The sequence below is a fragment of the Setaria italica genome, chromosome III (assembly GCF_000263155.2).
Source record: "Setaria italica strain Yugu1 chromosome III, Setaria_italica_v2.0, whole genome shotgun sequence".
NCBI lineage: Eukaryota > Viridiplantae > Streptophyta > Magnoliopsida > Poales > Poaceae > Setaria > Setaria italica.
In genome coordinates this window covers 1-112,405 of record NC_028452.1, presented here as the reverse complement: position 1 = coordinate 112,405, position 112,405 = coordinate 1, and the positions used below count along the sequence as shown (strand labels likewise).

At 47.6% G+C, this 112,405-nt stretch overlaps 24 protein-coding genes across 35 annotated transcripts; 14 read left to right on the top strand and 10 right to left on the bottom strand.

Moving 5' to 3' along the window:
• The first annotated feature begins 1,423 nt into the window (after window positions 1-1,423).
• On the top strand, window positions 1,424-2,015 carry LOC101753615 (30S ribosomal protein S17, chloroplastic). Its single transcript, XM_012844780.3, has one exon. The coding sequence runs from the start codon at window positions 1,444-1,446 to the stop codon at window positions 1,867-1,869; it is 426 nt and encodes a 141-aa protein (XP_012700234.1). The 5' UTR covers window positions 1,424-1,443; the 3' UTR covers window positions 1,870-2,015.
• Window positions 2,016-2,167: 152 nt separating this feature from the next.
• LOC101786810 (increased DNA methylation 1) lies at window positions 2,168-11,294 on the bottom strand. 3 transcript variants are annotated; one of them, XM_004959884.3, is made up of 12 exons: window positions 10,899-11,294; window positions 7,958-10,822; window positions 7,648-7,771; window positions 7,053-7,138; window positions 6,371-6,612; window positions 5,885-5,971; window positions 5,358-5,457; window positions 4,864-5,062; window positions 4,559-4,737; window positions 4,114-4,257; window positions 3,027-3,462; window positions 2,168-2,757 (listed from the first exon to the last, which is right to left on the bottom strand). In XM_004959884.3, the coding sequence occupies exons 2-10, from the start codon at window positions 10,793-10,795 to the stop codon at window positions 4,237-4,239; spliced, it is 3,876 nt and encodes a 1,291-aa protein (XP_004959941.1). In that variant the 5' UTR covers window positions 10,796-10,822; window positions 10,899-11,294; the 3' UTR covers window positions 2,168-2,757; window positions 3,027-3,462; window positions 4,114-4,236. The 3 variants fall into 3 exon arrangements, with proteins under 3 accessions (XP_004959941.1, XP_004959942.1, XP_004959940.1); XM_004959885.3 differs by having other exon boundaries at window positions 2,985-3,452; XM_004959883.3 differs by having other exon boundaries at window positions 3,027-3,452.
• A 2,485-nt stretch (window positions 11,295-13,779) lies between these two features.
• On the top strand, window positions 13,780-14,644 carry LOC101753207 (30S ribosomal protein S17, chloroplastic). Its single transcript, XM_004959886.4, has one exon. It carries the CDS (start codon window positions 13,888-13,890, stop codon window positions 14,308-14,310), a length of 423 nt encoding a protein of 140 aa, XP_004959943.1. The 5' UTR covers window positions 13,780-13,887; the 3' UTR covers window positions 14,311-14,644.
• A 4,056-nt stretch (window positions 14,645-18,700) lies between these two features.
• Window positions 18,701-22,591, top strand: LOC101786416 (FT-interacting protein 1). The gene has a single exon (XM_004959882.4). It carries the CDS (start codon window positions 19,298-19,300, stop codon window positions 22,367-22,369), a length of 3,072 nt encoding a protein of 1,023 aa, XP_004959939.1. The 5' UTR covers window positions 18,701-19,297; the 3' UTR covers window positions 22,370-22,591.
• Window positions 22,592-27,424: 4,833 nt separating this feature from the next.
• LOC101785334 (1-phosphatidylinositol-3-phosphate 5-kinase FAB1A) lies at window positions 27,425-33,272 on the top strand. Of its 2 annotated transcripts, none has more exons than XM_004959880.3 (10): window positions 27,425-27,717; window positions 27,805-28,263; window positions 28,376-28,886; window positions 28,978-29,763; window positions 29,972-30,303; window positions 30,417-30,534; window positions 30,635-30,796; window positions 30,941-32,260; window positions 32,367-32,627; window positions 32,730-33,272. In XM_004959880.3, exons 1-10 carry the CDS (start codon window positions 27,698-27,700, stop codon window positions 33,078-33,080), a joined length of 4,320 nt encoding a protein of 1,439 aa, XP_004959937.1. In that variant the 5' UTR covers window positions 27,425-27,697; the 3' UTR covers window positions 33,081-33,272. The 2 variants fall into 2 exon arrangements, with proteins under 2 accessions (XP_004959937.1, XP_004959936.1); XM_004959879.3 differs by having other exon boundaries at window positions 30,417-30,543.
• Window positions 33,273-33,377: 105 nt separating this feature from the next.
• Window positions 33,378-35,573, bottom strand: LOC101786016 (UDP-galactose transporter 1). The gene is made up of 5 exons (XM_004959881.3): window positions 35,179-35,573; window positions 34,737-34,986; window positions 34,417-34,624; window positions 34,011-34,242; window positions 33,378-33,935 (listed from the first exon to the last, which is right to left on the bottom strand). The coding sequence occupies exons 1-5, from the start codon at window positions 35,293-35,295 to the stop codon at window positions 33,723-33,725; spliced, it is 1,020 nt and encodes a 339-aa protein (XP_004959938.1). The 5' UTR covers window positions 35,296-35,573; the 3' UTR covers window positions 33,378-33,722.
• Window positions 35,574-36,605: 1,032 nt separating this feature from the next.
• Window positions 36,606-38,911, bottom strand: LOC101784940 (tubulin-folding cofactor B). The gene is made up of 7 exons (XM_004959878.4): window positions 38,712-38,911; window positions 38,367-38,637; window positions 38,229-38,290; window positions 38,076-38,117; window positions 37,487-37,620; window positions 37,258-37,327; window positions 36,606-36,912 (listed from the first exon to the last, which is right to left on the bottom strand). Exons 1-7 carry the CDS (start codon window positions 38,814-38,816, stop codon window positions 36,865-36,867), a joined length of 732 nt encoding a protein of 243 aa, XP_004959935.1. The 5' UTR covers window positions 38,817-38,911; the 3' UTR covers window positions 36,606-36,864.
• A 171-nt stretch (window positions 38,912-39,082) lies between these two features.
• Window positions 39,083-41,586, top strand: LOC101783462. 2 transcript variants are annotated; one of them, XM_004959876.4, is made up of 10 exons: window positions 39,083-39,503; window positions 39,615-39,712; window positions 39,775-39,820; window positions 39,895-39,977; window positions 40,060-40,121; window positions 40,376-40,437; window positions 40,672-40,731; window positions 40,816-40,848; window positions 40,939-41,004; window positions 41,109-41,586. In XM_004959876.4, the coding sequence occupies exons 1-10, from the start codon at window positions 39,138-39,140 to the stop codon at window positions 41,151-41,153; spliced, it is 921 nt and encodes a 306-aa protein (XP_004959933.1). In that variant the 5' UTR covers window positions 39,083-39,137; the 3' UTR covers window positions 41,154-41,586. The 2 variants fall into 2 exon arrangements, with proteins under 2 accessions (XP_004959933.1, XP_012700414.1); XM_012844960.2 differs by having other exon boundaries at window positions 39,085-39,503; window positions 39,599-39,712.
• A 445-nt stretch (window positions 41,587-42,031) lies between these two features.
• Window positions 42,032-45,306, bottom strand: LOC101782375. 2 transcript variants are annotated; one of them, XM_004959870.4, is made up of 5 exons: window positions 45,153-45,306; window positions 45,002-45,078; window positions 43,902-44,844; window positions 42,510-42,584; window positions 42,032-42,372 (listed from the first exon to the last, which is right to left on the bottom strand). In XM_004959870.4, the coding sequence occupies exons 3-5, from the start codon at window positions 44,811-44,813 to the stop codon at window positions 42,259-42,261; spliced, it is 1,101 nt and encodes a 366-aa protein (XP_004959927.1). In that variant the 5' UTR covers window positions 44,814-44,844; window positions 45,002-45,078; window positions 45,153-45,306; the 3' UTR covers window positions 42,032-42,258. The 2 variants fall into 2 exon arrangements, with proteins under 2 accessions (XP_004959927.1, XP_022680893.1); XM_022825158.1 differs by having other exon boundaries at window positions 45,157-45,282.
• A 188-nt stretch (window positions 45,307-45,494) lies between these two features.
• LOC101783064 (probable methyltransferase PMT26) lies at window positions 45,495-49,891 on the top strand. The gene is made up of 9 exons (XM_004959872.4): window positions 45,495-45,709; window positions 45,983-46,851; window positions 46,946-47,095; window positions 47,508-47,778; window positions 47,866-47,976; window positions 48,074-48,248; window positions 48,329-48,601; window positions 48,807-49,001; window positions 49,143-49,891. Exons 2-9 carry the CDS (start codon window positions 46,030-46,032, stop codon window positions 49,357-49,359), a joined length of 2,214 nt encoding a protein of 737 aa, XP_004959929.1. The 5' UTR covers window positions 45,495-45,709; window positions 45,983-46,029; the 3' UTR covers window positions 49,360-49,891.
• A 409-nt stretch (window positions 49,892-50,300) lies between these two features.
• Window positions 50,301-53,739, top strand: LOC101781689 (proteinaceous RNase P 1, chloroplastic/mitochondrial). Of its 2 annotated transcripts, none has more exons than XM_014804934.2 (6): window positions 50,301-51,473; window positions 51,586-51,675; window positions 51,794-51,975; window positions 52,193-52,313; window positions 53,269-53,332; window positions 53,444-53,739. In XM_014804934.2, exons 1-6 carry the CDS (start codon window positions 50,358-50,360, stop codon window positions 53,449-53,451), a joined length of 1,581 nt encoding a protein of 526 aa, XP_014660420.1. In that variant the 5' UTR covers window positions 50,301-50,357; the 3' UTR covers window positions 53,452-53,739. The 2 variants fall into 2 exon arrangements, with proteins under 2 accessions (XP_014660420.1, XP_014660419.1); XM_014804933.2 differs by having other exon boundaries at window positions 50,307-51,473; window positions 53,264-53,332.
• Window positions 53,740-58,146: 4,407 nt separating this feature from the next.
• On the top strand, window positions 58,147-59,492 carry LOC106804238 (protein STAY-GREEN LIKE, chloroplastic). The gene is made up of 3 exons (XM_014804935.2): window positions 58,147-58,483; window positions 58,552-58,917; window positions 58,992-59,492. The coding sequence occupies exons 1-3, from the start codon at window positions 58,322-58,324 to the stop codon at window positions 59,259-59,261; spliced, it is 798 nt and encodes a 265-aa protein (XP_014660421.1). The 5' UTR covers window positions 58,147-58,321; the 3' UTR covers window positions 59,262-59,492.
• Window positions 59,493-60,833: 1,341 nt separating this feature from the next.
• LOC101780890 (protein CHROMATIN REMODELING 24) lies at window positions 60,834-68,402 on the bottom strand. Of its 2 annotated transcripts, none has more exons than XM_022825159.1 (20): window positions 67,877-68,402; window positions 66,936-67,804; window positions 66,522-66,652; window positions 66,382-66,436; window positions 65,934-66,170; window positions 65,792-65,847; window positions 65,605-65,695; window positions 64,900-65,037; window positions 64,731-64,814; window positions 64,277-64,486; window positions 64,114-64,185; window positions 63,377-63,457; window positions 63,184-63,302; window positions 62,975-63,086; window positions 62,528-62,596; window positions 62,351-62,445; window positions 61,885-62,013; window positions 61,667-61,738; window positions 61,485-61,578; window positions 60,834-61,342 (listed from the first exon to the last, which is right to left on the bottom strand). In XM_022825159.1, the coding sequence occupies exons 1-20, from the start codon at window positions 68,067-68,069 to the stop codon at window positions 61,175-61,177; spliced, it is 3,075 nt and encodes a 1,024-aa protein (XP_022680894.1). In that variant the 5' UTR covers window positions 68,070-68,402; the 3' UTR covers window positions 60,834-61,174. The 2 variants fall into 2 exon arrangements, with proteins under 2 accessions (XP_022680894.1, XP_004959923.1); XM_004959866.3 differs by having other exon boundaries at window positions 61,446-61,578; window positions 67,877-68,384.
• A 467-nt stretch (window positions 68,403-68,869) lies between these two features.
• LOC101780490 (farnesylcysteine lyase) lies at window positions 68,870-71,255 on the top strand. The gene is made up of 5 exons (XM_004959865.4): window positions 68,870-69,411; window positions 69,485-69,658; window positions 70,012-70,371; window positions 70,481-70,656; window positions 70,756-71,255. Exons 1-5 carry the CDS (start codon window positions 68,929-68,931, stop codon window positions 71,045-71,047), a joined length of 1,485 nt encoding a protein of 494 aa, XP_004959922.2. The 5' UTR covers window positions 68,870-68,928; the 3' UTR covers window positions 71,048-71,255.
• On the top strand, window positions 71,256-73,792 carry LOC101779684. Of its 3 annotated transcripts, XR_002676946.1 has the most exons (7): window positions 71,256-71,857; window positions 72,157-72,225; window positions 72,310-72,378; window positions 72,478-72,564; window positions 72,634-72,784; window positions 72,864-72,931; window positions 73,312-73,792. XR_002676946.1 is itself a non-coding variant. In XM_004959864.3 (6 exons), exons 1-6 carry the CDS (start codon window positions 71,270-71,272, stop codon window positions 73,379-73,381), a joined length of 951 nt encoding a protein of 316 aa, XP_004959921.2. In that variant the 5' UTR covers window positions 71,256-71,269; the 3' UTR covers window positions 73,382-73,792. The 3 variants fall into 3 exon arrangements, 1 of the variants encoding a protein (XP_004959921.2); XR_002676947.1 differs by having other exon boundaries at window positions 72,640-72,931; window positions 73,312-73,393; XM_004959864.3 differs by lacking the exon at window positions 72,634-72,784.
• A 151-nt stretch (window positions 73,793-73,943) lies between these two features.
• Window positions 73,944-77,747, bottom strand: LOC101779292 (probable magnesium transporter NIPA4). The gene is made up of 9 exons (XM_004959863.4): window positions 77,350-77,747; window positions 76,707-76,763; window positions 76,528-76,618; window positions 76,276-76,436; window positions 76,043-76,170; window positions 75,825-75,962; window positions 74,745-74,837; window positions 74,450-74,558; window positions 73,944-74,367 (listed from the first exon to the last, which is right to left on the bottom strand). The coding sequence occupies exons 1-9, from the start codon at window positions 77,522-77,524 to the stop codon at window positions 74,246-74,248; spliced, it is 1,074 nt and encodes a 357-aa protein (XP_004959920.1). The 5' UTR covers window positions 77,525-77,747; the 3' UTR covers window positions 73,944-74,245.
• A 504-nt stretch (window positions 77,748-78,251) lies between these two features.
• LOC101776991 (acyl-coenzyme A thioesterase 13) lies at window positions 78,252-79,554 on the bottom strand. 2 transcript variants are annotated; one of them, XM_022825160.1, is made up of 4 exons: window positions 79,279-79,513; window positions 78,950-79,201; window positions 78,722-78,796; window positions 78,252-78,604 (listed from the first exon to the last, which is right to left on the bottom strand). In XM_022825160.1, the coding sequence occupies exons 1-4, from the start codon at window positions 79,474-79,476 to the stop codon at window positions 78,461-78,463; spliced, it is 669 nt and encodes a 222-aa protein (XP_022680895.1). In that variant the 5' UTR covers window positions 79,477-79,513; the 3' UTR covers window positions 78,252-78,460. The 2 variants fall into 2 exon arrangements, with proteins under 2 accessions (XP_022680895.1, XP_004959913.1); XM_004959856.3 differs by lacking the exon at window positions 78,722-78,796 and having other exon boundaries at window positions 79,058-79,201; window positions 79,279-79,554.
• A 61-nt stretch (window positions 79,555-79,615) lies between these two features.
• LOC101777400 lies at window positions 79,616-81,638 on the top strand. The gene is made up of 7 exons (XM_012844875.2): window positions 79,616-79,839; window positions 79,949-80,051; window positions 80,146-80,313; window positions 80,461-80,507; window positions 80,938-81,097; window positions 81,182-81,245; window positions 81,320-81,638. The coding sequence occupies exons 1-7, from the start codon at window positions 79,639-79,641 to the stop codon at window positions 81,378-81,380; spliced, it is 804 nt and encodes a 267-aa protein (XP_012700329.1). The 5' UTR covers window positions 79,616-79,638; the 3' UTR covers window positions 81,381-81,638.
• An 83-nt stretch (window positions 81,639-81,721) lies between these two features.
• Window positions 81,722-84,164, bottom strand: LOC101778883 (ABC transporter G family member 5). Its single transcript, XM_004959862.3, has one exon. It carries the CDS (start codon window positions 84,024-84,026, stop codon window positions 81,996-81,998), a length of 2,031 nt encoding a protein of 676 aa, XP_004959919.1. The 5' UTR covers window positions 84,027-84,164; the 3' UTR covers window positions 81,722-81,995.
• A 1,342-nt stretch (window positions 84,165-85,506) lies between these two features.
• LOC101776568 (ras-related protein RABC1) lies at window positions 85,507-88,231 on the bottom strand. Its single transcript, XM_004959855.2, has 6 exons — window positions 87,924-88,231; window positions 87,740-87,808; window positions 87,043-87,108; window positions 86,435-86,556; window positions 86,154-86,282; window positions 85,507-85,826 (listed from the first exon to the last, which is right to left on the bottom strand). The coding sequence occupies exons 1-6, from the start codon at window positions 88,078-88,080 to the stop codon at window positions 85,719-85,721; spliced, it is 651 nt and encodes a 216-aa protein (XP_004959912.1). The 5' UTR covers window positions 88,081-88,231; the 3' UTR covers window positions 85,507-85,718.
• Window positions 88,232-88,945: 714 nt separating this feature from the next.
• On the bottom strand, window positions 88,946-92,525 carry LOC101776162 (NAC domain-containing protein 82). Of its 2 annotated transcripts, none has more exons than XM_012844406.2 (6): window positions 92,269-92,525; window positions 91,365-91,766; window positions 90,909-91,186; window positions 90,035-90,421; window positions 89,514-89,937; window positions 88,946-89,427 (listed from the first exon to the last, which is right to left on the bottom strand). In XM_012844406.2, the coding sequence occupies exons 2-5, from the start codon at window positions 91,708-91,710 to the stop codon at window positions 89,545-89,547; spliced, it is 1,404 nt and encodes a 467-aa protein (XP_012699860.1). In that variant the 5' UTR covers window positions 91,711-91,766; window positions 92,269-92,525; the 3' UTR covers window positions 88,946-89,427; window positions 89,514-89,544. The 2 variants fall into 2 exon arrangements, with proteins under 2 accessions (XP_012699860.1, XP_004959911.1); XM_004959854.3 differs by having other exon boundaries at window positions 89,539-89,937; window positions 92,269-92,524.
• Window positions 92,526-93,632: 1,107 nt separating this feature from the next.
• Window positions 93,633-94,196, top strand: LOC101775763 (cytochrome c). Its single transcript, XM_004959853.2, has one exon. It carries the CDS (start codon window positions 93,633-93,635, stop codon window positions 93,969-93,971), a length of 339 nt encoding a protein of 112 aa, XP_004959910.1. The 3' UTR covers window positions 93,972-94,196.
• A 7,758-nt stretch (window positions 94,197-101,954) lies between these two features.
• LOC101775358 lies at window positions 101,955-103,328 on the top strand. Its single transcript, XM_004959852.2, has 3 exons — window positions 101,955-102,193; window positions 102,229-102,253; window positions 102,348-103,328. Exons 1-3 carry the CDS (start codon window positions 101,955-101,957, stop codon window positions 103,314-103,316), a joined length of 1,233 nt encoding a protein of 410 aa, XP_004959909.1. The 3' UTR covers window positions 103,317-103,328.
• Window positions 103,329-104,490: 1,162 nt separating this feature from the next.
• On the top strand, window positions 104,491-107,500 carry LOC101765935. The gene is made up of 2 exons (XM_004963301.2): window positions 104,491-105,783; window positions 105,896-107,500. The coding sequence occupies exons 1-2, from the start codon at window positions 104,491-104,493 to the stop codon at window positions 107,498-107,500; spliced, it is 2,898 nt and encodes a 965-aa protein (XP_004963358.1).
• The last annotated feature ends 4,905 nt before the right edge of the window (window positions 107,501-112,405 follow it).

The window sequence follows — 112,405 nt, the reverse complement described above, 5'->3', positions numbered from 1 at the left end:
TAACTTCGCTCATTCATTTCTTAGGAATTGTGTGGAGAGGTCATTTGGAGTTCTTAAGATGAAGTGGCGGATTTTATTGAAAGTGCCTAGTTATCCAATGCCAAAGCAAAGTCAGATAATTGTTGCATGTATGGCACTTCATAACTTTATTAGAGAGAGTCATATGGAGGATGAGGACTTTGATCGTTGTGACCGTGATGAGAACTATGTTCCTCATGAAGCATCAACCTCTCAACCCCCACAGCACAATACTCAATCAAGGGACGAAGATACAAATATGAATGCATTCCGTGATCAAATAGCCTCAAGTTTGTATAATAGATCGTAGAGTATTTTATTTCTTGTAGTTGATCGTAGAGTTTTTGAATTGTATGTTTGAACGATGATGTAATTGTACGAATAAAAACTATTCACTGTCCAGGAGGAACAGCAGCGTGTTCCTCCTGGCCGGCGCCTGTTCCTGGCCAGCGCCTGTGCATGGCCGGAGGAAGGGCCTGGGCGTGCATGTGCATGTGCCTGTGCATGGCCGGAGGAAGTGGAGTCCTCGGCGTGCATGTGCATGGCCAGATGAATTGGAGTTCTGAGCGTGCATGTGCATGTGCATGTGCGTGTGGATGGAGTCAATAAAAGTGAATTTGAGACATGCATGTTGTTTGACTCAATAAATGAGGGCAAATCAGTCATTAGCTCAAGGAAGACTACCTTTTAGCTCTTGCATCCAAATACCCCACAAGGACTAAATTTTAGGGGTTAAAAATTAGGGACTAAACTTTAGCCCATCAACTTTGGATCCAAATACCACCTTAATGGAAACTGGAGGTGGAGGACATGAAGCTGAGAAGCGAGTGCATAAGAACGAGGGAAGAAGCAAGCTATTGCTTCGCTAGAAGTAAAGGCAGCCTGCTGGCCAGAAGGGAAAAGGCGGCCTGCTGCAGCTGCGGGAGACAAGCGGGCCGGCAGGTTGGCTTTGGGCCGAAGGCGGCCTGGTAAGCGGGGCGCGGTAGCAGGCCTAGATGGCCGGGTGGGCCGGCCAGGGAAGGTAAGCTGGTTGGCCGGGAAAGCAAGGAGATAAAAGGAAGATGCAAAAAGGAAAAGTCGGCGTTTGGATGTTCAGTCCGAACTAAAATTCATATCACATCTGTCGCATTTAATATTTGAAGGCTAATTAGAAGAACTAATTACACAGATGAAGGCTAATTCCCGAGACGAATTTATTAAGTCTAATTAATCCATCATTAGCACATATTTACCATAGCACTATATTATCAAATCATGAACTAATTAGCTTAATAGATTCGTCTCCCAAATTAATCTCCATCTAACCAATTAATTTTGTAATTAGTCTATATCTAATACTATCAGAATATTCGATGTTCCAATTTTAGGAGCTCCTGGGGAAACAACAGGGGCTTCCGCTCCCGGTGATTGACAAGGAGAGAGAGAATGCTGCTGAGCTCCCCCTTCATCGTCTCCCCGCCGACGCTGCGGGTCTCGCCCTCCCCGCAGCAGGCGCAGGGGTGCCGGCCGGCGGGGCTCCTCCGGATCGAGGCGGCGAAGCAGCTGACGGGGCGGGTGGTGACGACCAAGGCGGACAAGACGGTGGGCGTGGAGGTGGTGCGCCTGGCGCCGCACCCCAAGTACAAGCGGCGGGAGCGCATCAAGAAGAAGTACCAGGCGCACGACCCGGAGAACCAGTTCAAGGTCGGCGACGTCGTGGAGCTCCGCAGCTCCCGCCCCATCTCCAAGACCAAGCACTTCGTCGCCATCCCGCTCCCACCCCGCGACACCCGCCGCAAGTCGCAGCTCCTCCCGCCGCTCCAGTCGCAGCAGGCCGACGGCGACCAGCCGCCGCCGTCCACGGCAGACTAATCAGAGTGACATCTCCTGCCTGGCTGCAGCATTCCTTCCCTGTTAGCAATGAACCACTCACTCTACTTGTTGTCCGATTAAGATTTCCCTGCAATTTGCCGGATACTAATGTCTCCCCGTTTCAATCTCAAAATCTCGTTATTATACATACTTGTGTAGTATGTGTTTTGAATCATTCATTGCTGCAGTATTTCCATTCCTTTCCTTTTTTTTACGGAAACCCTGTATGCTTTGCTGGCTTCATCGCCCCCCACGGCAGACTGAAACGGTCAACAGGAGATGGCAAATGCAAGAGAGATAAAATTGATGCATCTCAAATCTCGACCGCCAAATCACAACCACTAATTGATTATGGGTAAATCGGATACAGATTAGGGTACAAACTGAGGGGAATTGCCGAATTAGAGGCAGAGATCAAGGAATCAGAGATAAGAGGCAACAAGAGCAGCAGCAGGTACAGCGAGACAGAGACTTCCTAGGAGGAAGACAAGACCAGTTCTTGCTTCGAATATGTTCGATGCCTCTTCTCCTGGTGCTGCCGCCTTCTTGCTTGCGTGTCTTGTGGCCCAGCCCATACCGAGGTACATGACAGTTCCATTCCATGGTGCCGCCACCGCGCCAACAACAGGTCGATGACTGTGATTACAAAAGGCAAGCAATTTTCCGACCAAAGACTGCATTCGCAATATCCGGATTCAGTCTCTCTTGCAGAGTTGCACCAGCTGCCTGCAAATCCTGAGGAGTCCTGCTGCCGCTGCTCTCCAAGGCTTTGCCCAGCTTGTGTTAGTGTTAGCAGCAATGCTGCTCTCGCGGCAGCATTGTGTACGCATGTCATGAATTAGAGTCTGATCACCAGCTATGCCACCTGAAGCACCATCGCTCCTGGTCCTGGTAGAGTGTAGAGAGATACGTCAATTCTCTTATTATGGAATATAAATAGATAATTAAAAGATAAACAAGGTAATGTACAGATACTCCTATTTAAGCACGCAATCCAAACAGCCAGGGATTGCAGCAGCAACTTTTGACCTTAACACTAACTAAATATCAAACAGCACTGCACATGGCAAAATAAACTCCCAACTCATACGAAAAGGCAGGGAAAGAGGGGATACCATAAAGCCTTGAGCAAAATATGTAGTGGTGAAGGGGCTTACTTTATACGATCCATCAGTGCCTGGATTGTCACAGAATGGCATCAGCTTTTTTTCTGCAGTTAACCCATAATTACCATGAAAAGAATCCAATCTGACAATTTGGCCCATGTTGTACTCTCTTTCCGATGCCTCCAACAGCTTGGATAGCTTGCTGCATGCTATTATCAATATCTCTGATCTACCATGTTCCGGCAGTATCCTTTTGAGTTTTGACATTTACCATGTTTCAGAATCAGAATGACCACATGTACAACACTTCACGGGAGGAGACAAATTTTAGCATGACATCCATAACTTTCGATTTCTTGATGTACAATAGACTAGACCATTCTGTGGTTTCTTGGACTTCAGCTTTATCGTCTTCTATGCAATTCAACCAAAATTCTTGTATGTGTGTGTGGCTCATCTGATCCATTTCCCAACAGTCTGATGATAACTTATTGAGAAAGGAGACATAGTTATCTTACATTATACTATAAAAATGCTGCTGTCTAGGCCAAAGTAAGAATGCTTGGGAAAAATAAAGTTGAGAACACCATATATATAAAACCTCTATAAATTAGAGCTCGCGAGTTTCTAATATCATGCTGTCAATCTGACCATCTGACAGGCTGGTGAGTCAATTGGTTTGAGCTTCATCACTTTGAACTTTGAAACAATTATATGTTACCTTAGGTGGCACATATACCATTTCAAATTATGTTTGACTTGTTCCGTGGTTAATGAGTGGCCGTTGATAACCTCCAGGAGACATTGAATTACTTTATTTTTTTATGAAAGAATCATATGACTTTATTATTAGGTACGAAAAAGGAAAAGGAAAAGCGAACAGCCTGACTATGGTGACATTGTTGAATCATATTTTGATGTGATCCAACAGCCATTATGACTCAAGTCCAAACTAAATTCGTGCTTAAAAGTTAAACCCAATGAAATAAGTAACAAGGAAAAAGAGATCGATTGCAATCAACACATAGCGCTAAAACTTCAAAGAAACAAAAACAGACAAGACAAACTCCTACCGTCCTACAGATACCAAAAGTGGAAAATCTGTCGTAACAGAATATTGTCAACGATTTGCAAATACCTTGAAAGAGATGCGGGCATACACCATCAAGCTGAGCTGTGATCTGGAAAGATAAAATTGGCCAACACAAAGGGACCAGTATCGATGGAGAGCATGGGCCCAGATATTTAGTGCGTAAGAATGTCACACTTCCCCAACAGCTAACTGCAGAACATGATACAGGAATAAATTATCCTTGCAGTGTACAAATCTTTAGCCAAACTTGAAATGAACAACATGCTTCCAGCTGAAGTAGTAAGATTTGACCCATAGCTAAAACTATATACGGACTTCATGCGTGTGCAAACCTCACAGACATTCCCAGTAAATCAGTACAAATGAAAGTTCAAAGCTCACAAATGTATACAGGTAAATCGGACCACAATATTTGATAGGAAATATTGACCTTTTCGTTTAAGTGATATAAAAGAAAAGCTTAAAGTCTCAAAGAGTTCATGGATCAAACCTTAGTGGACTGAAACCATGCTGCTGAACCCCATTCATGTTTCAGTGTTCTGAATGGACCACTCACTGAAACCTCAGCTTTAAACTCTTTCCCGGATAAGTCAAGGTCATGGAGTTCAAAATGCTCCCTTGATTTCCCATTAGGCAATCCATAAATTTCCTGTAAATCTTTTTTGTCGCCTGCGCAGTTTAAAATTTTTTTAGTACTATAGGCACAAACAAATGGAGGGAGTACATGATACAAGATTGCCCAAATTCATAAACTAAAAGGGACAAATGTGGCCAGAAAGCAAGCAGACAATCAACCTGGTTTTGTAGCCATACTAAATCCATCCAATCGCTTTGTTAGCAAGGACGTTCCAGGAAACAACATTAAGTTTACATTATGGAGTTGTTTCCTTTCAGCATCTTCAATAGGTTTGAAGCCAAATCCTGACACCCATGTGCTAACCAACTCTGGGATGGCAGAAAGGACCAACATCTTAACATTAAATGATATCAGCATCTGCATTAGACGAAGGGGGGTGGGGGTCAAAAATCACATGGTGATATGTAAATAAAAGTAATAACCAATAACATAAAAAAGATATTGACTCAGCAAGAAACATTTCGATTTTACTATAATGCATATCAGCAAAGAATGGACCCGGTAAGTATTTACATGGAGGAAAATCATATCTTAACATCAATACACAGCTGAATTCCTATTTGAAAAAGCTATCATAGTACATGATCATGAAAAGCCATATCTTGTATCATTATGGCTGTACAACTTTGTCTGTTTTCCTATTCCAGTGTACCTTTTCAATGATGTTCATTAGTATACGGCACATCCCTTGGCGTCGATGGTCTACCGAAGTAGCAATAAAAGGCAGCTCAGCGGCTTTAGTTCCATGTACTCTGCATGAAAATAAACAAAGATTTCTTTAGTATATTCTCAACAAAAATGGAAGAAACAAACTGACATTCTTTATTATTACTGTTTACGGTTATTTCCCATCATATTTCATCTATGTGAAAATTTTCCAATAGCTAACATTTCATAAGCTGAGAATAAGCAATTTGTAAGTTGTAAAAGACTATCAAACTGATAAAGCCCCAAAAGCAGTTAATGACAAGCAAGTGGGTAGAGATAACAAGCATAAATCCAGTAAAAGAATACTTCAGACACAAAAGTTTGTGCAATGTCTAACAAGGACCTGATTAAGAACAGATGAAAAAAGGACCTTAGTTATGTTTGTGTGCTTGGCGCCACGCATGTATTTGAAACAGTCTAATTATCTGCATATTCGAGAAAAAAAAGAGACCTGATTAACAAAAAAATTACCTGATAGAAGCCGCACATAAAATTTCATCTCCTTTCTCCAGGATTACAGTATAGAATCCCTGATAATCCACACGAGCAAAGTTTGATCTGATAAGAAGTGTTCTTCAGTGTGAGTAAACTTCGAAATTGTTCAGTAAAATAATCCATACAGTATTCAGATCCAAATTTTCTCTTTAATATCGAAAATCAACCCTATATCAATTGATGTACAATTGAGAAGAACATTTCTATTGATTAGCTATGCATTCAGCTGATTAATTGAACATCCCAGAGAAGCAGAGACTATCTTCTGTACTTTAGCATGCCAGCAATTTTGTCAGTTCAATGTTCCACTAAAACATGAAGAGATCAATCCCCCTCACTCAGGCTCACACACACGTCGTTATAGCCTCATATTTCTCCACATTGCGCAAAAAAATCTATATCTATACTCTGGAAAAGAAAATGTAATGTGTGAAATAAAATTATAAGTATAAGGAAACTTACCCCTTGCTGTACAAGACATGAGGTATCATGTCCACACCAGTTCTAGGATCCACCATACGAATGAAACATTCCTCCAATAGAGTAAGAGCCACTGCTAATTTCGTATTACATTCTGCAAAATAGGCAATCTTCTGAACAGAATGTAGCTTCTGCCCATCACCATTGCATCTCAATATGGACCATGAGAGCTCATTGTCAAGAATATTATCTGTTCCGACATGACTACGTAGTCCTATGAAAATCTGTTAACAGCAAGGGCAAAAAAAAAGCATTAATAGGAAAGATAATGTAGGGTATGAAAGAAAAATATTCTGGAACCAGGACTCAGAGTACGTTATGCGCACAAAGAATGGTGGTAAATAATATGAATGTCTAGTGTTCCATGGGGTGCTGATTACTTCTATCTAGATGGCCATAAAAAATTGATATCCAACTTTGAGGATTAGGTAGGTTTGATCCTTGTGACGTAGACAACAAACATGCACGAGTGTCAGACAGTCCTTGGTGCTAATACACCATCCTAAGCATTCAAACATATGAATCCATTATGTCCATGACAAAAAATGAGGGTCACAGAAATAACAATTCCAGCAGGTATGATGAATTACAAGTGGATTATATTTGACTAATCATCTCACAAATCTCAACATCATCTTGAAAAAGAAAGTTAAAGAAACATTACCTCTTTACAATATTTCCCACAAAACCATGTGTCAGATATTTGACCCTCAGAAGGTAGCTTCTCTTGCTCAATGCAAGTGTCATGGTCTGCCAACGAAAACAAAAGTATGTCAAATTAAGTTACCAATAAGATCACTGGAAGAATTTATCTGCAATGCACAATGAAGAGCTGAAGATTGACTAAGTAAATTAAATATGGTATCAAATCACTCGATGGCTTTTCTTCTTGGGCCTTGCAAGGGGTTTCTGCATCAGTTACAATTCGATAGAGCACAATAGAGGCTCTTTTATTTGAAGCATAAGCTCTTTTATACTGAGAAATTGGAGCCTCTCTGAAGCAGCCTCTGTGAGAGCTGAAAATCAACTTCTGGAAGGAGCTATGCTTTACCAAATGGGGCCTTATTTAGATCAACACAGGCTAATGAAAATTGTTTCATCAACAAAATAATGATTACTGATGTGAGGCAGCAAATTTAACATAAAAATTATCCAACCAACCCTTAGCTACTGCACCATTAAGCACTCTATAAGACAATAGCACTGTAAAGGAAATGATGCAAATGACAAGACAGAAGTGAGGGGTGGTAAAGTTTTACATGAATCTCCACATTGTAAACATTTGAAAATAGCCGAGAATGTCGAAACCTCCTTTTCACTAACTGGCCTCCCACAAATCTGACAGGTGCAATTATGGCAGTACCAACTACCTTCTGGAAGCTCCTGAATTTGTAAAGGAAGAAGCAAAAATAAGGAATCATCACACATAGATTAAGTATTACTCGATTGAATTTGATATAGATACAAATTTTCTGGAACAAAACATTGCAACATTAAGGGGAAGCAACCTCTAAATGAAACATATCGTTAACCATTGTACACATAATGGCACAATGGGAAACTAAATACCTTAGCAGACAAGCAAGTTTGATGATATGTTGATGGGCAATTGTCACAGCAAAGTAATTCACCACCATCTCCACAGAAGCCACAGGTGTCATCATTTTCATCTACTGCCTCAACTTTTCTACCACATGCATTGCTTCTCCTGCTCATAAATTCAGCAGACCAAGCCTCAACCTGGCACAAAGTGTATGACTTACCAGACTCTAGAAAGAGTCCCAGCGAGGACTTTGGGTTGCTACAACCAGCATGAGCCATGAAGTCCGATACAGATAAGGTTTTTTGGCAACAATTGCAAACAATGCCTTCCCAGGTAACCAGACCATCCTTTACAACTTTATTGCTCTTAGGATCCCGGTATTGTATCACGTCTTTTACAGTCAGAAACCCAGTGGCAATCAACCAGCAGATGACAGTTTTCCGGGCCAAGCATACTCTCTTCCCACCCAATAGGTTTGTGCCAGCTTTTCCGGTTTTAGAAAGTAGTTTGTTACATTTCTTGTGGTTCTTAAGCTTCTTGAACTTCTTTGCACCTGGAAAGCCTGCTGCAAATTTATGGCAGGAGACAAGATCCTTGTTTTTCACTATAGCTGTGATCAAAAGGTCCTCATCACTGATCCGCAATTCACGAGGCCTTTTCTTCATGTACTTCTCCCAACCTTTAGGTTTCATTTTAGTAGTGGCTGTCTTGCAGGCTTTTAAGTCACGAGTTGGATCAGTACACAGAACAGTAGCAGTGCATTCATGGGATAATTTTGCAGGAACAGGACTTCCCGTTGGACCATTTTGTGAATCCTCTGAAAATTGTCCATGGGATGGGAGCATCTTTTCCTGGACCTTGTCATCAGGGCAGGACGCTGTGGCATCTGACTGTGACTCCCTTGCAATACAGTGGGTTTCTGAGAATGTAATGCAATCCCTAAGTTCTTCAGTCCTCACACTCTGCAACATGTTCAGGTGCTTGCTCTCTGAAGACAGGAACATCTCGCGCTTATTGCTTTGGTCATCTTCATCTAGCTTTTCTGATTTCAATTCGGCTTTCATATGATTTTTCAGTGTGCCAACACGTGAACACATACCATGTTCCTCAGAGGCATTGATGATTCCTGTGTCAGACATGAACATGGTTGCTACATCGGTCCCATGGCCAAACACATTTTCCGTAGTAGATTGCATTACACTTAGAGAAAACAACCCATCCAGTCCAGTTGCGTCAATATCAAACATCCTTTTAGATTTCTTCTTTGACTTTTTTACAGAGCTATTAACAGCCTTTGCTTGAGCATAGGTCTGCCTTCCATCATCACCTGTGTGAATGTGATGTTCTGTTTGGCCACTTGCATCGTAATTCAGACTCTCGTTGCAGCAAAGCTTCGGATTCATATCCCTATTGTTGCTGTCTTCCACATCATGACAGCTCTGTAAATACTGGTGCCCATTGTAGCTCTCAGTTGCAAGCGTGCTGCAATCAGAGTCTGTGATTAGTGGAGTGGGCTGAATCATTCGGTTTGCCAACAAATCACCGGCTTTGTGCATGGTCTTACTTTCTGATGACATATCTGTGCTGCCATCAAGAACAAAGGTTGAACTGTTGACAGCTCTAAGAGTTTTATGTTGCTGCAGGGCAGTGATTTTCCTACTGATGAAGACAACAGCTACAAAAGGGTCCAAAATCTGCCAGCGCTGAAGAAGTGTGAGTGCATTGTGCTGGTTTGCAAGCATTCTATCAACATAGGCCATTGTATCCGTGAGGTCCTTCCAAAATGCGTCAACATCAGACCACTCCTTTGGATACCTTCCCCTTTCTGAATCTGCGGAAGCTTCATATAACTTGTTACCACAAAACTTCCAAGCCTGAGTTAGCGAGGTATGAACCGCTTCCCTGTTTGGGGCAGTGAAGTAAGATGCCATCTTAGCCCTGTCATTCCTTTTGCGGGGCTTAATGGTCCATCCAGCATCCTTGAAAAGGCGATGGGTGTGTGCTTCCAGCTGGTCAGGAATATCCCTGCCGAAAGCCTTCTTGGAAACAGCTGCTGCAGAGGCAGAGTGCACGCTGCCGCTGCATCCACGAGCATCGGTCTCATCGAGGGAACTAATATTTGCATCGGGCGTGCCGTTCTGGCAAACGGCCTCAAGAGCAGGGCTGAACCAAAACTGGGACTGCTGAGGAGGTTGTTGGCTATAAAATGGATGCTGTTCTACTCCCCCTGTATGAGATATGTCTTTTATAGTTGTACATAGGGGATAGGTAGTGTCATCGACCTGCCCCTGATCGTAGGTGAAGCACAGGTTGGTAGGGTACTGGTGGTGATCCTGGAGCCAGTGATGCAAAAAGGGATCGGGAAGAAGAGTGGCGGCACTTTGGAATTCAGAGATCTCGGCTAGTGCCTCCATGTAGGAAGGCATGGGGTCCTCAACAGCGCTAGTGCTGCTGCTGCCAGCCAAGGCGGCTGCATTGCATGTCCCAGGCCCGGCATCTTGAGGTGTCCCTTGCGCGTGCACATCCAGAATGTCGGTGGCAGCAGCGTGCGCAGTGAAGAAATCCCCATCCAGGTGGGTCGCGCAGTTAGCCCCGGGCTGCCACTGCATTACGGCGGCAGCATCCAGCAGGTCGGGCTGCTGTGGATGGGCGGCAGGGTGGTCGCCTCCCGTGATGTCCGTCTCGGGGGTCAGGTTTGTGGTGGTGGTGGTGGCGGCCCCGCCTCCGCAGAAGACCTCCTTGAAGACGTGAAGCTCCATGAGCGATCTGTCGAAGGCGGCGGGGTCGTCGACTCCCATGATGTCCTCGCCGAAGATGAAGCGCATGGCGTCGTCCTCCTTGAAGCCGAGCATGTCGTGGGCCATATATATGCTGCTAATCAATCTGGTATGCTGCAAGATGAGATGCGTCAGAATAGGAATGTGACCGAGATCCATTCCAGAGGCAGGCATGTGGTAGTGGTAGTACCTGAGAAGATGAGATGCGCGGGATAATCGGGGTGAAATCCGGGTGGATTCGGAGCGGGATCGAGAGGAAATGGGGGCGGAGCGGAGCGAATCGAGATCCGACGGCGGAGTGCGAGGTCTCTAGCAGTGTATGTAGCTAGGGTTGGGGTGGCCGCCCCGGCGAAGAGATGGGATGGGATGCGCTGGGTGGCGAGGTCTCTACTACTACTAGGCAGCAGCAGCTGAGGGCGAGAGCGGCGGCGGAGGTGGAGCAACGGCGGCGGAAGTGGAGTGGCCTGCCGACCACCTCCTCTCCCTCAAAAGTCTCGCTCGGCGGGGACAAGGCCGGGGAGGACGAATGGAGGAATTGCTTTGCTCCCGTGACGCTCCGCTCCCCTCCGGTTTCCTTTTCGGACAGCACAGCACAGACAGGAGTGAGCCATCAGGATCTGCATCTGGGCCCTTCTGTTTGAACTTGATGGCTCCAAAACGAAACCACTCCCCTGTCCGAATTTTGAATTTTTTTTGCTTGCGCGAGTTCCGACGCTTTGTTTGACTTTTTGGTTCCGCTGCACCGGCACCGCTTCGGCCGTTACCCCAAATTCCCAACTTTAGCACTATGCAAAAAGAAGATTCTCCATCATATCAAACTTGCGGTACATGCATGGAGTACTAAATGTAGACGAAATCAAAAACTAATTGCACAGTTCTGTTGTACTTTGCGAGACGAATCTTTTGAGTCTAATTAGTCAATGTTTGGACAATAATTCACAAATACAAACGAAATGCTACAGTTGCGCATTTATGGCAAAATCCCAACTTTGGCACTCCCAAATTGGGAACTAAACAAGGCCTTCTTTTTCTTTCTTTCTATAAAAAAAAGGGAAAAGAAAACGAGTCCAGGAGATAAGAGGCTACTGATATAGCAACCGTAATGTTTAAGGTCAAAATATTTGGGCTCAAAGTTGGGAGGAATTTATTATAGATAGAAATATAAAACATCAGCTCTTGATCTGCTGTTGATGTTGTTGTTGGGATGAACTCAGCCCATTCCCCGAACTGGATGAAGGTTTAGTCTTGTTGCCATTGTTGAAAAGGAAGCAAAGATTTGGGCCTCAATGCCTCCAAGCCTAGTGAGTTTATCAGTCCATTATTACTGCTGCGGCCGGCAGTCAGGCAGGATTTCAGTTGGGCCGGCACTATAACGAAGAAGATATACGTACACGGTCCTCCCCTCCGGGACGGACTTGGGCTGTTTTCGGCAAAGAAAATGGAATTTTTTATTTTTATAATTTTTAACAATTTTGCAGAAATAAATAGTCGAATCAAAAATTTGTAAAAATAGACTTATGCCGCCGCACCAAACGGCGGTAAGGTCCTTTTCGTCGTATGAAACGGCGGTAGGGTGCCGGCCGTCACGTGCGGGCACGCCTCGCCGGTTGAAACGGTGGAACGGCGCTTACCGCCATAGTCTTCCGCCGTTTCAGCCGGCGGTAAGCCCCCCCCCCTCCCCTGCCTATGTGACTGATTTTTGTTTCCAGGTTAGCAAGGAAATTGAACCTGTGGTGATCACTGCTGTTTCTTGTCTAGTTCCCATTCTAAAATCCCCAGAGGTGTTCCAGCTGCCCCCGCACGTCGACGGCGTCAAGTTCTCCATCGACGAGCTCTTGAGCTCATCACGGTGGGAACGACGGGAGGGGCGGTGCACGCTGCTGCAGCTGTTCGTCCAACATGACACCAAGCAGAAGCAGGTGGCGGGCGCCCCTCCAGGCTGCACCCCTGCGGCGGCGGCGATAGGCCCTCCAGGCGCATCCTGACGCCACCCCCGACCGCTCGGACCAGCGCATCCTGACGCCACCCCCGACCGCTCCGCCCCGATCGGCAGCCCCCGACCACTCCGACTAGAACGGCGCCGTCCCCGACCGCTCCGACCGGCGCATCCAGCCACCCCGACCGCTCCCGACCGCCCCGGCGGTGGCGAGCGCCCCTCCAGGCGCAACCTGGCGCCTCCCCCGGCCGGCACCTCCGACCGGCGCGCTGATTCAGAAACCTGGAGTGTCATATGGCATGGACTGGCACGCTGATCATTCTTTCAAATCATGATTCTTGATTGTTCTTTTCTACTTCAGTCATTTGATCGAGCCAAGTGGCATTGCTTTATAAATCATAATATTTTTTAGCAACTGAGTGTGATGATCCTTAGTTTGTCTTTTGGGATTATAGTTGTATACTGCTTGTGTTTGCAATTCTTACGTAGGTGATACTACTCTTGCCTTCATTACTAAGCGTGGGTTATTTTTACTTATATAATTGGCACCTATCCCTGTTCAATCACATGGTTTGTGAATCTGTCTAAATGGCAATGTTGCTGACTTGCTGTCACCTTTACTTTGCGCATAACTAAATAAGTTGCAGGTCCTCAAAATTCCATTCCAATTGTATTTTCTCCTTTTCCCCTTGTTATTAGCAGTACTCTTCTTCTATGAAGAACCACCAGTTTTATTACAATCCTTCAAGATCTGGTGCAAATCCCCTATTTCTAGTGCTTTAGCCTTGTTTAGTTCCTCCATTTTTTCCAACTTTGGCACTATGCAAAAAGAAGATTCCCCATCACATCAAACTTGCGGTACATGCATGAAGTACTAAATGTAGATGAAATCAAAAACTAATTGCACAGTTTTGTTGTACTTTACCAGACGAATCTTTTGAGCCTAATTAGTCAATGTTTGGACAATAATTCACAAATACAAACGAAATGCTACAGTTGCGCATTTATGGTAAAATGTAAATTTTGCCACTTCCAATTTGGGAAGTGGAACAAGGCCCTAATATTTTGAATATGATGAATTTATATTTCGATAGCATTTTCTCTCGTGCTTCCGGACACATTGGTTGGGGTTGTCAGCACCCAGCGGGCAGCCGCAGAGGATAAGAAGATGCAAGAAGGAAAAAGCCTTATCCTCCATCCATCTCCCCTCTCCGCTTCCCGGTGATTGACAAGGAGAGAGAGAATGCTGCTGAGCTCCCCCTTCGTCGTCTCCCCGCCGCCGCTGCGGGTCTCGCCCTCACCGCAGCAGCCGCAGGGGTGCCGGCCGGTGGGGCTCCTCCGGATCGAGGCGGCGAAGCAGCTGACGGGGCGGGTGGTGACGACCAAGGCGGACAAGACGGTGGGCGTGGAGGTGGTGCGCCTGGCGCCGCACCCCAAGTACAAGCGGCGGGAGCGCATCAAGAAGAAGTACCAGGCGCACGACCCGGAGAACCAGTTCAAGGTCGGCGACGTCGTGGAGCTCCGCAGCTCCCGCCCCATCTCCAAGACCAAGCACTTCGTCGCCATCCCGCTCCCACCCCGCGACACCCGCCGCAAGTCGCAGCTCCTCCCGCCGCTCCAGTCGCAGGCCGACGGCGACCAGCCACCGCCCTCCACGGCAGACTAATCAGAGTGACATCTCCTCCTGCCTGGCGGCAGCATTCCTTCCCTGTTAGCAATGAACCACTCACTCTACTTGTTGTCCGATTAAGATTCCCCTGCAATTTGCCGGATACTATGCATAGCATGGACATGTTTGGATAAGCTTTTCCCAGCCACGCTTAGATTATAATCTAAGTGAAGATTTTTTCGCTTCTCGCAGTTCAAACTTCTGAAACAGCTTACCACGTAAGCGAAAATAAGCAAAATGTTTGACGGATTCTAGCTTATTTTCTTATTTCCACCGATAAGTCGTTTACAGGAAACGAACGGGGCCGTGTCTCCCCGTTTCAATCTCAAAATCTCGTTATCATACATACTTGTGTAGTATGTGTTTTGAATCATTCATTGCTGCAGTATTTCCATTCCTTTCCTTTTTTACGGAAACCCTGTATGCTTTGCTTGCTTCATCGCCCTCCACGGCAGACTCAGAGAGAGAGAGATGTGATACATTGTACCCGGCCGGGAGCATTGACGTCAACAAGAGTGATGTCCCAGTCTCACATCATTTTTAGAGAGATGGCAAATGCAAGAGAGATAAAATTGATGCATCTCAAATCTCGACCGCCAAATCACATCCACTAATTGATTATGGGTAAATCGGATACAGATTAGGGTACAAACTGAGGGGAATTGCCGAATTAGAGGCAGAGATCAAGGAATCAGAGATAAAAGGCAACAAGAGCAGCAGCAGGTACAGCGAGACAGAGACTTCCTAGGAGGAAGACAAGACCAGTTCTTGCTTCGAATATGTTCAATGCCTCTTCTCCTGGTGCTGCCGCCTTCTTGCTTGCGTGTCTTGTGGCCCGGCCCATACCGAGGTACATGACAATTCCAGCTTCGCCGAGGAGAATCCAGCTTCGCCGCAGAGGACTGCTCCTCCTCCTCAGAAGAAGAAGAAGAAGTGAGGCCCGACAGCTACATCGACCGCCAGACCAGGGATGCATGGAACGCGCTATATGCCCGCTACTTCGGTCACCTCCAAGACACAAGTGAGTTATTTACTCTCCGGTCCGATCCCTGTCTTTGATTTGGTACCTTGTTGATCTATGTAGGAATCCTGGCACTGTTTCTGCTCGCTAGATCCTGGTTACGTCGTCTCAACTGAGGACTGATGTTTAATTTAGATCCATCGCCCAGCAAGCTTAGCAACAAAAATATGGATGTTCTCCCCTTTGAATTTGGCATTGAATTTGGCACATGATCGGTGGAATAATCCTCGAAACACGCATATGTGTACGGTGAGTAAATATATTTTGCTGTAAGATTCTTTGTGATGATAAGATAAATCCCATTAACAAGAGATAACTTTGAAGTAAAAACTCATGTGATTAGGATGCAGTTGAACTTCTTCATATGTCTTTTTCGCACGAAGCGAATGTCTGAAGAACAAGCCTTCCTGACATAATAAAACATTATCTTAGGCGCATCACATTCCATATTTGTACTCGTTTTTACATGATTATTGTCCTGTTGAATCTAATGTATATTGTAATATAAATGTTTTGTTGACCATAAATCCTATTATAGATAGAAAAATAAAACACCACCAGCTCAAAGTTGATGTTGTTGTTGGGATCAACTCAGTCGGAAGGAAAGATTTGGGCCTCAATGCCTCGAAGCCCAGTGAGTTTATCGGTCCATTGTTGCTGCTGCGGCCGGCAGTCGGGCGGGATTTCAGTTGGGCCGGCACTGTAACGAAGAAGATATACGTACACGGTCCTCCGGGACGGACTTGGGCTGTTTTCGGCAAAGAAAATGGATAGAGTGAGTTATTTATTCTCTCTGTTAAGTATTAACCCCGTAGTCTAGCTAAGCTCGTATTTATTTAAATTTATTCTAGAATTTAACCGGCGCTATTTTTTTAGCGGTATAGTTGACGTGCTCGTCAACAGCGAGACGTCAGTGATAATTTCGTCAATTTCGAGGATTTGCCGGCTCAATCTTTCGAAAGTGATCATAGGGGTAGGGTTGCATGTGTGTTCGTAGAAGCGAGTGTGCGTGTGTGTACGTGAGTGTATGCATTTGTACTATATGATTCGAAAAAAAACATTAACCCCTATAAGGAAATAAAAAATTTAGGGAGAGAAGGGGGAAAAGGAGCATCAAGTGCTACTAGTGATTCTTCTTTCTCTTAAATAATATATGTATAATAAATGTTAGTAGGATGTTGCAGGTAAACGCACCCGTCATAATTAATTAAACCGCAGGAGCATGGTGCTGGTGGTGGTGGTACCAGTAGGCAGACAAGACATGCGAATAGTCTCTCTGGTATGGTATTGGTATTGGTACGGTACCACAAACTCTACGAAGGCAAGGTACAACTACTACTACTCCAATATTATACAGTACATGCCATACCCCATCGGCCCATCATACTGGACTGGACTGGACTGGACCGGAGTGGTGGTGGGTGGTCCAATCAATCAATCAATCATCCAAACAACAGCAGGACCAGGGCAGGCCCACTGGCTGGCCCAGCAACAGCAAAGCTACTCTTCTAGTACTCCTACTGGTTATCGATCGATTGACTGTAAATCCATCCCTTTTTATTGGTACCTGCATCTGCATTATTGGTATTAGTATATAAAAGTATATTTCTGATATCAACCAGGGCATTCATTCGTTCGTTCAAGTAATTAAGAGCCGGGCTAAAGCCCCGTTACATAATTAGAAGTATTAAATATAGATTAATTACAAAATTAATTGTACATACGGAGGTTAATTCATGAGATGAATCTATTAAGCCTAATTAATCCATGATTTGACAATGTGGTGCTACAGTAACCATTTGTTAATGATGGTTTAATTAGACTTAATAGATTCATCTCGTGAATTAGCTTATGGCTTCTGCAATTAGTTTATAATTAACTTATGTTCAGCTCTCCTAATTAGTATCCGAATATTCAATGTGACAAGTGTTAAATTTTAGCCCAAGGATCCAAATACGCCCTAAGTGGTGGTTCGTTCTAGTAATTATTATAAATAGAAATACTAATGATTGCATTTGGATTGAGTTGGATGAGGTTTCAGCTTTCAACAGAAAGGCACTCAACGTCCCTTTTCTCTTCCTCCTCTTCTTCTTTTTTCTTGTATGGAAAATAATGCTGGACTGGCAAGATCAGGAAGGGCAGCGACTGATGCGCCGGTGAAGTACAGGCACTTGGATGTGCGTCCGTTTTGTTCTTATACTGAATCACCGTACCTAGAGTAAACTATTGCTGCCGCTGTCTTGTAAAATAGTTTAATAAAATAGTAATGTATCCAGAATTCCAACAAGCATTTCAGCTGACTGGAGTGTTTTAAATCTGGAGGCAGGTAGTACATCTGCTTCAGAGCTTCAGCAATGTCTTTTTTACACTTGGAATTTGCAAAAGACGATGCTAGACAGAATATTGTGGCACCATTTCAACGCAGAATCAGATTGCCACAAACCTGACCTGACCTAACCTACAAGTTGGAGACTGATATGCTGTATAAAGTTACCAAACACACCACCACCAGTCCACAACAAGCCTCCATGGAGTCCAAAACAGAGTGCCAACCAAAATGGTATTATCCTCTTGTTTACCCATGGTTAGGGCTCTCAGCTGTAGGTTCACCAATTGCATCAGGCTGCTGCTGATTGAGTGTCCCTGGGCCTGGGGTGCTCACCTCTTCAGCTAAGAAATCATTGGGGTCTAACATGTTAAGATTAATACTTCAACTCAGGAACTCCAAGCACTTCTAAAGTTTTAGCAGATGATATATAAACAAGACCTCACGAATACACCACATATCAGTAATGCTAACATCATCATCTGTAAGCAGCCAGTACTCTGCAAAAAATGTAGTAGGATTGTGAGTCTTCCATGTGCTTTGGCAGAGAAGAAACAACATGTAGAGGCACACTAAATGTATTTTTCACAAGTAAAAAATAATGCGAAATGCAGGGACAAAAAAGAAATTAAGATGCAATTCAATAGTATGCATCTAAAGTTTGAACTGGAGTCCAGAACTGTGTACTCTTGTTTTTAAAGTCTTGAGGTTAAAAATTTTGGTTTCAACTTACATCAACAACTGAAAGGATTAATCTTCCTCAACGCTCCTTGAGAAGGACACGGAGCATTCCGATCAGGAGTTCTAAGGATCTGCTGAGCATTAAGCACCGCCTCCTTTCTACTCCTTTGAGCTCTTTTTGTTCTGGGGCCTTTCGCGGAGAGCTCTTCTACGGTACACGCAAAACACAAGGACCTCTATCTGTTTTTCATCTTCAGTTAACGTCTCTAGCTTCTTTCGCATTTCACTGCAAAAGGAGAATTAACTTTTTAAAGGTATCAATGTTCTCATTTGAACTAGCAGCACAGAAAACTGATTCCAACCTTACGTGTTCATCTAATGCTTGCTAAGCTCCCGGAGATTAAGATTTTCAACTTCCAACAAGCTAAGGTTGGCGCCGACGGAGCAGCTGCAGGCAGCTGAAGGAGGTTGTTGGCTTCATCAGGCTTGTGGCCTTGTGGTGGCCACCGACTACCCCTCTCAACAGCAACAAGCCAGCAAGGATAGGAGGAGCAAGCGGCCGTGCCGACCGGGCCGACGACGTCCGCGTTCCCTTCCTCGTCTCACCGGTCTGTGTTCCTTCCATTTATTTTATTTCCATCCGCCGCCGAAACCAACCAGACGCCTCCTCCTCCTCGCTGCTGCTTTCCCTTCTTATATTTCGCTTCGCTTCCGTCCCGGGCAAGGAATTGGCCTTCCCTTCCACCACTTCATTCACTCACCTGGCCATGGAATGGAATCCTCCACCGCCACCACCACCACCACGGCGATCATCATCATGATCAGCCTGCTCCTCCTCCTCCAACTCTAACCTTCATTCCTTCTCGAGTGATCGATTTCCCCTCCCACCAACTGCCAATTCCAGCACCACCCACCCACCCACTGCAGACCGATCGATCGATCGAATCCGAGAAGATATGAAGCTCGCCGTCGAGATCTCCGACGCCTCCGACCTCGCCCCCAAGGACGGCGCCGCCTCCTGCAACCCCTACGTCGAGGTCGACTTCGACGACCAGCGCCAGCGAACCGCCACCAAGCCCGCCGACCGCAACCCCTACTGGAACCAGACCCTCGTCTTCGACGTCCGCGACCCCGCCAGGTTCCCCTCCCTCCCCATCGACGTCTCCGTCCTCCACGACCGACGACTCCAGGACCACAACGCACTCCGCCCCCACACCTTCCTCGGCCGCGTCCGCATCAACGCCGCCGCCTCCGTCGCGCGATCCCCCGAGGAGGCAGTCCTCCAGAGGTACCCGCTCGAGAAGCGGGGGCTCTTCTCACGCGTCTCCGGCGACATCGCGCTAAGGATCTACCTCCTTCAGCAGCAGAATGATGACGCTTTTGCTGCCACCAACCAGCAGCAGCAGGACTCCGTCGCGGCAGCCGCGGCCAGCGGAGACCCCGAGAGGATGGTCCGCTCCGCCTTCGCACCACAAGATGATCAGCCGGCAGCAGCAGCATCGCAAGCCCAGCACAAGCCCAACGGAGATCACCACCACCAAGAGCCGCGACCTCCTCGCATCTTCCGCTCCGTGCCTACAGCAGCACAAGAGCAGCAGCAGCAGCGCCGCACGCTCCACGCCGTCGCCGCACCTCCCCCGCCTCCAGGCCAGATGGTCGCCATGCCGCGCCCCGCCGGCCCACCCGCCGCCGCCCCGCCCGGCTCCGGCTACAGCCTCGTGGAGACCAAGCCGCCGCTGCCGGCCAAGATGGGCCCGCGCGCCGCCGCCGCCGCCGCCGCCAAGATCGCCTCCACCTACGACATGGTGGAGCCCATGAGCTACCTGTACGTGACGGTGGTCAAGGCGCGAGACCTGCCGACCATGGACGTCACCGGCGCGCTCGACCCGTTCGTGGAGGTGAAGCTGGGCAACTTCAAGGGCGTGACCAAGCACCTGGAGAAGAACCCCAACCCCGTGTGGCGCCAGACCTTCGCCTTCTCCAGCGAGCACCTGCAGTCCAACCAGGTGGAGGTGGTGGTCAAGGACAAGGACATGATCAAGGACGACTTCGTCGGCCGCGTCCTCTTCGACATGACCGACATCCCCGCGCGCGTGCCCCCCGACAGCCCGCTGGCGCCGCAGTGGTACCGCCTCGCCGACCGCTCCGGCGAGAAGCTGCGGCACGGCGAGATCATGCTGGCGCTGTGGAAGGGGACGCAGGCGGACGAGGCGTTCCCGGAGGCGTGGCACTCGGACGCGCACTCGCTGCCCCCGGAGGGCCTCGCCAACACGCGCTCCAATGTGTACTACTCGCCCAAGCTCGCTTACCTCAAGGTGGTGGTCATCGCGGCGCAGGACTTGGTGCCCGCGGAGAAGGGCCGGGCGCTTGCTCCCACCATCGCCAAGATCCAGCTGGGCGGGCAGATCCGGCGGACGCGGCCGCAGGGGTCGCCCAACCCGGTGTGGAACGAGGAGTTCATGTTCGTGGCCGGGGAGCCGTTCGACGAGCCGCTGGTGGTGACGGTGGAGGAGAAGGTGGCGGCGGGGCGGGACGAGCCGGTGGGCCGGGTGGTGATCCCCGTGGCGGCGCCGTACGTCTACCGCAACGACCTGGCCAAGGCGGTGGACTCCAAGTGGCTCCCCCTGTCGCGGGCGCTGTCGGCGGACGAGGCGGCGGCGGGCAACCCGCACAACAAGGAGCGTCAGTTCTCGAGCAAGATCCACCTGCGGCTGAGCCTGGAGACGGCGTACCACGTGCTGGACGAGTCGACGCACTACGCCAGCGACCTGCAGCCGTCGGCGAAGAAGCTCCGGAAGGGGTCCATCGGCATCCTGGAGCTGGGCATCCTGAGCGCGCGCAACCTGGCGGGGCCCACCAAGCACCCCTACTGCGTGGCCAAGTACGGCGCTAAGTGGGTGCGCACGCGGACGGCGCTCAACACGCTGTCGCCGCAGTGGAACGAGCAGTACACCTGGGAGGTGTTCGACCCCTGCACCGTGCTGACGGTGGCGGCCTTCGACAACGCCTTCGTGCACGGCGCCGGCGACGGCAGCAAGAAGGACCAGCGGATCGGCAAGGTGCGCGTGCGGCTGTCGACGCTGGAGATCGACCGCGTGTACACCCACTACTACCCGCTGATGGCGCTGGCGCCGTCGGGGCTGAAGAAGACCGGGGAGCTCCACCTGGCGGTGCGCTTCACCTGCACGGCCTGGGCCAACATGCTGGGCATGTACGGGCGGCCGCTGCTGCCCAAGATGCACTACACCCACCCCATCTCCGTGCTGCAGCTGGACTACCTGCGGTTCCAGGCGATGCAGCAGGTGGCGGCGCGGCTGGGGAGGGCGGAGCCCCCGCTGCGGCGCGAGGTGGTGGAGTACATGCTGGACGTGGACTCGCACATGTTCAGCCTGCGGCGGAGCAAGGCCAACTTCTACCGCATCACGTCGCTCTTCTCCGGCGCGGTGGCGGTGGGCAAGTGGATGGACGGCATCTGCAAGTGGAAGAACCCGCTGACGACGGTGCTGGTGCACGTGCTGTTCCTCATCCTGGTGTGCTACCCGGAGCTGATCCTCCCGACGGTGTTCCTGTACCTGTTCATGATCGGCGTGTGGAACTACCGGCGGCGGCCGCGCAAGCCGCCGCACATGGACACGGTGCTGTCGCACGCGGAGCCCGGGCTGGTGCACCCCGACGAGCTGGACGAGGAGTTCGACACCTTCCCCACGAGCAAGCCGGGGGACGTGGTGCGGATGCGCTACGACCGCCTGCGCAGCGTCGCCGGCCGCGTCCAGACGGTGGTCGGCGACCTGGCCACGCAGGGGGAGCGCGCGCAGTCGCTGCTGAGCTGGCGCGACCCGAGGGCGACGGCCATCTTCCTCATCCTGTCGCTGGTGGTGGCGGTGGTGCTGTACGTGACGCCCTTCCAGGTGGTGGCCGTGGTGGTGGGGCTCTACCTGCTGCGCCACCCGCGCTTCCGGAGCAAGCAGCCGTCCGTGCCCTTCAACTTCTACAAGAGGCTGCCCGCCAAGACAGACATGCTGCTCTGAGAATAATTATTTGTTATTAATAAATAATTAACTACTTTTTGTCCTGTATTTGCATTAATGAAATGAAAAACTACCAGTGCAGTGGTGTGGTGGGTGCTACCAACGGCCGGTAGGCAGTTCTTTTCAACCCCTCCCTTTGCTACGAGATGTATGGTATGATGACATGATGCATCATATCAATGGAATAAAGCTGTGCAAGATGCACTTGCATATTCTTTCTTATCTTTGGCCTACGTATGCATGCGTGTATGTGCGATGTGTGCATGCAACTGAAACTAAAAGCTAGCTCCTTTCTTTGTTGCTATATAATAATAGAATGGTGTGTGCACATTCCTCTTCCTTTATGGATCGGACCGGAGCATATCGGGATTGGGATGCTGTCTTTTCTGTTCTATTCTTTTTTTCTTTTCATGCTGGATGCGATTCTAGTACGTGTGTAGTGGCAAATAGCAAGCACGCGGAGGAAAGACCATCAGATCAGGGAATAAAAATGAATGAAAGCTCCAGGACCAGGATAGGCTCTGGGCCCGGCAGAAGCTGCTCCATCACCATCCATCCTTTTCCAATAAAAATTATATATAATTGCTCACTACTCCGATCCATTGCCCTTGCACGCATGGTACAATTACAACAACAACAAAAAAAGAGAGAGCATGCAATTATGTGGTGTGGTGTTAATAATTAATTCCTTGACCAATGCAAATTAATTAATTATCAAATGGACACGGACTGCATTCCATGCTACCAGTAGCCGTCGCAGCCTGGATTTGATTGGGAAAAAATGATAGGCCAACCAACGACTCGTCTCCTTTCGTTCCAAATCAGATGCATAATAGTATGTTCATATCTAGAATGAAAAGTTAGAACACCTGTAATTTAGAACGGAGGGAGCAGTAAGGTTGGGGGACCAGGCAGGGCACACATTCACTGAAGCCATGCCGTGTGCATCATGCATGGACACACTAGGCCCTCCCCTCTTTGGTCGGGCTCCCACTGCCGTGTGCTGTGGCTGTGCGTATGATATGGATCCATCGGTGCCGCAGTGCAAATGCCGTCTACCGTGATTGGCTCCCTCCACAGACAGACAGAGAGATGGAGACGTGACAACAAACTATAGAGTAAGAGGCCTGTCGGTGGGTGGCTGCGGGCCTATTATGTACAGTATGATGGATGATGATGACCACCAGGCCAATTCGCATTCAGCCATCAAATAAAATCAGCCCACTCCGGCCCACTGCCGGTTGCATGCTGGGACTGGACTTGGAATTCTCCCACTGGACGGAGGTGACACAGCCCACCCTCGCTTCAAGGGCCTGTTCTCGTTTTTTATTCCATCGGCCATGTCGTGTGGCCCCTCCGCCGCCTCCTGCTAGAGCGCGCCCGCACGCCTCCCCCTCCTCCGCCGGCCTACTGCCTCCCCCACGTGCATGCAATGCAAGCCTCCACGTGCCACCCGGCGTGCACTGCCGTCTGCCGGTGCCCCTACCAGGCTGGAGAAGACAATTTTTTTTTTCTTAATGTTGAATTTTGTTTTGAAAAATGTTGAGTAAACTTTATCAAGATGTCGACTATGGAAAATGTTGAATGTAGTATTTTTTTTCCATCAAATATTTTTAGATGTTAATGTGATTTTTAGAAAATGTGGAATTATTATGTTCCAATGTTGATATAAACTCCCCATTTTGATCAAGCACTTTAAACCCACCGCATGTTCCACTCTACTCCCTCCGTCCCGCAAAGAGTATCTTTTTAGTTTTGACTAAGTCAAATCATTCTATGTTTGACCAAATTTATATAAAAATATAACAACACTTTTGATATTTAACAAGTTTCATTAGATTCGTTATGAAATATATTTTCATAGCATATCTATTTAATAGTATATCTATTTAGTGTTATAAATATCGATACTTTTCATTGTAAATTTAATCAAAATTTTAAAAAAATTTAAAATATACTTTTTTTTTTTGCAGGACGGAGGGAGTAGATCCATTTCGAGTTCTAGATAATTAAAGTCCCTGAAAGGCGATCGCAAAGATGGCAAGCCGTGGCAGGGAAAGATGTGGTCGGTATCCCTATACGTCGACGCGACCGGGTTGTGTAGGGAGTGGGCGTTGACTAGGGAGTTGCACTGTGGCAGTGGTATCGAGAACACGTGTGACGCGTTGGCCAAAGATAGTCGCACATGTGTCAGTAACATTGTGTGTTGGCCTGTTGTACGTGGCGACGGCTATGATGGCTAGCCTTGCATGGCAACTATGGCGTGTCAGATTGTGAGCCGTGGTGCATTTGAGTGGTGTTGCGACAGCCTTTGTGGTGTGGAGTGTCAATTGTTGTTGTTTTTCGTTATTGATGGTCGTTGAGAGTGGTTGCTACTCCCTTCCTCCTCACGTATTATAGCCCCTCAAAGCTCTCTCTCTTACGTACATACATCAATAGAAGATGACAGGATCGGTTCTAAGATTTAGAGACCCGAGACGAAAGGAAAATTTGGGAGCTTTTAATATAAATTCGGGGATGTTAATATGCTTCGAATAAACTAACCGTTTTCTATTATGTACCTCTCTATTGTTTAATTTTCTAGAATAATGAGCATATGAAAAATGTTCGTCGAAGCACCGGTATTACTCTCATAGCTCTGATTACTCTTGCAAAATTTATCCATAGCTCCTCTATGTGATTCTATCAACTCATCCACACGTCCTTTTCTTTTCCTTTTCTCGTTACCCGATTTATATTTTCTAGACGACATGATATCCCACGGTGCTAAAATTATTATAAATACACAATAGTTATAAATCACTTGAGATTAAATAGCTTTTGATAGTGAATTAATAATTAATAGTACGGAGAATTGGGGAATTGGCAATCGAATCATAGAAGCGAATTGACGATCTTCTATCTGATGTTCGCCTGTCCGCCATTCTGTGTGACCGCGTCATTCATACCTAGGAGCTGTTTGCCACGAGAGGAGAGTTCAGAGTTCCTGCTGAGTAGTGAGTACTACTTACACAAGCGCCAACCGCAAGCAACAAGCCGAGAACCGGTGTCCGCGGTGGCCCTAGCCCCTATGCCGCGGTCGAGTATGGAGTACCAGGCTCGAGCGAAAGAAAGGATCAAAGGAATTGAATCTAATCGCGATTAGACGAATCGGCACTCGATCGGTCGCCTGGATTGCGTCGTCTACTTATCTGTCGGGCCTTGGACCATGCTGCATGCGACCTGCGCAGCAGGGCAATAACCACACCTAGGGTGGTGCCCTGGGGTTTGGGGGCTCAGGGCGGCCACACACCCTCCCCGCTCCATTAGGGCCAGCCCTGGAAGACGACACTGTCCGGCGTTTGTTGCTTAAAAGAATATGCATGCGCTCCCGGGTTTAGTATGTATTTCATCATAGACCCTAGCTAACTGCACGAATTTTGCTAGAATTGAGATTATATTAATGGCCAATTAATTAGATTATGTCTCTTTGCAAGTAAACACCTCTAAGTTGATAGTCACGACGTTCCACGAAAGGGTCCGAACCTTTCGTGGGCCCTTTAGGCGTATCCTTCACCATATAAAGATATAACTACACTGTTCATTTAATCATAAAGCTGTTCATCTACATAATTGCTTGTGTTGAGCTAGAGCGTGTAACTGTGTGCATGCATATTGTTGGTTAATGTGTTGGTCTAGACGTCTAGTAGTAGCGGACTAGTTGGAAGGCCACGTCAACATATACATACACTGCATGTTGTTATTTTTGTGCACGGAAAACACTCAATAATGGATCGTCGCATGGACGATGGATGGAGATAAAAAAATGAATGATTGATTGGTCGCTTTCTGGGTTTTCAGCCGTACGTGTGAGTTTACAGGCCTGCCTGGCTGCCTCTCCATCGATCCAATGGCATCACTACAGATTATAAAATCGATCGAGTGCGTATACATGGTGCAAGCGTGCACACACCTCTCTCCCTCCTTCCATAGAGATGATATGATATGATTCTCCGTGGATCATCCATGCATATATGTGTGATAACATAGAGGCTATCATATCTTCCTAATGATTGCACTACCTGATTGTTCCAGATCATCGATATATGATGCTCACGTGACTTAATCCTCGTAGCTCTAGCTGCTCCTAATAAGAGCATCTCATCCCCAGCAGGTAAACCGTCATTGGCATACAAATTTAACTTCAAAAAACTTGTGTTGTCATATATATTTATAGTGAATGATATGATGGATCCATCACCCTCTCATCTCTCAAACCAGGCGCCTTGTGTATAAATAAAAAAAAAATTAAATGATGATTGATGTGTTGGACTGCAACTAATTGATGGTATTATCTGGCCATTATTTGGTTTAATGTGAGTACGCATGCCCATGATTGTTGTTGTTCCAGCCTTCCAGGTGGCGCGTGGAAAAACTATAAACTCCAGCTGGAAGATCGAGTATATATATGTAATAACGATGGATGAAATAGACTCATCCATTCGTTGCATCCATCAGCTAGCTTATGGACGCCTTCAGTTCACCCTTCTGCTGGGTAGCAATGACGTAGCAATCTGGTGTAAGTGACCATTGCGGTGTTGACACCTCAGCAAATGAAGGCAATAATGATTCGTTCCATTGAGCCGCCGAGTTTGATCCCTTTGAGCTCCGCTAGCTATTCCTCCCGTCCCAAATTACTATTCGTTTTTATTTATCTAAATACATATATTTTACTTAACATTAATATATATCTAAGTGCATATATCTAGAAAATCCAAAATCCAAAATGAACAGTAGCTCTGAATTAATTAATAATTCTGATTGAATTTAGGAGAACAATTCAGGAGGGCCTCTTGGAAAGAAATTAAAGAGAGAAAAACCATATCATGTACAGTACAGACACACGCGGCCTTTTGCTTTTGGATCGCTCTGATGACTGATCGAGGGATTAGTATGCATGTACGTGTCACCATGCATGCATGTCCACCTGTCCAACGAGCTAGGGATAATATATATATATATATATTCTCTGTGCTGCATGCTGATCTAGTATTAGCTAGTGGAATGAGCGGTCATTATTACTGTATTAATCATCAATGTGCATGGTGATAAGAGTCCAAGCAAAGACTGCAGCTAGCATCCAGAACCAGGAGGCCAGCTCTACCCAGCGGGCTCCACTGCACCGTACCTTCGTTTGCCTGCTTGTCCTTGCTGACTTGCATCCTTCTCCTCCGATCCTCTCTATTCCGGCCAATTTCCCCTTGTTCAGGTTCATCGTATACGTATCGTCACAACTAATTCGTTAGTTTGACTTGATTCAATTCTGCCAAGTTAATCTGAAGCACCGCCATGATCCTGCTGCACACAAGGTATAGTATGTACCTCTTCAATTCTATTCTGTCTGCTCCTCCAATCCATCATACAGATACAGTAGTTCCTAACCCATGCATCCACAGGGACGAGGTTCCAAACCATCTGCTGCATTCTCACCCATCATCATCATCATCATCTCGGGACGATACCACCGAATTATCGGATGATGATGCCATCTGGATACCGCCCGAGGCAGCCGACGACATGGAAGATGCCATCCTGCTTACTACAGATGACGAGGAGGAGTCTGATGAGGACTCCGATGACGATGATGGTGCCAGCAGCAGCTTCTGCAGGTACAGGCCGGAGGAGGTGCGCCAGAAAGCCATGCTCAGAGCCATGAACGGCCAGCTCAAGATGCTCGCCGCCCGCTTCCTGGAGTCGGCCGGCATCCCTGCCGACAGCTGCTGGCTTGATGTCGTCACCTCCCTGTCCTGGGAAGCCGCCCTTCTCATCAGGCCTGACGCCACTGCAGGCAACGAAATGGACCCTTCCTCTTACGTCAAGGTGAAGTGCCTAGCATCCGGAACGCGGCGCCAATGGTAAACATCCATTTCATATATGCAGCTAATTGCTACACCTAGCTACAAGAATTTTTTTTTTGAAACAAAAAGCTACAAGAATTGAAGCGTTGGTTAACCTGCATGCATGCAGTGAGGTCATCAGGGGCTTAGTCTTCAAGAAGAACGCCGCCCACAAGCACATGCCCACCAGGTGTCACAATCCCAGGCTGCTGCTTCTTAGAGGAGCCCTCGGTGATTCCCATACTGCTCTCTCATCATTCAGTTCCATAGAGCAGGAAAAGAAGCATCTGCAGGAGTCCGTCCGCAGGATGGTGGAGGTTTGCAGGCCGGATGTCATCATGGTCGAGAAAACAGTTTCACGCGACGTACAGGAGCTTCTTCTCGAGGAAGGTGTCACCCTGGTGCTCGACATGAAGCTCAACCGCCTGCAAAGGATCGCTCGCTGTTCTGCATCTCCCATACTCGACTTTCCCGAGGTTCTATCGTTGTTGAAGTTGAAGCCAAAGTTGAAGCACTGTGACTACTTCCACATCGAAAAACTTACGGAGGAGCACAACAACCATACCGTTGCTGAAGTTGGGAAGAGGCAATCTAAAACATTAATGTTCCTCGAAGGCTTTCACAAGCCATTGGGATGCACGGTAATAAGCTAGTCTTAATTACATAGGAGTACACTTCATTTTCATTGGCTGGCTCCCCAGACATCATCAAATTCAAATTCATCATCTGCAGATATTGCTACGGGGAGCAAATACTGAAGAATTGAAGAAAGTCAAGCAAGTCATGCTCTACACAGTGTTTGCAGCATACCACCTTGTTCTTGAGACATCCTTCTTCGAAGATCAGAGAGTAATATTGAATAATAGAAATGCTTCCAAAGAAGAAAGTTGTGTCCACAGTAAGACGGTATCATCGGTTATGATCCCAGAGGGTCCAGTCACCTGTTATAATGAGATCCCAGAGGGTCCAATCACCTATTATGATTCTAACCAAGCACTTCCTTCTGAAAGACTAGTCTCATCAGTCCAAAGATCACCAAGAAGATCCATCGATATATTCCGTTATTATCAGAATATTTATTTACCAGTCACTTCTTCTCAAGAGGCTACTGATCATCAGAAAGAAGACATGCTTCAATACAATATTCAAGACATACACACACAATTTGGTTCTGGTGAGAATGTGGATCACTTAAGCGATCCCCAGAATCAAGCATCCACGGAAGGCGATCAACATATAACATCGGATGATCCTTGGGTTAGTGGAAAACATGAACATCCATCAACCCCATTGGAAAATGGGGAACAACAAAGCACCAGCTACATTAGCGGAGACAATACCTCAGATGTAGATGAGGTGGATGATGTCTTGGAGTCTCAGAGCATACTTATTCTCTTGTCCAGCCAATGCATCACGAAGCAGGTTATCTGCGAGCAGAGCCACCTATCCCGTATAAAGTACTATGGAAATTCTGATGTCTCTCTGGGACGATATTTGCAAGATATTTTACAGAATCAGGTAACGCCATTATCATTCTAAGTTATGTTTACTGGTCTACTTCAGGCAGCTGCATAGATTCGATACCTACAGGGCACAGGCAAAAAACTTCTTTCTTCCACTCTTTTACTTATATATCCTTTTATTATGGTCATATAAAAACTTGTCCAACTCGAGTTGGAGAATATGCGCATGATTCATGACTTTTTTTTAAAAAAAATTTTAGCAGAATCTCAGCTGTTCATCATGTGGAGAACCTCCAGAGGCTCACATGTACTCTTACACTCACCGCAACGGGAATCTGACTGTTCTTGTGAAGCATCTGCCAAAATACCATTTGCCTGGTGAATCAGAAGGAAAAATTTGGATGTGGACTAGATGTCTAAGATGTGAGCATGAAAGTGGGATCTCCAGATCATCACGAAGGGTGCTAATGTCAACTGAAGCACACTATCTTTCGTTTGGGAAGTTCCTTGAACTCAGTTTTTCAAGCCATTCCACTGCTAGAAGGCTATCAATATGTGGGCATTCGCTGAATAAGGATTGTCTGCGCTTTTTTGGGTAAGCCCAAGAACTTTGTAACATCAATTGCAGATGATTTTGAAGCTATTCTTTCTTCCGTCGTATTTGTACTGAGTTCTTTCCCCCTTTTGTTTGGGATCTCTCAACTTCAGGTTGGGCTCCAAAGTTGCAATGTTCCAGTATTCATCAGTGGAAATTTACACTGCCTGCAAACCGCAGCCTACTCTTGAGTTCCACAACCCCAATGCTCACGAGTGGTACGGGCAAGAGGTAAGAAATGTATGTATCATTCTCAATTGTTTGTTTTGTCCAATGCTTATTAAGTGATCAGTTATGAGTGGAGCCTGATGCCTCTGTTGTATTCTTTAAGGTACTTGCTAGAGGAGTCATGCTTTTCTCTGAAGTCACAGGGTTACTACAGGACCTGAAGGATCAGTTTTCTGAGGTGGCAATCTATTGTGGCACCTTCCTTCCTATTAAAGAGTTCTGCCAACTTGAAGATATGTTGATTAAAGAAAAGTCCGAGTTCATGGTAAACCTTCCTATCTCCCCCCCGCTCCCCCCCCCCCCCCCCCCCTCCTCTTTTTCTGGTAGCCCTTACATCTGTTACTTTCTGATTAGTTTACTCTGGGTTTCTGGTAATTAGCATCTCACATTTACCTTTATCATCTTGCAGTGTGCTCTAGCACAGGCTGTTGATCGAAGTGGGACACCAAGCTCTGTGCACGAGATCCTTAATGTAAATTGGCTCTACCAGGATCTTCTGCTTGAACTATATGTGTGGGATCGCAGGCTGCATCAACTTCTAGATTGCATATCTGCTGAAAGAGAAAGAATGGGAATTGGCATCAAGGGAACTTATGAATTTACAGATGACCAGACTGATGTAGTTGCTGAAGCAGATGGTATTGCTGAGTGCACGAACAGCAATGCGTCCTTTGAGGATGGATGCATCGAGCCAGAGAAGTTCAGTCAACAAGGGATTGACACAACCTTGCTTGATGAAAATGCATGGGGCAAGCATTACGAAGAGCAACATAGCACGAAAGTGCCTTGTTCTGGAATCTCAAATTGCTTGGACATGCAGAGCAATGAGCTCGTTGCACGTTCAGTGTCTCCAAAGCAAGAGCCGTTTAGTATTTCGCAGCAGTTCAGACTTTCCCAATGGGATGACAGGGAAAAATGGGTTTGGAACCCATTGCACGAGTCCAGATTGGCTTACAGGCAGGAACTTGAGGTTGGATGTCTGGAAAGGTTCGAACTCGTTAACCACTATTGTCCATCCCATCTATCCCCCTTGGATAGACACAAACAAGCTGATGACGAGGTGGGGTCTCCACAGTTCACAGTAGGTCCTGGTGGCAATGTCTTGTGTGTATCAGAGGATGAGATATCCAGCATAATATCCCGTGCTCTTGCTATATCTGAGGAGCGTCGTCACTTACTGGATGCCATCACTGAGAGTGAACCAGCAGACAGCAGGGGTGGAGAGCGTACCAAAACAATGGAGAAGTCTTACAGCTCGGTATCTGAAAGTTCCTCTGCTTCTTCGTCCTGGTCGTCTGCATGGTCTTCTTCCGGATCTTCAGATTCTGAGGCAAGCACTTCATCTGATGACCTCTCCAGCTATGATAGCTCGCTTCTATCATCCTCTCTCCACCCGGAAATATCTGTCAACGGGAGAGTAGCTCTCAAAGGGAAATATTCAGTAACCTGTGTACACTCTAATCAGTTCTACAATCTTCGAAAGAAATGCTGTCCATCGGAGCTTGCATATATCACTTCCTTGAGCCGTTGCAAGAAGTGGGATGCTCAAGGCGGAAAAAGCAAGGCTTTCTTCGCAAAAACAGTAGATGACAGGTTCGTCATAAAGCAAATAAAGAAGACAGAGTTTGAGTCCTTCATAAAATTTGCACCTGATTATTTCAAGCATGTTTACCATTCTCTGGACACCGGGAGCCAAACTTGCCTTGCCAAAATCCTAGGAATCTATCAGGTAGGCACATGGTTATTTCAGAGTTTCCTCTTCTTTTTTCCGTACCTCTCTGCTGTCTTGCTATGTATTTTTATTAAACAGTGATGAGTATCCTGTTTTGTTTCAGGTCAAGCAAATAAGACATGGCAAGGAGATTAAGATGGACCTGATGGTGATGGAAAATATTCTGTTTGGGCACAATGTGTCCCGGACATATGATCTGAAAGGCGCCGTCTTTTCACGACATGTCTCTGACTCAAACGACCATGACACCGTCTACTTGGATCAAAATTTTGTGGATGACATGCGTGTCTCTCCAATCTATATTGGTGGAAGAACAAAGCATCTCTTACAGCGGGCAATCTGGAATGATACGGCTTTTCTCACTGTATGTGTATGGCTTTGATTTTATTTGAGCCACCCAATCAACCACTATGTTTGCTTTATAGGTCAGTATAAACATGAGCTAACAAAAGAGTTGTGGTTGCAGTCAATCAATGTTATGGACTACTCTCTTCTGGTGGGAGTGGACAAGCAGAAGCATGAGCTCGTGTTTGGCATCATCGACTACCTGAGGCAGTACACATGGGACAAGCAGCTGGAGACTTGGGTGAAGACGTCTCTGGTGGTGCCCAAGAACGAATCGCCAACGGTGATCTCCCCCAGGGAGTACAAGAAGAGGTTCAGGAAATTCATGAGCAAGTATTTCCTGACAGTTCCGGATGACTGGAGTACGGAGAATAGCCCGGCGTCCTATAAATCTTCTTGTGCTCACGCCGACAGCACCAAGTTGCAGGCTCCTCAGCATCCAAATCCAAATCCAATCGTGGCGTGTGCCTAGTCCCAGGGTTTTCATGATGAGAAACCTCTCTCTTCTTCTGAATCATTGTTGTACTTGTACATACAGTAGAAGGGGTGCCCCAAGCTGTCCAAAGTATGCAGCTTTATTTTAGGCAAATTGTTGGAGCCACAACCACATCGCATGTAATTTTCCACTTAATAGTGAAATTACATACATGATTGTTTAATCCCACCTGACTGACCTCACAATGCATGTCTGTCTGAAAGCCATGCTAACAACGCTACCAGACCCAGCAATGGGCAATGGCATTGAAATCGAGCAGCTTTGGAAATGCTATTGAGAATAGAATACAAATCGATCGAGCAGAGCATCGAGTCGATGAGCAGGCTGCAGCTTCAATACATATCACAGCAAAACAACCTTCCTAATAACAAATCCAAGTTCTGATGCTGGAGGCTAATATACCACAGCAAATGAGACGATGAAATGATTCTATAAGAAGTGCCCAATTACACGCCCCAAGCATGCATGAGTACATATATATTCTGTCTCCAAGAAACTACTGTAAGTCCTGCCTTGTGCAGCCTTGAGCCCAGCAACCTTCCTATCACCACTGCCAGTCTTCTCTGGGTATACCATCTGCCTGTATTGTACCTCTTCCACTTCAGAAACGCCAACTTGCTAGACCTTTTCTTGCTTGTCGTCCACAAGGGGAAGCATCTCCATCTGATTTCTTGGCAAGTTCCCAGGGGCCACAGCCTGCCGTTGAGAGATCAGATGCCTCACATAGCCATAGAAAGTGCAGCCAACCAGAGTGATTCCACATCCAATTGCATTCATTCCAGAGATTGGGTTCCGGAAGATCAACCACGACACTAGTACTGCCACCGCAACCTACAAAAGCATGTTGATTCAGCGAGCGGAGGGAGCAGGGAGAGAACAACAGCCCAGAATATAGTCGTGTCTTACTTTAAGGTTGCCAGCAACATTGAAAGTCACTGCTGTAGTTGAATGGATCACATAGAAGATGGAGAAGTTAAGGCAAAACGCAAGCACCCCTGAACCTAGGATGATGATCAGCGCAGGAACAATTGAATCGTGTGTGTAGAACCAGTTGATGACGCCACCTCCTTCAAGCAACATTGCTGGTAGAGCCAGTATCATGGTGGCAAAGGGTGCCATATAGTACACCGTGTTAATGCTGCAGAAAACATAACAAACCATCCTACTAATTAGCACTTCTAATTTCCATTCATTCAGTAGAAGAAAATGATGCCCTTGAGAAATCAACAAAGAAGATAAGACACTATGCTAGGCATAAACACCAATTGCTAAATAAGCACCAGCCATCAATCGCCGTTAGACAAGTGTCTACCTGTCAAATTTGTATCCATGGAGTAGGGACTCTGCCAAGATGGTTTTTGTGGATGTAGCCAGGCAGCCAACCATGGCCGCGCAGAAACCAAAAATGTTGAAGCTAAGCTCTGTTACCGAAGTTAGGAGTATTCCCCCAACTATAGGGACCAGTGAAGCCCATATGCGCCATTCAAAATGCTTACTCCAGACTAGCCACTGCAGAATAACTGCAAGACATGACAACAGCCTTTTATCTCAGAAGATGATAGCACAGCACAATAGCAAGAGGAAGATTGAATGAAGAATGAGGGCAGAAAACAGCACATATAACGAAGGTACCTGTGGTTGCAGGAGTGAAAGATTTGATGGTCTGCATGAATGAGACTGGAATGTAGCGCAGGCTCACATTTCCCAGCACAATGTTAATGCAGAAGACAAATGACATTGGGAATATCCTTCTCCATCGGTCCTCCGGTTCAACTTCAATCAATGGTTTGGCCTTAAGCACATGGATTGCAACATATGCGCCAATTGAAGAGCAGATGAAGTGGACGCAGGACACGGTGAGAGGAAACTTGAAATCCAGTTTCTGCAGAGAAGAGCATCTTGTGTTACTACCAACGACGCAGATTTTCACTAGAATAAGCCCCAGCTCCATTTGGAAGGCATGGCCTCCCGCCCATTCAAATCTAGAATGCGAGAGTACTTTCCTTTGGGTTGGGGGCATTTGGCATCCAGATCCGAGGCAGAGAATGGATGGATGGATGGAGGAGAATGAGACCTGGAAGATCCACTTGTTCATGATGATGACGGTGACGTTGAAGCCCCACCACTGGAGGATGGCGAGCACCGCGCGCAGGGTGCCCAGGCCGGCCGCCGCGTTGCCGCCGTCCTCCATCTCCTCCTCCTTCCCCTGTTCCGGATGAGAAGAAAGACGAGAGGGTGGAGATGGGTGGAAGCAGGCTCGTCGTCGGCGTCGGCGTCGGTGTGGATCCCGGTCACCTCACCTCATCGTCGTGGAGGGGAGGGGCGGTAGGAGCTTCTAGATGCGGGGGGAGGTGGAATGGAAGACCGCAGCCTCAATGGAATGGCTACTGCTAGCTGGGGAGAGCAAGAGAAAGAGAGACGGCAAGTTGGACCGGTCAACGGAAAGAATTTATTTGTTTTGGATTTTTCAGATTTTTTGGGCCTCTACACCCATACACGAGTGTATGTAGCCAAACAATACTGACCAATTAGACTATTAGACACCTCGTAAAGGAAATAATTTCAGATTAGGTAGCAAACATGGAGTGAAAACTAAGCTTCAATCATGTTCCTAAACTTCCAACCAAAATTGTTGGAGCTAACCAAAATTGTTGAAGAGCTACGAGATGGTAGACTCCTACTTCCTACATCCCATCTTTAGATTATCTATCTCTTCCTCTTAAACAGCAATGATCAACCTCTGATCAGTAAGTTCCTTAAAAATAACATGCATGAAAAAGTTAGAAGAGGATCTATGGAAAACCATATCATTTCTACTCAACCAAATAGCCCAACATAGAGCAGTCGCACCCACTAAAATTTGACGTCTAAGCTTAGAAGAGAGACCTTTGAGTCAAGAACCAAACATATTGGATACACTAGAAGGTGACTAAAATATTAAACGCAATGTATATGGTATTCCAAATAAACCTAGCCATATGGCAATAAAAAACAAGTGCTGTATAGATTCATTACATGCCAATACTTTTTTGCCAAATTATCTTGAGTGAGGATCACACCTTTCTTCAAATACCAAAGGAAAATTTTGACCATAAGAGGAAACCTTAGGATTACAGAAAAGTTTTGGGTTTTTCAGATGACTGAGATCCAGAGACTGCAGTTTGCGTAACTTTTTTTCTCGACTCTTGTGCAGCTGTTGGTTAGTTTTGGCAAACTTTCTTCGGATTCAGGGCTAAAAAATTTCAAATTTCTTTAGCTAAACCTTCTTACACCTTAGCTTATTCTTTAGCTAAATCTTGTCACAAATTGCTAGCCATACCTCAGCCAAAATACCATAGCTAAGCAAATACTAGGTGGTGCATCGTCACAGAGAGCGGATGATTTTTTATTGAAAAAAAAAAACTCGATTGGTTGGAGAAAAACCGTCCTCACAGCTTTGCACTGATCCGTGGTTTGCAAAGCACAGCTGACCGGATGCTCAGCTGAAGGCAACCATGGTGATTTCATGTACAACTCGAAACAGCCGACTAGCCCCGTTTAATTCACTTATAATTCTACAGCGAGTTGAACTCGGGAACTGAAAGCATTTGCAACGGCAGGGCAAGCGCATACGGACTTCAACGACCAACTTATACTACAACAATAACAGTAACCGAGTCTGACTGACCAACAAGATAGTAACAGCACACCCAAACCCCCCAAATCAATCGGCTTTCACACGCGTTTCAATTACACAACAAATGCACCACACCTCGCTTGCCTATATCTCCTCTTCTTCGAACGGGTCTCTCTCTGGGTAGTCGCCGACCTGGTAAAATAGAATTAAAAGGAGAAAAAAACTGTTAGGGGACATTTTAACTTCTGTGACCAAAATTTCCCATGCCAGTTAATTTTATCACCCTTATTAATAAGAAATAAGTACTTTTTTTTTCCTGAAAAACTAAGAAATAGGTACTTGAAATATCCGACGTCGCAAAGAAAGAAGCATGCATACGATTAAAAGAAAAATTCTCAAGACCTTAAAGCACAACACACACCCTCATGTGATCATGTCCCATGATCCACTACTGCAAACAGCCTGCATTACTCTAGTTCCATAAGCTTATTTCAACTAAATTTCAGTAACCAGTTAGGCATCTAGCAAGCAAAATACCTTTACTTTCTCTGGCCTCACAATTGCCCCATGACCTTGGGGGCACTCGAAGAAGCGAATGCCTTTCACCCTGTCCAGCAACCAACAAGAAAAGGAAAACATTATAAAGAGCTATATATTGACATGTCATGCGGCAAAAATTGCAATTGGCATCACAAATAATAACGAGTAATCACACAATCAACTTAAAGTTTTTAAAATTATTTTAATGATTTAGCAATGAACATACATGCCATCGTGCTTTCCCAGTGGCTCATCATATTGCACTCCAACCCAGAATCCACGCCCAAGAGCTTCAGCTCTGCCGACAAATTTTACTGTGCCCCTCTTGGCACCTGGCTCCACTTCACATCTATCTCCCACCTGTGACATACTTGTTAGATCACTTGCTGCAGTTGGCAATCATGAAGACTGCAAGTTTGAAATCCATCCTAAGGTCTAAGGATGTTACAAATATAATCCTCGGGGAAAAGGGTGCACCGGAAGAGGAACATGACATATCCAGACAATGAAAGGGGTTAACGTGCTGATTTATTAGCTCAAAAATTAGGTTATTAATAACTATTGTATCAAGGATGGTATTTGGTATATAGATAGCACGTCCAGCTAGGATAGTGGCAGCCATTACATATGGAAACTAAAGGTGGTGCTGGAAGGGTGTCTTTTGGGTGCTAAATCATCAGCATTTTTTTTTGAAAGACAAATCATCAGCATTTCCGAAGAAGAAGAAAAAAAATCCGACGCTGAGATTGGAGCGTTTGAGAGTCTAGTTAGTGCAACCAGATGGAATGCACATGGGTAGAAGCAAATTAACTGACCTTGATTTTGGAGCACAATTCCTCCATGTGCTTTTCTGATTGCTGAAGAGATAAGAGTAAGGGAAGTGAGGTGAAAGATGGGTTTCTGATTAATTGTCCGTAAAAAAAAAGAAGATGGAAGAGAAGAGTCGAAATTAACAGGAGCTAACTTACTTGTTTATCCTCTGATGTAGAGGTTTTCGGGGCCATCTTTTCTTTGAATTTTCGAAAGTTAGCTGGCACCAAAATTACAAGACATGAGGAGTGGGATTGGGTAAGGCGTAGGAATATTGGTGTTGTTTAAACACTTACTGTGGAGCTTGTCGTATGCCTCATCGGACATTTTGTACTTGTCAACAAGGGAAGTGTCTTCCAACCAGCCCCCAGAGGTGATCGAGGAGGGATCGAGATCGAGGACATGGATCCGGTAGCCGTTGTAGGGGCCGTAGGCTGCGAGTGGGGCGTCGTCGTCGTCGAGGTCGGCGACCTTGGCGCCGGTGTCGTCGCGGAGCTGGAGGCGCATGGAGGCGACGGCGGTGCCGGTCTTGCGCCAGAGCTTGTCCTTGAGCGCCTCGACGGTGGTCTGCGATCGGAGGCACTTCCCTTTAGGAGATGAGATGGGGGGGGAATGGATCCAATCGAATCCAACGCGCGTACCTGTTGCGAGACGCGGATGTCTGCGGCGAAGGTGGAGAGATTGGAGTGGGTGACGAGCAGGAGGACACTGTCGTCCGCCGGAAGCTGCAGCTTGGACGACGCCATGACCGGAGGGGATCGGGCGCTGCCGCTGTCGCCGGGCACGGGCTCTGTGTGTGTGAGACAGGCAAGGCAGCAAGCAGCCAGCGGCGGCGGCGGCGTGCTTGCCGGCGAGGATTTGGGGCCATGGGCTGCCTCCTGCCTCTGTCAGTTTTGGGCTGGGCCCTGATCCGGCGGCCAGCCCACCTGAGGGGTCGCCGCAAGCTGGGCTCTTTTCAAAGCCAGCCCACGAGGGGAGAGCTAGAGAGAGTGGCGAGGGAGGAGAGCTATCTATCCATCCAGTCCTCCTCTGATCTTCTCTTCCGCTTCCTCTAGCGGCAGAGCGAAATGGCGGCTGCCACTCTCGTGCCCCCGGTGGTCTTCCTGTGCAAGCAGGGGACCAAGCCTCCCCTGCCCCATGTCGCGCGCCGCGCCGTCTCCGTCCGCGCCGCGCCGCCCCGCCAGCAACAGCAACACCGCGCCCGCCCGCGCCCCCCTCCCAGGAACAACAAGCGGGTCGACCGGCCCGCCCGCCGTCCGCCCAGAGCCCCTCCTCTGGACTACGACGACGACGAGGACGACGACCAGGAGGATGAGGTGGGGAGGTTCGCTGGTGGCACCCGGGCCGCCGCCATGCCCAAGCCGCCGGCCGGCTTCGTGCTGGATGACAAGGGCAGGTGCATCGCCGCAGCATCCAAGCGCATCGTCACCATCGTACGTCTTCTTCTTCCTCTTCTGCTTTGCATTTCATTCTGATTTCTGAGGAGCTGAGCGCCTGAGCTACAAATGAAATGAAATGAAATGCTCAGAGGAGAGGCATTGCAGATCGATGACGCCACCAACCGCCCCTTGGAGTGCATAATCAGGAGAGTCTTCCGGAGCTCCCAGGACCACGACTGCATGCTTCTCTGCCCCGTTGACATGTAAACCCCATTCTATTCATTGCTACTGATAAGTACACATCGTAACCCTCATCTTCTTCCAGGCCTGTGCAGGTCCTCAAGAGCACAAATTTCAGTGGATGGATAGCTGTATGTCTTCACCCTCCTCTCCACCTCATCTATACGTTTTGCCCCACCCCTTTTATTAAGCAAAACCTGTGTAGGTTGACGACGACCAACTCAAGCAAATCATTCCTTCCGTTGCCTATGCCCTTGCGAGAGTGCATATGCACTTTGTCGAAAGCGGGTAAGGACTCAGAAATGCAAAAAAATGGTCCAGTACCTTGCTGCTGTAACCAAAATATCAAGCATCTTGCTCTATGTTTCAGATTCTGTTATACAGCAAGGGGTGGCTTCTGCTTCCCTGAAGAAGCCATTCAAGAGTTTCATGGTAACCAAAACTACAGGCGTGCATTTTGTTTTGGGCAACGTACCTTATCATCTAGCCAAATTCATTAAACAACTGTATTTGCTTTTGAGAGAGTCAGTGCCAAGGTTTTGACAATATCTATCTTGTCAGTACAAAATGTTTGTAGACAATGTCACAAACTACCTATTTGCTTACTAGTATGAATTACCTATTTGATTACTAGTATGAACTACCATTTGCAACATCCTCTTTGGTATCTCATTTAAAGATTCCAGATTCCGGTGATGGTGGCGACGGGGTACCTTTCGAGGGTGTAGAGATTTGCTGCTTCAATTTGGTGAGCAAACTGCTTTGATGTAATATGGGAATGCAGTTTCGATCAACTAGATATACATTTGCTGTGACTTTGTTAGCTTTTGCCAGAATAATTGGCATATGCGGCATGCTATGCTGCTACTGCTATCGTGAGTCTTCACAGTTGACGTACAAGTCCCCAAATAAGTAATTGATAAATATCCAATCTTGGGCCTTCATTGGCACGCTTGTGATTGCTGACACTTTGTATTTGCAGGATGGTGCTCACTATATGATTTACACACCAGTTGATCCTCTTTTATTCGTCGCAGTCAAGGTTAGTCGGCTGTTGTCGAACTTCTTGTTGCAACATTCATTTTTGTACATGATGTCTGAGAATGGTGCCACATGTTTTGTGCAGGATAAGGATGGTGTGCTGCACATCGCTGAAGATGTAAGCAGTGTTATGATCGGCATTTCCCTTTATCACTGCAACCTGTATGTAGAGCAGACAACTGATGATGCATTGTGAATGTTTTCACAGGATTTGATGGATGATCCTGCAGTTGTTGACGCCATAGACGAAGAGACAGAATTTACAGCTCTAGTGGTACGCTGACTCTTCCTTACCTTATGAATGTAGTTCAGTGCTCTGAGGTAGGACGCAATGGACAAGATTTCCTGAACTTGGCTATCCTACTCCGTGTCCTGCAGGAGGAGGAAGAGGCCCTTCTTGAAACGGTACTTGGTGAAAGGTGATGAATGGCAAGGAGGGGGTACTTGTATAGGAAGAGGAGGATGAGGAGACCTGAATCCACTCCATCAAGCAGTAGAATGAAGAAGAAGAAGCTGGTGAAATATACCAGTATGATTAGATGTGCAGCGCAGGGCATTTGAGCTGCCAACCCTAGGATGGATGATGATGTAATGTTAATCGTCACATACCGCTGCTGCTGTTAATCGTCGTCTGTGTCAACTAGTGTAGTATAGATTACTGAAGGAGCTGCAAGGAGTCCTTTTTTTCCTAATCAAATGATTAGGACAACCAAAGCTATTGCTGGTCCGCTGATAAACTGAATTGCTCCCTCTGTTCCAAGGTGTTTGTATGCATCTAGAAAATTCATAGGTGTTTGTATGCATACGACCTATAATTTGGGAGTACCAAATAAAATTGCCCCAATCTATTCTGATATCTGAAACGCCCCAACTGTTGCTAGCTTTGTGGATTGCAGTAGACCGAAGCAGTAGGTTAGGCCATCGCAATCGCACCAGCAAAGCCATTCCCATTCCATTTATAAGGATTCTAATTCTACTAGGAGCGGATGACTCATGCTTCTACTAAAGTTCAGTTCAGTTGCAGCTCAAAAGAAGTAAAAAAGGTTCAGTTCAGGTGATGATGAATCAGCATTCATGTAAACCACTCGAACAGCATCAAGCTCGCTCGGAGATCATTACTAAGGATCCATAGGAACAATGCCTGTAATTACTGGAGCGATGAGATCCATTTTGGGCGGCCTATAACTCTAGCCTGTACGTTTCAAAAAAAAATAACTCGAGCCTGCACAACTTTTACTTCTTTTCTTGTTACATAATAACTAGTTTTATCTGTTTCAGTTCTCAATATTAGCCTAGTTTGCTTATCTCAAACAAGTCCAACAAATATACTATTACCACAACACACAGTGCTGAACATGATTTTCCATCTTTCCTTAGGTCAAGCATATACATCTTAAATAAGAAAAAAACTCTAAAAAGGCAACCATTATAGATAGTATGGTGAATATATACAGGGATGCAGTACCTAACACTGCCATGGCGAAGCAATCCGGGTCTGCCACAGTGACTCACGCTACACTACATATGCTCATGAGGAGCGTATGCTGCGAGTTCGAGAGGCCCAAACACCAAACACAAGGAACCAGGACACAAACAAGATTGCCCAATATTGCATAGACCCATACTGGATTCTCGGGAAAACCTGCAACCATAGAGGATCATCACAATTAAACCAAATGTATATGACCATCGCTTTCTGCAGATTCACTCTCAGTCAAAGGTAGAAAGGTCTGGTAAAAAGAAAATGCCATATATCATGAAATATCATTGTCTACTTACAAATCTCAGGGATATTACTAGAGTCAACGCGCATAAACCTCCAAGAAGCATATGAAGACCGATTACAGCAGCTTTCTGCACAAAACCCCCAAAAATAAATCATACTTCCCAACAAATGCTTCATTCATAGGACTACTTTGCGCATACATCAGCATTAGTTTCCTTTGAGCAAGGAATCCTTGCTAATTAGCTGAAAATTATATATAGACAAAATGGTAGAACTAAAAAAACGAAAGAAAGGAATATGCATGTCAGTACATCACCTATCATACACCCTCAAACACAGCCTCACATGTAACTTCTACAGATCAAAAGACTGTCATTATAACAACCTTGAAACACAGAGGACCACTTACATTAACTTGAAGCTACACTAATAGTTACAAACTGCACTTCCGTAAAGGAAAAAAAAAAAGGAAAATCACATCATCACACAAACAAATATGTTTTAGCAGAATAACAGTGTCCTTCAGTCAATGGTACTTAATGTGTGGAGAACCTTCAAAGGATCGATAACCTGATTTATGCATATATAAAGTTCTTTGTTTCTTTGTTTTATATGTCCGTCTAATTACAATTGTGTGACTGCTTGATTGGTTAATTTTTGGCAAAATAGGCATTTTGGTCCCTGAACTTTGCACCGAGGGTCAAGTTCGTCCCTCAACTTTCAAATTGACCTATTTAATCCCTCAACTTCCGTTTTTGGGTCAAACTCGTCCTTATGTTGATGCGGTAGACTAATGCTAAAAGTCACTTTTGCCCTTGGCTCTTGTAGGTCAAACATGTATGTGCTCATACGAATTTGATATGCAAAATTTATGTAATCAAACAAGTATGTACTCATATTATTTTGGTATATATACAATTCAGTGTATGTACACATGCTTTAAAATTGAAATTGACATGTGCTCACATACTTATGGTACGGTATACATGCTCCACATATGTATTCATACTCTCTCAATAAACACATATTTGCTCATATTTATTTTGGATCATACTGCTATTGTACTCTAACGGTGGAAATTAAAGAGGGAAAGAAGGAGACAAGGGTATAAAAGACTTTTCGCATCAGTTTCATGCTAATATGGAGCTCCATATAAGCACAAAGGACGAGTTTGATCCAAAAACAAAAGTTGAGGGACTAGATTGGCCAATATGGAAGTTGAGGGATGAACTTGACTCTTAGTGCAAAGTTCAGGGATCAAAATGCCTATTTTTCCTTAATTTTTTCAGCTAAACAGATGGGAGGTTTGTTTGCGCTGTTCTGGTAAAAATGAAATATCAGAAAATTTTAGTAATTATGAGAAGGGGTGTGCAGTTGAGTTCAAAAGTTGCAATTTTCAAATGCCACCAGAGGATATGTAAATAAGAACAGAGCTTTTTACATACCTTGCCAACATGTGGAGCAACCAACCATGCAAGAACAATGACAGCTAGGCCGATAGCAACAAGAACTCCAGTACTCTCCAAACTCCATCTTGTATGTACCCGCCTCGCTGCCACAACACTATGCTCTAGTACAGAATTATTGGTTGGACTAAGTGGCGGTTGATCAACGTGGCCTTGAGAAACAGCCATGTGAGAGTTATGAGGATTGAACCAAGATGATATCTCACTAAGCCGCTGCCTTCGTATTGCTGCAACAGCATCTGGATCAACACCTGTACCAGGCACATGCTGCAAGTATGAGAGTTCCCCTGTAGATGTCCTTTCCCTGAGAGCTTCATAATCCTTCAAGGACGCGAGGACCTTGTTGAAATCATCAGGCCTTACATTTGCAGCAACACTTCCACATATCTCACATACAGTGGATCCATGGCTGATGAACCACTTCAATGCACAGGCATAATGCGCCAGGGCAAGCTCGTTCTTGCAGGAACAGCCTAGATCCACAAGATGATCTTGTTGGTGGAGGGGGCCTGATTCCACGTCAGCAGTGCATACGAATATCTCCCCCTCGGGGCTTATGAACTCAACAAACCTGGGAGCATTGGTTCCATCCTTTGGCCCAGTGATGGCATCCTTGCTGGTGGAAGTCTTGGTAGCGTCATCGTCGGTCCTTGGAGCAGATGGCTCTCTAGAAGGCGGCACGATGCCCAAGAAACCTAAGGCAGACTCGCCTCCCAAATCAGGTTCGACACAATGACAGACCCGGCAAAGTGAAAGGCCAGAATCCTTATCGGTGCTGCAGCTTGATACACGGGGGACGCCTGGTTTGTGGTGGTCATCAGCAGTAGGCGAGTTGATGGCATCAGTTTGATCAGTGGCGTTGGGTTGCTGATGCTGTTCCTTGAGGAACATCTCGGATCAGAAGACCATGTCCTTGTGAAATCTGAGTACCCAACACAGATCAATGCTACTGTTAGTGGGGGGTGTGGTCTACTCTTAAAGGAGCGTGCATTGGCTGGGTGGTTCATGATGAGATTAATGCTAATCCAGGACCAGGAGGCTGGCGTTGATGAAAGGAAACAAAGCAGATATATACTTACATCGGGAGCTGAGGCAGGAAATCAGCACCTGGTTGGATGATTGGGACGCGGGAACCTGCACGGGCCACTGCACTGCACTGCAGCGGCATGGTAGATAGGAGGAGTCAGCAGCAGGAGGACGAAGGAAGAGGCGGCGGAAATTGATTGATACCTGCCCGCGGATTTGGATTTGCAACTGCTGGGTTCGATTTGAGCTTGAGGCGGGGAAGCCAAGCAAAGCAAGCAATCGAATCGAATCACCGATTCACCCTTCACCCGGCTGCTGCTGCTGCTCCCTTCCTCTCCCCCCCTCCCCTCCTTCCTTCCGATTGATTTGCAGGGCGGCCATTGAGGAGCTTCTAATCTCCTTCCCCTCGCTGGCCAGTGGGGCCCTGCGGGGACTGGTGGAATCTCTATTTTCTCCCTCGAGGGCCCACCGTCCAGCGTCTCATGCCAGCTGCTGCTGCTCCGCGACCGCGCTGGACGACGGCTGGTGGAGTGGAGGTAGTAGGAAAATAGAGCGGAGAACGCGGCGGCAGCACAGTTGGTGCCCGGCATGAATGCACCCTCCCCTTGCTTGATGCTCATCCCCTCCGTATCTGCTGCATGGGCAATCCGTCGCTCCTCCTAGAACAATCCACTGTCTGATTTCGGTGGCTGTTCTTGGCTGCCGACACGCGGAATCTGGATCCAGTCCCTTCCCTCTCCGTCGATTCGTTCCCAGCCAAGGTACGTACCAGATTAGCAGTCATAATTCTCCGTCCCTGACGCTCCGCGTTGTTTCAATTCATCGTCTGCTCGATTTCCTTTTCCCTTTGCCAATTTCTTTCTTTTACTAGCTAGTTCCCCTCTTCGATTCTTTTAGTTTGTTGTCGAAACGCCCCTCAAACATTTAATCGAGCTGCCGTTCTTGCAGCCTCCAAAATGCGATGAAGAATCCATGTATGCAATGCGCTTAAGGCTTAACTCCAACTCTTCTCGTTGGTTTGTTTGATTAATCAGGAGGTGAGGCGCTCTGCTTGTCAGATGTGAGCATCGGACGGGTCGACATGGCGTTCGGCCACACGCGGCTCGATGCCCGGCGGCCACCGCAGTCCTCCTACTGCTCCTGCTCCACCGCCACCATCGTCGTCGCGCTCTGCTTGGTCGCTGTGTGGATGGCATCAACCATGCTCGTCACCCCCGCCGAGTTCCCTCCTTTTCAGCCCAAAGTCCGCCCATTGGCACCTCATGACTCTCCTCCTGCCACCGGAGGCTTAACCAATGCCGGTGAGGATGATGCCACCGGTGAAATGGAACGGGATGTGCCCCTTGATCCAGTGCCGGCCGAGGGAACCACAACCACCGATGATGATCCACCACCTGTTACAGAGCAAGTGCCTCCTGTAACAAAGGACGCTGCCACAGAGTCCAGCACCGATGGTCCGCAGCAGAATGTCAGGGAGCAAGTCAAGCAGCCTGATGAACAGAGTGCCTCAAAGCTCAAGGAGAAGTTGAATGAGAATAAGCAGGCACCAAAGGAAGATAAGCCAACAGAGGTGTTCCCTGATGGGAGTCAAGCAGAGCTTCTGAATGAGACCACCACGGAGCGCGGACCATGGCCTACTCAGGCTGCACAATCTAACAAGGACACTAAGGAGCAAACAGCGACGTCGAGTACCCCAATGAGCTTTAGTTGGAAGCTGTGCAATGTTGACGCCAGAGCAGATTATATTCCATGCCTCGACAACGTACAAGCTATCAACAAGCTTCGTTCCACCAAGCACTATGAACATCGAGAAAGGCATTGCCCTGAGAAGCCTCCTACCTGCCTTGTTCCTCTACCAGAGGGCTATAGTAATCCAATAAGGTGGCCTAAGAGCAGGGATCAGGTTTGTGTTGGCCATTCATGTGCCTTGATACTTATACCATGTTATCTATCAAGTTTATTTATTTATTTATTTATTCAAGGTTTTATTGCTACAGATATGGTACAATAACGTCCCTCATACTAAGCTGATCGAATACAAGGGACACCAAAACTGGGTTAAGGTTTCTGGGGAGCACCTCATTTTTCCGGGAGGTGGAACTCAGTTCAAACATGGTGCATTGCATTACATTGATTTCATTCAGGAGGTAACACTATACGTTTCTCCATGTGGATCAACTGTCGTTGCTAGTGTGCACTATAATATTTTTTTACTGATGCATTATAAATTCCTGGTATGTTGACAAACAAACTTTTCAATTGTTCAAGAAAATATTTACTGCAAGACTTCATGCATGGCAAGTGACTACAGGCTTGTCAGGTGCAATTTACTGATGCATACAGAATTCTCATGATTTGTTCAGTAGGTGCCCTGCATGAATTTCTCTGGGTTGAGTTTATGCATATGTAGTAGCTATGCTGGCATACACACCTGAGGCTTGAGACTAAATGCAATTAAGCAGAACATGCTCATTTTACTTGCAAAAAAGGATTTTGCACTGGTGCTTTAATGTAGTTGTACCTAAAGTTTGACTGACATTTTTTAATGCTACTGCACAGGCAAAGAAGGACATAGCATGGGGAAAACGTACTCGTGTAGTTTTAGATGTTGGTTGTGGAGTAGCTAGCTTTGGAGGATATCTATTTGACAGAGATGTGATCACTATGTCATTTGCACCTAAAGATGAGCATGAAGCTCAGGTGCAATTTGCTCTTGAAAGAGGAATCCCTGCTATATCAGCTGTCATGGGTACAAAAAGGCTCCCATTTCCCAGTAGGGTCTTTGATGTTGTTCATTGTGCACGCTGTAGGGTACCATGGCATATTGAAGGTGCTTTTGTCACGAGAATACTGTACCAGTACAATACAGTCCCTTTCTGTAGCTGTTTTTTTTAATACTATGCCTGATATTTGGCAGGGGGTAAACTCTTGCTCGAATTGGACAGACTGTTGCGTCCTGGTGGTTACTTCGTGTGGTCTGCTACTCCTGTATACCAGAAGTTGCCTGAAGATGTTGAGATATGGGAAGGTATTGTTGAGTATTCAGACATCAACTCTTTTCCTAATGTTGTAATGAAATTATAAATTTTGTGCCTAAGAATTATCTTTGTTTTGCATTGTTCTAGCAATGTCTGCTCTAACTAGGTCAATGTGCTGGAAAATGGTCAACAAAGTAAAGGATAGAGTGAATAGAGTGGGTATAGCAATTTTCAGAAAGCCAACAGATAACAGCTGCTATGAAGAAAGATCTGAAGCAAACTCTCCAATCTGTGGAGAGTATGATGATCCTGATGCAGCGTGGTAAGTGTTCTCAACAGGCTATACCTCCGATGTTGATCACATTGGACCTAATTTTAGCTTCATCTCTTGTCGTTGTTCAGGAACGTATCATTGAGGACTTGTATGCATAAGTTGCCTGTAGATCTTACCATTCGTGGTTCAAAATGGCCGGAGTTATGGCCATTGAGACTGGAGAAACCACCTTATTGGCTGAAAAGTTCTGAGGCTGGAGTATACGGGAAACCTGCCCCAGAAGATTTTCAAGTGGACTATGAACATTGGAAGCGAGTCGTGAGCAATTCATACATGAATGGTTTGGGTGTTGATTGGTCGGCTGTTAGAAATGTTATGGATATGAAAGCTGTATATGGAGGGTAAGGCTGTGCAGTCGTTTTATATTGTTCAATCTGCCTTTCTGAACTTGTGGAGATCTTTCTCTGGCCTCATTTTTCGAATTCTCTCTCACTGGGATCTGTGTTAGACTTTATTTTTTTAGCTCCTACTTGCAGTTCCTGAAACAAAAAACGCACCATCTTGCACCACAGCATATTCATTTCTCAATTCCACTTTCTGTTGTAGGTTTGCGGCAGCTTTGCATGATCTCAAGGTGTGGGTCATGAATGTGATCCCAATTGATTCACCTGACACACTTCCAATTATATATGAGCGTGGGCTGTTTGGACTGTATCATGACTGGTGTGAGTCGTTTAGCACCTATCCAAGAACTTATGATCTTCTGCATGCTAACCATCTGTTCTCCAAGGTTAAGAAGAGGTAAGTTATTGTGAATGCTTCGGGTACCACATTGCCTGGGACTGAACTTTCAATTAGATTGTGTTCTTGCATTTATTCATACTAGTCATGAGAGTTTCATCCTCGACACTGATTGTTGGGGTGTGCTGTCTGACATGGCAGGTGTGAATTATTACCTGTTGTTGTGGAGGTGGATCGGGTGTTGAGGCCAGAAGGCCGGCTAATTGTAAGAGACAACATTGAAACAATAAGTGAGGTGGAGAATATTGTGAAATCACTCCACTGGGAGGTCCGGATGTCTTATTCCCAGGATAAAGAAGGCTTGCTGTTTGTGCAAAAGACGTCATGGCGACCAAATGAAGTTGAAGCTAAGCTATGATGTGGCAAGATCATTGTCATCACCACCACTCTGACACTAAAACCCGTGGAAGAAAAAAAAAGGAGATTTACCAGACAAGTAGGAATATACTATCAGGGTTCTTTTCAAAGCAGCAAGTTAAAAGAGGAGGATGTTAAGGAGTATTTGGGAGGGGGAATGTGTTGGTGTAGATTAGCTCTTTTTCGTGGTGGTGGTGCTGTTCCCTTTTGTGTAGATTTTGTACTAGTGTAGCATAGCATATGATTGGGAAATCAATTCATCATACTGATAAGTATGTGTGAATTTTGAAGGAATCTAGTGGCTTTGGGATTCAGATTGAGGCTTGGGCAAGTGGAACTGTGAAAGGCAGTTTGAGCATTGCATGGGTGTTGTGAAGTGTGATGCAAGCATGCTGGCCTTGTACAGCAGCAGTGCAGAAGAAACTTCTGTCTGCAGTGGAATTGGTTGGAAACAAAGTTATCTGTTGAATAGGGATGTTTGTATGCATTGGCCATTGTGGTTGGCATCCTGGTTCTGGTTGTTGTGGAACATAGAGCTGTCTGATTTTGCTTGCTGTGGAAGGATTTTCTCCAGATGATTGGTTTGTTTTGTCCAGAACTAGAGGCCTGGTTTGAGGCCTGGTTTGGTTCACTGACTTAAATTTAAGCACTAATTAGGAGTATTAAACGTAGACTATTTACAAAACCGATTACATAAGTGGAGGCTAAACGGCGAGACGAATCTATTAAGCCTAATTAGTCCATGATTTGACAATGTATTGCTACAGTAAACATTTGTTGTTGATGGATTAATTAGGCTTAATAGATTCGTCTCGCCATTTAGCCTCCACTTATGTAATGGGTTTTGTAAATAATCTACGTTTAATACTTCTAATTAGTATCTAAATATTTGATGCTAAAAATAAGGAAAAAAGAACCAAACGCCACCAGAAGAGTTTTCTCCTTCCAAGGAAGCAAAGCAAGGCCCAACCCAACCCAATCCAGCAGAACCCCCAAGCCATGCGTGTCGCCGCGGCGGCGGCGGGGGCCCTCCGCCCGACGGCCGCCACCTTCCTCCTCTTCTCCCCGCTGCGCCAGCACCGCCGTCCCACCCTACACCTCCCCTTCGCCCGCCGGCGCCGCCACTCCTACTCCTCCACCGCCACGGTCGCTGACCCGACGCCGACGCTGGAGGACTCCGGCGGTGCCAGAGGGGAAGCCGAAGGCAAGGCCGCCCGCCGCCGCCGCGCCCGCGAGTCCCCCGAGGGTCTCCTCCGCCACCAGCTCGACATGTGCTCCCGCAACGCCGACCTCACCACCGCGCTTCGCCTCTACGACGCCGCCCTCTCCCCGGACTCCCCCGTCCCGCTCTCCCTCCACCACTACAACTGCCTGCTCTACCTCTGCTCCAACGCCGCCGCCTCCGATCCCGAAAGCTCCGCCGCCGCCGCCCAGCGGGGCTTCGACATCTTCGCCAGGATGGAGGCCGACGGCGTTCAGCCCAATGAGGCCACCCTCACCAGCGTCGCGCGCCTCGCCGCCGCCACGCGCGACCCCGCCATGGCCTTCTCCGTCGTCCGCCGCATGGCCGCTGCGGGCACCCCGCCGCGCCTCCGCACCTACGGCCCGGCCCTCTTCGCGTACTGCGACGCCAAAGACGCCGACGGGGCCGGGCAGGTCGAGGCCCACATGGACGCCTCTGGCGTCGTGCCCGAGGAGCCCGAGCTCGCCGCGCTGCTCCGCGTCAACGCGGACAAGGGCAGGGCCGATGAGGTGTACAGGCTACTGCACAGGACGCGCGCCCTCGTCAGGCAGGTCTGCGACACCACCGCCCAGGTTGTCGAGGCCTGGTTCCGGTCGGACGCCGCGTCGGAGGCGGGGGTGGACAAGTGGGATCCCAGCCAGGTCAGGGAGGGCGTCGTCAAGGGCGGCGGCGGCTGGCATGGCCAGGGATGGCTTGGCAAGGGGCAATGGAGCGTTGGCCGGAGCGAGATGGACAAGGAAGGGACATGCCAACGCTGCGGGGAGAGGCTTGTCTGCATAGACATTGATCCATCCGAGACTGACAACTTTGCAAATTCCCTCACCGAACTGGCCATCAAGCGCGAGGTCAGGGAGGATTTCCTCGGCTTTCAGGTCAGTCTCCAATCCATTCTCTTCTTTCTCCTCTACCATTCGCAACATGTACTCCTCCAGTTCCAACTTTGTAAGCTTGTCTTTCTAAGTGAGGGCGGCCTCGTCTCTGCAGAGGTGGCTACGTCGCCATGGACCATTTGATGCTGTTATAGATGCCGCCAATGTCGGCCTTTACAATAGTAAAGCTTTCAGTTTTTCCCAGGTACGAGCATTTTTGTTCAGCCAAGCAGTGTAAAGCTATGATCCCATCCCTCATGACACAAAGGCAGGCAGACGGACAGAGCTAATGCTGTCAATCTTGGATCACTCTCTCCTTGCAGGTGAACTCTGTTGCAAATGCTATACAGAGAGTAACTAAATCAAAGAAGTTGCCGCTGATCATTTTGCATAGGAGCCGTGTAAATGGTGGTCCTGCGAAAGCTCCGTTCAACCAGAAGATTCTAGAGGGTTGGAGGAATGCTGGAGCTCTGTATGCTACCCCTCCTGGTTCCAATGATGATTGGTGAGCCCCCCTTTTTTTCCTTTCTCTTCAACAGCAGTAAATTCATACTGTTGAGCTGGATCATGTACCGAAAGATTGTAGGGAGTGGATCATACTGTTGACGGTGTTATTTAGGTTATGCTAATGTTTCCTTTCCCGGTTTGAAGGATAAGTTCCATATATTGCTTTAGCGCATAATTGCCACATCAGCAAATCATTTCTTCCCCTTCTGCTGCAGGTATTGGCTGTATGCGGCTGTCAGTTGCCGATCGTTGCTTGTTACAAATGATGAGATGCGAGACCACTTATTTCAACTGCTTGGTACTGGTTTTTTCCCCAGGTGGAAAGAGAAACACCAGGTTTGTTTTTGCACAGAACTCCGGCATGAAGTATGTACCTCCTAGAACTGATGTTGCTCCACTTTAAGAGCAAACTGATGTTGCTCCACTTTAATAGCAACTCCAAGAGGCTGCTAATCTTGGTATTAGGGAAAAATGAGAAAAAACGAACTCCAACAGTCCACCAAACCTTCCCTAATTTTTTCACGACGTTAAAAAACAGCCTGTCACCGCGTATATTTTAGCATTGGCGTTCCTCCCCCAATCCTGATTCCCGCACGCCCGCGCATCCCTTCCGATGGGCCCAATACGATGACGTGGGCTGTTTTGAAATATTGGGGGCTATTTATTAGCGATATCCTGTGGATTGATATGTTTGGGGGGGGGGAATTTTTTTAGGAGAACCCCCAATACATAGTTTTGGGGAAGATTTTTTTGTACTCTTGGAGTTGCTTTAAGAAGCACAAAAAGGCTTGCTCATAAGGCCCGTTTGTTCAAACGGATTAAAGTTTAGTCCCATCACATCGAATGTTTAGATACTAATTAGGAGTATTAAACATAGATTATTTACAAAACCCATTGCACAGATGGAGGCTAAACAGCGAGACAAATCTATTAAGCTTGATTAGTTCATGATTTGAAAATGTGCTGCTACAGTAACCATCTACTAATGATGGATTAATTAGGCTTAATAGATTCTTCTCGCCTTTTAGCCTCCATCTGTGTAATTAGTTTTATAATTCACTCATATTTAGTCCTCATAGTTAGCCTTCGAATATTCGATGTGACACGGACTAAACTATAGCTCAAGAAACCAACACCCCCTAAATTCAGGCATCGTGCACTAGTGCTGAGGCCAAGTCATAGGTGAACCTTTTGTACTCTTAACTCCTAAGACTCTGAATCTTGTGCTCTCGTTTTTCCTTCCCTGTCAAAGTTTCAATGTGAATGACCTATGCAACTCTATGCAGGTCAGGCTTACTTTCTCAGGACGTGGCCCGACTCTTCACTTACCGCCTCCTTATTCAATTGTTATTCAGGTGGTGAATCTGAACATGAACAAAATATATCTATCTTCGTCCGGCACCAATCATGCATGAAAATATAAACTGAGCAGCGCTGTAAACGTTATTACCATTCATGTGATGTAGGAATCTGAAGATGGAACCTGGCATGTACCAACAACAACTGGTGATGATATTGAAAAGCCGCGGCAGTGGATCTGCTCCACAAGAAAATCTTTCAAGTAGACGGGATTTCATAATAACCAGCTGTGCATATGCGGAAGTAGCCAAATGCTGAAATTGAGCTTTGAACAGAACAAATAGATGCACGGCATCCATATGGAACCGGAATATATAAGAACTTGAGATCATTATGATTGGTGATTCATGATTTGCCTTGGTCCCTGACTGTCGATTCATGTTTTGGGCTACCAGTAATTTCCTTTTTGCAAGTTTCATTGATTGAGGGTGTGTTCGGTTTGGTTATATCATTTGATTCATATATGAAATGGTTCGAAATAATAATGATTTTTTTTGTTGGGTGAATTGTACCAACTCATCTAGGATGAGGCCATCCTATTTAATATATTATTATTCTACTAATTAGAGGAACCATATTGTAAAAATAAATTAGTTAAATCACCCCATCCAGATCATCCATGCATGCAACAAAACACACCCTAATTTTTCAGGGTACTGTGGATGCAAGTGTAGTGGTGATTCGTTCGTTTCCAAATAAAAAAATATATGGACTGGGCCTTCAGCCGTAGGCGGGCCTTGTGTCGTGGCAGGCCCACCACACGAGCGAGCCTGTTGCATGTCGGGACGGATTAGGCCCAGAAGTTGGTTGCTGGGCACCACCTGAGTGCAAATTCTTTGTTTTGTTAGCTAGTATATGGTTGCAGTCAAAACATTGGAAGAATAATAGTATATGATTTTTGCCGGTAGCAATAAAAGAGACATGGTTGGCTCCACTGGAGTGGATCGTGGAACATCAATCACATTTAGCAGCTGGAACTGAACCATCACATGTATTTCCTTCTTGTGTCCCCGTTAATGGCAATCAATTAAGAAAAATCCACATGATTGCTGATCACCCTTGTCAGGAAGAAGTAATCCTTTTGTGTTTTGTTTGGTTCAGGTGAGGTAGGAGCCCTTGTGGATGTTGGGGTACTGAGGAAGTGAGGAGGTTTGTTGTCAAAGCAAAATAAGAGGTGTAATTGCTGCTGGTGCTGGGAAGAGTTTTGTGACCTATCACAAAAGACACTAATTTTTGCAGGGAACTGTAATCTTATCTCAGTTATCATATCTGATTTTTGGCATTCGTGCAATGCAACGGTCCCTGTTGGTGCGAGGGATGCGGTTGTTTTGGTGTTTGCTGACTGAGCCATGACCTGACCCGTGCCGTCGGCAAGGATTATATGGCAAGGCAAGTTGATCCCATGCTTGCTTGATCCACGTAGCAATCTCAGATCTCTTCACCAGCTTCATCGTAGACCACACCTTAATGCCTCTGTCTACTTTCTACTACTGGACCTGGTTCTTATTTACAAGTCTCCCTGCCTCACCTGCATCAAGAACAAAACATTCTTCCCTAAGGCCTTGTTCGGTTGCCATGGATCAAATCCCTAGGTGGAACTTATCCAGGAAGCTAGGGTTTGCCTGGGACCATCCATGCAGGCTTTCTGTCCTTCTCAATTAACGACAGCACCCAGTGCTACAGACAGTCCATTGCTCGATGGTGAACACGTACAAGAGATAAGATCATGATGTGCAGCACAAGACCAAGTGAGATCTGAAGCACGAGTGAGTAACTATCACCGAACCAAGTCTACAAACAGATTATTCTAGATGATTCCGTAGTAAACTGGAAAAGATAGACCTAATGATAACTAACAAAGAAAAGAGAAAAAACTGTCAACGCATTAGAATGACACTTTGACAGATCACAAGTCCCATTGTTATTTCAATCCAGCCAGCTTCTTCTTTATCCTCAGCTGAAAAGGAAAAAATTGAAAAAAAAGGAGAACACATTAGATATAAGAATCAATAAAAATTTTGTTCTAAAGTGTGTCCTGACAATAGCTAACAGCACAAAATTCTATGTCACTCAAAGCAATCTCCAACAAAAATCTGAATTGACAATAGTTCACATCTTAGCCGATGATAGATTAAAATGTTGCACATATGCAAAAGCTAACCGCCCATTACCGTTCAGATATCATAGCCTAAAGCCACCAACGGGCCTAAATTGTTGTACTGCAAATGAAAGTTGCTACTAACAGGCAACAGATTAGAGCCAGAATGATTTTCATTCTGTTCAGGCACCTGCAATGATAACTAGTGACTTTAGTTATCTACTATATCACACAGGTAGTTACGTGAAGCAATCAATCAAATGATTCCACCAAAATTATCAACGTACGCAAGTAATAAGTGTTAGATTGTTAGAATAGGAACTTTGTTTCACAACATGTCAGGATGAAGGTCAAATAGCCACTAAGCTATTCGTACTAACAGTAGAAAATAAATTCATGTTACTGTCCAACACAAGAAAGAAATATCCAGGCATTTTTCCAACATGGAAATGTGCCTTCATCTCTGGCCACTGATGAAATTATCCATGGATGGACAGGGCAAACAAACAAGATGGCTACAATGAGACCTTGGAACAGTAGTTCAAGAGGCCTCAAATTAAACGAAATAGCATTATTGTAGTATCATGTAGCACCAACAGCTTACCTCTAAAATTCCATGTGAGTTAAATCCTGAATTATGTTACTACGCCCCCCGGTCGTGTCGGATGGCGGTGCGGCTAGCGGGGACGAAGGCGTCTCAAGTGCGATCGGGATGGCGCTCGGCTCCAATCCGGCCTCTGCTGCTTGAACAGGATTGGCGACGCCTTCTTGGCCCACGCTCGCAGCCTCCACGGAGCGGCGAGCCTCCATCACCCACAGCGCGGTGGTCTGCTCAACGACCACTTGCGCGTGCGGCACCAAGCTCTGCCCCAGCTTCTGGATCTCGTTCGCGCTCCACCCGCTGGCGTACCCTCCGCAGATGGTCTCGAAGTCCAGGTCGGGGTAGTGGGTCGCCACCAACGTTAGCACCCTCAATACCGCGTAGAACACGCTGTCAGAGATGAGTGCCCGAACCTCGTCCGGGATCTCCGCGAGCTGGACGGCAGGCGCGCTGGTGCTCAAGCTTGACCCGAACACCTCAGCGACCACCATTTGCGCCACGTTGCGGAGTTGGTTGAGTTCTTTCTCATAAGCGGTTCGCTCTTCCAGGGACCGGGCCAGCGCCTCTGCACTCAGACCACCCGCCGCTCGGGCCGCCTCTAAGTCCGACTCCAGTGCTGCATGGGACGCCAAGTCAATAAAAACGGGTACAACCGCGACTCAAGCTTCCAAGACGGAGAAACTTACCCTCCTTTGCGGCGTCGGCTGCGCGGCGGCCCTTCTCGGATTGCTCCAGCTCTTGCCGTAGAAGGCCAATCTTTTTACCCAGCTCTGGGTACGGACGACAGAGTCAGGAGCCAGGAAAAAGAAGGATCAAAACAATGACCAAGTGAAGAAAAGAGACATACCAAGGCGGGCGTTTTCACTGATAGCAAGCCCATGCTCTTGCTAGGTCACCCTCTCACACAGCTGAGCGACTGACTCCGCCGCCTCGAGCAGCTGTCCCCGAAGTGCGACAACCACCTGCTTCGACGACAGCGCCCTCTGCTCCAAGGATGAAGCTTGCTGCTCGACATGCGCTCGAGCCATCCGCTCTGCCTCCAGAGCCTCCTGGCGCTCCCCGGCCGCCGCCTCGGTCTCCGCCAAGCGGGCATGCGCCGCGGCAAGCCTCTTCTCGGCAACGGTCGCACGACGCTCCGCCTCTTCAATCCCCGCCACTAGCGCTGCCCGGTCCTGGGACTCGCGGCGGGCAGCCTCCAGCTCATGAGTGAGCTCATCGAACCGCCGCAAAGCCGCCGCCTCCCACTCCAGCCGACCGTGCTCCTCCCGGAGGAACTGGCAGGTGCGCTAAGATGACCATTGAATGCCAAAAAATCAAAGACAAGACCGGGATCACAGAAAGCCTACCTCTGCGACACGGGGCAGTCGACGGACACGGCCTGACGTGCGACTTTGACCCTCTCTAGGGCCTCCTCGAGCCTCGCCGCGGTAAGGGTGAGCCTCGCCGCGTTATTGCAAATGATACTGGCGGGTAAAACTAGCTCTAAAACACCGTTACATATTCCCACTGACATAAAACATTATCTTAGCAAAGATATAAGATAGATTTGGTTGGCCTTCGATGCTGTGGCATACCTAACTTTGATTCGGTGACTATGTTTTTGGATTAAATACTTATTTAATATTTATGCTTATTTTTAAAATTATCATTGTCTTTGTTGTTTTATAATTCGTGTACTGCAATATAAATGGTTTGCTGCACCGATCTGTACGTTCAAGCAATTTACCCTCGAAATAGTAATTTGTACACAGTTGGAGATGGAAAAACAGATTAAAAGAGCGGGGCTGTTCGCTTCAGCTTATAAGCCGGCTGAAAAGCTGAAACGGCTGATTTGTTGTGAGAGGAAAATACTGTTTGGTGGCTGATAAGCTGACTGAATAAGCTGAAGCGAAGCGAACAGGCTCAGCATATTCAGTTTACATGAATGATGCGTATTATGATACAGGTGCAAGAAAATTGCACAGGAACTGGAGTCGCGTTATCCTTATTTGGGCAGGCTAGCCAATAGAGGCTGGCCACATGTCAGCGGTGCTCCCGTGGCTGGAGGCCTCTCAAGCTGTCGTCAGCCTTCCACAGCCACAAGCCGAAGCGGCGGCCACGTCCCTATCCTCCCCTCTCTCCCTCCCTGGCACTGGCAGCAGCACCACCAGAAAGAAGTTGCTTTGCTTGGAACAGAGAGCCAATTGCCATGGGGGGGCCTTGCTGGTAGCTCCTGCATCATCCCCCCAGGTAGCCTCATGATATGCATGACAGATTTCATCGTCGTCATCTGAAAAGCTCTCATCAATGGCGGCGCGCGGCGGCGCGCTGTGCTTCTCCTCCTCGTCCGGCGCCGCCGCCGTTACGAGCAGCAGGCCGAGCAGGAGGACAGGTGGCTGCAGGCCGGAACCGCCGCGGTTCTTGGTCGTCAGCTGCGACACCAGGACAGCGGACGTCTACTCCTCCCTGGTAAGAATCAATGCAAGATTCAAGAACCGACCGACTGAATTGGCCGCCTGATGTACATATATATTCAGGCCGCGAAGCTACTGGGGCCTCCCACGACCTTCAACGCGGCGAAGCTCAAGGTGGAGTTCGCCGGGGAGGATCTGCAGCTGCGGGGCAAGAACAAGAAGCAGCCATTCCCCAGAGCCTACACTCTGACCCACTGCGACTTCACGGCCAATCTGACGCTCGCCGTGACGGGGCCAATGAGCAGCGAGCAGCTGCGGAGCTGGCAGTCGACGCTGCAGAGGGACGACGTGGTGGCCGAGTGGAAGGAGGCGGCCGGCGGGGAGATGACGACGACGCTGCACGTGCATTGCTTCGTCAGCGGCGCCAACCTCCTGCAGGAGCTGGCGGCGGGATTCAGATACTACGTCTTCTGCAAGGAGCTACCGCTGGTACGTCGTCTTCTTTCTTCCTCCCAAGCTGGGATTGGGAATGGCGGGAGCTCATCATCGATCGATTTACTCAGGTCCTCAAGGCGGTGGTTCACGGCGACGCTGCGCTGTTCGCTGAGCGGCCGGAGCTGATGGATGCCAAGGTGTGGGTGCACTTCCACTCCAGCTCGCGCAAGTACAACCGGATAGAGTGTTGGGGTCCGCTCAGGGAGGCCACGAAGAGGAACCTGCAGCTGGATCTGGATGGGCGGCTGGACGAACTGCAGAGCGCAATCACCAGGAGGCGACGCAAATGGGCGAGCCCGGAGACAATCTTCAACGCCCTCGTCGCACTTCTCCTATGATAACAAATAGATGGAGCAACTGATCGATGAGCATTTGCGTCTTGTGTTCATACATTACAAGCAACACCAAGGATCTGGAAGGATTGGGAAAGGGTGTTCATTCTTTGCTCTGGCTGATGGATGAATTCGATCATCAGCAGATAATTAAACTGGCATGCATGCATTCTTCCTATGATCGATGTACCATACCAAAAGTGAAGATAATTTTCCCTGTGATGATGCAGTTTAGAATTGGTTGCAGCTTGAACCATGAATTTTGGGTAGATCGATGAGCTAGCTGCTTCGTTTGAGCCATGCCTTGCCTTGAGAGGCTGCACATTTCCAGGCGCAAGCTACGTGCGTTGCACATCTTTACCAATCCGTTGTATCGTGGATGGATGGAAGGAGGGAGGGACAGGCAGGCACGAATGCCGTTGCGAGTTCAAACCTCTTGCGCTCCTCTCCTCCCGGCCTCTAGAGAAGCAGTAGCTGTTGCAGGCAGGGGGCCAGCCATGCGGTGCGCGTAAAAAGCTAGCCAGCCACGCACGCTTTTCACCTACATGAACGATGATCGATTGGTTCCCAAAAAGTGAAGTGGATGGAATTGCCTTTTCTTTACAGACTGACCTGAAAAACTTTGACAACGGATAACCTCCCTGCCTGCGCCTATATAAGTAGGCAAGGCAGCAAGGGAGAAAGGGAGATGGCCTGCTCTGCATTCTATTGTTGCCGCATAGCATGGGCACCTGCGTGAGCAAATGCTACCCCTCCTCTCCTCCCGATTCCATCACCAACAAACCACCACCAGCACCAGCAAAGGACCCGCCGCTCCCATTGGCAACCGCAGGGGCGGCTTCTCCTTGTCCCACCACCACCACCTCCTCCTCCTCGCTGTCTCTAGCGTCAACCTCCAACTCGGCGTCGTCGATGTCGTCATCGGCGGCGTCGCTCCTCCTCCCTAACAGCAACAGCAGCAAGAGCAAGAGCAGCAGGGAGTGGGACGTGGTGGTGCTGGATCCCAACAAGTCCTACTGCCACCAACACCATTGTTGCAGCAAGCACACCTCTTGTGTCCACCACCCTGCCAGTGGCAGTGGCACCATGCCCAAGCCGACCAAGCCTAAGCGCGCGCGGTCGGTGTCCCCCTTGCCCTTGCCCACCCGGCGGTCACCGGCGCCACCCAACAACCTCCAGCAGCACAAGAGGCAGAAGCCGGCAACAGAGCGGGAGGCTTTGTTGCTCCGACGATCCACGGAGCCCAGGAACAACAAGACCAAGGCTGCTGCTGCTCCTCCTCCTCCTGCACAAGACGATCTCACCAATCCCGTCATCGCCATGGATTGCTTCATCTTCCTCTGACTCACGATCGCCTCCTTCATGGATTGCTTCAGCCTTCTTGATGATGAAAATCCCTCTTCAGTACTTGGTGTAGTGCATGTATCATCACATCAAAATCACATGGTATGTATGGTATGCTGAGTTTGAGTTCCCCCCCACTGTAAAAGATTTGTGTTTTATCACTCGCACACACGCACACAAAAAAAAAAAAAAAATCGGTCAACCGCTTCGTTTGACCGAGGAGGGCGGGGAACAAAAGAGCAGAGAGCCTGCTTCCTTTACTACATCACTACATGCAAGCAACCACTATAACCAATAATACAGCTAGCTAGACAGCTAACGATGAGTCAGTCTTTGCTTGCTGCCATTTCCTCCTTGTTTGGCTTTAGGGCTGTTACAGATAAAGCCAGCCAGCCAGCAAGAGTTTTAGAGGGATAACAAAAGGACATACTACTAGTCTGTTAGTCTAGCGACGTGGTGGCCTTGTTAGTCACAACCCAGTGACTAATGCTTTGTCTTGTCTAGCAACACAACATCCATGCTGCCTGCGGTGCTTCAAAACACATTGGCTCCCCCCCCCCCAAAATAGTCACAGCCTAAACCGACAACACATTGCTCTCCATGTCCGCGCTCAGATCATCCAAGCAGATCACTTCGGTGGCCTTATCTTTCTTCTCCTTCTCCGCAGAAGTCAGCTTCTCATCCAGCTCACTTATCTGCCTCCTTATCTTCTCCCCACCGTCCGGTAGCTTCGACACCAGCACCTGCATCCAACAATTTTATTTACCCTCATATCATCACATATGTAGTTATTGGCTGAATGCAAAGATTCGCAGATTCGCTAGACAGGGAGAGGAAGAGAGTTACTGCGTTGGAGAGGGTCTGCGAAAGCCGGTTGATTCTTGCCTTAATCTCTTCAGGACTCTCTGCATGTCTGTTGCTCGGACTGTACCTTGGAGCAGTGAATTTTTCATCTTTTGGCTTCAATGCAAAAGCCGCCCTACACATACAAAACATAAGTGCAAAGTTTTAATAGACCAAGCACTACACAGAATAGAAACACAAGGTACTCAGATGAGGATCCTTACCCGCTGGCAACATAGTCAGATGAGGATCCCTTGTAATAATGCTGGGGCATCATGGGCATCCCTCGAGGTTTGCTGCACGTAACAACAGCATATATATAATAACAACAAGCAGTCAAAAACACTCATTAATGCAAGGTAGGGAACTGGGGAAGCATGGTATCCTTCATTAACCAAAAGAAGCACATGCTATGCTATGTGTCGAAAGCAGTAAGGCTAACCTGTCCAGTGCATCATTCTCACTCAATGTGGGCAGGGTTGCTGTTTTAGAGAACATCAGGCTGTGATGGCTCACGCCAGCTATTCCCTGTTGCTCCAGAAACTGTATATGCTGCCTCAAGGACTCATCCCTGTAAGATGCATAATAAACTTCTCAGCAGTTTTCAGTAAACCTGGAATTATGAGTAACTACTGCACACTGGTTGAGCGAAAAAAAAAATCTAAAAACAAGCAGCTACATTTTTCTAGGGCACTCCATTGACTTCTGCAAGTAACAAATGCTTTATGCATAATGGAATTCCTACAAAATTCCCAGAGGGAATTCAACACTTTTGCAGTGCGCAGGTTCTGCCTGATTGACACCGCAGTAATATTTCAAATTTATGTGATAGTGGCACATAAGACTATCATCAAGATCAAATTAACTATGCTCCATTAAAGGAAGTTCAACTAAAACAGATCTCTTACATAACAACTTGTTGACCATGCTCTTCTTGCAACTGCTTCTGCGTGAGGGAAACATCAAAACCTTGTTGTGGCAAACTAAAAAGCTCATGAATCTCCTGAGGGCACAAACAAGATAGCTGTAAATATCTGGTAGGAGATTGAGCAAACAATGACAGGAAATGGGATCATGAAAAGTACACTCTTGCTGAAGTAACGTGTTTGCTCTTTTTGCTCCGTAGCTGTCCTGAACAGAGCCCCCTTGAAAACCTGGGAAAAAAGATCATTTATCACTCAGCCTACCTTTCCTTTCATATATTCTTTTACAAATTTTTTAAATAAAAAATAGTAATTTGCTAAGATGAAAGTTCACAGAACAAGGCTGGAGAAATCCATGAAAGAAAAAGAGCTGTGAGCATAAAGCTATGTAAAAAGGACATCAAACATGCATAAATTCCCATTCACATCAGCAAAAAACTGCAGCTTATTCTACATGGAGAAATCAAGTTTTAGTGGTAGGGTCTATGCTGTTGCAGAGAGAAACGCAAGGATGTAACAAATATTTCACCATGTAAAACCATGTATTTCTAGCTCATATACTCCTAATAATTGCTTCAACAAACCAGCAGGTAAGAACTGATATTGAACCTGTAACTTGTATATCTTTTCTTCAATGGTTGCAGATGTCATCAAGCGGTATACAATCACATCTTTGGTCTGGCCAATTCGGTAAGCGCGATCTACGCTTTGATTGTCTGTACTGTAAATGGAAAATACAAGTATATAAGGATAAAAACTTGTAGTGTTAAACATTCATTCAAGAAAAGTGATGTGCTTAGGTGTCATTGTCCAGATACCTTGGGTTCCAAGCAGGATCAACTACTATGACGCGTGTTGCCTTGGTGAGTGTAAGTCCAAGTCCACCAACTTGTGTGGTTAGTAAAAATATTGGAGCTCCAGGACCCTCTTGGAAGTCCTGAAGGATGCAAGTATATGTAAGCAACAAAGCAGGTATGGTCAACTCTATGACATAGAGCTCACAGAAAGAACCTTCACAATCCTTTCCCGCTCAGAAACCTTGGTTGTGCCATCAATGCGCAAAAACTTGTAGCCCTCTAATAATATTGCTTCCTGTTACAACAAGCCAACAACTGAACTGTTGAGCTAATAGGCCCCAAAATGTAGGTAATCATTTTACAAAAGAAAAAATTATTACAACAGATATACTTGTCAACAAAGAAACTCTCAATGAAGATTGCAAGAACATTCTGGTGCCAAAAAGTCAAAGCATCACTGATGCTTTATGCCAGAAGTGGATCACAGGTCAAAAAGGCTATTGCCAAGCTAGTGATCATGTCATCAGATCAATTGCTGTCAAGTTCTTCCAAAGAAGTGTATCTCAACCACTACTGAAGGGGAAAAAAGCTCTATATTGATGCAGCAGTGATTACCAATGACAGTAAGCTTCAAAGACAACCAGAACAGATGTGATGTTACACTTCAGCTTGCACAAATGTGATAGGAATGAATCCATGTATTTTAGTTTCACTAACATTTACTAAAGGCAACTAACCATATATGTCATTGTCCAGTTATAAAGCTTATCCATGTGCACTGAGACTCAAGTAACGAATGGTCCAAAAAAATAATGTATGTAAGAGGCAATGTCTCGAACAATCAATGTATCAAACTAGAAGAAATGCAATCCCAAAATCACAAGAAAGTGTCATGTGCAAATGTGCTAAGGCAGGGTGAAGTACAAAAGAATTGAAATAGCAACAACTTACCTGAATAAGGTTCAGCATTTTACGGGTCTGTGAAAATATTAAGACATGATGCCCCTCTTTAACAAGGTTCCGCTGCAACATCAGATATTACTTATTTGAATTTAACACTAAGGCCAAATACATAGGTAACAACCAAAATGGGCATGCGTCCAATAATACTTACCAACAAAGACATGATGAATGATAGTTTGCATGAGACATCCTGACCAACTTCCAGTACATTATCATCATGAGCCATATCTGCAAGGTTCATAGCCATTTTTTCTACCATTCCAATGTCTTGATCATTCAACATTTCATCCATTCCTTCCAGGACACCTTCAGCAGCTTTCTTAGTCAATAGCAGTGGGTGATCGCATATTTTCTTCAGTATCTGTTGGAGAGAATAAAGCAGTGTACCAAACATAATCGCACCAATAAACATGCCCAAAAACTTTTCTATATAAGGCTATAAGGAAACTAGTTTTTGAACAAGAGAATGTGCATCCCACCCCCACACAAAGGAGAAAACACAGGAAAATCAAAGGAGTGGACCTCACAGACCCTAAGGGAGAAGAACACATGCATGCAAAGGAAGGTAAACAGTGTAACGGAATTTATTTTGAAGGTGATCTTACTGTGATTGCAGCCAATGGTGATCCCTTTGGTTGTATGGCTAAATGGACCAACTCACTTTTTAGAAAAGCTTCATATAACTTCCTCTGCACCCAGAGAAAGGTCATCAGTCGAACATCCATTAACCAATAGCTCAACCAACTTTTTACAACAATGACACCAATGTCAAACCTGGCATGGCGTTAGCTTCAGCCAGACAATTAATTCATTCTTCTTGGCTAACGTTTTTTCCTCTGATGCCCCACTGTCAAGGAAAACTTCACTTTTCATGCGTCGCAAAAAGTATGGCTTGATCCGCTCTCTTAGTTCCTGTGAAATGTAGTTCAACACCAACCAAAAAGCAGATTAAATCAAGTAATGAGCAACATACCTAAGAGTATTAATCTGGAATGGTGAGCACACAAAAAATGGAGCAAACCAAACATGTTTGCTCTCTTAGTGCTTCAACTGAAAGCATATATGCACTGCTTTCAAGGGTCCAATCAAAGATGGATCTACTACTTGGTGTATAAACGAGTCACTCATATTACAATTTGTTGATGCCTAACTGTGTTACTTTATCAAAGTCAACAATGAAGTTGTGCTTGAAGCCTACAGATTCAGTGAGTAAAAAGACAAGCCATATCCTAGCTTGGCTAAACTCTCTTGCTTATCTTTCTTTCTGAGAGTTTGCTCTGTACAGTCCTCTTCTTTCTTTTGTTTTTAGTTTTTCTTTTCTTTCAGTTGTTTTTTTCCCCACATTTGTACAGCTCCCTTTAGGCAACTTTCTTATACAGTACTGGAATATACCACAATAGCAGGGAACCAGAGTTACAATGAATCCATCCATATATTAGTAGATCATAGACAGAAGAAGTTCAAGATAGAAGTTGTTACCTTTGCTACATTTGAGCCTACATGCTTCTCTCGAGCGGTAGCACTCTTGTCATTTCCTCGAAGGATAGCAGACTCATACCTCGTTTTGAACCTGTAACAATATACAGAAATAAATACATTAGATTGAGCGATAAAGCAACTTCGGGAATGCAGGAATGATAGAGAGTAATTGAATGTATGAAATTACTGCTGTTTATCACCCAAGACATCCGGGCAACAGAAATTGAAGAGAGCCCACATTTCCTGCAATAATAATCAAACTTTTACTTGCAACACATATAGTACACCACATAAAAGTTTCAGGAATTGAGAAAGGGGATAAGGTATACCTTCAAGTTATTTTGGATAGGTGTCCCACTGATCACAATGCGATGGGCACAGGGTATTTCAAACAAGCTTTTGGCCCTTTGTGTGTTATTGTTTTTTATTAGATGCCCCTCATCAAGAATGACGTAATTCCACAATGTTCCTTCCTCATCGTCATCATCATTGTTGTAGGAATTGCCTCTTATCAGCTTGTAATTGTTCCGGACAATGTCATAGGTTGTTAGGAGGACACCACCCTCCTGTAGAAAGATGGAGTGAAACATTTGCCGGATCAATTACAGCATCTTGGGAGGGATTATGAATTTATTTTTTAAAGATGATTAAAGATGATATGAAAAAAAATGACTGGCTAGTCAAATTTTCAGTTGTTATACAATACACATTGCAAAGTTACAATAAGCCAGATCAAGATTAACCCCTAAAAGATACCCTTGTGGTAGAAGAACTTACCTTGAAAGCATATTGAAGCTCATAACTGCGAATATTTGTGCTGGGACCAGAGTAGCTGTCAAAAATGGAAAGGAATAGATGATTAGCACCAACTAACAGGACTTGGATCCTTTGAAGATAAAAGGTACAATGTACTGTACTCTCTGATCTTCTGCTTAAGGCCCACAACTGAAAGCTCCTTGGTCCAATGAGCCAGAAGTGTCTTTGGAGCAACAATGAGCACCCTCTTGATTAGGTGAGAATGAAACAATCCAGCCAGAAATGCAGAAACCTGCACCACACAAACAAGGTCGCATGCTTCCATTAGTGGGTTCCACAACTAAACGAACTGATGGCAAAGGATGAGAAGTTGTCAATAAAATTCACAATATGAAGCCAACTGGGAAATGACTAGCAGGTATAGAGTAACAAAAGAGTTATATGCTTCTGTCCGAAGAAAACAGTTTTCAGCTCCCTAAGCCTTAATGTCATCAAATGGCATTGAACAAGAAACACTAAAAAGATAAAGAAAAGAGTGCAAGCGGAAAAAGGGGAGATGAGCATGATTGACGAACCTGCATGGTCTTGCCAAGGCCCATGTCATCCCCTAGGATCCCCCCAGTTCCCCTGCAATGCAGAACCCAGAGCCACCGGAGGCCCTCACGCTGATGAGGGTAAAGCATCTTGAATATCCTTCCTGGGAGCTTGTACGGCTTGGATGTTGCAGCAGTTCCAGTTGGCTCCATCTTGAAGTCCTCGGTCTTCTCCCATCCAACATCCTCAGCATCGTTCTCCACAACTCCACGGTTTTCCTTCTCCTGACCCAGGCCGTCATCGCTGCTGTCGTCATTGTTCCTGAATGTTGATGCCTTGGGTGGCCTTCTCTTCCTTGCGACATCCTTAGCAGCATAAGCTGTGGCTGTTCTTTCCCCCTCATCACCATCGTCGTAATCAGAATCAGAATCAGAATCGACAAAGGATGAGGCCTTTGATACCCTATTTATCCTCCCCGCATCCTTGGTACCTTTGCCCTTCCCCTTGCCACGGACCGCTCCACAGGCATAATCAGTAAAGGCTGAGGCGACTGAAGTAGGTTGTGGCTTGAGCTCAGCCCGTCTGGTGATGGCCGTAGCTTCATCATCAGAGCTAGAAATGCGTAGGGGCGAGGAGGCGCCATCCTCGGCATCTGGATCCGCAGTGATGGCGCAGGGCAGGGGTGCGAGCTGCTGTTGTGTGGGCCTGGCGGTGGGGTTGGGCTTGCGGACGGAGAGCGAATCGAGGCGGGTGGTGAGGTCGTCCATGATGTCGCGGATGCTTTCGCAGTCGTCGTGGTCCTCCTCCTCGTCCTGCAAAAGTTGGTGGGTGGCGGTGGCGGCGAGCTTGCATAGGCGGCGGCGGCCCGCGAGCTTGACCTTCCTGCCTTCTTCTTCAGCGGCGGCGGCTTCTGCGAGAAGAGATGGGATTAGTGGATTGATTGATGGGAAACAGACAGGCAGGCAGGCAGCCAGTACAGTACCTGGAGGCGGAATCGGATTGGGGTTAGGGTTAGGGTCTTGGCGGCTGCGGGCGAGGCGGAGGAGGCGGTCGTTGAGGCCGTTGGGCGTGGGGGCAGCGGCAGGGTGATGGCGATCGGCGGGGACGGCGGTGGCCGGCTCGTCGATGTCGTCGTCGAGATCGTCGCAGATTTCGAAGGGCGGGGGAGACGCCATCCGCCCGCCGAGGATTCGAACCGAACCGAATCGAATGGAGGCGGGATTGGGGAGGGGAGGATCTGGCTCTGGCGACTGGCGGCGAGGGAGGGTTGGGTTTATCAGCAGGGGAAGGAAGGAAGGAAGGAGGGGTGGGGAATGGCAGCAACACCAATCGATCGATCCAAAACTCTCTCTCTCTCTTCTCTCGGGAGTTGGGGGGAGTGGAGGTGGGTCGGGCCGCCGCCATTTCAAATTTCGAATTCCAAAACTTCTTATTACGGCCCCGCCGCCTTCCAACGGGACGGATTCGCACAGCGCAACGGAAAGGGTGTTTCGTTGAACGGGATTTGTTTTTCTTTCTCGAAGGCGGAACTCCTCCCTTCAAATGCCAGGTTTCCGCCCCGCTTATAAGTAGCTGACATTTTATTTATTTCCACCTATTACGATGGTAGGCTGTTTAAAAAATTTGAGTGAAAAGTGAGAAAATTTTCGTTAGATTATAATTCAAGCACGGCCAATTCAAGCACGGCCAGTACGAATCTTTCGTCAACTTAGATTTTGGTTTCCGATTAGAAGCTAGTCAACTAAAGAAAATGGAAAAAAATAGTCAAATTATTGATCCACACTTGCACGGCAACCACTCTCGTTTTCTTGTGGGAGAGGGGTGGATATTTGAATCCAAATTAAGTTTGTGGACCTGTTCGGCTAAACTTATAAGCTAGCTAAAAAGCTGAAACAGCTGATTTATTGTGAGAGAAAAACACATTTTTTGGCAAGACCGTTGACAAAATGATACCTATACTTCAACATGACCCCGTATTACGTATTCATATTCGTATCCCCTCGCTTCTCCGTGGGATCGGCTGAGATCGGATCGATGCTGCCCCTCTTCGTCTTCCTCGTGCTGCTTCTGCCAGCGCTCCCCCTCCCCCGTGCCTCCGCCGACATCTGCATCGTCGGCGCCGGCATCTCCGGCGCCTCCACCGCCTTCTTCCTCACCAACTACACCACCTCCCTCCATGGCGCGCAGCTCCGCGTCTTCGAGCGCCGCCACAGGGTGGGCGGACGCCTCGCCACCGTCGCCGTCGCCGGTGACCACTTCGAGGCCGGGGGCTCCATCATCCACCCCCGCAACCTCCACGCGCGCCGCTTCGCCGACCTCCTGGGCCTCGCCGTCAAGGCCGGCGGCGACGACGACTGGCTAGGGATCTGGGACGGCAAGAGATTCGTCTTCCAGACGCTCCGCCCGCTGCCGCCCGGAAGCTCCTGGTGGCGCCGCAAGCTGCACGGCCTCCTCAACTCGCTGCTGCTGCTCAGGCGATATGGCCTGTCCCTGCTCAAGATGGACAAATTTGTCCAGGTTCCTCCCTCCCTCCCAAGTCCCACCTCTAATTCGCTGCTCATATCTAAGATGCACAAAATTTGGCATGCAGGAAATGCTGCAAAGGTTCATGCTCTTCTACAATGGCTTCGAGTCTCGCCCAGTCTTTGCCACGGTTGAGGAGATGCTCAAATGGACGGGCCTCTATGGCCTCACACGCAGGACCCTCGAGGAGGAGCTGCTCGATGCCGGCCTCAGCTCTCAGACTATAGCAGAGCTTGTCACTGTATGTATGCTTCTTCTCAACATCCCGCACTATATTGTCTTTTCCTCGTCTCGACCAAGCCACAGCTCTGTGCTTCCATAATTTAGTGGACAACTTCCTTGGTACTGCCTAGTTCAAAATACTCTTTGCATTTACTTCTCCAACACAGCAGCAGCAGTATTTTTGAACAGGCCAGCCAAATTTCTTACCGTCTCCAACATGTACCCTGAACAAGACAGAGATGATACCGACCCGCTCATGCTTTCTTCTGGAAGATGCCGCTCTCTTATCTCATTTTATCAGTCCCTCCCTAAAAGCATGTCGCTCTGATAAGTAGTACTACGATCAATAACGATGCATCCTATCCCTGACAGGTGATCACAAGGATCAACTATGGCCAAAGCACGCGCATAAGTGGCCTGGCTGGCGCCGTGTCTTTAGCTGGGTCAGAGTCAGGACTATGGGCCGTCAAAGGAGGAAACTGGCAGCTAGCTGCCGGATTGCTGAAGACCTCTAACGCCACCTTGCATCTCCAGGAAGGCATAGACTCGATCACTGATGCCGGGGATTATTATGTTCTGAGATCCAATACTGGGAATGAATACAACTGTACGGCGACGGTGGTGGCGACACCACTTGACGAGATGAACATTACGTTTAGCCCTCCCATCTCCATTCCACCGAGGAAGATGCAGCACACACACGCAACCTTTGTCAGAGGCCTATTGAACCCTGTAAGTGTTAGCACACCAGTCTTCTTTCTGCATGTGTAGTCCATAGCATGAACATGGCAGGATAATGACAAATAAGTCACTTGGCTTTTGCTGTTCTCTATGGTTTCAGGGATATTTCGGTCTAAACTCAGCTTCAAGTATTCCAGAGCTGATTGGTACACTGGAGCTCCCTGATATCCCTTTCTCGTGCATCTCAGTTCTGAAGAGATACAGCGAAGATGACATGACCTACAAGATGTTCTCATGCGCAAAGCTTGATGATGGTTTACTGGATCAGATCTTCAGGTAAGTAGTAGTAGTTTAATAATTATAGCTGCTCAGAGTCAGATGGCATGAGGTTGGTAAGTTGATACTATATGTTTGTTGTGTTGGTTGGGAGAGCAGCGCAAGGAAAGAGACGATCCGGATAAACTGGGCTGCTTACCCGCACTATGAAGCCCCGGAAGAGTTTGCTCCCATAGTGCTGGACGGGAAGCAGCTGTACTACGTGAATACGTTTGAGAGCGCAGCGAGCGCCATGGAGACGGGCGCTGTGGCAGCGGAGAACGTGGCGCGGCTCATCATCTCTAGGCTCTCTCTACCGATGCGAGGGGTGGAGCCTCCTGGCCCTCATATCAAGTCATTCGCTGGAGAGGATGAAGAAGGATCCTGGCGTCGGCATGTAGAAGACCTGTGAAGCAGGATTGCTGTTGTATAGCTGCTGCTGTGAGTTGCGGCGACTGTTTCGGTGCACCTGACTTGGTGATAAATGTTGTGTGGATGGATATGATCTGGTTGAAAGTTTTTTTCTTCTGAACATTAGTATTTCCTCCGTTTCAAATTGTAGATCGTTTTAACTTTTGTACCTATATTTCTTTTCAAATTATAGATGTTTATTCCTGAAATCTGAAAAAGTGGCATGTTTACTTACTTGATGGGCTGGGCCACATCGCATCGCATGACACTGGGGAGAATACAAGGGGCCAGCTGTTCACTGGGCGGTCGGGCCAGCGGTTCGGGTCTTTTGCTTGCTGTCGAACCGCCGGTTCTGCGGCGACTCTTGGTCGCGTTGTGTTGTGTGTCTTCGTGCGGAAGCAAGCAACAAGCAGTAGTAGCGAGCGCATTGACTGTCCTGTCCGGTCCGGCCAACCAAACCAGAGAGTCTGCTTCTTCTACCTCCCCTCCGCCGCCGCTCCTCCCAATCCCAACAGAGGCGTGGAGAGGAGAGGAGGTGAGGAAGAGAGCCTCAGGCATCCATTCCATGGCCTTGGGGGGCCTTCTGCGGGGCCTCGTTCCGCCGGCCGCCTGGCTGCCCTGCCACGAGCTCTTCGCCTCCTGGCACCACTGGCTCCCCTCGCTCCCGCGCCTCCGCCCGCCCGCCTCCGACGGATTCAAGCTTCTCCTAGTGCTGCTCCTCTTCTCCGCCGCCCTGGCTGAGGTCCGCTACATCGCCTCCTCCTCCATGGCGCCCACGCTCCGGCCAGGCGACCGAGCCGTCGCCGAGAAGGTCGCTCCTCTTTTCCCCCCATTCCTTCCTTGCGCTGCTTGCCGTATTACTGTATCATTATATTATCAGTGCGGTGCTACGAGTAAGGCAAATGCGCGTGCGTTACTACCCCTGATCTTCACTCCTAGTAACCTATTGCTAGATCCGCGCTTCTCAAGGATCATCGAAACTGGAAACTATGAAATACTTGCTCCGGAAACACACATCTGACAAGGAAAATCTTGGAGATATACTACAACAATGCATCTTACCCTGTCCTCACAAAAATTAACCTGATGCATCTCTATGACATCCTCCAGGTTACATACTTATTCCGGAGGCCATCTATTGGGGATATAGTGTTCTTCAAAGTGCCGACCGCCGTACAGGTTTGCCCCTCTGTTCTGCCCCGCCTGCCGTCTCTCAGTTCCTTGCATTGTCCACTCTGAAAAATGTGCGGCTTCCAATTTCAGAATTATGGTGTCAATAAGGATGTTGTATTTATTAAGAGGGTACTGGCAACACCTGGAGATTTCATTGAGGTGAACTGCAACGCTATTGTTTGTTCAATCCGATATCATCATTTTCATAGCAAGTCCCATCAGTCACCCAACATCCTCTGACCCCTGACATCTTTACAGGTTCGGCAGGGCCAACTTATTGTAAATGGTGTTGCACAAAAGGAGCATTACACAGCATCCCATGCATTGTACACAATGGAAGCAATGGTTTGTGCATACATCTCTACTCTGTGAGCATTGTCTCCTTGAACAACATTGAGGAGTTGATATTGCCAGGTCCAGGGATTTTCAAAGTGCTGTTAACAAAAGGGTTAACAGATGTGACCAGAGAATTTTCATTCTCCACAAGATGATGATCAAAAGTGGACTGGCTGCTCCATGTTGTTGACTTCTTGAGTGCCTTGTTGTAATCAACAGGCCTCAGATGGTGGATGATCTCTTCCTTCCGTCTTTCCTCATTGGCTGCATACCTGGATCCTCTACTGAAACTATTCATACTCCTGCAGCGCCTTCCTGAAGGTCATGTGTTTGTCATGGGTGACAACCGAAATAACAGCTGTGATTCTCGTGCCTGGTAAGAAACATGCTTATACCTGCACTAGCTCAAATACTCTAGTAGCATATATAACTGATTGTTCAGTTTGAGATGATCCTAGACTGCCACATTCATTGAGAAAATCCCTTGCTAAGCATAGTAACTGCAAGAATTGGAGGCAATCAATTTGGCTATAGATTGATAAGAATCAGCACTGTAAGAGTGATTTCCCAATTGCTAGGAGTTGAACAATAGTGTTTGCTTCTTCGCTAAAAAAAAGAACAATAGTGTTTGCTGTTGCCTATTTACAGTTGGTTTGTTGTTCTTGTATGGCTGTTCTGCAGCTTATTTTTCATTGCCATCTGTCTGGTAACTAACAGTGATAATTGATAATATATCTGTGGTGTCTTTTGTAACAGGGGGCCTCTTCCCATTGGCAACATCGTTGGAAGGTACATGACGTCCTTCACAAGATCCTCTTTCCAGTAACTGAGGTGAAGAGGTGCGACCCATCATCTCCAGTGTTCCTGACGGCTGATGCTGCTTCACATCAATATAGTTACTAAGTTGTGCTGAGCCTGGAGCCACTCTGTTATATGTCTACTTGTGTGAGGACTTGCCCTCGAGTGTGCTGTAGCATTGTTGTTGTACGTGATGGCCTACTCCCAGCTGTGGTTGTAAAAGAGGTCACCTCTGCCGCTCGCTGTTGGCACGTGCCCTCAGGCTGTCGTGTGTTGAGCTTATGAATTACCTGTTGATATGTATCTAAAACTTGGAAGAGGTTGCATTGGGTTATGAAGCTTATCAGCGATGACAAATGCCATAATGCTTGAACCCAATTTGTGCAAGAACCTTGGACATGATTGTGCATTTGTTCCGGATTGCGTGTTTTTCTTTTCAGTTCATCTGTGTCAGCTCGCTACATTCCCTGTTTGCATGCTGCAGGTGCAGGGAGCTCTAAAATTGCGCATCTTCATTACGCTTTGTTGAAGCAAATGACGCCACTAAACAATTGGAGTAGCAATTTCAGTCAAGCGAGCAATGTCTGGTGTAGCATTACCGGAGCAGAGACTACTTTTGTATATTTCAGGCCACGGAATAGAAATATGCTGAGTAGGGCATCCTGCGTGACCGCTTGAGGATTCCACGCTAAGACCGGGCAGATAACACTAACAGCATTACATCTCCAGTGCTAACCACTGAGAATATTTTGTGGGCATACATACAAATCTGCCACTGAAAATAAAAGGAAGCAAAAGAGGATCTCTACATTGTATTGTACCCTTAGTACAAGCCCATCCACATGCATATATATACCCTAACTTGTGTGAATTAGTGATTAGCAAAGACGCGTCAATGTGGTGCCCGGAATGATTCCGACCTCAGAGGAATTCCTTCACTGTCATTGTCTGTTTGCTTGGAGAACCGCACTGACGAAGACGTAGGAAGACGGAAGGAAGATGAAGTCGAAAGCCCTACATTCACACACGAATATGGTTTCAGAACATGCAATCCACAAAGGAAGACAGAGACGTCGGTATGGCAAGAAACTCGTACCACCATCAGCCATGTCTTTTGTTTTATGTAGAAGAAAAGTTCCAGAAAGGATCGTAACAAAGCCACACATCTCTGTCACAATTTGTGTTGGATTTTGCCTGTCCCAGTCCTGGGCAAAGATACAAAATGAAACTACAAAATATCACCTTCTGAATTCTGACTACAAGCATTTGTGGACTATGCCTGAAGCTCAAGATCGTACTTTTTTCATATATTTATTTAATGTTATTCGAGCGAAACTCATAATTTTAAGTATGAAACTGGAAAGATAAGCTGAAGCTATGGAAACACATACCTTGAACATGATGACACTAGCCAAAATGGTTAAAGATGTGAACATTGTGTAATAAATGGGTGACACAACTGCTGTATTAAAAGTGTCGAGTGCCTGCATTCAGGGAAAAAAAGAAATCACTGTCAAGCAATGAAACTTTGGCTTTATATAGTGCAACCTAAAGCTTCGTCATCGAATGATACCACCAATATTTCAGGACATTCATTCTTCATTTCCTAAGGGATCAAATCTATTGGAGTTTCCAACATCTAGGCCAGTTGGTGGACTAGAGAATAAAAAAAATTAATCATATGCCTTTATCCCAATATCCTCCTTTTTGTCCAGTAACTTCGAGAATTGTAATCTATGTTATGTTAGATCCCGGAAAGCAGGAAAGCACCACTTAGGGGGTGTTTGGATGCGAGGTACTAAACTTTAGGAGGGTCACATCGGATGTTCGGACACTAATTAGGACTAAACATGAGCTAATTATAAAACTAACTGCAGAACCCCTATACTAATTCGCGAGACGAATCTATTAAGCCTAATTAATCCATCATTAGCAAATGGTTACTATAGCACCACATTGTCAAATCATGGACTAATTGGGCTTAATAGATTCATCTCGCGAATTAGACTCCATCTGTGTAATTAGTTTTGTAATTAGATTATATTTAATACTCCTAATTAGTATCCAAACATCCGATGTGACAGGTACTAAAGTTTAGGGGGGTGTATCCAAACACCCCCTTAGTTCAGAGAGAAGAAATTAGGACCCTTTTTTTTTAGCGAAGACAGTAGGTGAAGCCCCTACTGAAATTTATATTTTATATATAAAAGAAGAAATCAATAACTTCTGTGAATAATGATTAGCAGGCAGGCATCAATAACTCCAGCATACCCCAACTTGCTTGGGACTGAAAGGCTTTGATGTTGATGTTTATATAAAAGAAGAAATCAAAACAACAACTATACAATGCCTTTATTTTTGCGAAACGACAATGCCCGTATAGGCAAGAATTGCGGAAGAGAATATTATAGAAATGAGTTGATCCAAGAAGAAAGGGAAGACCTCAGTTGTGCTTTAAAAATTCAGAATACCTTGTTCAAGTAATTCATTTGGGTAATGACACATGAGATGACAACCAGAGTAAACGCCCATGTCTGTGGATATATTAGTTGGTTCGTTCCTGAAAAGGTCAGCTTCAAAGCAATGCCAAGAGCTTTCACGCTCATAACCTGCATAGTTCGCAAAAAACTTTTGTAAAAAGCACACAACCAGAGAGGATAAATGCATGCTATATCAAGAGAACACGTACCGAGATGGAACCAACAAGAGAGCAAACACCTATATAGACCATGACATGTGTCTGCCCATAAAGTGGGACAAACCGATAAACAAGTATGACAGCTATACCGATTACCACTGCTGCATAACACATGAAAGCTGAAAAACAACATCAATGGTTAGGACTTGTGGTGTGGTGTGGTGTTATTTATCCAGGAAACATTAGGAAAATAAGTAGACAGAAAGCAACGGAATAGCAAATACCTGGTTCCGTTGCCAGATCCCACACTTCTGTCACAGACTCAATTTCACGCTCTGGTGGAGCATGAAGGACAATTGTGGTGGATCCCACAACACATAGGACACATCCAAGAATGCCGAATATGTGCAGCTTCTCCCGCAGCATTACATGTGCAAGCACAGCGCTGCAGAACAGAATATAGTTCCAGATTAGTTACAAAACCAACAAAGGTTGCAGTAAGGTAAAGTATACAGTTCTGTGACTCAAACTCGTGCCTGATAATAATGCTAAGAGCACCAAGAGGAGTGACCAAAATAGCTGGAGCAAATGCATAAGCTGCAAAATTTGCAACCTCCCCAACAATCACTGCAAAAGAATTTTCCAAAACAGACAGTACGACGATAAGCTATCTGTTAGAGCGAAACAAAATAAAAAAGAAGAGACGAGCACTAACTTGTTATCATGCCAACCCACCAAAGAGGCTCATATAAATAGGAATATCCACCGACCCCTGTTGTAACATGGAACAAAAAAGTCAGATTAGCCATTATTTAGCCGCAAGGCAATGCTTAGTAACAAAGTAGTTTATAAGGGACAGATGTGGCATTTTGGTATAGCAAATTAGCAAGCTTTGATCGGTTGTACTCCAGCTGCAGTTTTTTCCATGAACAGCAACATCTAAAATGAAATGTTAGCGTTTACCTTCGAGTTCCTAATCTCGATGACCCCCACCAACCAATCTACTACCTAAGGATACCACTCAGTAGGTTGCAAGTCTAAACACCGTCAAAGATGCCTAGATGTCAATAATTATTATTGAGGACGGTATGTGTGTGCTGAGTGAAGTTCGTATAGATAAGTTAGTCCAAGTTAGCATTAGTATTCCAAACATGTCAACTAGAGTGCCAATGGAAAATCGAGATTTCAGGGGAATCCAATCTGCAATCACTCGTGAATGAGGGTCACAGGGGGCGATTACTGATTAGGCTGCTGCATCCTAAACTCATGGAGTGAACACCAATTCTTCCATGATGCATTGAAGAAGCATCGCAAGCAAATGTCGAAGGAACCAGCAGGAGAGGAAACAGAAAGGGTACCGGCCCTGACGCCGGAGGAGGCGGCCTTCTTGAGGCCCTTCTTCTTGATGATGAAGCTGGCGCCGATGAAGAGGCTGGAGGAGAGCGCGAGCACCAGGCCCTTGATGTTGTCCGCCGACATGCCCGTGTACCACCTTCCCCCGCCGGAGGCGGAGGCGGTCGAGGCTACGTCCATGCGGGCCGACGAGGCTCACCAGCGGTCACCGCGGTGCCCTAGGTGGTGTCATGAGGAGGGGCGGTGCGCGTGCGGCAGCGAAGTGAAGGCGAGATCCCTCCCCCCCTCCCACCCTCTCCTCTCCTCTCCTCTCCGGGGGGAAGCCAGCCGGCCGGTGGTCGTCGGTCGGGTGGCGCGGCCGCGGCGAGATGAGATGGTTTCCTTCTTTTTGCCTTTTTCCTCTCTAGTCCTCTAGTCCCTACCTTGTTTTTCTTTCTCGTTTTTCTTTTCGGAATAAATAAATTGGGAAAATGACTGGTTACATTTGTTGGAATTTCCTTTTTTTTCCCCTTCAAAAAAGAAAACTAGTCCTCGGTAGGACAACTAATATGATCTCTCGGGTTTCAGCATTTGATTTGATTTGGTTGCTGGCCTACTGGATCATCAGTAGTTTGTGCATTCATTCAGGCGGATCAGAAAAAAGAAAACGATAAGTGATGGTCCACTCCACTGCAAAGAGCTAAAGCATCCGTTTCACTTGCAAAGTCAAAACATTGTTGACCAAATTTATACAATAAAGTATTAATATTTATGATACCATATAAGTACAATTAGATTCTTCGTTAAATCGGTAGCATAAATCTTCGTATAATCCCCTTTATAATTTTGATCAAACATAAAATAGTTTGACTCTCCAAGAAAGTTGGAATGACCTACAATTTGGAACGAAGTACATAAGAATGATAACTACAGTAAAGAGCCAAGAAAGATTTTATTCCATATTCCATATTAGAGTGAGTAATCGTATGGTATTATACAATATACAACCAACAATACCATATGCATTGCACAAAGAAACGAAGCTGCTTTCTGTCACAGAGACATGGTCCAAGCACACACCACACCATACTAGCTACCATACGCAGTGCTTAGCAAGGCCTCCTTGATCCAGTCAGATCAAAGTTTACTAGATGCTGCACCGAGATACTTGGAGTAACGAGCTTGAGCAATGATTTTGCCAGATTTCTTCTTCAGCTCCACAACGGCCACCCCTACTGCCTTGCCAGCGCGCAGAACCTTCGCCTCGATATCAATCTCTTCCTGCGAGAGCCAAATATGGCATGTCTGTCAGCATCTGAGCCCCTAAGAAGATCCAAGCACGCCATGATCCACAGAAATTCAACTGATTATTTATTTAAAATCAATAGTTTGGCATACTTGGGCAGAGGAAAAAGGGAAATGTGCATAGCTAATGTCAGACAGTGAATTGGAGGAGGAGTGATCTTGATACACCTACAATGAGAGACAATTCACCATAAACAGAATCATGGAACCCTCTCCTTCTCATCTCATGACAACAAGGCTAATATAAGCAGAAACCGGAAAACTGCTTATTCGGCAATCTCATGATTGATTATTCATCAGCATCGAATGCAATAGGCTCACCAGCCCTAAGATTAGAGGCTCCCTTCCCGTGTTGTGGTCATCTCCTTTTTTTTTCTGAAGAGAGCCAGCAGTAGTAATAGTAAAGAGAGGGCAGCAAAGGAAACTGACGTCGGCAAAAGCAGCATCCAGGTAGGAGATGTTCATCTCGAGTGGTGAGCCCCTGGTGCGGAGGCCGGCAGTGGTGAAGGCGGCGGAGGCAACCAGATCGACGAGGGAAGCGGTTGCGCCGCCGTGCAGGAAGCCGCCCGAGTTCTGCATCCATCGAGAATCAATATAGGAACCAGATGAGATGATAGAGCTCATAGGAAAGGCAAGCTGGCTGGGCTGACGAGTAGCCTGGAGGGGACGGTGAAGTGGCAGAGGAGGGTGCCGGGCTGGAGGGCCTGCGCGACGCGGATTCCCCTGAGGACGAAGGCGTCGTAGAACCCCGAGGGCAGATCCGCCTCCGCCTCCGCCCCCGCCGGGGATGTCTCCTCCAGCAGCAGCCGCGCCGTCTCCAACGACTTGTCCTGGGAGCCGGAGGCCATCCCGCCGATGACCAAATTTCTCCTTTTTCCCCTCCGGTGGCGGATGGAGCCTGCCCTGAAGGCGGAAGACTGGAACTGGAAGAGGGAGAGGAAGACGAAGGCGCCCCTTCGTCTTTACGCTTTCAAAGGTGACTCACGTATAACGACGCCTTCCCAGCCGAGATGGCGGCGCCCCCTGGCATCACGATGCCGGCCGCCGTCTTCGGCGAGGCCAAGCCGGAGAACGACGCCGATGCTCTCCCGCGCCGCCCCGTGCTCTTCCACGCCCACGCCCACTCGCAGGGGCCCCTCCGCGTCGTCGCCACCGACCTCCGCTCCCTCGCCTGGCACTGCTCCCTCGACCTCGACGACCTCCAGGACCTTGTACGTGTCGCATGCCTCCCTCCTCCTCCTCCCATCCATCCATGGTTGCTCCTGATGTGTGTCTTATCTTGTGTGTTGGGATTCATCCATCCATGGTTCAAATCCAAAGCAAGATGATGTTGGCATCGGTGGCTCCTGCTCCGACTTGCTCGACTACCTCTATTCTTCCTTGTCTTCCGGCCAAGTCAGGATCCGCTTCCCTGTCGACCAAGGTATTCAGATCATCTCTTCTCCCTTTAGTCCCTTCTCCTCCTACATGGCTACATCCTATGACGAACAATAGCAAGCCATCTGTATGTTATGCAGGCCCTGGCACTGCTACTGCTAAGCTTGTGGCTACCAAGGCAAAGGGGCTACCTCTCATAACTCTCTCTCTCCATCCTGTTGCTGCCTCTGAGCTCGAAGATGCCATTGCCGATTTCTCCATTGCGCTCTATGCATCTTACAAGACCACGCAGGAACATGCATCCAGAGGTGATTCCTGTCACTTGATCTTCTTTTCTTTGCTGCCTTTCTTTGCCTGTTTGTCAACCACCCCACCAGTTTCTTCAGTTTTCATTGCAATAGGGAAATTCATTTTTTTTTCATCTCTACTCCAATTCAGTTTTCCTTCTTTTGCAGAACAAGAGCGATTGTCACAACTCATGGACAGTTTAGCATCTGAAAGAGTAGGTTATCCCGTCATTGCCACTTAAATTATTAGTAGCCACTAGTGCTCTTGCTGCTGCTTGACCAACATAGTTGGGTAAACAAAATCTCTTATTTAATCTACATATTTGCCTGCCAGAATGCCGAACAGTTTAGCACTTGTACTCCTAGGTTGCTGGAGCATGTCAAAACAGTTTTTGGCAGCCTAAAACTTGACTCGTGGGTGTTTGATGTATATAAATGCTTATATTCAGTACTTCATTCTTTTCCTGAAATCCTTCTGAGTCATGATTCATGAAAGTTCCAACATCTTTGCTTTTATGTGCTTTCATTGTGATTTTATACGGCAAAGCACATCGTGTGCAGATTTCTTGGTCCAATATTTGGATATTCAGAATGCATTGCGATGATGATTGTAGTCCTGAAAGCATTTAGTGTTCCATTTTCCAGGAAAAAAATGAAGTAATGCAAAAACAACTTGAAGCCCTTTCATTCCTTGACAAAAGAAAGGCAACAAAGCAAAAGCTGGTGACTGATCAGGTTCCAAGTGTATCTGGTGCGCCTCCAGTCTCTGATCAAGTTATTGTTCCTGTGCAGCAGCAAACATCAGGTTACATGGCTTCTTCCTGATGCATAATTGCAAGTAAGAAAATAACCTAAAACTCTGTCAGCTAACGGGTTTGCATGCCTGCAGTGGCTTCACCTAGCAAAGTTCCTCCTGCTAAAGCTGTGAAGCGGGTGGCCCCTGTGCCTCGGAGGTTGTACTCAACCCTTGAAACAGTACTTTTAGCAGTGGTAAATGTTGTTACTTATGTTTGCTGTTGTTTTTTAGGGCAAGAGTACGAGGAGCTTTGTTGCAAGATACTGAAGAAAATGATGATTGTGATAGTTAGATGTTGCTGATTTACTGGCGTTGGTTAACGCTGTGGCATGTAAACCTACTACATTTGGGTGACAGTTACAACTGTCAGGTTTTTTTTTGGCTGCTTGACTTATGTCAAACTTGTGGAACCGTATATGCAGCTCATGGTTTAGAAAAGGGTATAGTGCTAACAAGAGGGAATTGTTTTCCCCAGCATATTTCGTCTATGATTCTGCTCTCCATGAGCTTATGGTGCTTATCATTATGCATCTATCAGCTGATTCAGTAATGTTTTCTTCTTCATCTTAATGCTTGTTTGTCCATCTAGATTATATAAGTTGGATTATGGGTCATGAGTACTATGGTAAAATATCTGAAATAAGCTACCTGGTCCCATAATTATCTTTTAGGCTTCCAACTTTTAAATACACCGACGTCTTTACAGAGGAGATGGCCGGGAGCTAGCCGGCCCGGCGGCGGGTGTGCCGCCTGCCGCGGGTGGCGGGGGACCCCCGGATGGGTGGGGTAGGTTGAGGTCATATATTTCACTAATGTGCGATTTGAGCCGTCCGTTGAGATCCAACGATCCAAAATTCGACAGATCTGAAGGGTTTGAAATTATACAAGTTCAATTAAGCCCTTATTATCATCTGGCAGCAGCGAGTGACACGGACGGTGTTGTAGCAGAGGACGAGGCCGCGGCGCCGACGATGGCTAGCTGGCTTTTGAGGCGGCGGCCGAGGCTGATGTCGGCCATGGCCCCTCTGTTGAGCGCGAGGGTGCACCTGATCCTGAGCACGGCGTAGCCCAGCAGCCTGTAGGACGCCATGAAGGCCACCATGACGCCGACGTTGCGCCACCGGCACTCCTCCCCGAGGCCCTCGCGGCGCAGCACCTCGTCCCCGGTGGCCACGCAGGAGCCCAGCGCCCGCACCACGCACCTCCCGCCGCCGGCGAACTCGTTGACCAGCAGCGCCTCGAACGGCCACTTGAAGAGCGACAGGTAGTGCATGAACACCCAGCACCCCGGCATCGCCGACCGCGCGATGAAGTAGCCCGAGAAGAGGAAGAAGGAGCCCATGACGCCCTGGATCGCCGCGTTCCCCACCACGAAGTCCGGCGCCGCCGCTGCGAAGCACACCACCACCGAGTTGGCCGTGTACAGGATGAGCCACACCACCAGCAGGAAGTAGCCGAACGCCGCCGCCGTGCGCCGGAGCCCCGCGAGCCAGTACACCGGCGCGGCGAACACGACGGCGAGCGCCAGCTGGAAGGGCAGGAACACGACGGCGTTGGCGAGCGCGTAGGAGGACACGCGGTAGGCCCCCGACGACGTCTCCTTGGCGAGGATTTCGCGCTCCTGCAGGAAGATGGGCAGCGCCTCCGTGGTGGAGGAGAGGAGGAAGGTGAGCAGGAAGGCGAAGAGGCCGACGCGCTCCGCCACCTTTTCCTCGCCGAGGTCGTAGAAGATGGAGCCCAGCGCCAGCCCCGCCACCAGCATGCACACCGTGCGGCACGCGAAGAGCTGCCGCGTCCGCGCCACGTTCTTGAAGAAGCGCTGCGACAGCACCGCCACCTCGCGCGCCCGGGAGTTGGCGTACCGGCTGCCCGTCTTGGCCATGGCTGTGGTCTTGGCGGCGTCCTCGTCGGCCACCTGCTGCTTGCTGTGCAGCTGGAACAGCTGCTGCAGCGTGCACCGGCCCTCCCGGGAGGACGCCGGATGGGGCTGGGGATCGGGCGGCGCCGCCTGCTGTGGGCTGGTGAGGTGGCGGCGGTGCAGGCGGAGCGCGTCGACGGAGTCGATGGAGAACTCGACGGCGTCGACGTGCGGGGGCAGGCTGAGGCCCGCGCCGGCAAGCAGGGAGCGCAGCCCGTCGATGGTGCCGTGATGGAGGACGGAGCCAGCGGCGAGGAGGAGGACGGAGTCGAACATCTTGACGATGCGCGCGCCCGGCTGGTGGATGCTGAGCAGCACGGTCCGGCCGCGCGTCTCGGCCATGGCGCGGAGCGCGCCCACGATCTGGAGCGCGGAGGCACTGTCGAGGCCGGAGGTGGGCTCGTCCAGGATGAGCACCGCGGGGTCGTGGACGGCCTCCACGCCGATGGAGACGCGCCTGCGCTCCCCGCCGGAGAGGTCCTTGATCCTGGTGGCGGCGGCGCGGCGCAGGGTCAGGTCGTCCAGAAGCGCGTCCACGCGGGCGTCCATGTCCTTTCCGGGCAGCGTCGCGCCCAGGCGGAGCCGCGCGCTGTAGAGCAGCGTCTCGCGCACCGTCAGCAGCGGGAAGAGCACGTCCTGCTGGGTGACGTAGCCGGAGACGCGGCGGAGGTCGGCGCTGGTGGCGGCGGTGCCGTCGAGGAGGAGCAGCTCGGGCGCCGGGGAAGGGGAGAGGCGGCCGGCGAGGATCTCGAGCAGGGTCGACTTGCCGGCGCCGCTGGGCCCGACGATGGCGAGCAGCTCGCCGGGGCGCGCGCGGCAAGTGACGTTGCGGAGCACCTGGCGGACGCCGCCGCCATTGAGCTGCTGGTGGTGATCTTGGGCGGCGTCGTCGTCGGACCTGCTCCAGACCTTGAGAGGAGGATGGTGTCGCGATCGGCCGGTGGAGACGGCGATGCGGTAGCTGATGCCCCTGGCCTCGATGTCGCAGCCGCCGCCGGCGCAGGCTTTCTTCGCCTTCATGGCTATGGTTGATGTGTTGATGGGGATGCTCTCAGGCTAGGACATGGAGAGAGCAGCTCGCGAGTGGCCGAGGAAGGAGGGAGCTGACGACGCCATGTATGCTTATATGCTCTTTGTCTGGTGTAGTAGGCAGTAAGTATGTACTGTAGCAGAATGATTATATATTGTTGGGCAGGCAAGGGCCAGCGGTTAATGATTAAGCAAGTGTCCCGTATCATGTTCATGTACGATGGAGAGAGATCTAGCTGTGTCACCTGTCATGGCCATGGATGGCTCCCATATTTTCGTTGCACGGTCATCATAAAGTAACTGTGCCCAATGTGCCCAATAACACTTCATCTGTTACCAAGAATACCATTTTAGTTTTTTTAATAAAATGAAACACAATTTCATACATAACCTAAATCATTTATTTTGAAATTATAACATGCTCAATGCAAGTTTCATAGGACTGTTAATTGCCATTTCATGAGGCTGAAACTCGTATCTCTTCTCTAGCCAAATGTGTATGTATTTAGAAAAAGGTAAAACACTTATAGAACGGAGGAGTAAGAGAGGCAGAAAGTGAGAGAAAAGGAGCGGAGAAGGCCGCGCTGTGGTCACTAGCCAGCAGCTTAGCTAGCTGTGGTTGGTTGTCCTGTTCGTTACCAGTTTCTGGTTGGGTTCATGGATCACATGCAGTATCGATTTTTTTTTTAGCTGCTGCTACTAGTTTAGCTAGCGGCTCACCCTCATCATGTAGCGCGTACATGCATGCTGTATCCTCGCAGGTAGAGTGTACTGTACGTACGTATTTTTGAAACTAGGAGGAGCTATAGCATCGCCTTCGTTCATTGCTGGAGTATAGTTGGATCAATGGTCGGGATACGGTGAGAATTGGTTCGAGAAGCTTCCTGCACGCAATTCGAGGACCGAACAAGAATCTCAATTCGTGGCCAGGAAGAGTCGGCGGTCGCCGTCACAAAAATATCTACTACTCTACTCTGCAATGGCTGGTGATCGTGCCATCACCTTGACCTTGGCATGGACAGGGGAAGATTTGGCTGCCATGGCCATGCCCCGCTGTGTCTGTCGTGCGTGTGCTGTTTTGGCTGGCGTGACCCGTGACCTCCGAGACGAGACACCACCCACCCTTTGCCCGCCCGTGAACCCTCTTCCTTGCCACCACGCACGGATGCACCTGCCCTGCCCCCTGCACACACCTCTCAACTTCTACTGGCCTGGCCCTAGCCTGCTAATAATATACGTCACGTGCAATAGTTTGTGACCGAGCTTCTGCCGTGCTTTAATTGATGTGTTCGCTTCAGCTTATAAGCCGGCTAAAAAGCTGAAACGGCTAATTTGTTGTGAGAGGAAAATACTGTTTGGTGGCTGATAAGCCAGCTGAATAAGCTGAAGCGAACAGGCTAACCCTTACAGCTGGTTAAGTTTGGACTGATCTAACCAAATGATTAACCCCCACCATGCCCATACATGCAGCTAGCTCAAGGCCAAAATGAATTCATATTGTCAGGTAGATTTAACAACTTAATACATCATATATCTGCTGCCAACGTAATGTTGTGTGTCTGTGTGGGTCTAATTTTAGCATGGCAATATACACCACCAAAAGCAAAACAAACCAAACACAACAAAGCTTATCACTTTATGCAACAAAACAAAGATATCATCATCCACGGGATTAGCACCAAGTTAACAGCAGCTGCTTGCAGCGGCGTCAGCTTCCGGAGGTTTCTGTTTGAAAATGTTCTTCTTGGCCCCCGACGAAGCATCAGCCAGGAGGCTTGGCGTGTCCAATATCTGCAAACGTGCATACAAATCACCTCAATACTCATACAACTCATCTCTTGAATGGCACAAAAGAATCTGCTAGATCAAAACTATGCACCTTCCTCTCGCTACTACGTATTGTACTAGCCTGCACCAGGATCAAAAGTTGGCAGGTAGCACTAAAGGGCATACTGTTTTCTGTCTAAAACTAAGGCTAAAAAGACATTGCAAATAAGCAATGAGCCCACTAGAAGAACGTAACAAGAACATGCCCTGGTACTTCAATCAGACAAATTTGCAGTTCGGAATAAAGCATACTTGATATGGGAAATCCAAATATCATGGCCCGATACATACCTTTAGGACGAGTTCCTCAAAGCACTGTTCTACATTTACTTTGGTTTTCGCACTGCATTCTAGAAATAAACATCCGTATTCCCTAGCAAATTCAATTCCCTCCTTTTTTGTGACAGCCCTCTCACTTTCCTGCCAAAATGAGAACATCAAATTAGCTATAGCGCAGTAATAAACTGTATAAAGATGAAAGGGGGTACCAAAAACCAAACCTAAGCAGCATAGCAGCGTAACTGCATGTATGAACAGTGTTGGCAAGATATAAAATCGGTTTTAAGAAGTACCTTGTCTACTTTGTTTCCAACAAGCATCTTTATACAATCCTGGTTGGTTGAATATAGGTCAATTTCCTTTGCCCATATATCAGAAAGATTGGTAAACGTTTCTCGTCGAGTGACATCATACACTGCAAATTTGATGAGACGTTAATTATCATGAGCCTCCATGCAAGAATTCAATGGAAACTGACAAGATCCGTGCAGATGAAGAAAAGGGTAAATGTGCGCCACCTCAGATACCAATGCACATGCATCAATATGAGCAGCAAATGCTTTCCCTACTTGGGTAGTATGCAAAGCTGGAAATAGAAATTCTGCACTTTCTTAACTAAAGAAATTCCCCCGTTAACAATTCAAGCTTCAAAAACACATTACAAGTCCTTACATAGAGTGCATCTAGCAGAAACTTTGAATCAAAATTAACTGAAGATTGAGTTCAAACTCAAATTTCATTGAAAGACATTCAAGACTCCACTCAGTGACATGACAGTAATTTGATCCGATGTATGGGTGTATGGCAAAAGGGACAGAAGAAAAAAGCAAAACACAGTAAAGACTCCATAAACAATGCAAACAAAAGTACAGATTCACTGATCAAGGGTTACGAATAATACCCATAATGATTCCCTGTGCCCCTCTGTAGTATGAGCTGGTCAAGGTCCTAAATCTCTCCTGTCCAGCTGCATAAGAGGCAGTCGGTCACAGAATAACATAAGCGATATATTCAAAGAATGTACGGCTATGGGTAAACTCAGAATAAGAATGATGCTGTGAAATGGATTAGCTCTTTGAAAGAAGAGCATAGATTTAAGAAATAATAGACTCAAATGATTCTTTCATCCTAATATCTACATTAATTAACTCAGACGATGGAGTATGGTATACCACAAATGAAAGCTTCATCAGAAGATAAAAATTGGCTTAGATTTCTAATTTCGAGTTTTAAGTACATTTCAATCCTCAGGGTTCGTTAGACATGCTGAGCAATTTAGGCATTTATGTGGTGAAACAAATTGGAAACAGGTGAATTGATGGACATGCTAATGCTAATTTGTGGTCAGCATTTAAGTTGTACTAGTAAATAAGAGAAATTTACATTTCCTACAGCACTGGGCACGAATATTGATTACTCTCCTTTTCACTATAGTAGGTAATAACACAAGGGGTCTAGATTTCGTACCGCACTGAGCACAGATATCGCTAACATTTCAGCAAGCAAGGAAGTGGTTTGAATGACCAGCAGACAAGTGTTTAAGGCCTGGCCTGGCCTAAAATTTTGCCACTCTAAAATCCGAGCAACAGATCGGTTACCTGTGTCCCAGATGGCAAGCTTGAGTTTCTTGCCACCAATGTTAACCATCTTCACCTTGAAGTCAACACCTGAAGGGGACGAGTAGCGGAATATTATTATTATTATTATATATATATAAGAGAGGTTGAGGTTGGCGAGGTGATCAGATCGGTCGGGGGATGGAACCGGAGTCGAAGAGGTCACCTATGGTGGGGGAGAGGTCCTCGAAGGAGTCGGCGGTGAAGCGGAGGAGTAGGCTGCTCTTGCCGACGCCGGAGTCGCCGATGAGCAGCAGCTTGAAGAGGTAGTCGAACTCGGGCTGCTGACTCAGGCTGGACGACGACGAGGAGGAGGAATCCATGAGGGTCGGATCGGATGGGATGGGATGGGATCGGGGCGGCGAGACGAGATCTAGTCTAGGGTTTGATCTGCTTCCGGTTGCGGGTAACGCAAGACAAGGGGGAGGAGGAGGAGGAGGAGGAGGAGAGGGCCCACCACCACGCACGCGAGAGAGAAGGAAGAAGAAAGATACTAGATACGGGTGGGCTGGGCCGGGTTGGGCCCCTCCTGGCCGCCTGGGTGATTTTGGAAAAACAGAACAAGAATCGATTTTTCTTTTGCTCAAGGATCAAAGGGTTATTTCTCAACATAACAACACAATAATAATAATAATAATAATAATAATAATATACTCTCTCCGTTCCAAATGGTAAGTTGTTTTACCTTTTTTAAGTTCATAGATACTTATACATCTAGGCGTATATCTAGGCATACGCTATATCTAGATTTACAGTAATATCTACGAACCTAACAATCTTCTTCACCTTCAGGAAAAAGAATGAATTACTACAGACGCCACGCGATCTCACCGCTTTGTTTTTAGATCTGACGGCTGGTTGTGAATTCAGACCTGGTTTGGTTCACTGACTTAAATTTAAGCACCCGTCATATCGAATATTTAGATACTAATTAGGAGTATTAAACGTAGACTATTTACAAAACCGATTACATAAGTGGAGGCTAAACGGCAAGACGAATCTATTAAGCCTAATTAGTCCATGATTTGACAATGTGTTGCTACAGTAAACATTTGCTAATGATGGATTAATTAGGCTTAATAGATTCGTCTCGCTGTTTAGCCTCCACTTATGTAATGGGTTTTGTAAATAGTCTACGTTTAATACCCCTAATTAGTATCTAAACATTCGATGTGACACGTGTTAAAATAAGCAAAGGAACCAAACTCCACCGTTTACTATTTTTCTACCCCACTGCACTTGCTCCGGTCCCAAAGTTCATCCAGCAGCTGAGAGTATGACTGCTGAAATTGCCGTCATGCTACCAGCAATGCAAAGCAAATCCATGAACGAAACCAGATGTTTACGTTACATCGCACTCTTCCGAGATTTCTGCTACATTAAACCAGCTGTAACTACATTGCCCCACTCTAGGCTCTAACCAAATGATGACAATCACATTAGGAGTCCATGCCACGGTGCAAGACCAGGGATGACAAAGGAATGCTCCTGGATTGATGAGGCTATTCACCCAGTAGCTGCACCACTAGATGATCCTGTGCAAAGTGACTCATGTTGTCAGCTGGGGACCTGCCTTCAAGTTCCGAGTTCTCAGCAGCACTGGAAAGAGGGGAAGCCGCGTCATGTGGATCCTCCGGAGACTCCACTAAAAAGCAAGCTACACAACTCACCTGCAAAATGACAAAATCAACTGTTTATCCAGGCCTGTTATCAAGTACCAACACACAAACCACGCAAAAATTGGCAATCATGAAACCTCAAGCAAGTGACGGTGAGCATACTCTGGATCAGGTCCTGCGCTCATCAACTGCGGGCACTGAAGGAAATGAACCACCAGTTGTTGATGTGGAAGTATTACCGGTATTGGAGATGCAGTCCAAAGAGTCTTGCTCAGACCTGGGCTCAAGATCAAATGGGTGCTCAATAGATATATCATGGGACGACAGCATGCCACAGGAATCAGGACCATCAGCAAGAGAAAAGGACAGGTCGTTTAGCTCCAAGTACTGTTCGGTTCCTCGTGCTTCCGGCATAGGGTGCATCAAATGTTCACATGAGTCACAATGGTTAGAGTTGTTAACCACGGGCTGAGATGCAACCTCATCCACCCCACAAAATATTGTTTCAGTATCATCCAACGATACTCCATCCTCATTACCATAGCCAGCAGTTGAATCTGGCTGCATCGGAACCGGAAATAAAAAAAGTAAAGTTACTGGAGCTAACTTGAAGGACAGAAGACACAAACAGAAAGTAGCCAGTCGTCAAAGAAATTACCAGCAAACCATCTTCAGCAGCAGTACATAGAAGATTCGTTGAGGAACATCTGATGATCTCCGTTAGCAGCTCTATATGTATGCAATCGATAGGAATATTGGAAGGTCTGTCAGGATGAACACGATTGACAGCACGTTCGTTGTTACTTTCTGACAAGAGACCCATAGAAACCTTCCCATCATAACTCACAGCTAGGTGTTGACCAGCAGAGTTCAACCCACCATGACTTGATTCAGGTGCCCGAGGGGCCACAGAAGGTGCAAATGGTGAACACTCCACGTTGCTGGCATCATTCCAGTCCTCTTCGTTGAATGGAGCACCATACTGTGCCCCAATCTTGGGGCCTGGACCACTTTTCTGAAAGATTTTGCATAGAACGCAGGCATCCTGCAAGAAGAAAGTGAAAAAGGAATTATACAGTAAACCAAGCCACTTGTGACTCCAATTCAGCAAGGATAAAATATCAAAATAATGCAACTATTCTGGCACATGTTTGTGCCATTCTGTTCTCTAATTAATTTGCAAACTCGTTCAGTTATGCAGGCTGGCAAATGATTCAGAGCTATGAACTTCGCTCAACCAAAATACTCAATAAACCCGCAACATGGCCATAGGAGCTTTCCATTCGAGCCAGCAGGAGGGGCCTTGATCCATCAATTGAGGGAGAAAAAATCAATTTTTTTTTTTCAAATATCTAGATCACCTTAGTTTCATCAGTTTTGTTCAGTTTCCAAACTTCTCTGTAAGAACTACATACAGCAAAATGAGAGCAATCTGCCTAAACAAGGGTAGTTTTTAACCATATTATGCAAAAGGATCCATTTCATAAGGTTGATAATGAAAATGCCACAGACACATGAAAAAGGCTTCATACCAGTTTAACACCAGAAGCAGCGAGTTCCTCATCCTCCAGCCTATATTCATACATTACCCAGTCAGTTCTATCACCTCGTGGTGGCTTGCCAAGATGAAACACCAAAGTTCTCTTCATTCCAACAGTCCTAGAATTATAAAACACCGGCCTATCCTTCCCAGTAGCTTTCCAATATCCAACTCCAGTTGACCGGTTAGTTCTTAACCCACTAGAATATTTCCTATCACGTGGGCAAAAGAAGTACCACACTAGATCATTACTCTCCAAGGAAGCTTTCTCTACAAGAAGCAACACAAATGACGATAAGCCATCATGACAGTTTAAGGACCCATCATCTGAAAGTAAGATATCTACAGCCAAATGTAAATGCGAGTGAAGCAAACAATACAGCAATGCACGTGATGGTATCAGTCCTTTTGTTATGCAGAAATATGTGAAACTGTTCTGGTAAAATACCTGGAAGATCCCAAGGGGCAAACTTGTATAGATCAATCTCTGTAATAGCATTGCAGCGTAAGTGTTTTCCCAACAACTTCCTCTTTAAATAGTAGACGGTGAGTTCTACATCAGTTGGATGAAACCGAAATCCAGGAGGAAGCGATGTCTTTGCCATAGGGAGAATAGTGCAGTTCTCTTTTAGTAGTAAGATAGATAATAATAAGATGCAAAATTGGAAATAAAGAAGGAAAAGCTCTGGTTGAAGCAGCAACGTAGTGAAAGCTGGAATGTCCAGTACAACAAAGATTGGCGGTATTAAGTCCAATGTCGAAATATTGTGGGGTGCCAGAAGCGTCTGTAGCATCCACACCAGAGAAAGGGGCAATCCTTTTCTATGATATCAAAAGACATCTGAAAGTCCTGGATGAAAGAGTGCATGCCTGTGTTAGGAACATGATTGGAAAGAAAACTGCATGTCTTATATGAAAAAATGAGCACCAAGTGGCACTACTGGAATATCTTAAGTGAAATGTAGTGTGGGAGTGTGTGTGCAGTCTCTTCTAAGATCACAGCAGTAAAAGCAGGCATCGATTGGAGCGGATTGGAATGGGGATGTGATGGCGCAAAACAAAACAGGCTCGCCCATCTGCAGTGCAGATGCAGGCATGAACAGTGATCCGTTGGCAAGCAAACTTAGTCCGTCCTGGAAGGAACAGTGCGTTGGACTAATGCTGTGGAATGATTGGGGGGACGTTCTGAGCACCACTGCGATGCAATGCAGATGCAATGCAATGGAACGGAATGAACCCTAGATAGACAACAAGGGGCAGGCAGCTGGATAATGTCAGAGGTATTGGAGGAGAGATCCAGGTCCTAGGCAAAGGAAAAGGAAGAGGAATGGGGGCGGAGCGAGGAGACTTACGAGGGGGAGGCGTCAGCGGTGGGGCTAGGAGCGCTGCCGCTGAAGCCGCCGTGGCGAGAGCTGCGACGGGTTGCAATGGATTGCGGCGCGGCGACCAACCGCAGTGGAGGAGTGGAGAGGAGAGAAACCAAGGCCGGCGCAAGGCTGCTGGACATCGATGAGGAATGCCTGCCACTGCACTGCACTGCACGGCGCTGCTCTGCCGCCGCCCGCCCCCCTTGTTCTTCCTCCCCGCCGCCCCTCTGCAATCCCCGCAATCAATTGGCAAAATTGGCTACCGGACACTCTGGCCCGTTAGCCTCATACGGAGCCCGTTTTCTGCCCCAACCTAGCCCGGGCCGGTAGGTCGTGCCGGACGTGGGCCGCCATCCAGCCACGGCCTGACACGATTTTTAGAGGCTGACCTGAGATGGGCCGTTAACTTCCCAAAATTTACACTCACATCTCCAACTTTATCCGGTTATTATCCTCACCTATCTCACCAGTCACCATCCCACCCACACGAATACCTCCCCGGCTCCCTTGCCATCTTTTCGATCTCCCCTTCCCCTTCGGCCTCCGCCTCCCCTCTAGGCCCGCCTCCCCTAGGTCCTTCGACGGTCGCCTTCCTCGCCTTCCCTCTAGGCTCCAAGCTCCACCTCCCCTCCGACAACGGCAAGCTTGGTTGTGGCTATAGCAATGGGTGAGTGGGCAAGCAGCGTCGGGCGCCGACGCGCAGGGAGTAGGCCAGGGCTCAGGAGGGCCCGCCATGCCTCGAGCTGGCCTGTAGCCTTTCGAGCCCGTGCTTGGGCTGCTGGCTCAGCCCGTGGGTTAGCACGGCATAGCAGTACCACCGTGCCCGGCCAAGCACGATAGAACCGGGCCCGTCCTTTGCTGAGCCCGGGTCGAGCCGCCTGAATGGCCATCTATACTACCTGTTGCTGCTCATGCTCCACTTCATTTAAAAAAGGTTGACTGAAAGTAGGCTTTACCAAAACACACTCTTCAATGGTGGTATTTTGCCACAGTATGCCACATCCATTATTATATTCAATCTTAATAAAATGCTACTAAAACTTACTATTCTACCCTCACCTGCAGTCCTACACACCGATTCAACTGCCTACCGCCGTGAGGACTGCACGTGTCGGAACGCGGTCAAAAAATAGCATGAACGCGCATGCAGGCTAAACCTGAGCTAGAAAGCATGATCGATCGCCCGCCCGCTTCGATCGATACCTGCTGCTATTCTTAGTGTCCGTGTAGGCGACTTAACCCCGGCCCCACCCTGATGCATGGATCTATTTTATGATCATCTACCTGTACTGTTATCAATTGTTGTTTCAGATCCTTAGCTTCTTCACCAACGACGACGACGGTATAGTATGGCTTCCTTCGCCGAGGCCCCCGCCGGTGACGCCGGCAGCGGCGAGAAGATCTTCCGCACCAAGTGCGCGCAGTGCCACACGGTGGAGCGAGGCGGCGCGCACAAGCAGGGCCCCAACCTGCACGGCCTCTTCGGCCGCCAGTCCGGCACCACCCTCGGCTACGCCTACTCCACGGCGAACAAGAACATGGCCGTCGTCTGGGGAGAAGGCACCCTCTACGACTACCTGCTCAACCCCAAGAAGTACATCCCGGGCACCAAGATGGTCTTCCCGGGGCTCAAGAAGCCCAAGGAGCGCACCGATCTTATCGCCTACCTCAAGGAATCCACGGCTTAATTTGAGCACCGATCTCATCGCCTACCTCAAGAAATCCACGGCTAAATTTGATTGTTAAATTGTAGATCTTGTCGAATGGTACAATTTTCACGTAAAGTTTATTTTTATCCAAATCTATATGTAAAATGTAAAAGTTATGAATTTTTGAATTTCCAAGTTCATACACGAGCCTGCGCGAATAATCCTTAAGATTATCCCCGCCGGCTCTGAATAATTAAATGATTATCCCTGCAGGCTGTTGTTGAGCACCAATACAAATAATTTTGAAGGGTGGCTCTTGATAGAACGAGAGCATATAATAGGTTATTTGTGTCAGCTCCATAGTACCAATAACTTATTCGTGCCATGGCTTGCACGAATGAGTCGATAAGAATGATTTCTCTAGTAGGGATAGATCACCTTTGATTTGCATTACAATATCGTATGTCTACGATGAATGACTTAGATCAATAAGTCATGTGCGAACATGGTTGTCGGCGTCACAGGAACGGGTTTCCCTTAGTCGCGGGCACACGAACCACGACGACGATGCTGTCCCAGGAGCTCGGAGGCCTTGAGGGCGTCGTTATAGAAAGACCCCAGGAGGCAAGCGGGCTGCCTTCGCTACAAAGGAAGAGCTCTAGTGGTTGGCAAGACAAAATGCATTATCCTGACATATGGGAGGATAAGCAACTGTCCTACTTGCTACTTTATCATGACATATGGATACCAGCCCCTAATATTGAAAAAGCAAGCCTACAGCAGCACCCCTATGGGGGCCAAGATTTCTCTTGTATGGGATGGCACCAGCATAGACCAAATACGCATCCACATGTAGAAATAAGACTAGCAATGGTAACTTTTTTATCTTGTTAGAAAAAAAAAGGTGGGCTCTCTTGAGATGATATAAGGAGAGCCCTCGGCTAAGAGAAAGGGAGGCATTGGGCTCCAAGTAAGGATATCCTCTACTTCTTTCTCCTTGTAACTTCCAATTACAACATCAACAAGAATATACATATAAGTAGGAGGTACTGTATTGTATCGTGAAAGGAAGAAAACGGTCCCTATCAAAGAAAAAAATAAAACAAGAAGGAAGAAAATTACAAATTAAAGCTCAAGACAAACTGGAGAGAGATATCGATAGAGGACTATTGTATGAAAGGAGTTAAAATTCGGTTATAGTGCCCCAACCCTAGTGTTTTTTTAGCTCTTTTGCCGAGTGCATTCTATTAGCCGCCAAAAAAACACTCCGCAAACACCTGGTTTCTGGAAGTTCTTTTTTTTATGAAAATTCTAGTAGCTCCTTGCTGAACTCTAAGCTCTAAATCCTAAATCCTAACCCTAAATCTAAACCCTAAACCCTAACACTAAACCCTAAACTCTAAACTCGAAACCCTAAACACTAAAATCCAAAACCCAAAACTGAAACCCCTAACCCTAACTCGAAACCCTAAACCCCCAACCCTGAACCTCTTAGACCCTGGAAGCATCCTAGAAGCATAAGTTAAGAAACCCTAAAAGCATAAGTTAAGAACCCCCAAGATTGTCTAAAAGCATGTTAGCTTCAGCTTTGCTGAAGTCCTACCGTACGGTAGGAATTGATGAGAAGGAGCCCTCTCCAACTAACTCACCTGTCCCCGCAAGCAAGCTAGTACTCATCAATCCATGCCTAATGTCTAAATAGGGAAAGAGAGGGAAAGAGTGAGAAGGTGGGTACTTAGGGTCAAATTTACCCGTGTGCTAAACCTAGTTCTATCACCCAAAAAACACACAATATACGTGCTTATTTTAGGGTTAAATAAAAGGACATAACAATGAATGCATATACCACCAAATTAATAGATAGTAGATAAAATAAGGTTATATACTTATATAGCAAATTTCATCCACGTGCTTATTTTAGGGCTACATAAAAGGACATAACAATGAATGTATATACCAGATTAATAGATAGTAGATAAAATAAGGTACTTATTTGCAAAATTCATCCACAAAACTGAATATGTTTCATTACATTACAAACTTATATTGAGTATTTAATAACATCAGAAGCATGTTAAAAAATGTTTTTGATGCAATAGATCATTAGTTCAACAAGCCGTGCAAATTTTGCATGATGAGTATGGCAACCATGGAAATAAAATATTGATACCGTTGGACAAAATATTAGGGTTTAGGGTAGTTCTACACGATACATCCATCACAATATAGCTTGCAAAGGCAAAAGAACCAACAAATGACAACTCTTAAAAAGTATAAATATTCAAATTTGAGGAAAGTACGTGTAAAAGGTGTAAAAGGGGCGTACCGTTATTGCCTTTGAATTATCAATACTTTCTGTCGATATGAGAAACAAGGTTCATCCATAATAGAATAGTGATCTTTTTTGAAACTATAGTATATCATGTTGGATCAGCTTCACATATAAAGCAAGAGATCTATCACCGTTTTAGTATTATTCGCTGCAGAAAGTAGGAGCATCAATTCAGTAAAGAAAGTAACGAAACATAGTGCAACCAGATACATACATACCATCTACTCATAATAGGCAACTTCAAAACAAATAGATAGGAAATAGCATTACAAAGATGAAGAAAAAAAATAGATATAGTGTCAGGACATAGTGTCAGGACTACTTCCTGTGCGACCATAATCCATTTTACAAAGAAATGTTTCTTGATGTACACATTATTAGACTTTCTTGATGTACACATTACTACATCGAGGCAAGTTTAGCAGGACAATCATTATGATACCCAGAACCTGGTAGTCCTTTGATCTGCAGCAACTGCTATACCAAGTTGAGGATCTGAATTGTCTGGAGGAACCATTTTCACATGAAGAGATAGATTTTGTAATCAGTTCTATGCCAAATGACAAAGCTCCTGGTCCAGATAGATTTAATACAAATTTCATAAAGAGGTGTTGGCCAATCATCAGGCAAGACTTTTATGCTCTCTGTGACAATTTTCATTCTAGAAATGTCTCTTTACGAAGTATAAATGGCTCATTTATCACTTTAATAGCCAAAGTTGAGGGAGCAGCACAAGTATCTGACTATAGACCTATCTCCCTTTTGAATACATCTATGAAGCTCCTAACTAAACTTCTAGCCAATAGACTGCAAACTGTGATCCAGTCACTCATACATGCAAATCAATATGGCTTTATCAAGACGAGAACAATACAAGATTGTCTTGCCTGGGCATTTGAATACCTCCATTTATGTCACAAATCCAGAAAGGAGATAGTCATCCTCAAGCTTGATTTTGAAAACGCTTTTGATAAAATTAAGCATCAAGCTATGTTGTCAATCATGAAACAGAAGGGCTTTGGAGACAAATGGATTCACTGGATGGAACAATTTTTTTGCCTCCGGTACATCTTCTATACTTTTGAATGGCGTCCTTGGGAAAAGATTTACCTGCAAGAGAGGAGTTCGACAAGGGGATCCCCTTTCACCCCTTCTTTTTGTCTTAGGGGCTGATCTTCTACAAACAGTTGTAAATGACTCCAAAGAACAAGGTCATCTCACACTCCCAATTCCACTGACATATAGTAATGATTTCCCCATTCTACAATATGCTGATGACACCCTAATAATCATGGAGGGATGCCCTAATCAGCTGTTACATTTGAAGCAGGTCCTCCACAATTTTGCTCTGTCCACTGGTCTCAAAGTCAATTTCTGTAAATCAATGATGGTGCCCATTAATATCACAGAGGAAAAATTACAGTTCTTATCGCAGACTTTTGGATGTGCTATTGGCAAACTTCCCTTTACTTACTTAGGGCTACCTCTTGGTCTTACCAAGCTAAAGATTGAAGAGTTTTTGCCCATGGTAACTAGATGTGAAAGATGATTGGTATCCACCTCAAATTTTCTGTCAGATGCAGGAAGACTTCAGTTGACAAATTCAATTTTCACAGCCATGCCAATGTTCCATATGTGCACTTTTCTGCTACATAAGACAGTGTATAAACAAGTGGACAAATATAGAAAATGTTGCCTCTGGAGAAAATCTGATATAAATAATAGGGAAGCACCAAAAGCTACCTAGGAACTTGTTTGTTTGCCAAAGGAAGAGGGTGGCCTTGGAGTGTTAAATTTGAGAACTCAGAATGAAGCTCTTCTACTCAAATATCTCCACAAATTTTTTAACAAGGCAGATATTCCATGGGTACACCTAATTTGGGAGAAATATTATACTTCTGGTAGGTTACCAGGACAAGTAAGAAAAGGATCCTTTTGGTGGAAAGATGTTGTAAAACTTCTGGATAAATTCAAAGGTCTAGCATCCGTAATTGTGCATAATGGTATGACATGTCTTCTCTGGCATGACTTGTGGAACAATAAGATTCCTGCACAAACTTACCCACACTTATACTCTTTCACTACAAAGGATGACATCTCTGTCAGGCAAGCATATGAATTGTCCAACTTGCATCAGCTTTTCAACTTGCCTTTATCGACTCAAGCTATGGATCAGCTACTTCAATTGGGTACATATTTGAATGCAGTACAATTTAATGAGGATCAAGACTGTTGGACATATACCTAGGGTAATTCACACTTCTCTTCATCAAAAGTCTATCATGCACTTTCTGGACATCGACAAGTCCACCAAGTTTTCAGGTGGCTTTGGAAATCTAAATGCCAAAGTAAGCACAAATTTTTTTCTGGCTCCTCCTCAATGACAGATTAAGTACAAGAAATGTACTTCGAAGAAAACATATGGATCTAGCCTCTTATTCTTGTGTCTTGTGTCAGCATAACAATGAGGAAACCTTGTTCCATCTTCTCCTACATTGCCCTTTTGCCCAAGAATGTTGGATCAATATAAGCCTATTTGCTAACTTGACAGATGAACCCTACACCATCCTCACTAGCTTTAAAACTCAACTGCACGTTCCGTTTTTTTATGAAAATCATTGTTCTCATGAGCTGGTGTATTTGGATGGAAAGAAATGACTGGATATTCAGAGGCATTACTCCATCAGTTCAAGATGCTATGTTGCGGTTTAAGATTATTTTTACTCAGGTTGTTCTGCGAGTAAAAGAGGCTTGGAAGCAACCAATGTTGGAATGGCTAGAGCACTCATTGTAATCTTTATATTTTTCTTTCTTTCTGTCTTTGTTTCCTGATTTGTACCTCTCAAACTGTTGTTCTTTTCTTTATAATATATATCCAGCAGGGGATCATCCCCTCCTGTTTCATAAAAAAATGAGATTGGTTAAAAAATTATTCATAACATAACATTTTATGTTATTGAGTACATGCTATAACTAGTGAATCCTTTAATTTCAAAAGGTCCTATTCACATCACAAACAATATTAAGGAATACCTTGGCTTTGGAGTTCATTGCTCTACCGTTGCGCCTTGAGAAGCTTTAGGTGAGCAAGAATCAAAAAGGCGCCTACGCATCAAAAGCTGTTATAGAAAGACAATAAACTTGTGTGTGGAAATTGAAAACAAAGTGTTAAAATATACAATGCATACTTGGAACATTCCAGAAGATTATGGAAATTTCAAGAGACTAACTTTGCCATGTATAAGGATAAAATCTTGGCAAGGTAAGAAGGTTCTAGAAAATTGGAGAGAATGCATGAGCTATAGTTACCATGTTTCATGGTGAAGTGTAGAATACTATAGAACTAGATATTTTAGCATGGTAGAAATATAACAAACTAGATAAGGATGAGAATGATTCTAGAGTTAAGATATTTTGTATGGAAGAGTGTGGAAGTTGCCACATGGCAACACCACAATGATCATGAGCACCTATAAATAGAGGTGCCCCCTCCCTCCTAGCCATACCATGGCATAGAGTGGCATGTGAGCCATAGGTGAAGAGATGACAAGGTTGCCATGTAGTGTAGTGGTGTCATGGTAGGATAGCCATATAGAGTGTAAGAGTGAGTGTTGTATCAAGTTATGAGTAGGTGAATAAAAGATTTAGGTTCCCTTCTAGAGAGTTGGTCTCCCGTGTTAGAGGCTCAGATTTATCTGAGCAACAGTTGCACTCTGATCAACGCAGCTGAGGAAAAAGCAAAAAGGGGAAATAAGTAGCAGCAAGGCATTAGAGATCATTGGGATCCAAGAGGCAAAAAATAAGTTCACAAGTCTTTACATGGCTTTTTAGTCAGCCTCCAAATAAACAGTTGCACTCTGATCAACGCAGCTGAGGAAAAAGCAAAAAAGGGAAATAAGTAGCAGTAAAGCATTAGAGATCATTGGGATCCAAGAGGCAAAAAATAAGTTCACAAGTCTTTACATGGCTTTTTAGTCAGCCTCCAAATATTTTTTTTGCAATGCCCCTTTCTTCAGTCGAAGATGGTTCCTCTAACGAGGATCTAGGCACGACACATGCCTCGTTCAATTTTTCAAGCAAGTTGCAGAAGAACTCATGCGCATCTTGTTGTACTCCACTCTCAAATTTTGGCGAAATTGCTACAGACAACACGTGAAGAACTAGGTTCAGTTCAAACTAACATTACCCCCATTAAAGTACTATTGAGTCATGCATTTTAAGTAGTTGTAGATGTCTCAAGTTTCTCATAGCAAGAGCTGCTGCACATAACATCACATCTACTTAACAAATGAGTTACAACTTTAGGCAAAGCAACTAGCGATGCAAGGTAAAAGTAGAGAAGTATACAACAAAGGAAGAGCTGTCCCAGGACAACGACCACGACGACGATGCTGTCCCAGGAAGCAAGCAGGCTACCTTCGCTACAAAGGAAGAGCTCTGATGGTTGGCAAGACAGACTGCATTATCCTATCATATGGGAGGATAAGCAAGTCTCCCACCTGCTACTTTATCCTGACATATGGGCCTTGTTCGGCAGCTAGGCTGCTGACATATGGGCGATGCTTTTTTTTTAACCTTTGCATGCTGCTGCACAGCCTGCCGAACATGGCCATGGATACCAGCTGCTAATATTAAAAAAGCAAGCCTACAACAGCACCCCTATGGGGGCCAAGATTTCTCTTATATGGGATGACATCAGCAAGATAGACCAAACACGCATCCACATATAGAAATAAGATTAGCAATGGTAAATTTTTTGTCTTGTTAGGAAAAAAAGGTGGGCTCTCTTGAGATGATATAAGGAGAGCCCTGCTAAGAGAAGGGGAGATATTGGGCTCCAAGCAAGGATATCTTGTACTTCTTTCTCCTTGTGACTTCCAATTACAACATCAACAACAATATACATATAAGCAAGAGGTAGGGCTACTGCAACAGGGTCATTGTATCGTGGAAGGAAGAAAACGGTCCCTATAAAAGGAAAGAAATAAAACAAGAAGGAAGAAAATTACAAATTAAAGCTCAAGACAAACTGGAGAGAGATATCGATAGAAAACTACTATGTGGAAGGAGTTAGTATTCGGTCTGTATTCTGTAGTGCCCCAGCCATAGTGTTTTTTTGGCTCTTTTGCTGAATGCATTCTATCGACCGCTAAAAAACACACGGCAAACATCTGGTTTTTCTGGTAGTTCTTTTATTTTTATGAAAATTCTAGTAGCTCCTTGCTGACGCCAATATCCAGATGTTTATCTCGTCCATAACTTCACTGGAACATATTTCGGTGCAAACCACCACCTCGGCGGAAACATGAAAACCCCAAGTTTTTCCAAAAATTTAAAACTATTTGAAGGAAGTGTTTGGAATCTCGGAAGCGTGCAGAGGAAAAGAGATCCAGTACCATATGTGGCAGTGGAGGGGGAGAGTGCAGGCGATGAATGCGGGCGCCGCGACGACCGGGCCGGCCTTGTCTTGGCCATCGATCGCTCCCCTCCCGTCGTAGTCGCTAGGAATGGCACGTGCCCATCTGCTGCTAGCTAGCGCATGCATGCACGCATGCATTGCTCGCTCCCCTCGATCCATTATTCGATCCCTTATTCTTGGGCGCGGCTATGGTGGATCTCCATCTCCGGCCATCTCGATCGCCACCCTCGATCGATCGGGTGCTTCTTCCTCAGCTCCGATCGATCGGGATATGAAGCCGGGCACCCTCAAGTCCCGGCGAGGAGGCATTGAGGAGGAGGCTTCTGGCTCTGGCGGCGGCGGGGAGTACAGCTTCCCGCTGGCCCCGGCGCGCAGAGAGTACTGCTGGTCGTCGGGGCTGCTCAAGGCCGTGGTGGCGCTGGTGATCCTGATGGGCGGCGTCATCATCGGGCTGGCGGCCAGCAGCGCCAACTACTACAGCAGCACCAGCACCAGCACCAGCGTGTGGGGGTCTGCAGCTTTGTCGTCGTCATCCATGCCGGCAGAGGCGGCGGCGGCGGCGGCGGCGGCGTCGGTAGCAGCTAGCAACAACGACGACGGCGACGACGACAATAATGGCGCCGCCGCCACAGGAAGAGGCAGTAGCCACCATCAAAAGAAGAAGTTGAAGATGAGCCCGCGGGCACAAGGATTACTGCTGGATTTCCGCGGGTTCGTGGACCCCGGGCCTCCGTGGGGCCACTCGATGTCGGACCCGGAGCTGTTCTGGCGCGCGTCCATGGTGCCGCGGGCGGAGGAGTACCCGTTCCAGCGCGTGCCCAAGGTGGCGTTCCTGTTCCTGACGCGGGGCCCGCTGCCGTTCGCGCCGCTGTGGGAGCGCTTCTTCCGCGGGCACGAGGGGCTCTTCTCGGTGTACGTGCACGCGCTGCCGGGCTACGCCGGCCGGTACCGGCGGTCGTCGCCGTTCCACGGGCGGCAGATCCCCAGCCGGGAGGTGTCGTGGGGCTCCATCACGCTGGTCGACGCGGAGAAGCGGCTGCTGGCCAACGCGCTGTTGGACTGGTCCAACCAGCGCTTCGTGCTCGTGTCCGAGAGCTGCGTGCCCGTCTTCAACTTCCGGACGGTGTACGAGTACCTCGTCAACTCGGCGCACAGCTACGTGGAGTCGTACAACATCGACGTGCCCCAGTGCGCCGGGCGGTACAACCCGGCGATGGCGCCGGAGGTGATGGAGGAGCAGTGGCGCAAGGGCTCCGAGTGGTTCGAGCTCAGCCGGGAGCTCGCCGTCGACGTGGTGGCGGACCAGCGCTACTACGCGCTCTTCCGCCGCCACTGCACGCCGTCGTGCTACCCCGACGAGCACTACATCCCCACGTACCTGCACCTGCGGCACGGCGCGCGCAACGCCAACCGCACCGTCACCTGGGTCGACTGGTCCCGCGGGGGCCCGCACCCCGCTCGCTTCGGCAGGGCCGCCACCACCGCCGGCTTCGTCGCCGCCATCCGCAACAACGGCACCCGCTGCCTCTACAACGGCAAGCCCACAACCGTCTGCTACCTCTTCGCCAGGAAGTTCGCGCCCAGCGCGCTGGGGACGCTGCTCAACCTCACCACCACCATCCTAGACTTCTGACTCAACTGTCATCCACCCATACCACCATATCATATCATCTACTTGCTAGCTAAGCTACTCGAGAGTTTCATCTCATCATCTTATCATCTTTTGTAGATAGAGTACGGATGTATGTGTTGTGTATATTAATTATTAGTTGACTTGGGTAATTGCATTGACTTGAGTTTAGTTTGTATACATGGGCTTGTCGCCACTAGAGGGTGCATCTTGGTATCTAAATGAGTTTGCTTGACTCGGCTCGCACGTCAATTTAGCTCCCAGCAAGAACTAACAACAAACAAGCTTTCAACCAACCAACGAATCACCATTCACACCAACTTAATCCACTTCAACTCTTAGTATCCTCTAGATTATATAATCGGGTTTGATTATGGCCCTATTTGTATACGCTTCTCCTAGCCACGCTTGGATTATAATGTAAGCAAAGATTTTCTCGCTTCTCGCTTTTTGCTTCTCGTAGTTCAGATTTCTGAAGCGGCTTACCACATAAGCGATAATCGGTGGAAATAAGCAAAGCGTTTGGCAGGATTCTCATTTATTTCCACCGATAAGCCGCTTATAAGCGGAAACAAACAGGGCCTATATAATCTGTACCACTAGATTGTCGTAATCCCATGTCCAAGATATGTTTATTTCAGATTAGTTTTTTGTCTTTTACCATACTACCCATACCACTTGAACGAAATTACCCTCAATTGCCATTACAATCACAGTAGCAACAAGGACATCTTAGGGAATAAACATTCCAAACTAATAATCAAGACCTCCAATAATCTAGGTTGTCAAACACCTCACAGCTTATTTTTCCCCCTGGCCATACGAGTGCTAGAACTGAACTATGGTTTGGTGCTGCAAAATATGCATGCCTGCTGGGCTACATGGATGCTTGATGATACTGATTTGGGGATATCCATCTATGTATAGCGGATACACTGCTGGTTTTCTTTTCTGTTTTTAGTCATCCACGCATGCATCTCATATAGGCCCGCCGTAAGTGCATGGGTTGGCGCCCATATATGCCTCCTCCGCGTGGGTTGGCGCCCGGCCCGCCGTACGTGCATGCAGGCCGGCGATATGCGTGCACGTACGCGCGGCGCAGCGCCTTTCTTCCCTACGCAGGCCGCCTAGACCGATCCATCCATCCATCCCATCCTATCGGCGGTGCCTGCCCGCCATGGGCCGCCGCCGCCTCTCGGCATCCTCGTTGCCGGAGGCGGCTGGCGCCATTCCGGATCCATTCCCTCCCGAGCTGCGGTGGCCTTTCGGCCGCCTCGACGCGCTCAGCCAGGACGAGCTCCGGGAGTCAGCCTACGAGATCTTCTTCTCCGCCTGCCGATCATCCACTCCCGCTGGCACGCGCCCATCTGCAGCCGGCGGAGGCCGGGCGGTGGCGGCGGCGATCCCAGCGACAGCTGCCGCCGGTGGTGGAGCGAAGAACATGGCGGCCACGAGCCGCCTGAAGTGTGCGCTTGGCTTGCGCGTGAGGAAGACGAGGTCTATGGTGGGAGCGGGCGGCCGCCCGATGACTTCGGCGGAGATCATGCGGAGGCAGATGGGGGTCACCGAGCAGACTGACGGTCGCCTCCGCAAGACCCTCGTGCGCTGCCTCGTCGGCCCCCAGATGCCCAAGAAGGTGGAATCTCTCGTGCTTCCCTTGGAGCTCCTCCGCCACCTCAAACCCTCTGACTTCTCCGACGCCGGCGACCACCGCGCGTGGCAGCTCCGCCAGCTCAAGGTCCTAGAGGCGGGGCTCGTCTCGCACCCCTCAGTGCCGCTCGACCGCGGCAACCCTGCGGCGTCCTCGCTCCGCGAGACGATCCGGTCCGGCGTCGTCGACGTGCGCGCCGTGTCCGCCGCCGCAATGGCGCTGTCATGGCGCTCGGTCGATGCTTGCTGCTGGGCCGACGGCTACCCCCTCAACGTGCACCTCTATCTGTCCCTCCTCCGCGCCGTGTTCGACGCCAGGGACGAGACGGCGGTACTGGACGAGGTTGACGAGCTGCTCGAGCTCATCAGGAAGACTTGGAGCGTCCTGGGGCTCAACAGGATGGTCCACGACGTCTGCTTCACCTGGCTGCTCTTCGAGAGGTACGTGACCACGGGGCAGGTCGAGCCGGACCTGCTTGGCGCGGTCCTGACGATGCTCAAGCAGGTCAGTGACGTCGACGCCGAGAAGCAGGACGAGTCATGGCACCTCAGGGTCTTGGCGGCGACACTGGCGTCCATGCATTCTTGGGCGGAAGACAAGCTGCTGGATTACCACGAGGAGTTTGGTGTTGGTGACCAAGCAGCAGGTTCCATGGAGAACGTTGTGTCCATTGCTGTCTTAACGGCGGCGATGCGAGGGGCGCTTGCCGTGGACTCCGGCGGTGATCTTTCTGCTGGATCATCATCGTCTTCATCGGTTTCGGCTAGTGAGCAAGTGGAGCGGTACATCAAGTCGTCGGTGAGGCGTGCTTTCATCAGGGTACGTGCGGTTCCTATCCATTCCATCCTGTGTTCCTGTGCGTGCATGCCCTCTTCTCTTAAAGAAAATAAGGATCATGCATGATCGGTGCATCCATGGCTGGCAATGGCAGCTGCACGAGACCGGCACCGCCGGGAAGATGGACAGCATGATCGTGGAGGTGGACGAGGACCCTTGCGAGACCCTGATGTACGTGGCGGCGCAGACAATGGAGCTGGCGAGGGTGGAGAAAGAGGTGTACGGCCGCGTCCTCCGGCAGTGGCACCCGTGCCCGACGGTCGTGGCCGCCGCCGCCCTCCACGGCAGCTTCGGCGCTCTCCTGAAGCGGTACGTCTCCAGGATGGGCAGCGGCCTGAGCAGCGAGTCTGCGCGCGCCCTGCACGCGGCCTCTAAGCTGGACAAGTCGTTGCTACAGATGGCCGCCGCCGAGAACGAGGCCGCCGCCGGCCGGCAGCATCGTCAGCAGATGGTCCCCTACGACGTGGACTCCACCATCTTTGGCCTCGTCAAGGGATGGATGGACGAGCGGTTGGCGACGGGGGCGGAGTGCGTGAGGAGGGTCCGGGACTCGGAGAGCTGGAACCCCAGGTCCAAGGCCGAGCCCTACGCGCAGTCCGCGGTAGACCTGATGAAGCTGGCCAAGGTCACCGTGGATGAGCTGCTGGAGATCCAGGTGCCGTCCTCTTCCTGCCGAGAGGAGCTCCTGCAGTGCCTGGTCGACGGCATCGACCGGCTTGTCCACCAGTACGCTCTGCTCGTCGCCTCCTGCGGTAGTAAGGAGAGCTACGTCCCTCCGCTGCCGCCGCTGACGCGGTGCAACCAGGACTCGAAGCTCGTGCAGCTCTGGAGGAAGGCGGCGCCGCCGTGCCAGGCGGGCGCCGACAGCCATCTCAGCTGCGGCGGGGTCGTCGACATCGCCACGAGCAGCAAGCTCACCAGGCTGGTGGCCGCCACCAGCCGCGGCACGCAGCGCCTCTACGTCCGTCTCAACACCCTCCACTATCTGCTCGCCGTCCTCCACTCCATCGACAGGGCCCTCTCCTCCTCAGCGCATCAGCGGCATCATCGCCGCGCCCGGAGCTCCGCCTTCGACCGCGCCCGCCCCGCCCTCGACGCTGCCTGCCTCCACGTGTCCGAGGTCTCCGCCTACCGCCTCGTCTTCCTCGACTCCGCCCACGCTCTCCACCAGGCGCTCTACCAGGGGGGCGTCGTCTCCGACGCCCGCATCCGCCCCGCGCTGCGAGTCATGAAGCAGAGCCTCGCGTTCCTCGCCAGCGTCCTCAGCGAGCGCGCGCAGCCGCTGGCGGTGCGCGAGGTCATGAAGGCCTCCGTGGAGGCCTTCCTCACGGTGGTCCTCGCCGGCGGCAGCGGGCGGGCCTTCGGCCGAGCGGACTACGGGGCCGTGGCGGAGGACCTGTCGAGCTTGAAGCGCCTGTTCTGCAGCTTCGGGCTGCCGGAGGAGGCGGTCGAGAGGGAGGTGGCGCATGCGGAAGGGGTGCTCGCGCTCATGGCTCTGCCCACGGAGAAGCTCATCGACGAGCTCCTCAGCCACTACGCTTCCAGTCCGACAGCTGAGCTGCCGATGGCAGTGCCACCCACGACGAGGCGCTGGAGCCGGTCCGACGCCAACACCGTCCTCCGCGTGCTGTGCTACCGAGACGACGAGGCAGCGAGCAGATTCCTAAAGAAAGCCTTCGATCTGCCCAAGAGAAGGTAGCCAATTCGATCGCCAGCCCCCATAGGATCAAATTCGGAGGTAGGCGAGTACACACGTAGGTGATGGAGGTGAACAACTAACTGGAGATGAAATTAAAGAAGCAGGGAGATGGGAAATTCTTTGCACGGCCGAGCTTGCTTTTTGTCTGGCCTGTGTATATATTACACAAGGAAAGGTTATATAGCATTCGAGCAATTTCTAAAAAAAAACAAAAAGCAATCTTGGTCTGAAGTGAAGGAAGCTAAAAAAACAAAATTCAAGTGTAGGAGAAAAAAAATAGTCGAGCTGGTTCGGGCGAGATCCGGATCGTGAGGGATCCGATTGGGCTCTGCTGGGAGCATCTCGCGTTGCCCTTATTCCTACTTCGCCTCACCGAAATCGTTGTCCTCCCTGTCGGTGTCAGGGAGACCCTCAAATCACCTGAGTGAGCGTTAGCTTTTCCTAAAGATAAGCAAAGTGCATTTCAGAATGAAGTTCAATCCAAATTGCATCAATTCCAATTTATATTTGCATTTTGATTGCATGCAGGTGATAAGTGACAAATGCTAGCAGACATTTGAGATTTTGTTGACCTTTAAAAGAGATAAGAAAGAATCCTATGACTATCTAACCCTGTAATATAATTCTTGGCGAGGTAAATAAAAACGAACGCAGCGATTCCAACAATAAGCAGGAAGTAGTAATCCAGGTGCCCCTCGTCCATGTCCGCCGGGAACCACCCCTTCCGCCCGCCCGCCCGCCGACGCTACCCTGAGAGCTGAGGAGGCTCCCGACCGACAACGACAGGAAGTAGAACGCCGTCGACGCGGCCCTCATTGTCTCCGGCGCCTGGTCGTAGAAGAACTCCAGCTGCCCGACGCGTCGGATACGGCCATCACCACGTACTGCGGCAGCAGCCACGCGATGCCCGGCCCTGGCGCTCGCCAGCCTGCGCACCTCGGCGAACGCGGCGACTACAGCGCCGTGCCCGAGCCCCATGAGCGGCGCGGCGGCCCGGTTGTAGACGACCACGGACACCGTCATGACGCTTGTCATCGACGCGGTCGGGACGGAGAACGCGCCGCCGGCGATCCTGATCCTGGTGTCCATCATCGTGCCCTGCTGCACGAAGGTGGTCTGAGTCTGGGAGTTGGCGACGAAGTACACGGCGGAGGTGAGCCAGATCGGGACCAGCCGCAGCAGAGTCTTGAGGCCACCGCCATCGACGCCGCGCAGGCGCCGTACCCAAGCCCCCAGCTGACATTCTCCTCGACCCAGACCAGCAGGGTCCCCGAGGTGAGCACGGCCAGGTTGCCCACCCCGTAGAACCAGCTGAAGTAGGACGCCTTCATCTCCCGCTCCGCCGCGTTCTTGCCGTTGTCGTCGTCGAACTGATCCGCCCCCCGCCTTCGCGCCGCCAGTCCCGATCGCGCAGAGGTATATGCCCGCAAAGAACACCAGCCGCTGGCTCTGGGTCGCCGGGGCGCAGCACGGCGGAGGCCTCATACCACCGCCGCAGAATGGCACCGGTGGAACTCTCCTTTGGAAACCCCAGACCCGAGCGGGATTTGGAGGCCCACGCAAGAATCCGGCCACGGGCCAATCAACCGTGCCTTTTGGAAGCCCTTCCGTCCCATCCTTTTCCACGGGCCGGCTCCTCCCCAGCTCGAGCCTCGAGGGTTCGGGCGGCGTTTCTCGAGCGCTCGCGTCACCCTACCTCCGTCAGGCGCCGTCGCCCCTCCGCATCCAAGCGCCACCCCTCCGCCTTCCCTGGCCACCAGGCGCCGCCGCCGTTCCATCTCCTTGTCCAGGTGCCACCTCTCCACCTCCGATTTGCGACAACGCCTCCGCCTCAACCACCACCTCCACATCCACCATTGTGGCGCCGGCGCGTCTTCCTCCTCAGCACGTGAGTTCTCCTCCTCTCCTATGACCTAGGGCTTATACTCTTCTTGCTGTTTCGATTTCTTTTACATCTTGGTGACTTCAAAGCTGCCAAACCCAAGATCCACCCCTTGTTCGTCTCTTCACTAGACATTCTTGACCTAGGTAAGCCTCTCCAGTGGTACTTGCGTTTTGATATGTTCACCAACTTTGACAATCTGCAGGAGTGCAGGGTATGGCCATTACTTTCTTGTGCAAACTTGTTAGAATGGGACTAATATGTTCACCAACTTAGTTTGTGCCAGGGTTATGATCTTTTGCAATCTAAAAAAATTATGATTCACCTTGAAGAAATCTACGATGCAAGAAAGGCTAGCTCTTTTCATGCTTTCTACTTTTACTCTTGTTGGCATAACTAGAATGAGCTGTTCACCAGAGTATGAAAACTTTACGTGGCATAATAATCGAAACACACTGTATATCGGAAAATTAGTTTTCTGATTTGACGCTTAGCAATTTGATGTAGAACAATAAAGATGGCAGTCTTTATTAAAAAATGATTACTAGGTTTTGTTCATGGATAAGACTTAATTGTTTATTGATCATGATTTTTTTGAACAATTTACAACATATTTGAGTATTTCAACTAGCTACGCCCATGCTGTTTAATATAGGTAACATGTCAGCCGTTATTATAAACCTAGTTTAGAAAAAAAGGGTATAAAGCAGCAGTATATCATTTTGTGGGTTCTTCTAATCTGCTCAAGGGATCAGGAGACATCCTCTGGTTTCTTTTCAAATGATGTAATGTACCAATATTTCAGTTGATAGCTTGATGCCTCAGTTACAGTAGGTGGTTGGCGTGTGCAAATCAGGACAACAAATTATACCCAGAAGAACCACCAAAGGTACACTCCACCAAAGGTACACTTCCGTGACCTACACACGTTTTTTGGCCGAAAACGCGTCTGGAGGTCATTTTCATGTCTTCGTTTCACCCCCCACGTTTTCGACCCCGGTGGCGTGTGTCGCTGTTTTCGGGTTCCCGTAACCTCACACGTTTTCCTGGCCGAAAACGCATCCAGAGACCATTTTAACGTCTTCGATCTATCCCCCACGTTTTCGACCCCGATGGTTGGCATCGCTGTTTTTGGGCTTCTGTGACCTATATCACACGTTTTCGTGTCCGAAAACGCGTCCGTAGGCCATTTTCACGTTTTGAACCCCGGTGCTCGGTGTTGCTGTTTTCGGGTTTCCGTGACCTATAGCACACATTTTCGTGGCCGAAAATGCGTCCAGATGCCATTTTCACATCTTGGGTCCATCACCCACATTTTCGACTCCGGTGGCGTCGCTGTTTTCGGTCTCCTGTGACCTATAGCACACGTTTTGTGGCTGAAATTGCGTCCGGGGACTATTTTAACGTCTTCGGTCCATCCACCACGTTTTCAACCCCGGTGGCCGGTGTCGCTGTTTTTGGGCTTCCGTGACCTATAGCACACATTTTTGTGGCCGAAAAAGCATTTGGGGGCCATTTTCACGTTTTCGACTCCGATGGCCAGTGTCATAGTTTTCGGGCTTTCGTGACCTATAGCACATGTTTTCAAGGCCAAAAACGCATTCGGAGGCCATTTTCGCGTCTTCAGTCCATCCCCCACGTTTTCAACTTTGGTGGCCGGTGTCGCTGTTTTTGGGCTTCTGTGGCCTATAGCACACGTTTTCATGGTCGAAAACACGTCCGATGGCCATTTTCACGTTTTCAACTTTGGTGGCGGGTGTCGCTGTTTTCGGACTTCCGTGACCTATAGCACACGTTTTCGAATCCGAAAACGCGTTCGGATGCCATTTTCACAACTTCGGTCCATCACACACGTTTTCGACTCCGGTGGTTGACATCGCTGTTTTTGGTCTGTCGTGACCTATAGCACACGTTTTCATGGCCGAAAATGCATTCGGAGGCCATTTTCACATTTTCGACCCGATGGTCGGTGTTGTTGTTTTGGGTCTCCCGTGACCTATAGCACACGTTTTGTGGCCGAAATTGCGTCCGGGGACCATTTTAACGTCTTCGGTCAATCCACCACGTTTTCAACCCCGGTGGCCGGTGTCGCTGTTTTTGGGCTTCCGTGACCTATAGCACACATTTTCGTGGCCAAAAAAGCATCCGGGGGCCATTTTCACGTTTTCGACCCTGATGGTCGGTGTCATAGTTTTGGGGCTTTCGTGACCTATAGCACACGTTTTCAAGGCCGAAAACGCGTTTGGAGGCTATTTTCGCATCTTCGGTCCATCCCCCACGTTTTCAACTTTGGTGGCCAGGGTTGTTGTTTTTGGGTTTCCGTGGCCTATAGCACAAGTTTTCATGGTTGAAAACACGTCTGATGGCCATTTTCACGTTTTCAACTTCGGTGGTCGGTGTCGTTGTTTTTGGGCTTCCGTGACCGCACACGTTTTCGAAGCCGAAAACACGTCCGGATGCCATTTTCACGTCTTCGGTCCATCACCCACGTTTTCGACTCCGGTGGCCGACGTCGCTGCTTTTGGGCTGCCGTGACCGATAGCACACCTTTTCGGGTTTAGGGTTTAGGGTTTAGGGTTAGGGTTTAGGGTTTAGGGTTTAGGGTTTAGGGTTTAGGGTTTAGGGTTTTTAGGGTTTAGGGTTTAGGGTTTAGGGTTTAGGGTTAGGGTTTAGGGTTTAGGGTTTAGGGTTTTAGGGTTTTAGGGTTTAGGGTTAGGGTTTAGGGTTTAGGGTTTAGGGTTTTTAGGGTTTAGGGTTTTAGGGTTTAGGGTTTAGGGTTTAGGGTTTAGGGTTTAGGGTTTAGGGTTTAGGGTTTAGGGTTTTAGGGTTTAGGGTTTTAGGGTTTAGGGTTTAGGGTTTAGGGTTTAGGGTTTAGGGTTTAGGGTTTAGGGTTTAGGGTTTAGGGTTTAGGGTTTAGGGTTTAGGGTTTAGGGTTTTTAGGGTTTAGGGTTTTGGGTTTAGGGTTTAGGGTTTTAGGGTTTAGGGTTTTAGGGTTTAGGGTTTAGGGTTTTAGGGTTTTAGGG

What these genes read in the sequence shown, in the direction of transcription:
- LOC101753615 (XM_012844780.3), top strand. Translation starts at nt 1,444, where the DNA reads ATGCTGCTGAGCTCCCCCTTCATCGTCTCCCCGCCGACGCTGCGGGTC.
- LOC101786810 (XM_004959884.3), bottom strand. Translation starts at nt 10,795, where the DNA reads ATGGCCCACGACATGCTCGGCTTCAAGGAGGACGACGCCATGCGCTTC. An exon ending in AAACTTGCTTGTCTGCTAAG is followed by an intron (nt 7,772 to 7,957) that starts GTATTTAGTTTC and finishes TTACAAATTCAG; the next exon opens with GAGCTTCCAGAAGGTAGTTG. An exon ending in TTATGTGCGGCTTCTATCAG is followed by an intron (nt 5,458 to 5,884) that starts GTAATTTTTTTG and finishes ATTTTCATGCAG; the next exon opens with AGTACATGGAACTAAAGCCG.
- LOC101753207 (XM_004959886.4), top strand. Translation starts at nt 13,888, where the DNA reads ATGCTGCTGAGCTCCCCCTTCGTCGTCTCCCCGCCGCCGCTGCGGGTC.
- LOC101786416 (XM_004959882.4), top strand. Translation starts at nt 19,298, where the DNA reads ATGAAGCTCGCCGTCGAGATCTCCGACGCCTCCGACCTCGCCCCCAAG.
- LOC101785334 (XM_004959879.3), top strand. Translation starts at nt 27,698, where the DNA reads ATGATCCTGCTGCACACAAG. An exon ending in AAGATATTTTACAGAATCAG is followed by an intron (nt 29,764 to 29,971) that starts GTAACGCCATTA and finishes AAATTTTAGCAG; the next exon opens with AATCTCAGCTGTTCATCATG. An exon ending in ACGGGCAAGAGGTAAGAAAT is followed by an intron (nt 30,544 to 30,634) that starts GTATGTATCATT and finishes GTATTCTTTAAG; the next exon opens with GTACTTGCTAGAGGAGTCAT.
- LOC101786016 (XM_004959881.3), bottom strand. Translation starts at nt 35,295, where the DNA reads ATGGAGGACGGCGGCAACGCGGCGGCCGGCCTGGGCACCCTGCGCGCG. An exon ending in TGAACAAGTGGATCTTCCAG is followed by an intron (nt 34,987 to 35,178) that starts GTCTCATTCTCC and finishes TCTTCTCTGCAG; the next exon opens with AAACTGGATTTCAAGTTTCC. An exon ending in TTTCACTCCTGCAACCACAG is followed by an intron (nt 34,625 to 34,736) that starts GTACCTTCGTTA and finishes CATGTCTTGCAG; the next exon opens with TTATTCTGCAGTGGCTAGTC.
- LOC101784940 (XM_004959878.4), bottom strand. Translation starts at nt 38,816, where the DNA reads ATGGCGTCGTCCAAGCTGCAGCTTCCGGCGGACGACAGTGTCCTCCTG. An exon ending in ACATCCGCGTCTCGCAACAG is followed by an intron (nt 38,638 to 38,711) that starts GTACGCGCGTTG and finishes CTCCGATCGCAG; the next exon opens with ACCACCGTCGAGGCGCTCAA. An exon ending in CTGGGAAAGCACGATGGCAT is followed by an intron (nt 37,328 to 37,486) that starts GTATGTTCATTG and finishes GTTGCTGGACAG; the next exon opens with GGTGAAAGGCATTCGCTTCT.
- LOC101783462 (XM_004959876.4), top strand. Translation starts at nt 39,138, where the DNA reads ATGGCGGCTGCCACTCTCGTGCCCCCGGTGGTCTTCCTGTGCAAGCAG. An exon ending in ATTTCAGTGGATGGATAGCT is followed by an intron (nt 39,821 to 39,894) that starts GTATGTCTTCAC and finishes AAACCTGTGTAG; the next exon opens with GTTGACGACGACCAACTCAA. An exon ending in CAGAATTTACAGCTCTAGTG is followed by an intron (nt 41,005 to 41,108) that starts GTACGCTGACTC and finishes CGTGTCCTGCAG; the next exon opens with GAGGAGGAAGAGGCCCTTCT.
- LOC101782375 (XM_004959870.4), bottom strand. Translation starts at nt 44,813, where the DNA reads ATGTTCCTCAAGGAACAGCATCAGCAACCCAACGCCACTGATCAAACT. An exon ending in TTGCTCCACATGTTGGCAAG is followed by an intron (nt 42,585 to 43,901) that starts GTATGTAAAAAG and finishes GGTTTTGTGCAG; the next exon opens with AAAGCTGCTGTAATCGGTCT. An exon ending in TAGTAATATCCCTGAGATTT is followed by an intron (nt 42,373 to 42,509) that starts GTAAGTAGACAA and finishes CTATGGTTGCAG; the next exon opens with GTTTTCCCGAGAATCCAGTA.
- LOC101783064 (XM_004959872.4), top strand. Translation starts at nt 46,030, where the DNA reads ATGGCGTTCGGCCACACGCGGCTCGATGCCCGGCGGCCACCGCAGTCC. An exon ending in GGCCTAAGAGCAGGGATCAG is followed by an intron (nt 46,852 to 46,945) that starts GTTTGTGTTGGC and finishes TTATTGCTACAG; the next exon opens with ATATGGTACAATAACGTCCC. An exon ending in GGTACCATGGCATATTGAAG is followed by an intron (nt 47,779 to 47,865) that starts GTGCTTTTGTCA and finishes GATATTTGGCAG; the next exon opens with GGGGTAAACTCTTGCTCGAA.
- LOC101781689 (XM_014804933.2), top strand. Translation starts at nt 50,358, where the DNA reads ATGCGTGTCGCCGCGGCGGCGGCGGGGGCCCTCCGCCCGACGGCCGCC. An exon ending in AAGCTTTCAGTTTTTCCCAG is followed by an intron (nt 51,676 to 51,793) that starts GTACGAGCATTT and finishes CTCTCCTTGCAG; the next exon opens with GTGAACTCTGTTGCAAATGC. An exon ending in GGTGGAAAGAGAAACACCAG is followed by an intron (nt 52,314 to 53,263) that starts GTTTGTTTTTGC and finishes AACTCTATGCAG; the next exon opens with GTCAGGCTTACTTTCTCAGG.
- LOC106804238 (XM_014804935.2), top strand. Translation starts at nt 58,322, where the DNA reads ATGGCGGCGCGCGGCGGCGCGCTGTGCTTCTCCTCCTCGTCCGGCGCC. An exon ending in CGGACGTCTACTCCTCCCTG is followed by an intron (nt 58,484 to 58,551) that starts GTAAGAATCAAT and finishes ATATATATTCAG; the next exon opens with GCCGCGAAGCTACTGGGGCC. An exon ending in TCTGCAAGGAGCTACCGCTG is followed by an intron (nt 58,918 to 58,991) that starts GTACGTCGTCTT and finishes CGATTTACTCAG; the next exon opens with GTCCTCAAGGCGGTGGTTCA.
- LOC101780890 (XM_004959866.3), bottom strand. Translation starts at nt 68,069, where the DNA reads ATGGCGTCTCCCCCGCCCTTCGAAATCTGCGACGATCTCGACGACGAC. An exon ending in AGCTTCAATATGCTTTCAAG is followed by an intron (nt 66,171 to 66,381) that starts GTAAGTTCTTCT and finishes ATCTTTCTACAG; the next exon opens with GAGGGTGGTGTCCTCCTAAC. An exon ending in CGCAGACCCTCTCCAACGCA is followed by an intron (nt 61,343 to 61,445) that starts GTAACTCTCTTC and finishes TGTTGGATGCAG; the next exon opens with GTGCTGGTGTCGAAGCTACC.
- LOC101780490 (XM_004959865.4), top strand. Translation starts at nt 68,929, where the DNA reads ATGCTGCCCCTCTTCGTCTTCCTCGTGCTGCTTCTGCCAGCGCTCCCC. An exon ending in AGATGGACAAATTTGTCCAG is followed by an intron (nt 69,412 to 69,484) that starts GTTCCTCCCTCC and finishes TTTGGCATGCAG; the next exon opens with GAAATGCTGCAAAGGTTCAT. An exon ending in TCAGAGGCCTATTGAACCCT is followed by an intron (nt 70,372 to 70,480) that starts GTAAGTGTTAGC and finishes CTATGGTTTCAG; the next exon opens with GGATATTTCGGTCTAAACTC.
- LOC101779684 (XM_004959864.3), top strand. Translation starts at nt 71,270, where the DNA reads ATGTTTACTTACTTGATGGGCTGGGCCACATCGCATCGCATGACACTG. An exon ending in ACCGAGCCGTCGCCGAGAAG is followed by an intron (nt 71,858 to 72,156) that starts GTCGCTCCTCTT and finishes GACATCCTCCAG; the next exon opens with GTTACATACTTATTCCGGAG. An exon ending in AAGTGCCGACCGCCGTACAG is followed by an intron (nt 72,226 to 72,309) that starts GTTTGCCCCTCT and finishes TTCCAATTTCAG; the next exon opens with AATTATGGTGTCAATAAGGA.
- LOC101779292 (XM_004959863.4), bottom strand. Translation starts at nt 77,524, where the DNA reads ATGGACGTAGCCTCGACCGCCTCCGCCTCCGGCGGGGGAAGGTGGTAC. An exon ending in CTCCTCCGGCGTCAGGGCCG is followed by an intron (nt 76,764 to 77,349) that starts GTACCCTTTCTG and finishes ATGTTACAACAG; the next exon opens with GGGTCGGTGGATATTCCTAT. An exon ending in GTGGGTTGGCATGATAACAA is followed by an intron (nt 76,619 to 76,706) that starts GTTAGTGCTCGT and finishes ATTCTTTTGCAG; the next exon opens with TGATTGTTGGGGAGGTTGCA.
- LOC101776991 (XM_022825160.1), bottom strand. Translation starts at nt 79,476, where the DNA reads ATGGCCTCCGGCTCCCAGGACAAGTCGTTGGAGACGGCGCGGCTGCTG. An exon ending in CCGTCCCCTCCAGGCTACTC is followed by an intron (nt 79,202 to 79,278) that starts GTCAGCCCAGCC and finishes CGATGGATGCAG; the next exon opens with AACTCGGGCGGCTTCCTGCA. An exon ending in TCCCTTTTTCCTCTGCCCAA is followed by an intron (nt 78,605 to 78,721) that starts GTATGCCAAACT and finishes TGGCTCTCGCAG; the next exon opens with GAAGAGATTGATATCGAGGC.
- LOC101777400 (XM_012844875.2), top strand. Translation starts at nt 79,639, where the DNA reads ATGGCGGCGCCCCCTGGCATCACGATGCCGGCCGCCGTCTTCGGCGAG. An exon ending in TCGACGACCTCCAGGACCTT is followed by an intron (nt 79,840 to 79,948) that starts GTACGTGTCGCA and finishes TCAAATCCAAAG; the next exon opens with CAAGATGATGTTGGCATCGG. An exon ending in GCAGGAACATGCATCCAGAG is followed by an intron (nt 80,314 to 80,460) that starts GTGATTCCTGTC and finishes CTTCTTTTGCAG; the next exon opens with AACAAGAGCGATTGTCACAA.
- LOC101778883 (XM_004959862.3), bottom strand. Translation starts at nt 84,026, where the DNA reads ATGAAGGCGAAGAAAGCCTGCGCCGGCGGCGGCTGCGACATCGAGGCC.
- LOC101776568 (XM_004959855.2), bottom strand. Translation starts at nt 88,080, where the DNA reads ATGGATTCCTCCTCCTCGTCGTCGTCCAGCCTGAGTCAGCAGCCCGAG. An exon ending in GGCACAGGGAATCATTATGG is followed by an intron (nt 86,557 to 87,042) that starts GTATTATTCGTA and finishes TCAAATTTGCAG; the next exon opens with TGTATGATGTCACTCGACGA. An exon ending in TTGAGGAACTCGTCCTAAAG is followed by an intron (nt 85,827 to 86,153) that starts GTATGTATCGGG and finishes GCACGTTTGCAG; the next exon opens with ATATTGGACACGCCAAGCCT.
- LOC101776162 (XM_012844406.2), bottom strand. Translation starts at nt 91,710, where the DNA reads ATGCTACAGACGCTTCTGGCACCCCACAATATTTCGACATTGGACTTA. An exon ending in CTGCTTCTGGTGTTAAACTG is followed by an intron (nt 90,422 to 90,908) that starts GTATGAAGCCTT and finishes TTCTTCTTGCAG; the next exon opens with GATGCCTGCGTTCTATGCAA. An exon ending in CTGCTGAAGATGGTTTGCTG is followed by an intron (nt 89,938 to 90,034) that starts GTAATTTCTTTG and finishes GTTCCGATGCAG; the next exon opens with CCAGATTCAACTGCTGGCTA.
- LOC101775763 (XM_004959853.2), top strand. Translation starts at nt 93,633, where the DNA reads ATGGCTTCCTTCGCCGAGGCCCCCGCCGGTGACGCCGGCAGCGGCGAG.
- LOC101775358 (XM_004959852.2), top strand. Translation starts at nt 101,955, where the DNA reads ATGAAGCCGGGCACCCTCAAGTCCCGGCGAGGAGGCATTGAGGAGGAG. An exon ending in ACCAGCACCAGCGTGTGGGG is followed by an intron (nt 102,194 to 102,228) that starts GTCTGCAGCTTT and finishes CCATGCCGGCAG; the next exon opens with AGGCGGCGGCGGCGGCGGCG. An exon ending in GCGGCGGCGGCGGCGGCGGC is followed by an intron (nt 102,254 to 102,347) that starts GTCGGTAGCAGC and finishes CAAAAGAAGAAG; the next exon opens with TTGAAGATGAGCCCGCGGGC.
- LOC101765935 (XM_004963301.2), top strand. Translation starts at nt 104,491, where the DNA reads ATGGGCCGCCGCCGCCTCTCGGCATCCTCGTTGCCGGAGGCGGCTGGC. An exon ending in TGAGGCGTGCTTTCATCAGG is followed by an intron (nt 105,784 to 105,895) that starts GTACGTGCGGTT and finishes TGGCAATGGCAG; the next exon opens with CTGCACGAGACCGGCACCGC.